Source organism: Falco biarmicus, chromosome 5 (genome assembly GCF_023638135.1).
Source record: "Falco biarmicus isolate bFalBia1 chromosome 5, bFalBia1.pri, whole genome shotgun sequence".
NCBI lineage: Eukaryota > Metazoa > Chordata > Aves > Falconiformes > Falconidae > Falco > Falco biarmicus.
In genome coordinates, this window is record NC_079292.1 from 84,916,829 (window position 1) to 85,061,007 (window position 144,179).

General features: G+C 40.8%; 1 protein-coding gene across 1 annotated transcript; it reads right to left on the reverse strand.

Moving 5' to 3' along the window:
* Positions 1 to 5,126: 5,126 nt before the first annotated feature.
* On the reverse strand, positions 5,127 to 79,381 carry PRMT8 (protein arginine methyltransferase 8). Its single transcript, XM_056341394.1, has 10 exons — positions 78,735 to 79,381; positions 41,108 to 41,293; positions 35,880 to 36,035; positions 28,410 to 28,473; positions 24,883 to 25,025; positions 24,408 to 24,495; positions 20,705 to 20,820; positions 14,094 to 14,244; positions 8,560 to 8,681; positions 5,127 to 6,750 (listed from the first exon to the last, which is right to left on the reverse strand). The coding sequence occupies exons 1-10, from the start codon at positions 78,807 to 78,809 to the stop codon at positions 6,667 to 6,669; spliced, it is 1,185 nt and encodes a 394-aa protein (XP_056197369.1). The 5' UTR covers positions 78,810 to 79,381; the 3' UTR covers positions 5,127 to 6,666.
* Positions 79,382 to 144,179: the final 64,798 nt, after the last annotated feature.

The window sequence follows — 144,179 nt, forward strand, 5'->3', positions numbered from 1 at the left end:
CAGGACTGAGCTGCAGAAGGGGATGTTCTGTTTTCCACATGAGGATTCAGGGGTCAGCTTAGGCTTGGTTCTGCTGACTGCTGTGCTTCTAAAAGACCATGTTTGATGATTCAGAGGAATGGCTTGGATTGTAGCCCATACCTGTGTGTTCTGTGAGTAATGCAGACTGAGTTTTGGTTGTAGTTGTCACCTGAAAGCTAACATGGTAGCTTTCACATCTGTGTTTTCACAATCACAAAATAGTTCTCTCCAAGCTGTCTCAAAAAATGCTGTCTTCGTGTTGTTTGCATCATCACATATCTCCAGTGTTTGTTTCTACTGAAAATCAGAAAAATATGAAACATACTAAGAAAAGGGAAAGGGAAGAAAGTCAGGGAAATTGAGTCAGTACCTGCAGAGACTGGGAAGACAGGTAAAGAGAACAGCAGAGATTGTAACAATTTTGAGATAATAAAAAACCTTTTCCTTTCTCTTCATCTGCACCCTGGAATAATTTTTTGCCTAAGGGACAGGTGCTCTGCTTTAGAAGTCATCTGTGAGCGGTGGTCTGCCCCTTTTTTGATCTCAGCTGTGTACAGCATGTGTCTTTTTAACCCCTTTTGTGTCTATCTCCAGAAGCAGCAGCTGTTTTCAGGGAACAGGACTGTTCCCTGTAGGCATGCTACTGCTCTGGCTCACCTCGGTCTACCTACTGTGCACAAAACCCAGTATCCAGGGGAATCTCTAGCCGATGATTCACACCCTCTTTCCTCTAAAACAATGTGTGACAAATGAGTTTAAAGTAATGTGTTTTCTTTTACAATGAGGCTATTGGAAAACAAACATTGTTACATCTGAAACATCAGGTTTATTTCTATAGTTGCTTTTTAAAAAGAGTTGTAAGTGCTGTGAACTCAGACTCAATTTTTAGGAAGTTTAGATACGGTCTAAAAGATGTATCTTCTTCCCACCTGCTTGTGTGCTTTGGGGATTAATATCTGAGATGATATCTGAGAAACACTGAAAGGAAATGTTTCAAAAAAACCCTAAAACTCTCCCACTTTTCCAGTTGGAACCAGTCTGTGAATGGTTAATGCCTATTGGAAAAAATAAAATCACCTGGCTTTGTTGTATGTTCAAACTAGGCAATCGCACACGCTGGCATGAACTTACACCTCATATGCCAACCTGAAAATTACTCATAAAATGTGTCCTCCATGCCACCAACACAACACAGTAAGAGAACGTGAAGTTCTCCTCAATTAGTGACCCTTGGGGTTACATTCTTTGAAAAACCCTTAGGTACATTTGTTAAGCAGTGTGTAACAGCAGCAGTATATACCTAGCCTCTGTTAGAAGGAGGAAGGGGAGTGGGGGGTGGGGGATTGCAGTGGATGGGTGGCATAATCGATATGAAAGGCTAGGATGTGATCAAGGGTTGTACAGGTGTCCTGGTTTCGGATGGGGTAGAGCTAATTTTCTTTTTAGTAGCTGGTACAGTGCTGTGTTTGGGATTTAGTACGAGAATGATGTTGATAGCACACTGATGTTTTAGTTGTTGCTAAGTAGTGCTCACTCTAAATCAAGGACTTTTCAGTTTCCCGTGCTCTGCCAGTGAGCAGGTGCACAAGAAGCTGGGAGGGAGCAGAGCCAGGACAGCTGACCTGAACGAGCCAAGGAGATATTCCTTACCATGGGACATCCTGCTCAGTATATAAACTGGGGGGAGCTGGCCAGGAGCTGCCGGTCACTGCTCAGGGACTGGCTGGGCATCGATCGGCAGGTGGTGAGCAATGCTATTGTGCATCTTGGGTTCTTTTCCCCTTGGGTTTTATTCCTCTTTCATTTTCTCTCCTTTTCATTACAATTGTTGTTGTTGTTATGATAATAATATTTTATTTCAATTATTAAGTTGTTCTGCTCTCAACCCATGAGTTTTACCTTTTCTCTGATTCTCCTCCCCATCCCAACAGGGGGGGAAGGGAGCGAGCGAGCAGCTGCATGGTACTTTGTTGGTGGCTGGGGTTAAACCACAACAGTAGGGAAGAGAGGAGCTACCTTAAGGGGACCAAGGTGGGAATTAGTTGTATCTTCCAGTATCTAATGGGGAGTTACAGTGAAAAGAGAGCTCAGAGGCAAACAGTAGAAGAACAAAAGCCAACAGTCCCGAGTTACGACAAGATAAATTCCAGCTGAACAAAAAATGCTTCCTGGTGAGATTAGCACAGCCACTGGAACAACTGCCCAGGGAGGCTGAGATGAATCTCTGTTCTCAGAAATGTTCAGTCCTTGTCTGGACAAGGCCCCAGGCAATACGAGTTATCTCTGAAGTTAGCTGGACTCTCATCAGGCAGCTAAAGATTTCCAGAAATTCCATTATTCTAAAATTCTATGAGGTTCTATAGCGAAATAACTCCAGCTGCTCTGTTTTGCTGTCCCCTTTGCATTTTGAACACCTTTTTCTTCCCTCCTCACCCATCTTCTCCATACATAGCAGGAGTCATTGCCTGGAGCTATTCTACTCTTAATCAGCTGAGAAAGGAGTTCTGAGAAAGGAGTTCTGATCCCCTGACTTCACCTGAACAAGGGAACTGACAGTGATAAGAGGTGGGTCCCTCTGGTGCCCTCCTGCCCCACCACCCTGCCCACCCCTCTCTCCTGCTACTCCAGCCTGCAGAAGAAAATCATGCTCACCAGTGAAAGCAGCCCTTTAAAAGCTGATTTCCCATTTATGTGACACTCGTGGGGCTTTGTAACTTGCAAGTACTTACAATGCCATGTTATTTTGTCTATTGTACCAGTGACACTGGGGCATGCTTTTGTTAAGTAAATCTTTCTTTCTTAAATGTTATTTATACTTTTATTAAAACAAATGGCTTGCAGTATGTTCTGATCACAGAGAACATGTTACATCTACCAGTATGCACAGTACTTGACGTTATTGATCATACAGCACAGATTCTCCTCTGTTACATTGAGTTCATATGAGTCAGGCCACTTACAATGTTATTGACAGGATATTGAAATGACAGCACATAGATGTATTTTTAATGTAAGTAGTATGTGTGGGATGTAATTTACAGGTAAAGGAGAGTGACTGTTAGATTATCTTCTTGAAGCAGGGATTTATTCTTCACTATATACGTAGAATACCATATCCTTTATGAAATTACCCTCTAAGTGAAGGAAGTTTCTCTTAATTATTTACAATCAAATCTATATGTGGCAAATTAATTTATGAAGTAATATTAAATTTAAGACAAATCATGTAAGGAATTAGCTTTGAGAATGTTCTTCAAATAGCTCTACAGTTAAAACATGCTGTCTCTGGTAATATTCTTGTCCATGTTCTGGGCTGTTTCAACTTCCATTAAAAGTCTTAAGACATCGTAAAAAGGCTTTAAAACTTTTAACTTTGCACATAGGTGGGTCCCGGGAACAAGCCCTGCAAAAACCAAACCAAACTGAAACCTTAATAACATCTGGCAAGGGCTAGTTGGTGCTGGGAATAAAAAATGCGTGTGAGAATAGAGTCATACTGTACTGTTCTGTAGAGAACCTTGGGAACACGAGTGGCTCTTGTAACTTTAGGAACTACCTCCCTAATCCTACCAGCACTGCAGCTGTGAATTGCACGTTATGCCTTTTAGAGGCATGCCCAGTATCCAGCTTTTTTTTGGATGCTCCTGTGTGCTTCAGGTGACAGGACAATCCCTGAGAAGAATTTTACTGCTTTTGCCTTGAGATTAGAGTCAAAGCAGAAGCAACCTTTCGCTTTTTTCCAGTGTTGTATTTGTTACTCATCAGGGACAGTCTTTTGTGTCAATCCTGTATTTCAGTTTTTCTCATGCTGTCCTCAGCTCATGATCTTCTTTTCCTATCAGTGAGAAGGAAAAGGAAAGCTTTAAACATGTGTCTGTTTCAGACATCAACGGCCATTTTGTCATTAGTATTTCAGTGGCTTGAGTTCAGGCCTGGAGTCTCTTACTCAAGCCTTGAGAAGACTCGGTTCAGACTCCGTGGTAGTTACCCAGACTTGTTGGATTGCTGAGGGAAGCCTGTCAGCCAGGCGCACCTGGCCTGCAAGGGCTTTGCCGACCTGTTTCACTAATGCTGGCCTGACGGATCCCATGTATGCTAAACTCACTGGTGCTTTCGAAACCTTACTGCTAGGTAACGTCTATAATGGCCTTGGAATCCTGCATTTTCTTTTTGATCACTGTGATTTGAAGATACGCAGCACTGCAGTAGGCATTCTCAGTTCTTAATGGGGTGGAGAAATAGGTGATAGGCTTGTCACGTGAAGAATAGCGCAAGCCAGTTTCCCGGGCAGGGCTGAATGTGACTGAAGTCTGGTCATCGCCCCAGGGCTGTGCCACTAACGGTACCAGCAAGGGCGTAATCTTGCAGCGCTGAGGTGAATGGGCACATAGGCAGGAGGCAAGGTGGGCACTGTTGAAGAGAGACCTACATTGCACTGTCATTAGGTGAAAGAGAAGCCAGAAAGAGCAGTACACTGCAGTGCTTAAAACACCTCTCAAACTGCTTAATGAGCTGTTCTAAGTTTTCTTTGCTGCTTCTTGTCCAATGCTTTCTGTCATGCAAAAATGACACGTTCTCAGTAAAGGCAGGCAGACCCTTGTGAATTCTCTTTTGGGTTTTTTGTGATTTGTCTTTTTTTAAACAAGGCGGGCTCCTTTTTCCCTTCTTCATTTTTATTTTAATATTGAAGTTATTAACCATTCATGCAGCGGGCAGAAGTGTAGTGCTGTCAAAGTGTAAGTTAGACGAACAAAGCAAGAGTCTCTCTTTCAGTTATAGGCAGCTCAGTGGTTTGGGGCAAAGGAGAAGGTGAAAACATTGTTTAGCTTTATATAAATGGAGGGGGCTGAGAAAAAAATCTGGTAGAATTCCTTACCTTCAGGTCCTAGAATCACAGAAGTGTTAGGAGAAAGGGATTTCTAGAGTTTTTCTGGTCCAAGCCATTACTGAAAGAATAGCTGTTCTAGCTAGGAACTGATCCCTTGGAAATGACAGCAATATTTGACAGATAAAATCCTAGTCATTTTCTGAGGAAGATTCATCCTTTTTCCAAGAAAATGACGGAAAAAAACAACAGGGATGAACTACACTGCAAACAGTGTCTGTTACTGCTGGCGTACCGTTTAATTTAATTCTGCGCAGGTACCATGTGATACCATCCCTAGGCCGTAGTCTGTAGGCCAGAAGAAAACAGAGGCACTGTACAGTTTTTGTGAATTGAAACCCAATAGAAATAGATTTCTAAAAAGTAAAAGGTTGAGAAATACTGGCAAAATACATCTTCAAGTATGCTTTATTTGCAGGTGATTAAAAAGATTTTTAGGCAAAAAACCTAGTCAATCTCATCCAATACATGATGGAACATGATTTAGTGCCTAATGCCAGGCAGACTGGAAGATGGGGATATAGGACCAATTATGCAGTTTTTGACGAATTACATGTGATTATATGGTCAACATTCATATAGTAAAAAGACTTGATACATACGTATGAAGAATTATAAGCAGTTAATATTTTAACAATAAGCAGGAGATATTGTAAGAAAAAGAAGGGGTGTAAGGGAATGGGGAAGCTACAGACATCTTAGTAATATCAGAAGCCATAGACATTTTTTTAAAGACATTAGCTTGTTCCTGCAAATCACTGCACTCTTGAGAATACTATTTGCAATTTAAAACTTATCTAAAACATCACCAAAAGGAAACACTAATTCCTATTTTTTTTAAAGTATTTTGTATGAAGAATCTTGCAAAGAACTGAAATATGGCATGGCCAAGAAACATGAATTACCCACCATTTCAGAGACTTTGCATTCATCACATTTAAATACTAGGTGTCTGATTTCGGAAGGTCTCATGCAAAATCCAGCTATAAAAACTCACCACAGAATATTTTCAAGGATAAAAAGCTAATGTTTTTTTAAAGCTGTGACAGACATCCAGTTGTGAAAGTGAATTTTAAAACTAACGGTCCACATTTTCCAGAGGACATTCAAAAAGACATTATTGAACTTTCTGTAAATGCCCAGCTCTTGTCTGCACTTTGCATGGAATAGTTACCAAAGCTGTAACTTTGGACAGTTAATGGAATATATCACTGCCTGGAGTATTGCCAGAGGTAACATCATTATCTTTCCATAACTGCATAATGAGAATTAAATAATCACAAACCAAATTCCTATTATGAAATGACTTTTTTTTTTTCTCATGTACAATATATATATTCATTTATATTGAATATAAGTCCGGTAAAACTATCACAGTAATGTGCTGTAGTGGTCTTTCATAGTGAGAATACTGCCCTAATCACCTTTAACATGCAAAGCTTGGAAGAACCAGAAATTCACAGTAAGTAGTACAATTTGTATATGCATTTTCTGCCATCCTAAAGTTAATCAGCACACTCAAGACTGTTGCTTATTTTTCCTATATGTTTGACAAAAGCTACAGTTCTATATACTGTACATTCACAGTGGGATACCAACCCCCTGTACTTTCTGCAAGAAGGATCAGGTTGCCACTCTCCATCAGAGTAAACATTCTAGAATTTAATATAATAAGCTTGTGAACAGTTTGTCCTAGCTCGAAGTTCGGCAGTTCAGGACTTGATAAAATTCTCCTTTTCATCTCTCTGAAAGGTTTCTTGCTAGCGCATTTTGTAGTCATTAGATACTGACATTTCACATAGCTGTCCTTTAAAATCCAAGTCTACTGTGAAATCCAGGTCACGCTGTAAAAAGATTTAAATGTAACATGTAAGTATGACCGTAAGTTCAGTGTATGAATTCAGTTACCAGTGCTTGAGTTGAAAAGACCTGCAGATTAAAGAGATACCTACCATGGTTTCTAACTTATTTGGGGTTTTAATGTTGCTGACACTGGAAATGAAGGCTATAGGGTGTGTAATAGCATTCACCATACTATCTATGTCTAGGTCATATTAGTGTATTATTCGTAAGGCTGATTTACTGTCCTGGTTACAACTAGGAAGCTTCTGAAATGCTCTGCTATCATATCTGTTCTATAGCCATTTTTTAAGGGCATCCCCCTTTGAGTTGCTCTTAATCTAGGGTAACGGGGTTTCACCCTAGCAGTTATTCCAGAGTAGATCTTGGAAGATTCCCACTGTAGAGAAGCCTTCAGTCATTCTTTATCTTACAGTGACATATTTTCTGGAAAGAGGCAGTACATAGCCCCTACAAAATGGAGCTGTCTCTACAAGCTTTTGAAAGACTTCATGTTTCAGAAGAACAAAGTACTAACAAATCCTTTTGAATTGAGGTAGTCTCTCTGTCTTATGATAACTATCAAGAACACATTAATTTTAGCACCTAAATCTGCATTCGGGTACTTATGGTTGTGCAAACAAATTTGAAATATTTTCTTCATTTTTCCCTAAAAGAAAATAGATACATTCGACCCAAACCAAAATGTTCCAGTCCCCGAAGGACAGCATAAAGGTGTGAAACAGACTGTTTTCCTCTACTTTCACAGCAAGCAGTAGCTTCAGGAGTAAATGTGTTTGAATGATAAGTTTATTTTGTGTTTATTTCTTCCCTGTATCAACACTACTATGAAAACCACATCCAATCTGTATTTGGTGCAAAAAAAGGAAAAGTAATGCAAAAAGGGAAGGCAATGAAACTGAGGATTTGCTGCAGTCAACAAATGCAGTATTTCAACAATTACAGCTGCGTGGATTATAACAACATTATTTTAATGGGTGTATGTTGTAGTAGAAAATGAAGAGATTCTGCTCAAGGTATTTGGCAGAAAATGGTGGCACCGTTTCTCCGAGAGGCTGTACTTCTCATGTCTTGTTCTTCTATACAGGCATAGGTTGTTCATTAGACCATATCTCATGGTCTCCTTACAAGTTAAAAGAAGCACTGAATAACGGACATACTTGGTGTATGCCCATAGCAGAGAAATTGAGGAAGTTTTCACCGGTCATGACAGTGTGGTAGCCATCATGCTTTAGCTTTAGACGTCATCTGTATTTTCTGTGGAAAGCCACAATTTTTAAACCACCATATCACTTGATCGGTGACTTCAAGTTCATTTGATCAGTGAATTCATACAGATGTTCAGCTGAAATCTGTTACTTAATTTCCTAATCTTGGGCACTGGGTGGGAAATCTGGCTATACATGTGGAGTGGAAGTACATACTCTTGATAATCCTGTGCTGGCAGAAGGGATCTTACCCCTGATTTCAGTGACAGTATGAAGAGACCCTTGCCTATTTGTGTCATTAAATGTGAGCCCAGATGATTGCAGAGGGCAGCTGACGTGGTGATGTTCTTGAATTACTTCTTCCTTCCCATGCTATCATATTTGCAGGCTGATGTTCTGTAACATTAGCACTGCATTATCATTGCTGTCAGCAGCTTTGGTGAAGCTGTGACTAGAGCTCTTAGGAACAAACATGAATTTAGAGCCTTTAGTGTGTTTGTTGCTTTACTTACATGGATTATATTTACTGTTGATTATAGTTTGTGATCGGTAGAGTTGGAATTAGAATCAGTGATGCTAACTCACCACATTTTTTGCATTTGGTTTCATAGATATAGTCCCATAGATTTCTTCTCCTCGTCTCACAGTTAAATAGTCCTCTAAGTAGAAGACAGTTTGCTTCCAGTGAGTATAGGGAGCATCGGGTGCTAAAAATATATATATATGGGTATTATTTATAGAAATTGCATTTTTGTCTTACAAATCAAATCAAAAGACTTGGGAACAACTAAAAAAAAACCTTTCTTCTCATAGAATGCTTTAACTTATGTACTATATTAGCAAACATGCTTTACAACAACACAATTATGTTGATTGTCAGTTGGTTGTCTTTTGATTTTTACTGGAATATGTCAGCTGTGAGTCACACCCAGCAAGAAGGATTCCACAAAGCAAGTTACTGGCATAATAGGCACTTTTTTGATGCTTGCCTTTCAACCCACACACATTCAAATCAGGGAAGTCTTTACCACTAAGTGCTTTGAAAGTCAGAAGTCTAAATTAGTTCAAAAAAACAATTAATCAAAACCATGAAAGAAAGGCTCATCAAAAACTATTAATCACAATGACACAGATGAAACCTTTGGCTCATGATCCTGGAAGAGCAGATTTTATCGTTTCCAGGAGGAGAGGGCTGGGGAAAGGACACTTGCACTTTAATCTGAGTTTGGACTTTTTAAAGGCGTCTGCTATGGGCAGTTTGCCAGAGGTGGCTACTGGTCCAAATTAATTTCTAGTCTTGCTTAGCACAATCATTTTGACGACCTTCTTCTATTTCAGGTTTTTGTTTTACTTATTTTATTTCTGATTTAAATTAAAATCTTGGAGTAGTGCCTAATGAACTTGCATTGGTTACTTCTTGTTCCCAGCATTCTTGCAATTAACAGCATCTAGGAACATAAGAACAGGTGTACAAGTTCAGAGACTTCCTGACCTGGCAAAAAAGCCTCTGATAAATTTATTTTTCTTCCATTTGTTTCTCCAGTCACTTTTTTGATGCAGACATGGGCCCACTGTATTGAATCATGCTAATAATATCTTAGCACTGTTTAATAAACAACGATCTCATTTCATTTCAACATCAATGTTTCAAAAAAAACCCACAAACTTGGCTTTAGAAATTGTTTGTGACTGGGGAAAGAGTGAAGCTTTTTTAAAAAACTGTTAGGACAGGAATTTTTAACAGTTCTTTTTTTTCCCAGAATTCTAGAATCAGAAGACAGATATAAACAGACTTCTGTCAGAAGCTGTGTTGGCAAACTGGTATCTTCCAAAGGAAAGAATTTTACTGGATAATTTCTGGCTATGCATCTAGGGAGTTTTAATGACTGTTAATCTCAAATGCTAAATGGAGAGATCCTCTTGCAGGAGTTCAGGTCCAGAATCTGTTTTCCATTTGGACATGCCTTTCTAAAATTTCTAATTGAAAACGTGTCAAACCAAAACAAAACTGAACTTCTGTTTTGAAGCATAACTGCTGTCTTGTACACACACATGTACATGTGCCCTTATGCAGAGCTGTCTTGTTTAGAAAAGCTGGCATACCTGGAAACTTGTGTTCCATGAACAGGATAAGTGTGTGGAATGTAGGCACAAGCCTTCAAGTCCACTCCAAATCACAATTATTTTCTTTGTAATTTTTAAAAAAAGTTGTATCAATGAACTGGCACTTTGTCACGTCCTACAAACTTGGATATTTTACTGAATTCATTGAGCTTTGCCAACAGACACTAGATGAGAGTGCAGACCAGTCTTCTAGACGGTGGTGTCTATTCCTTCAGCTACAGAATGGTCTTTTTATGGAGTAACTTGTTCTGTGCATTCCTTATCATGATGTTCTGAATAGAGGCAGAGAACCAGTTCCCTCAGCCTCCTGTCTACACTCATGCTAATACAGGTCAGGAAGATTTGCTGCAAAGACATAGTTCTGACTCAAGTTCAGGTCGTTGCTCACCAGATTCCAAGAGTCTTTTCCAGCTAAGCTGATTTCTATCCAGTTGGCCCAAGCAGTAGCCTGGAGTTGTTTGGTCCCAGATGCAGGACTTTGTATTTGGCATTGCTGAATTTTACAGGGTTCTCATCAGCCCATTTTGAACCTGTGTAGCTCTAAATAGCAGCCCTTTCTCTCCAGCCTGTGCTCCTCCCAGTTTGGGATCATCAACAGATCTGCTGAGAGTGCACTTTATTCCATCATCCAGGTCATTAATAGAGATGTGGAACAATACTGACCTCATTGTTGGTCACCTGTGGGATGCTGCTTATAACTGGCCTCTGGTTTGACTTTGCTGACTGACACATTTTGAGCCAATTTTTCACCCATGTTACTGTTCACTTATCCAGTCCATATCTGACCAATACAGCCATAAGGATGCTGTGCAAGGTTGTATAAAAGCCCTTGCTGAAGTCACAGTATACAACAGCCACTGATCTTCCCTCATCAACACAGCTAGCTGTCTAGAAGGCAATCAGGTTTGTCAGGTATGATTGGATTTGGTAAATCCATGGTAGCTGTTTTCAGTCACCTTCTTGTCCTTCATACAGTTGGAAAAAGCTTCCAGGTGGATTTGTGTCATAGCCTTCCCAGGAACTGAGGTGAGGTTGACTGGCCTGTGGTTCAGTGGATCCCGCTTACTGCACTTCTTGAAGATGGGTGTGATAGCTGCCTTTTTCTACTCATCAAGAACCTTCCTCCATCACCATGACCTTTGAAAGATGTTAGAGGGTAGCCTTACAATGGCATTGAGCAGCAGCCTCAGCATGCTTGGATGCCTCCTGTCTGGTCCTATGGACTTGTTTAAGGTTCTGTAGTCCTGATGGCATGCTTTGAGGCACAGCTCACGTACTATCAGCTTCATGGTATAAAACCTTCTTCTTCAGTGGCTGCAAGGAACCTCTCCCTTTATTTTAGATACTTTGAGTAACAATTAGCCCCTCCACATAAATAGTACTTGTCTTAGTGCAATTAGAGGGGCACCACAGAGGACCCAGAGGAAACCCTGGACCAAGTATGTGGTGTACTTCATCTGTATTCCTTTTGCTTGATCTGCAAAGGAGTCACAACCAGTTGGTTCCCCCAAGAGTGGCCCCTAGATCTGCTGGAACTGGTGATATGGCTGTAGCCTCATTTGCATCAAAGAAGGCCAGAGTGAACTTTGGTTTTAGAAGAAGCCCATGTCAGAAACACACAAACAACTTGAATATGGACTTGAAAATGTTAAGAATTTGGTTTTGCATGGATATCTGACTAGTGGCTCTTCCCCATTTGCATGTAATGACACCCAACCTTTTTTATTTGGTGGGCCATACAGCCTGCTGGAGAAGTTAGTTTCTGAAGTAACTAAGTTTCTGAAGTTTCTGATGTTCAGAGGATTGGCAGTAAAGCAAAGAAAAGCATTCAATAGGAGAAATGTAGCATTTGCCAAGTGACAGGAGACTGAATCTGGAGATATAGGAAGTCTCTCCAAGCAAGCCTCCAAGGAGGCTGAGCCACCAGCAACTAAGAGAACTAGCTGCAAACAGAACAATGAGAAAGGGCAAGTCATTAAAGCTGAAAGGATTCTAGGATGGAAGTGTATGACTAAGCACTTAGAGCCTCTGAACTAGCAGCCTGTGGGAGCTACAGATAATTTAGAGAAGCTAGGTTTTCAGGCACTGCTGATGAACCTCATTCTTGACGGAGGTTCAGAAATATCGGAGATTGTGATTCCGTTCCCCTCTTTCTTATGAGAAGTAGGCACAAAATACCTTGTACATACATTTGCAAGTTGAGGTGGGTCTGCAAAAACCTCTCTGTAAGAAAAACGCGATGGCAAACTTGGTGTCTGCCCGAGGCTTTTGTCCAAATGTAACTTCTCTCCTTCCCCAAGTTCTCACTCCCTGTGTGCTAAGGGAAGCTAAACCCCCACCTGTGGTGGTCTTGCAGAACATTTTCTGCCTAAGTGCCTGAATGAACCCTCTTTATTCCATACACTGAAGAGAGTCAAGAAAGTCCTTATCCCAGTCACCTTTTGCTATACTGGTACTGGAGCAAAGTCTATGTTTACTCTGCAGACAAGCAGCAATAATGTAACAGGTCCTTTTCCTTGCCATGTTTGATGCCTGTTCACTGGGGTGTCTAAGAGTCAAGCAAAGAATGGCTGGGTTTGAGGGCCAGATTTGCTGATGGGACATGTTTGACTGTAAAACATTAATCAAATATCCTAATTTAGTCAACAGATGTTTCTTAAAACGTGTCTGTTCATATGCACACATAAAACAAACACATTCCATGAATCCTTTGCAAATGAAGCCACATTCCCAGTGATATAAAAGATCTTCCGTGTAGTTCTGGCAATATAAGCAGACCTCCTTTACTAGGGTAGGTTTCAGTTAACATCACAATATAGTAACTACACCCTTTGTTCAAAGCTATTTTTTGCAGAAAACAGAAGGCTTGATTATATTACCTTTTATAAAAGATGAATAGGCTGCCTTCTGCTGAAAAAATCAGCCTTCTCTGGTAAGAAAAAATGCCTAAAACCTAAAGGATTTTTCCACCTTAGATAATTTGGTTCAGCACAAACTCAGAAACAGTAGCACTCCAGGATACCACTGTGGTGCCTCACAGGTTGTTCATGTCTCCCGAGCTGCACGTTGTTTCCCAGCACATACCAATGCCTATCATGGTGTGGGAAATACTGTAGTATAGCACATTTATAGAATGACCAGGGAAACAGTTACTGGAAAAACCTAAGAATAGGTACAAAATAATATCATCCATATGGTTATATTTCTAGAATCAAATATACATAGGTATTTTTTAAAATTGCTTTGAATCTCATGTAAAGGCTTGAGAGCTCCTGTGAAGGTAGAAAAAAAAAGAGTTTTCTGATTATATTTAGCTTGCATCTCATTTACACCTGTTTAAGTTGTGTAATGGTGCTAGCTGTAACAAGCACCACCTGTAATTTGTTGTTCTTGTCATTAAAGCAATCATGATTCTTTTACATTTCTTGCCACACTGGCTGGTTTATTCACTCGGGTAAATGATGCCTTACAGGAATGGAGTTACTCCTTTAAATATCTGCTCACCAAGGTAAGTTAGAGTCTCGCATCTGGGTTGTTAGAGCTGATTTACATAAGCAGTATGTGCGTGGTTTTATTCTGGAAAAAAAAATGATGGTTTTGTTCTAGACTGAGTCAAGCAAGAGCTTTTGCTGAGTTTCGGATTTGGGAGAAACTGGGATGCAGAGCTGCTGTCTCTCACTGAGCCGACAATTCCCTGTCTAATCTGAGAAATGTGACACAGGACTTAGATATCACTGGTGAGGGGCATAAACTCCAGTGTCATCATTTCTGCTGAGCTCCAAGCATGGTAGGCATTGTGAAATCCTGCCTCTGGTTTTGCAGAATTCCTACAAGCAATTGTCCTTTCCCCATCCTGCTCACCTCCCCAAAAGTGACAATAATTTTTATCCCTGAAATTAAAACCTGGTGGTACAGTAAACCTCCCCATACCATCTGACCAGTAGCACTGATATACTGATAGCAATAGAAATGAAATTAAAATAAATACAGATTACCTGTAGAAAACCCCATCTTTTTATGGCACTTTGTAAATTCGATATTAAAATAGGTGACCAAGGCATGAATGTAATCATTGCGCTGAATTTGGAGGCAGAATGCAGAAGTAAATGCCAACTCCTCAGTCTTCACTGTATAAATATCTACTTCCTGTTGTGAGGAGAAAGAAAAAGACATTTACATGCAGTTTGTGACTCGAGGGTAAGTGTTCACCGATGTACTTAAGCATTTTATGTAAGGAACAGCAACAAAGACAACTGGCAGCCCTTTAACACTGTAAGAAATCAGTGGTGCATTTGAGTACATCAACTCATCAGCAAATGATCCAGGTATCTGACTAAGCTGATGGAGTGATGAAAGAGGCCACTCGTGGAAGAGTGAGTGTGAGTGGCAGGGAGGGGCTGTGGGAACTGAAGGAAATCAAGGTAAAAACATGCTTTGACAAATACAGGCACAATGGATGTGGAAATGGAGGTACAGGTCCCAGTTCTAAGATAAGTTCGTCATCGGGGACTGTCAGCATGAGGAAAGATGATGGAGTTGGGTTTTTAATAAAAATAAACTTCTGATTTGTTTGAATATCTCTGGAAGGGAATGTGCTTTGGCTGTGCCAAGTGGTGGGAACATCTGAGGCATGACAGGGGCCTGCTTTTTGCTGACAGTGCTTTCCAGTCCCGATCAGGTAACTGATCCCAAATGGTTAAGCACAGGGATCTTATTCTTGACCTAGACAGAAGCAAATCATATAAATTGTGCTGTGGCTTGACTGCAGTGGTTGGGACCAATGATGTAGTCTCCAGGATTGCTTATATCTGTCAATAACTAAAACTCACTGTTCAAGGCTTAAACTGAGTTTTTTAGATGGATCTGATTTTCCCAGCTAGGTATGGCTTTTATCATCTGGACTGTTTCCAAAACTCTTAGTCATGATAAGGAGGATACTAAGTCTGAAAAACCATCAATTGTCATCTAATGCTACGGGATATGTTTCTTATCAGTGCACCTTCTGATATCCTCCTGAGTGTATCTGGCTTCACTGTCCTTATTGTCCTTGTCAGGGCCTATTTGGCAAGAGGCGGATATCCTGAAAATATTTTTCTCTCTACTATTTGCAGTCAGTATGAACAACAAAACTGCTTGTGCATACAGAGAAATAGAAGCTTTGTAGGTAGAAATCCAATTTTCCTCTCTCTACCAACGTAAGCCAGGAATTGTATCACTGACCTCACCAGTGTTACTTCAGACTCACACTGCAAAAATAGAGCAGAGTCCAGAATGTCCTTTAGAGGGCTAAGCAGCATTTTAGGGCACAAAATAGGGGCTCTTTTAGCAATTGCACTCTGTAATCTAAGAAAAATCTGCAAAAATGGACATCAAAAGATGCAGCCATAGAGTTACTGAGGTCTTTGCGTGGACCACATACCATGTGTTTCCGAGAAAACTTACGGTGAGATGATTTAAGCAAGCTATAGTTTTGGCCTGTCTGGTTAGCAATATTGTTCAAGAATAACTTAACCATAATGAACATTATTCTACTACATTGCATTTGCACAAGTGACTAGTGTTTATAAATAACCCACGCTTAGAAGTGGTCATTTCAAGCTGGGATAGCCTTAACATTATTTTTGTTCGGTTGTTCTTCTTGCTTTTTTCTTTTTTCTTCTTTTGAGAAAAAAATAATACTAGGAATAAGAATTTCTGAGATCTCCTTGCAGACTTCCATAGCAGTCTGCAAAACCTACTTTGACAAGCTGGACCGGACTGGTGGGTGATAGCTGCAGATTTCCGTAATTTTTGGTGGCTTTTTACTGGTATTGTGGGGAAATTGTGAATTAAGTCCAATGATGAGACACATAAAAGGGATCTAGCTCCCTCTCTCTGAGCTGTGTTGTCTTTGCAGAGTAAGGTGGAATCAAAAGCAGTGGGGAATATCTTTATTAGAGAAGTTTGTGGAAATGTCTGAGAAATACTGAACAGATGTGCTGGATAAAACGGTGGTCACTTTTGCAGTCACTTCTTTAAGGACAGAAGCGTGCTTTCTTTACTATGTAAGATATGAGGCAAATGTGGGATTTTTTTATTAATTAATGTAGTTTTGAAACTGTCTTGATCCTGTTTTGGTGATATCTTTGAATTGTACTCTGGCTACTATATATTCTTATAGTAAATGTCACTACTCATTCAATGTTAATTGCAGCTAACTAGCACAGGGTATAAATGCTGTCTTTGCAAAAAGTAAGTGGAAAAATCATGATGTAACAGATTTTATTCAGGGTTCAAAAACAACAATAATAAAAATGGGCATAGTTAAGCATGGATCTGATCAAAATCCAGCTTTTACTTACACTAAAAAAATAATATGTTAAGCTGAGCATGTATAAGAGTGTCAGAATTATCAGCTAAATAAGGAGGTCCAGGCTGTGGTTGACACCTCATGAAAGATCATGAGCCATCCCATGCTACGTGTCCCCATTGCAGAGAGACAGGCAGAGCTCCAGTTTTTACATTCACTGCATAAAGAATGGTTCTTGGGCTGTCCTGTGGCACGAATTGCTTTAGGAACGAGCAAATGATGTATAGAAGATCATTTAGGATCACAGGGAGGATAACAGTGAGGTTGAGCTGTGGTGTTGCCAGCTGCTGTGTATTTCTTGTTTGAATGGTATCACCCTAGCTGAGGGCAACCTAACTAATAAGAGAAACAGCCCTGAGTCAGGTTTGCTGATGAGAAAAATGCTGACTTGCTGCCTGACCGGTGTCCTTGTGTGAATTTTAATTAAAGTTACTTCCAGAGTGCCATTGCACCTCTTTCCTGATCCCCTTCTGAGCCAGTCAGCTTACTCAACTAGGATTGTATGAGCATGAAGATTCAAATATCTGGATGTCTGGTTTTGGCAGGGTTTTTTGTTGGTTTTTTTTGTTTGTCTTGGGATTTGGGGTTGACACCCCCCCCCCCTTGCACTAGATGTCTTGGTTTGGACAAAGAGGGAAATGATGACCCCATCATAGGGTGTGATGGTGAGGCAGTGCTAACCACAGCAGGTAAAGGTGCTGAACTGAAGCAGAAGCTGGAGGACAGGTGGCATTGGTACAAGCGGTATAGACAGGTTCAGGAAGAGGGTTGATCTGAAGGCTGAGAAGTAAAATTAATTGTTAGGGAAACAGGAAAGGGACAAATCCTCTTTTCTGGCAAGCATTGAGAAAATGACCTGCACTGTCAGTTGCATTCATGTGTATAGATGTGAGGGGAGCATGGAATGCAACCATCAGCCCCCAAAACATTCACTTTTCTAAAATATTTTTTTTCTTTTTCTTTTTTCTCTTTTCTCCTTTCTTTTAGTGCAGAGAGCTAATAGTATTAATGTGGAGAGAGAAGAAAGAACATGAAATTTGGGGTGTTTGGGGGGAGCAGTGAAAGGAAGAATGAAGTATCTGAGATTCTTTTGACTAGGTGTTGCAGCATATGTTGGTTTTCTATTAGATGACATAACAGGGAAGCAAGGGTAGCTGTGACTTCTAGGTAACAGAGACCTCAGCCTCCTGCCTGGGCCCCTCTTCTGCCACCTTCTCCTGTTTGCACAGAAGGAAATGCATGAAAATTACTAGGGTGTTGTTTGGTTTGGGGTTTGTTTTGGCGTTTTGTTTTGGGGGTGGGGATAAACCTGAGCATGCTGAAAGGAAAGACTGTGGGGAGAACTGTTAGAAAGGAAAGAGTGGCAGGGAAAGTCACTTTGGAAAGGGAAGGGAGATCTTCATGTGAACAGAAGAGTAGAGAGGAAAAATCAGGAAAAAAGAGCAGTGTTTGAAGATGGAAAATGAGTGGCATAAGTGCTTCTTGCTTTGCTTTAGAAACTGGGAGAAAGGAATGTGATTAGGGAGTTCACTGAAGTCGCAGTGGAGCAAGAGAAAAGTCTCATGAGGGATGCCTTGTCCCAGCCCTCATGGGTCAAGATTGCTATGGGAGAAGAACGTGGGACTCACCAGAGCTCAGACACGTGCCTCACCTGCGTGGCTGGATCTCTCTGAGTAACAGTACATTTTTTGCAGAAAATACTGCAGATCCTTTGAAATAAGGCTTCATACAGGTTGTTTCCAAACAACAGAAATGTCTCAAAGAATGGATATTTGACCATATAGGTCAATGGTGTTTTTTTTCAATTATGCTGTGTTCTCTGATAAACAAGAATGGTGCATAATTTTTTTTCATGCAGGGATTGCAGTTTGTGCTTTAAGTAACATTAAACTGTGTAATCTTGAAAGTGCGGGAGCTTTAAACTGTTCCTGGAAAGTGTGGGACAAATGGGAGCATACAAGTATATTTATTTCTTTGTTGTTGGTCATTCTGCGTGGCTAGATAGGGGAGGTTATGCAGGAAAGTCCAACAGGAAAATTCCTATGCCCCTGGGATATATTTAAGAGATCATTCACAGGAGCATCACTTCCACAACAGAGCAGATGCTGTATTCCCTGCCTGCACCACTCCCAGTGCGCCTGTGCCTTAGTGGCTGGAGTTCCTGGAAGGGTTCAAGACTTGGGTTACATCCAATGCCTGAGGAGTACAAAAGAGGAAATTTTACTCAAGCCTCCAACATTCTAGATAAGTGCTATGGTCACATAGCATGTAGGGGTTGATGTCTTCTTTTGCTGATTTTGTAGAACAATTCAGAGCATCTAAATTGTGAATTGAAATAAGTGCAGGAGCCCAGGGCCCTGACTGGTCTGTTAGGAATGCATCTAGTGGCTAGTTCATCTACTAACACACAGGGAGCCAAGACTCATCTGGTAGGCACCCTAAATTAGGTGGCTTTGGGTTGAATACACCCCTAAAAAATCCCCTTGTCAATCTAATATGAATAAGCTGTGCCATCTTGATATGCTATAATAAAACATTTGCACAATTAAACATTATCATTTTGTTTATTCTCAGATGTTTTCTTAGGCTAATATTCTCTGCATTCACAAATATTTTCAGGATCAAAGAAATGCACTTTATATAAATAAACCATGTGCAAAATTAATTTAATTTTTTTTAAAAAAAACCCCAAACATCAGTTTTTCCTGCTTCCATATTTCTAGCTTGAACAAAAGCCTCCCTTCTTCCTGCCTTTCATTGACAATTTTCTGATTTTTTTAGTGATCAGTTTTTGAGGTTAGGGACAGATTCTGGAACGAAGGTTGGGTTTTGCCTGTGTAGTTATTACCCACTTTGCTCCCATGGTGCCATTACATGGTAAAGCACTATTCAGTGTATGGACAAAAGCTTCAGGCCATGTAGAATTCAATACAAAACCTGAATAGAAACAGTATGAAAAATTTTGTCTGTCTTCTTAAACTCAATTACTTTCAAAGGTCTAAAGAAAGCCTTAGATTTGAACCTCATTTAAGGGCACGCAGCTTTTATAACTTTTTATTGCAGAGAAGGCAACCCATTCCGCCACCTGAGCTCTCACTCTCCAGACATATTTTATGCAGTCTAAATAGCTGTTTATTTTGTGTGTATTGCAATTTTAAATTGCTCTGGCTCAAGTTCTTTTCAGACACGACCATGCTGCGTTCCCCTCAGTGCAGGTGGACTGTGCACGCATACGTACTCACACAGAGTTTCTACTTCTGTTCCTTTTTGCTGCTTTCAGTAAAGGTTTGGCAGACTAAAGGTATGTCTTTCATTTTTGAATTTGGGAATACTTAATGCTGTGTTTTTGTGTTTTGCCTTAATGTTACTGGCAAAAAGCAAAAGGGAAAAATTAGAGCTGAGTCTTTGGGATAAATGAGCACACTCTTGGATTCATGGACCTGATTCTACCACTGCTAATGATACAGACAGCCTTATTCATGAAAGCAGTCCCACATGAGGAGGATTCCTTCACGTGGAAGGAATTGTAGAGCTTTCATGTGTTCCTGCAGGCTGTGGATTCTTCACCTGGTCTTGTGAATGGGGAGTAGTGACCATTCTGTCCTATAGGTAGAACAGGCTACAAACTAACCTCTGGCTGCAGGGAGAGCACATTAATATTCTGGATAAGGCAAAGAATTAGGAACTTACACAAATCAGGTTCCAATTCTGATCTCATGCTCTGGAGTGAATTACAGTTATTTCATCAGAGCTGACCAATGCAGAAACTGATGCATCAGTCTTTTTTACTGCAAATAGAATTAATTTACTCCTTCTCCTCAGCAGCATTCCATCAGTAATTTCCAACTTCTATTCAAAAGAAGGTAGGGCAATTAAAATTTATATCTAAATACACCATGTCTCTATTTATCCAGTATTTTCACTTGTATAATTTGCAAGAGTCTGAAGTTATAGTTAGCAGTAGCCAGATGAGTACAAAGTCACAAGAAACATCTTGCTTTGGGTATTCCATTAAGTGATCAAGGTATCAATGTTCATGCTTAGTTCAGGTGACAGTATTGGGCATGTGCAACATACTAGTACTGACTAATTTAAAACTACATTTTTCTTCTTAGTGTGGTAGCATTCTATGATGATGGCTTCTGCAGCTAGTTAGAAGCATACAAAGATAGTAGTAAAACATAAGCACCAGGTCTCCAAAGAATCCTACAGTTAGGCGTAAACATTCATAATTAGGTATATTTGGAATTACCAAACCTTTATTAAACAGGCATTGGTCACCACTTGCTTTGGATCTACTATGTCCACCAAAGGCTCCTTCATGGCAACATCCCTAATACAGGTCATGTCAAAGCCGTACACATTCTCCCACCCTGTCAATGCAAATGGATGTGTCAAAGATTAGCAGTAATAATAAAAATATTTTTTGTTTCTCAAAGCATCTTCCATTTGAAAGAATTTCTGCCATCCCTTAACTTTCAGCTCTCCTCTTTAATTCTTTGCTCCCTGCCCCGGTTGTCTATGTCATTGCTATTTTACAGATAATGCAGTTGTGGCAAAATAACCTCTCAATGTACATCTTCGAACAAGTGGCCTTTGTTTTTTGGTATCCCCAAAACTGTGTTATATGAGATTTTTCGATTTTCATGACTTTAAACATTTGAGAGTGTTGCCCAAAGTCATATAATATATCAGATTGAGACTTGGGAATAGCTGTTTAAGGCTATTCTATCCTTTCTTATCCATTCTCGTTAATATTTCCTTTTTTATATATAGATTGCTATTGAATCAGCAATCTGCATGCTTTTTTAATTATTTAAGTAGTCTTAGTTTCAGCAAGTGAATTACTGTGAGGAGTAGAATTACAGGTGTGTTTCAATATTTGGGGGATCCAAATATTAATCTGCATGTACATCATGACAAAAAAGCAAAATGTCTACCTTCTAAAAGATTTAAAAGCCATGCTGATCTTCTAGATTTGAACTGTTCTTCTGATTGCTTCTTATCTAGATGAGGGATTTTTTTCTTTTTTTTTCTTGAACAAAATGGAAACATCAAAACATTGAAAAGTACACTGGCTTTGCTTTTAATATTGCTTAACAAAATGAAAACAAAAACCTCTGAAAAAGTGAAATCTTAGTCTTGTGAATCATATGAGTCAAGGTACATTCAGTGCTCCATCTGAAAGTCTGAACTGAACACAGTGAACTTTTAAAAAAATAGTTTCAATACAAGCAGGGAGAACTGATAAACAGCAGTAGTGAGCATAATAGAAATGTCTTGTTTTTTCAGAGCATTTGTGCTACTAGCGTTCCCAGGGGACTATGACTGAAAATATAATATAAGCAAAAAATCTGCATATTTCTAAATTGGAACAAATCTGGACATGAACAGTTCTTTGATATGTTATCTCTTTATTGGGCTGTGAGTTTCTCAATATTTCAGGGGAGCTGGTGGTTCAAAACTTTGGTTTCAGGCATCACAAGCATGTAGGAACTATTATATTTATAGAAGCTCTATGTTTTTATGTGGTTACTCAGAAAAGATTAGCTAGGAAACCCTGCAGGACCAATTTATTAACAGAGGTTTTGGGGCTTCCATTGCTTGATGTATTTCATCCTACATGGGATGCCTTTGAAATTTATGCCACAGTCTGTGTTAGACAGAGACCTATCACAGGAGTTAAAAGATAAAATTATATGTTTTGCATTTTGTAGGAAATCAGAGTAATTGACTGCAGTAGTATTGTGGCATTAATGAGAAATCAGAAGTCAGATTTTTTTTAGAAACCTCGTATTGCATTATTTCTTATTCAATATGATGGTTCTGGAGTGCCCTTTGAAATGCTCAGCCCTGCATCTCATATGAAGGCAAGACTTTATCCACCTTAAGAAAGAAAAAAAAAAAAAGATGAAAAATTGATGTGTAAGGAGACACCATCAAGAATTTCTAAACTGAAAAGGGAGACGAGATGGTGGTGCAGGTAGGTAGTGAGATGGAAATACCTGAAGAAGACACAGAAGTGTAAAAAGTGAGGGGAGGAAGGAAATCAGAGTTGAAATCAGAAAATAAAGTTTCTTAAAAGAAAACAACATTTTAGAGGAGAAAATGAACCCAAGACATTTTTTAAAAATTATAAAATACACAAATTAAAAACAGATGGGTTAGCTGTGAGAAAAGAAAAAAGTTCAAGGCCTAGAAAGGAAGGGGTTCAAAAGCAAGGTGAAAGATGGCACTAGGGATTTTTTTTAGGCCAGAATGGCTTTGATTCCTTTACAGAATGGATGCCTCATACATCCTTTTGAACCTGTAAATTTTGTAAGGTGTTTAGCTGTCAAGGTCACCATACAACTCAGGAGAAAACCCTAGGCTGTGCTTGAGGAGTGGGTATTATTCTCCCTGGCACCTACACAGGCTTCTTGTCACTGCCCCACTGCACTGGCCTTGCTTTTGACCCAAAACAGCCATTTTGACCCATTGGCAGTTCTGCGTCTTGGCGCTGAATTTGATTACAGAAACACCAAATTTATTTTCTGAGAGGAGCTGAGAGTCAAGGAATGAGGAGTCAGGCATTTTCATTTAAAGGTTGACTGAACACACTAATTTTACCCAAGCTTTTTTGCATGTGTCTTTAAATAATAAAACTGCTTAGGAATTTTGTGATCATTTTTTTCCCCCTAATGGAAAATGCCTTTAAGTGAAATTGACCAGCTCTAAAAAATAAGTAAAAGCCAAAAAAAGGAGAGAAATAAAAATAGAAAAGGAGAGTGAAATAATGTAGAACTTACTCATTTCATCAAAACTATTACGACCAAATAAATCCAAACTTGGGTGACCTGGGGGACAACAAGTTGAACATGAACCGGGAGTATGACCTTGTGGTGATGAAAGTGAACCACATGCCGAGATGTGAGGAGTGTCCAAGAAAACTGGGTTTGCTTAGCCTGGGGCAGCAAAGGCTAATGGTGGGACCTAATTGCTGTCTGCTGCTACGGAAATATAGAAAAAGTCCGATTCCCTTCGGGTGACAAGGGACAATGAGGGCATGTTTCAGCATGGAAAATTCTGACTGGATATTCAGAAACACATTTGCTCCTGAGGGTGCCTCAACATTTGAAGAGGTGCCCAGAGAAGCTGTGGAATCCCGATCATCTGGCTGCAGGGCAGGGCCCTGAGTGACCTGCTTTAATTGTGCAATCTGGCCAGCTTTGAGCGGGAGGCTGGGCTAGGTGACGTGCAGAGGTCACTAACAGCACAAGTTAGTCAATGAAACTTTCAAGGAAAAACCCCAACATTTTCAATGTAAAGGAAAAGTCAATTTTCTGCATTTACAAAGTAAACCAAAAACAGTTTAGAACTCTTTATTCACATCAAAATAAACCAGAAATTTCTGATCCTTATTTTTCCTTTAAAAATTCTAACATGAAGTGTTTCAAGATGTTAAAAAAGCATTACATGTTCTTTTTCTTCTTGGCATGCTTTTTAGTGAGATAGCATTTCTTCTAGTCTTCTTAACATTTACAACTAATTTGCATCTTATTAATTTTTCCAATCTTGTTATTTTAAAAACAAAACCCCAGCACCTGGATGGCAAAAGAGTATTACCAGTTTTAATGGCAGTTATGTGGGATGATGTATTTATCAAAACCAAAACTAGATCTCCTAAAATCCACATATTAAAATAGAGGTAGCAGTATCAATATAACTCTAAGAAAGGTCTACATTAATTTATTCATACATCTTTCCTTCGTGCACTTGAAATTACTGCAAGTTTCCTGAATTTATCACCAGACTAGAGTTTTCTCAGTGTTCATATTTATACTGGAATTCTGGCCTGGTCACCGTGATTTCTTGGCTTTTGCAAAACTTTTGCCAGCAAAGAGATTACAGTAGGCCACTACAAATCAAATATTTTAAGGAAATCACCATAGAAAAGTATTACTGTCAGGCATTTACTCACAGTGAATTTTGAAGTCCTTGTACTGTCTGTCTTCAATTGCTACCACGTACAAAGCAGCTCGGTCTGGAAACATTAGCCCTCCAGGTTTCTGTTGATGAATTGTGGGGAAATGGATCTCGTAATCTATTCACCTGACAAAGACATCACATTTTGAACTGCACATACAAAAACCAGACAAGCACCCCTTGCATGCCTTTATTGTTTCCCTTCAGATTGTCACATCAGCTTTAATCTCAGCAACTCTTGCAGCCTGTAGCAATGCCATTAGGTAGCATCTATACGAATTTCGCCAGCAGTTAATCAAAAGCAAAGCTCTTTCACCAAGATTCCCTTTGTTAATCTTTTTGTTTAAGCCCAAGAAGTGGCACTTGGAGATGTAACCGTGTCTTGTTACGGTGACAGTAGGAGAGGGAAGGCTTGTAGTCAGAAAATAAATGATTGCTCCAGCAAGGAGTATGACATGCAGAGCACCTACCAGCCACTTGTCTCGTGCGAAGATGACTGTGTTTAACATTGACTCATAGAACAGACAGTAACCCATCCACTCGCTGATGATGATGTCTACTTTATCCACAGGTAATTCAACTTCTTCCACTTTACCTTTAAATATTGTGATTACTGAAAAAAGAATCCAAAGAAATATGTTTCACATAATAAAACACCTGACTAACTCCCTTACTGGTGAGTAGCAGGCTGCCCTTTGCAATATGATTCTCTTCTTGAATGCCTGTAGATAAGGGGTGACTCCATGGATTTTACACTATTTTAAAACTACTTGTGGTAAGTATAATAAACACAAATTTTGTATCAGTATAAAGGGGAAAAAAAAACCCAACCAACCCAAACCCCAAACCAAGTAAAACACATATATAAAAAACAACAGAAAAACAGCCTTACCTGGTTACCTGCATGATCTCATTTTACACACCCTTTGGAATTTGGAGGATTTCTAGAACATTGACCAAGTAAGGCAAAGAACCCACTAGAATCCTTTAAAAATCCCTGTAGGTTTGCACATACATGATCTCATCACTGAGATATTAGAGATTTATGGAACTAGGATCTAATTCTTGTCTGATTTTCAAAGATACTATGCTGGCTTCACAATGAGGAAACTACAGCTTATTTCTTCTGTGAATTCTGGGGCGCTGACTCAACTGAGAAAGTCAGATCTAGCCTGACAGTACACAAACAACCAAGTTTGTACAAACACAGTTACCTCATGAAAAACATTTCTCATTCCTTTCTGCTTCGTGATGGAATCTTTTATAGCATACTGGCATTTTCACTCTGAATCTTCTTTCTGATTTAGACTTGCATAACCTTCCATGGTTATCTAAAGTGACTGCTGGAAAACATTGCTGGCAGGTATTTTGTCACCAAATTAGTTTCAAGGAAATTAAAAATGTTGCTGGAAGTTTGATGTAATAGAATACCAGAACCTCAGAGACACTAATACAAAACAGAGCATTAAATTACTGGCAGTACTGTATACTACTTACAGGAGACTGGGCATGCACTGCAAGAGCAAATCAAGAAGCAATTATAGAACTGGTTAATACTAGAACAGATGTTTTGCTTAAAGGAAAGTTAAATGCTGGTTCATATTTAGTTTAGTTGTAACAAATAATTTTGTTTTAGGGTCATTACACAATTCACCAATCCTTCTTGCATTTTTTTTATATATGTCCTATTTACAAATGTATTCCAAATTCTTTAGACAAATAATTTGAAACTTGTGTTTGTCTGCTATTTACGTGTTTGTTACAGTGGGTAAAGTCTCATGGTTCTGGATTCTTCCTTACCAAGGTAACTCGATGAACTTGAAATTCAGGAATAAAGTAAGGACAGAAGAAATATTTTTCTTTCCATTACTAATTTATAAGATTGCTGTATTACTCTCAATAAACGACAGTTTTTAGTGATGGCATTTTCTATTGATGAACATGTTCAACATTCAGTTTGAGGAAGATGAACACACTTTCATTTAGCTAGAACTTGGTTAGCTGTTTAAGGGTGGAAGTGTGAGCAGAGTGATTTTGAGAACTCAGTCCAGGGAAGATGTGGTTTCATCTTTTCAAAACACATGCAGTACTAGTACTCCTCTAACCAGATGCCACCACTTTATTTGCATAGCAAACTTCTAATCCAGACTGTCCCCCTAAGAAATTGAGAACTCTGATTCAGACTGGGAACACAAAATATCAGCTGGTAAGAGCAACCTGACTGGAAAAGAGCAGAGTTCCCTTTTCCTTCCCCTTCTTTAAACTCCTTAGTAGCTCAATAGTTCATCTGTTGTTATACTGAAGACTCTTCATGTCTACAAGCTCCAGCCACGAGTTCTCTTTAGTTCTCTTTTCTCCCGAGAACTTTCACTGCCACAATTATTTTGGAGTGAATTTTAGCACTGTTGACAGCTGCCAGTGACACACCTGCAGACTTTGGAGCCCTCTGTTTACACCCAGAACAGTCACAGTGCAAGCAGCATCAGCACAAGTTCCTCCCACCTCCCTTCAATTTGATGAAACATCTTCATAAGGCATCATGTGGGAACAGATTGTATCTGTTCTGGAAACAGTGGGTTTTCTCTTGGTTACCCCCTTTTGCTGACTCTGCATTTCTCTAAACAATTAGGGGGGGGAGAAAGAAAAAATTTCCATGAGCAACAAGATCCTTTGGCTCAGTACGTGGCTGCATTAAAATGAAAGTGAATGTGGGTCAGTGTAAAGTGTGTAAATGGTAGTTCGGTTGTACAATTTGTCTATATTGGAGAGCAAACTGCAGTCCAGCCAGACTGCTGAGCCTGCCCAGGCGAGTCTCCTGCCAAAGGGGAGGGGTCTCTGCTTCTTCATCCACAGTTTTTCCAAGGGCTCGCTCCTTGGAGAAACAGGAGGAAGAAGCAGTGATAAATACCTTCTGCAGCCTCTGGAGCACACTGGATCCTTCTTATTTATTCTGACAATGAACCCTTCACACACAATTCCTGTTGCTGGAAATCCAAACATGAATTTATTTGCGGTATGCTGTTTGTGTAGCTATTTGATGAAAGACCATTCTGGGAATATACGGGCTCTGCACCAAAGGTGCAGGATAACCAAGCTCAGGGCACCACCTCCTCGTTTTAGTGCCTTACCCCTACTGTGGAGGAGAGTATTTTCTGGTCCTTTGCTTCCTTCTTTTTCTTAGCCAAAAGTTGCACACATTTGCTGACCTCTTATATACCACATCACTGCTGTCTCTTTCACACCACACCACTTGAACACTCATGCTGTACAATAAATTCTCCTCCCAAACAGCTCTGTGTTAGTCAGAAGCTGCCAGTGACAGCAATAAAAATCAGAACAGATCCAAACCAGAACAGAAATCTATTTTTGCGCATGTGCTAGCAGAGCATCAGCACAGATGCAGCTAAAAGCGGGGGCAAACGATATGGTCTAGCTAGCTATGACCTGCATTGCTCTGCAGCAAAGGCAAGCTCTTCACAAAAAGCACTTTTAAATAAGATCTGCCTCATAGCCTCAGTTAAAAAAAGCCTGGTTTTTTAGGTTGTTAGTAGTTTTTTTTAGAAGTTGGAAGTCAGAAGAAACCCTTAGTGAAAAATCTGTATCGATAAGGAATACTTTTTGTTTTGAACCTTATTTCGATTTGAATGTAAGTGTGTGTCAATCCCACTTAAGAGATAATGTGGAATTCAAATGGCAGAATTAATTTGAAAAGTTCAGTTCTAATGTGGGGCCTTCTGTCTGCTTTGCTAAATCAAACTGCCCACAGATTAGTCCTATTTGCTTCTGTCGTCTGTGAGCCTAGAAGTAAATGCAGAAGTAACTTTTCCCATGAGGAATTGCTGTAGTGCCTAGAATGAGGTGTTTAGTTTTGTATTTACATGAGTAAATTATGCAAAACTACCATTTATATATAAACCACACAACACAAATAAATCAGAAAAAGTGAAACAGTTATCCCCTCTTTCTCCTGAAGAAAATATTTTTATATATGCCTTACTGTTGTCCAAGTGGTTAGCCTTGATAATTTTTTCTGAGTAGTCAGATATACTTGAGCATTCAATCTAGGAAAAAAAAGAAAAAAAAAGAAAGCAAGAGGAAGAGTAATTCTGTATTAGAGATCTCAGCTAAAAACCAAACCAAACCAAAACCTCAAAATCTACTGAAGGCAGCAAAGACCCTGCAGAGCATGTAATTATTGATAAAGAGTAAATCAAACCTGTGTGGGCAGGATCATGATCAATGATATCTTAACATTTAAACTGCAGTCTGTGTTTGAGTTAAACAGGCTATATAGAAAAGATTGTTTCTAAAACTGTTGAAATGTGTAAAAAAGAGGCCCTAACCAGAAAATTACATAATTTATTAATGATGTTATTTAATTTATTCCTGCTACTTCAGAATATTGCCTCATTCCCCCCGAAAAGTCTGCTGAAGGGAATGAATTAGCATGGTGCTACATTTCTTCACGTATTTTAAAACAAAATACATTCAAACTTCGTGAATAATGTTAAAATTCAAACTATGCCAATATTGGTCTATGTCAAGAAGCAATTGCCTTTCTCTGTGAAAAATCTATCATCTTTTTCAATGCATAAAAAAAAAATACAGACATTTTATACATAAGAAATTACTGAAATTTCTGTATTTACAAAGACGTCCAGATCTGCATGTCTTTTCCTGTACCCAGTTCTGTGCTTGCATTAGACAAGAAATTACAAACTACCTCCTAGTTTTAGATTTGCCTATTTGCACTCACAGATAGCAGAACAGTGGATGGAAGGACACACAAATCCCTTGTTCTTTTTATATAGGCCCATGAAACAGCTAAACATAATAGCAGGCATAATATCAATCCCTGTCCCCACGGGAACACGAGCATTAATTCTGCTCGGCTTGCCTGTGGCGTTAAACTGCACCTTAAGATGTCTGACTTACCGGCCTGAACATAAACCAAAACTGGCATGTAGAAAGGACCACCAGAGTGCCAGCCCAGAGAGTCCAAGGAAGAAATCCCTTGGGGAGAACTCTGTCCTTTTTTTCCACCCAGCTCCTTCTTCCCTTACTGTAAACAGTATAGACTCTATGTCTTGCCTATACTTACAGCTGTTACCACATACTCAGTTTTCCTGTCTGTATTCACATCTGTCTGGCATTTTCAATTCCATTGCCTATTCTTTCTGCTTGTTTAGGATGATTTTTAAATAAAGCATGGGTATGTAGGTGTTTGAAGGTGGCTTTCCAACCTTTCCAAAGAAAAAGATGCAAAGACATAGTAAGTTTTATTTCATGAATGACTACACGTTTCCAAAAATAAGCTTCATTCTCAAAGAAACAAAATAACAAAACCCCCAAACTCAAATATTCCAGAAAGGAATATATATTTTGGAAAATAAACTTGCTTTAGGGTGGCTAGAACTGTTTGCCTCTATTTTGACTTGGATTATATATTGTGGTACCTTTTTATTTTAAAAAGCAACTCATTTCAGAAAAAGAAAATACTGAATTCTGTAGGTTAAGAATCAGGAAGAAACATCAGTGTTGTCAGGTTTTTCCCCAATTCTCTTTCAAGTCAGTGATCTTCTCAATTCTGTCCTGTTTTACAAAGCCCTTGGATTTCATGAGAGCTGTGTGTTCCAGTAAAAAAATGTCCATACCTCCATTTACAATCATAGAATGGTTTGGGTTGGAAAAGACCTTCAAATATTATGTAGTCCAACCTCCCTGCCATAGGCAGGAACATCTTCCACTAGATCAGGTTGTTCAAAACGCCATCTGACCACACCTTGAACACTTCCAGGGATGGGGCATCCACAACTTCTCTGGGCAACCTGTTCCAGTGCCTCATCACCCTCATCATAAAAAAATTCTTCCTTATATCCAGTCTAAATCTACCCACTTTCAGTTTAAAACCATTACCCCTTGTACTATCGCTACAGGCCCTGGTAAAAAGTTTTTCTTCACTTTTCTAATAAGACCCTTTTGTATATTGAAAGGCTGCAATAAGATCTCCCTTCTCTTCTCCAGGCTGAACAATCCCAACTCTCTCAGCCTGTCTTTATAGGAGACGTGCTCCAGCCCCTTGATCATTTTTGTGGCCTCCTCTGGACCCACTGTAACACGTTCATGTCTTTCTTGTACCAGGGTCCCCAGAGCTGGATGCAGTACTCCAGGTGGGGTCTCACCAGAGTAGAGTAGAGGGGGAGGATAACTTCCCTTGACCTGCTGGCCACAGTTCTTTTTACACAGCTTGGGATACAATTGGCTTTCTAACCTGTAAGCACACACTGCTGGCTCGTACCCAATCTCCCATCCACCAGTGTTCCTAAAGAGCTTTTCTGCAGAGCTGCTCCCAATCAATTCATCACCACCCAGTCTTTACTGACATTGGGGATTGCCTTGTTGCAAGGGAAGGACCTTGCACTTGGCCTTGTTGAACTTCATGAGGTTCACACTGGTCCACTTCTCAAGCTTGTCAAGGTCCCTCTGGACAGCATCCCTTTCCCTCAAGTATATCAGCTGCCCCCCTCAGCTTTGTGTCACTGCAGGCCTCTGAGGGTGAAGATGCTAAATAGCAGTGGTCCCAGTATGGGCCCTTGAGTTTCTTCAGCTATATCTAGTTCTGTATGTGTGTATGCATCTCATTTTACTTCTCAGTCTTCAGTAACGCTGCAAATGTCTCCTCTTTTACTGAGGTCTTTGGGTCTTCTTCTGAAACTGCTGCCACATTCCCAGATTTTTCTCCTGGGCTGTGTCCTTGTCATCATCTTTTTATTCAAATCAGTTAAAATGAAGGCACATGTCAGATGTTATGTGTCTAACTTCTTCACACCTACACTGTTTTGTTTGTCTGAAAATACCATTCTGCTGCAGTGATTGTCCTGAATTTTGTGTGACTGAGTGCAGCAGATGAACCAAGGTTTCAAGGTACGATTGAATGTATTTTTCTGTCCCTCACTCACCCCTCCCAAGCACCAAAGCCACATGCCAGTCCTATCTCTGCATGTCTTATAACAGCTCCACAGTTAGGTGAACACCATCGCACAATCTACTGCTATCCTCCCACAGTGGTTAGGGGTCAGAGCACGTGAAGGAAGAAGAAAAACTGAGGAGGCTGGTTTTGTTCAGCATGCAGAAAAGATCCCCCCAGTCCAAGAGCTTTCTTCAACTATCTACAAAGGCCTTGCAGAGAAAAAGTCAAACTCTTCTCTGAAGAGCATGGTGACAGCACAAAAGTCAGTAATCGTGAGCTGTGGCAAGGGAAATTCCTGCTGATTGTAGCACTAGGATAGGTCCTGAGAGAGGATTTAGGGTCTCCATTCTTGGAGATTTTCCAAAATTGGACTGGATAATGTCTTGAGCAGCCTGATACAGCTTTAAACTTAAGTCTGCTTTGAGAAGGAGGTTGAGTTAGATGCTTCCAGAGGTCTTCTAAAAGAAATTTTTCTATGAGTCAGTGATTCCATGATTTACACCTCTTGAAGATCCAGAGACAATTCTAGCAGTTGGCTGAGGTAGTGGCAAGGAATAATTCCAACAGAGAATAAGAGGGGATAAGAAGAACCAGACAAGGTAGTGGGTGAATTTGAACCTGAAAAAGGGAAAGACTGAGAAAGAGGAGAGTGATTTCAGTGGCACTGTACTCAGCAAACCAACACGCTGCATTTGTCAACAGCTCCCACATCATGCTATTTGAAAAATCACATCTAACTGTGGAGAAGAAACTTGAACATCTCAGCTCTATGTAATAAGTCATGGCAAATGTTTGCTTTTTAAAAGGAACACTTGCAGTTTCCGTTGGCACTCTTTGCCAATAGGACCATAAAGACTGGATTTGACTGTAAGGCTGCCACTGCCAGATCTCTGAAATATCTTCTTTTCCAATACGAATACAACTCCGTAGCTTGCTGTATGATCGGGTTCATGGTGAGGTAGCTCATGTGGCGAGGAAGTTGAAACTCAGGCTGTAGCAGAAGAGTTTTGCACCTAACTGAGTTCCTTTGGGAGTTGTTTCCCGGAGAGCATGCCCCCCAGCTTCAGTGCTGACCAGTCTGGGTGGGCTGACACGGGTGTGCCACTGAGCGTTATAAATGCCTGAGGTACCACATGAACTGTAAAAGAGGTCCAAAGCAAAAAAAACCAAAACAAAAACCCACAACAACAACAAACCTGTGGAATTTTCTGCCAGAGAATCAGATAAGCACCAGTGCCAGCACAGGGGAGGGAGGAAGACCATATGGTCAGGGATCTGGGAGATAGGAAGGTGGGAGCACAGCATCATCGTTTTGTATATGCACTTTCAAAGCACCGCGACATCCTTGTGAGACCTGCATTTCTGCATCACGGAAGCCTCACTCCCCAAGGCTTTGAGATAATAAATTGTGTACTTGGTTTACAACAAATATATGCCAGCTGCCAATTCCATATAAGTCTCATGCTTAAACTCCAAACCTTTTGCCAGCACCTCCTGATTTCAGCTATCTATACTTCTATGCTCTAGTGTGATACTCATGAATATGTGCCACTCAGAATTACATTGGATTTTGTAAATATAAGCCTGAGAATTGAAGAGGAGTCCTGGTGTTTCATGTATCGTTACCATTAATAAAGACACACAGATTAGATCCTCAGTGACATCAATGTCTTCAAATGCAGAGATGTAGTCAACTTAATTTTATTTTTTAAATTGTTGAAGAATTACACAGAGAAATAAAATCTACTTATTCTTTTCTGTGTTGTGCCTGCAGGGCAAACAGTAGTACAAAGCAAAAAGAAGCTGTATTTGTCATTTTAAAGTCAGTGCAAATAACTGAGTATAATTAGGAAGCAAATTATGCTCTCTCTAATGACTTCTCTGCAGAGAAATGCACATTCATACTCAGGAGAGCTAACTGGCCTCTTCAAGGACCTATGTGGAGGGACCCCATGGGTTAGGGCTCTAGAAGGTACAAGGGTCCAAGAGAGCTGGCTAATATTCAAGCATCACTTCCTCAAGCTCAAGGTAGGTGCATCCCTATGAGTAACAAATCAAGCAAAAGGGGCAGGAGACCTGCACGGGTGAGCAAGGAGCATCTGGCAAACCTCAAACAGAAGAAGGAAGTTCACAGGATGTGGAAAAAGGGACAGGCCACTTGGGGGGAATATAGCAACGTTGCCAGAACATGCAGGGATGCAACAAAGGCAGCTAAGGTCTGTTTGGAATTAAATCTGTTGAGGGTTGTCACAGGCAATGAGAAGAGCTGCTTCAAGTACATCAGTAGGAAGAGGGTGACTGGGGAAAATGTGGGCCCTCCGCCGAATGGGGTGGGTGCCCTGGTGATGAAGGATACAAAGGAGGCAGAGTTACTGAATGCCGCCCTTGCTTCAGTCTTTAACTGCCAAGGCCAGCCCTCAGGATCCTGTAGGCAAGAGAGAAGGTCTGGAGAAAGGAAGACTTTCCCTTGGTCAAGGAGCATCATGTTAGAGATCATTTAAGGAAACCTGATGCCCAGAAATCAGTGGGCCCTGATGGGTTACTGAGGAAGCTGGCAGATGTTACTGGAAAACCACTCTCCATCATCTTTGAAAGGTCATGGAGAACAGGAGAGGTGCCTGAGGACTGCAAAAGGCAGCATCCCTCCAGTCTTCAAAAATGGCTAGAAGTAGGACCCAGGCCAGTCAGCCTCACTTCCATCCCTGGAAAGGTGATGAAACAGCTCATCCTGGAGGTCTTCTTTACTCCTGATAACCTTCTTTTCCTCATGTTTAGTCAACATGGAATCAGCGATGGGAAATCACAGCTGACTAACTCAATAGCCTTCTATGATGGAGTGACTGGCTGGGTAGATGAGGAGAGAGCAGTGGATGTTGTATACCATGACCTCAGCGAGGCTTCTGACACTGTCTCCCGTAACACCCCCACAGGTAAGCGCAGGCAGCGTGGGGTAGATGGGCAGACAGTGAGGTGGGCTGAGAACTGGCTGAATGGCAGAGCTCAGAGGGTTGTGATCAACAGTGCAGTCTGGCTGGGGGCCGGCAGCTACTGGTGTTCCCCAGGGGTCAGTACTGGGTCCAGTCCTGTTCAACTTCTTCATCAGTGTCCTGGATGAAGGGACTGGGCGCACCCTCAGCAAGTTTGCAGATGATGCCAAGCTGGGAGGAGTGGCTGACACACCAGGAGGCTGCGCTGCCTTCAGTGAGACCTGGGCAGGCTGGAGGGCTGGGCACAGAGGAACCTGATGAAGCTCAACAGAGGTCCTGCCCCTGGGGGGGGAACAACCCCACACACCAGGACAGGCTGGGGCTGGCCTGCTGGGGGGCGGCTCTGCAGAGAAGGACCTGGGAGTCCTGGTGGGCAGCAAGTTGCCCATGGCCCAGCAGTGTGTGCTGGTGGCCAGGGAGGGCAATGGGATCCCAGGGTGCGTTAGGAGGAACGTGGCCAGCAGGTCAGGGCAGGTGATCCTGCCCCTCTGCTCTGCCCTGGTGAGGCTGCATCTGGAGTGCTGTGTCCAGCGCTGGGCTCCCCAGTTCGAGAGAGACAGGGAACTACTGGAGAGGGTCCAGCGGAGGGCTACAAAGCTGACTTAGGGGACTGGAACATCTCCCTTGGGAGGAAAGGCTGAGAGAGCTGGGCCTGTTCAGCCTGGCAAAGAGATGACAGAGGGGATCTTCCCAATGTCTACAAATGCCTCAAATGCAAGTATCGAGAGGATGGGACCAGCCTCCTTTCAGTGGCGCCCAGTGACAGAACAAGGGGCAACAGGCACAAACTGTAACACAAGAAGTTCCACCTGAATATGAGGAAGAACTTCTTTACCTTGAGGGTGACAGAGCACAGAACAGGCTGCCCAGAGAGGCTGTGGAGTCTCCTTCTCAAACATTCAAAACCCACCTGGATGTGACCCTGTGCAACCTACTGTAGGCAAACCTGCACTATCAGGAGGATGCACTAGATGATCTCCAGAGGTCCTTTCCAACCCCAACCATTCTGTGATTGTGTAAAGTTCAATGTATTTAAGGCAATCATTCCCATCTGCCTCTGAGAAGTGTTATCGTTGGCACAGAAAACATGCTTTCTTCCATGATTTGCTGAGTTGTAACGTACAGGGAAAAACGTATTAAAGAAATTTGTTTCCAAGACTACAAAGTTGCAGAACTTAAGAATTTTAAAAAGCAAGATAATTCCTTTGACCCCCTTGAGTAGGAGTGAGTCCCTTGAAAATTTTTTTGCAGCTGACAAAAAGCGTGGCTATGTACCAGATCACCAAAAATTCCACACAAGAAAAAACATCATGTCTCTCTTTGGAAAAGGCACACTACTGCAAGTCACAGAAAGCAACAGAACTCCACTAAAGTCACTGTAAATCAAGCCACACAGGAGCTTGGAGAGAAGTATTTCAAGCCATGACAAGTAAGAAAATGTAAATCACCAAGCTAAATTCTAAGGCAAAAATGCACAAACAAGTCAAAATATGAGAGAAATTGTTCTTACCCCATATACCTTCTTGGCTCCTGCCTTTGCCGCAAACATGGAGAGGATTCCCGTGCCACTTCCAACATCAAGGACAATCTTATCCTTAAAAACATGCTTATTGTGATACATTGAGTTTCTATAGGTTAATGTGCGCACTTCGTCCTTTAACATTTCCTGTTATGAAAAAAAGACACCATTGTGTTATTTGAAGTGCTTATATGCATTCATTGCTGCTGAATGTATTCCTTGATTATAATTTAAGCATTATTAATACGCAATCTAAAGAGTTTTTCATGTAGTTTGGGGTGCACACATCAAAGCAACTGCAAAATGCTAGCTACTTAGAATTGAATTATTAAGAAGCAGCATGATGCCCTTTGTACTATTTTATTTCTTCAAATATTACTTCACTGTTACAATTGACAACCAGAATGTAATCTAACTACAGCACTGCTTTGGGCATAAACAGAAGCCATACAGAAATCCCAGCTTTCCTTTTCTCTGAAATCATGCACAGCCTAGAGCCTCAGCAGAGGGACTTTCTGAGGTTCCTCTTTGAACGCAAAAGAAATCGTTCTATAAACTGTTATAAGGCAGCCATCTTGATAGCCTTGCCTAAAATGATGCAGGATGTCCACAGCAGAGCTTAGAGATGCTGTGCCATATGGTACTCGCTTATTGCTCTTCTGTTCACTCATTTATATGACCAATTTCCAGAAGATATTAGTGTATAACCTAGACCACTATCTTGTTGCAGCACTATCAAAACTAGCCGGCTGCAACAAGGCTTTTACCATCCCATCCCAGGTTAACTTCAATAAGTAGTTCCCACACCTTGCCCCAGCACAGCCACCAATCCCCCAGAAGATTTCAAAAGTTCTTCTACTGTCCGTGCTGTTCCTTCATCCTCTTCAGGCCAGTCCACCCTGTGGACTGCATGAACTGTAGAAAAGGTCCAAAGCCAAAAAACCACCTGGATGCCTACATCCAGGGCATGTACGCACGTACGCGCTCTCTCTCTCTTCTCCCTCTGCTTCTTCCAGGTCTGTCTTCACCCAGTGCTCCTCTTCCTCACCCCTCAGAGCTAATTAACTACTTAGCAGGAACCAGCCACAGCTGCACACTACCCACGTCAGCCAACCCACCGCCCCTGAAGCCAGCCCACAGCTGTATGTTATCAATGTTATTTAACCTGCCTTCGTTCCTCTATAATTCCTCTACATACTACTACCATCTTGTCATAGTTTAAGCAAGTAAACAAATGGGGTTTTGAATTTCAGGTTAAGAAGGATCAGTTCACTGCCCAGCAGCCTTGAAGCACTAGTGCACTGAACTGTTGCATACATCATTTGCTCACTTAACTGTCTTGGCAGGATACTGTATGTACTGTAGATGACTAAAAGGCTGTTTTTATCATCATAAAGCATGGTTTGGTCAGGCAAAGAAAAAGGCAGAGGAACAATCCAAAAACACTGGAAAAGTGATGGGAGCACATTCTCATGGAAACTCTTTGCAAACATATTGAGGACAATAAGGTGATTGGGAGTGTTCAGCAGGATTTGGAGATGATGGACCACCTGACAGCTTTCTGTGGTGAAATAATGGGCTCTGTGGATGAGGGGACTGCATGCTTGTTTATCTTGATTTTAACAAGACTTTCAACACCATCTTCCATAACATACTCATTGAAAAATTGATGAAATATGGACTACGTAAATAGTCAGTGAATTGGACTGAAAACTAACTGAACTGCTGCTCTCAAAATGATGTGATCCGCAGCACAAAGTCCATCTGGAGGCCAGTCACTAGTGGTGTCCCCCCAGGAGTCAAAACTGGCACCAATACTGTTGGATACCTTCAATAACAACATGGATGATGGGACAGAGTGCAGTCTCAGCAAGTTTGCTGTTAATTGAAAACTGGGAGGAGTGGTTAATTCACCAGATGGTTGTGCTGCAAATCAGAGGGATTTCAACAAGCTGAGGAAAGAACTGACAGGAATCTGAAGAAAGTCAACAAAGGGAAACACAAAGTCCAGCACATGGGGAGGAATAACCTCACGCACTAGAACAGGCTGAGGACAGGCTGTCAGGAAAGCAGTGTTTTCTGAAAATTACCTGGGGAACCTGGTGGACAGCAGTTTCAACATAAGCCAGAAAGGTGCCCTTGCCACATTTTGGGCTGCACTGAAACAAGTGTCACCAGCAGATCAAGGGAGATGGTTCAGCACTGGTGAGACCACATCTGGGGTCCTGTGTCCAGCTCTGGGTTCCCCAGGACAAGAGATGTTGGAGCAGATCCAGTGAAGGCCCATGATGATGATTAAGGGATTGGAGCATCTGACATGTGAGAAGAGACTGAGAGAGCTAGAACTGTTCAGCCTTGACAAGAGAAGGCTTGAGGGATCCTATCAATGTGTATAAATACGTGTTCAGTTGGGGAGGAAAGGCGGCGGTTACCACTCTTCTCAGTGGTAACCAATTAAAGGACAAGAGGCACAAACGGCATGCACAGGTTTATCAGAGCCTTGTCCATCAGGTTTTAAATATGTCCATGGTTGGAGCCTCCATAGCCAGCATTTTACTGACTTCCCAGTAAAGAACATTGTTTTCCAATTAAGTTTGTGCCCGTGATATCAACCAGCTCCTTCAGCCCTGGCGGACACAGCCCATCAAGTCCCATAGACTGACGTATGTCTGATTTAAGTGATCCTTTGCTGTTGAGGGTACGTCTTCCTCACTCTGGTCTTTGCCACTCATCTTAGAGACTCAGGAATCCTGAAGGCAAGTCTTGCCAGTAAAAGCAGAACTGAAGAGGTAATTTTCCATGTCCTTTGTCACCAGATACCCTGCCTCATTCAGCAACAGTCCCACCTTTTCCCCAGTTTTCATTTTGCTGTTAATACACCCAGAGAAGCCCTGCTTTGTTACCCTTCTCATCCCTTGCCAGATTCATGTCCAGACATAACTGAGCTTTTCTAACCCTGGCCCTGAAATTACTCCTGGGTCATTTGACCCTTCTTGTACCTCTTGTGTGCTTCTTTTTTGGTTTGAAATTTGTCAGAAGCTTCTTGTTCATTGATGCAGGTCTTCTGCCACCACTGCTTGACTTTATGCATGTCAGGATGGACCATTCTTGGAGGATGCAAGCCTTGAAAATCATCCACTTCTCATGGACACCTCCTATCTGCAGGACCATCTCTTAATGAGATTTTTCCAAGCAGATCCCTGAAAAGGATGAAAAGGATCCATGCTCTCAGGATCCTGAACTTTATCATCTCATGGTCACTGCATCCAAGCCTGTCCTAACCACCACAACCCCAGCTGGTTCATTCCTTTTAGTAAGTATCAGGACCAGCAGAGCACCACACACCACCAACACCTCTGCCATCTCTCAGGCTTCACATGTACTTACACTTGGGGTGGGCCCCCTTCTGCTGTGTTTTATGGACTGTGAGGTCTTGTCCACACCACCCTGCATCTTTTGCTTACCAACTTGGTCTACCACTTCCCCGTGTGACTGTGGGTCATCATGTCTTTCCTCTATCATTCTTAGCTTAAAGGTCTCCTCACCAGGTTGGCCAGCCTGTTGGCAAAGACGCTTTTGGCCTGGTTTGTCAGGTGGATTCCATGTCTTCCTAGCAGACCTCAATCCTCAGAGAGGGTCCCGTAGACATAAAAGCTGAAAACACGTCATTAACATCAGCTGCACAACCAGTTGTGGACTTGCAGGAGCACTTCTCCTCAAGTCCTTCTCTGCATTGTTAGAACTAAGGCAAAAAACCACCTGGCACACCTTGCTTGTCATCCCAAGAGCTGTGTGGTCACACTTGATATGCTCCAGGTCTCATTAGTGCTCATGTGGAAGAGCAGCAGTAGTAATCCAAGGCTGGTCTAAGGGCTGGATGAATGTCAGCAGCCTCTCCACGATGTCACAGATTCAAAAGCTTAGACAGCAGGTCAGGTCAGCATATGGGGGCCTCTGTCCCCTGCAGGAGAGAGCCTTCCACTCTTACCACTTGCGGCTTCCTCCCAGTGCTTCTGTGTGGCTCAGGGCCAACTGGTTCTGATGCCTCATTGCACAGAACTTCCTGCCCCTCACCTACGGTGAAGGCACTGAACCTATTCTGCAGCTAGAGATCTGCGGGTGGATCAGGAGCTCTCCTCTGCTTGCCAGAAGTCACATGTTTCCAACCTTTACCAGCAAAGGAGTCTCCACTTCCAAACCTGGTAAGTAGAGACTCTGACTGCCCCTCCTTTCAGTACAGCTGGAGATTTAGGCTCTAGTATCTTCAGGATCTTGGAGAAGATCCAGTTAGTCTCTTCCTCATCTCCATGGTGCTGTAAAGTCTGCCAGTGTCCTCTAGCAGCTCCTTTACTTGTTGACACAGATCCTGTGACCAGTGCACACCTCCTGCAGGCAAGGAGGCAACCTCCCACTTCCCAGCATCAGCAAGAGGCCCCAGGTGCTCCCTGCACTCCCTGAGACCTGCAAAGCTGCATCCTTCTACCAGGAACTTGACATGATTTGAGGTCTCTGATGTGTCTTCAATATTTCTCTTAGGTCTCCTTCCCACTCAATTGTTCCTCTATCTTCTTGCCTTCTTGGATTGAATTTCTGAATGCTACACTGGTAAGATGTATTCTGTTTATGTATACACCCCATAAACAATCACTAGAATAATGGAAATAGATACTGTTTATTATGTGGTTTGTGAGAAGTGCAGCTGATTTCACAGTGGCCTTTTTACATCCTAGTCTTTAAGATTCCATCCTCTTGGGTCACGTAAATATATTAGTGTCCTCTTTAGAATTGGTCTATAGTCAGTTTTTGGATGGTAAATACGGATCACTGTGTATTTTGAATTCTTTCCGGGAGTGTATTTACTGGGGGCTGTTGGGCTATATGTTCCCATTAATGCAGCCCGTGCATTCAAACACATGCCAGGAGTCAAGAAATTACTTGGCTTCTCATGTCAGTTGAGTAGCTGTTCTGCTGGCATCGGTACTCAAACATGCAAGCGAACTAAAGACCTAACAACAGTAAGGTAGTTTCCATGTGCGGTTAGGATAGTTTGTGACCTTCATAAATGCATTAAATCGATGCACTCATGAAGATCACCACTGTACAGATAGCTAATATAAGCTCGGTGGATCATACATGAGGGATAAATAGCTAATAAATCAAAGAAAACATTTTAATTGTTATTATTATGTAATAATTGCTGAAACAAAAATAAATATTACCTCATGAATTCCAAAGTGAGCATAGGAATCAAAGTAATAATCCCTGGATGTCATCTCTTCTGGATTGATAAGCTTTGCCATCTTGCCTCGGCCAGGGCAGCTTGGTTGCAATGGAACATGTATGACAGATTGAACTGGCTTTGGAACGACGGTAGGCTGAGGAGGCTGGGATGGGATGGGGCAAACCTAGGAAAAGATGGAATATTGTTAAAAGACATAATTAAAAGAAAATGTTTCTCTCTACATAGCATAGTGATATTGTTGTAACGAGCTAGGAGATAGTAAGACCAAAGACATTTGGGGTATCATAAGTGAAATTTAGGCTGCCTTCCGTTCCTGGCTGTATAAATTATCTTTTCCATCTTGGAAAATTTCCTTAATGTCTTTTTCCTTGATGTTCCAGATACCTACACCAGGGCAGAGTAGTGGCACATTATTGGTGTTGGCTGAAGTGGGTGACTTCAAATATTGACACAAGGCAGTTAAGAGTTAGGTTTTCTCCTTTAAGTGTCTTTTTTCTGTCAAACTACCACAGCTTTGTGAGAGATAACTTGTGATAAACAAATAGTTCCCCTGCAAAGAAGAGCTCATAATCAAAGCATTTTGAACAGAGTGTTGCCAACAAAAAGGACAGGATTCACAACTGATTCATAATTGTCGGGTAATGTATCTGGCTGTATTGATGTGGTAGATCTGAGAATGCTCACAGCATCTGAAAGTCCCTGACACTATCTGAAAGTCTCTCAGCATGTCCAGAGAGCATCATAGGGAGCTGTGTGGGATATGTGATCCCTAATTTAGTTTCCTGTTGCTGGGAGATGCAGGAGTTATTTATTACCAAGACCTGGCTTACTGCATTTTTCCTTGCATATTGCATCTCCATCGCCAATATTTCAACAGACCCAGAATGCTTACACCTCTTGCACCCAGATTTGACACTTGTAGCACCCGAGACAGAAGGTCGAATGCTTCAGTTATGGTCTGGCCCATGAGCACATCTACATGCTTAATGTGAGCAAAATGCTAAAAACTGAGAAAGATTGAGCAAGATGCTACAGCTTAAACATGTGCACTAAGTCACCTGCAAATTATGGGTCAACAAATTCACATATTGAGAAGGTCAGTCCTGCTTAAAATATGTCACCTCCTTTTATACTTTTTTTTTTAATATAAATTATTTTAAGATTTAGTAGTTTCCCAGTGGGGACCAGATTTGCCCGAGCTTCTCCTAAATACTTTCATAAAGTTCACTTTGTGTTCTATAGCTTGATACTGCAAGACATCAATTCCTTGTACTCTCTCTGAATAGCATCAATTAGCCTAGTTTAGTTTACTTCAATATATAAAAAAACCCCACACATTTTTCCCTTGTTCATTTGAAGATTTAAACATGTCACCTTTTCATGTTTTCTTTGGTCCATCTGTGAAAAGTGAATACTAGTAGTTGACGTCCCTGTAACACCTTTCATCCCCAAAGATCCAGAAGTGCTTTATTTATACATCTTTTCCATTTCTGATGTTTTTGACTTGATCACCTCACCCAGTCCACCTCCCATGCAGAATACAATTGTTTCCAATTGGTATTTGTATTTCTGTCCTGTCTTGTTTCAAAATGTCCACCAGCAGTCATTTCCCTTCAGAAACTGTTTCATTGCCTGTTTGTTGCAAGCAACACCTTGATAGCTCATTCTGTCAAACTGTTGCTTGTAATATTCAAACCTGCCAAATCTAACCCTGGTACTTTTAATTACATACTTGGGGTTATATCCTAACGTCTTTCTCTGTTGGTGTACACGTGTAGGTGTACTATACATTTCTGCAGTTACCCTGCCCTGCAGTCCTTTCTGTATTTGTCTGCTGTCTACAGACTTGAACTGTAGATGTTAGGAATTTTGTTTTAATTTAATACGAACTCTGTAAGGTCTTACACTTTTCTCCTGAATCTTGTCCTCCACTTCATTTTACAAGCAAAATACGTAAATATAACAGTCACTGAACTCTTCATTCTGTTCCTGTCTTAGGTAAGAATGTCTCCAGAAACAAGACAGTACATCACAGGCAGTCGCTACCTACTGCAGAGAAGATCTGTCAGTTTTTGTAAATGAAACCAAAGAAGTATTAGCATTTCTATTGCTGTCTAAAGATACAGAATGAACCTAAATTCAGCAGCTCAGGCTAGGAAAGTTGTCTGAATTGTGTTGTTTGCTGTAAAGGAATTAACATTGTTATGTCACAGTCTGCAAGACAGCTGAATTCTGCTGCAGCCCAGGAGTGGCAGGGTAATGTCTATTAAGCTACTGAGCCAGCATTAGACTCACAGTACTTTTCAGGTTTATCTAAAGTACCTGAAGACTTACTGCTCTCAACTGTCCATCTACACCTCTGCCAAAGAGTACATGGCCCATGTAGCAGAAGAAATAGAAACCTGTTAGGTCTGCTCCTCAGCTGTCTTGGTTTTTAGCCAAGCAGCCCGTGGTGAAATGTGTTGATGGTGGTTGTGAGACAATGTTAGGCTGCTAACACCATCAGGTCATGCCCTGTTCATCCTGTGCTATAGGTATCCCAGCCTCATGCAGAAGGGGTAACAGAAAACCATACAGAGGTGGTGATCTTCTCAGCCAGCAGCACTCTGTCACAGGGACCCTAAGCCAGCTGCTTCCTTTCTTTTTTAGGCATATTAACACAACACAGACCTTTCAAATTAAAAAATGTTAATTTTTGCAACATCTGTAATACCCACTGCTATAATTTCTGTGTGTAGCACTGTAATTCTGAAACGCCAAGGCAAGGTCACAATTACAAGAGTGATTTTGACACTGGGGCTCAGGAAATCCCTCTGTCATCGATTTGCTATAGACACTGTGAACAATTTCAGTCAAGAATAACTGATGTCCTATGGAAAAAAAAGAACAAACTAGGGAAAACATAGAAATACAGTGGAAAATTAATAATAAAAATAAAGAAATGTAATGAAAGCTATTATTTGTATCGGAAACAATTAAGTCTTCAGGTGTACAGCTCTGTGCTTGCTAAACTAGAAACAGCTAAGCTTTTAGTGATATGGTATAACTGCTTCAGAAGAAAACATGCCTTCAAGAGAAAAGCTATCAAGGAAAGACAGCTTCCTGTATACTTTCCAGAACGAAAAGAATCCTTAAGATGATTTACAAGCTTAGCACACATATACCCTATCTGTCAGATACAACTCATCTTTTTAATGACTCCTGAAAAGGGAAAGCATCTGGGCTGGGGGTAAACCTTACATCAATGAAAAAAAAATCTAACAAATTCTGTCTGAATAAACCATATTCATTACAAAAACAGATTCCAGCCAGCTGCACACAGTTCCAGAACACTGGCGGCTGTTAATGCAGACGAAGTTTGCAGGAATGCAAGCAGCTGCCTCAGAGTCTATTAATCACTGTGTTAAACCTGCAGCCCTCTATCTTTTCATCTCCCATTTGCTCCTGAAGATCGAGTTGGAGGGTCTCGAGAATCTGAGAAACAATCTTTTTCTACCATTTTTATGGGACTTAGGTCCTGCTGCTCTGTGCCATTTCAACACTTAAGTCAAAGGAAATTAGGGAAATATTTTCCTATTTTTAAAAATCAAACAAATTTTCTTTCCTCCATCTTTGTGGACAAGGTTGGTAGATTACAGATGCATCAAAGGTATTAGCACGAAGGACTGCTTTTTTAAAAGCTTTGAACTCTTACAAAAGGCAAGGTTCATAACCCTCGTTCATTTCTCAAAATCTCACATCTGAACACACCAATAGGCACTTCATTAACAGATGTGACTTTCAGATATGTGGAGTTGCCCATGTGCATCAATAGAAACTGTTGAAATTCTTCTTTCTTGAAAACATAAGTCAATGGACTTATAAGGCTATTTGGGTGTACAATTTCCATAATACAAAAGAGAACTAGGTCTTCAAAAATCATAGGCTATTTTGAAAATTTGAGCCTTTGAGATATATCCATCTGCCTAGAGAGAGGCAGGATGGCGAAATATGCCCAACTAATTTTTTAGGAGGTTTGTGACAAAAGCAGAAGTATGTAGAGTGAAAATAAACTTGAATGTCAATGTTCATTTCTTGATAAGGTACATATTTTCAGGAAGTAGGGCCTTCAAAGATCAGTAAAGAATGTTTGCCTTTCATTGTGGATGTGTTTTTTCTTCGTGGAGAGTTTATGTTGTGATATTTCTCATAATCAGGATGAAATAGCCAGTTCCTCAGGAGCTATAAATCCACTTTCCAATTGACAAAAATTAAGCTCAGTTTATTTTAAATTACAGATAACTATGAGTTCAATGCAACTGCAAATCTTTCTAAACTCTGAAACTGCAAATCTAGCCAGACATACTCTGTAAGAAAATTGGGAAAGAGAAATGGTTCTAAAAACTGCTTGCTCTGAAGCTACTCTTTTTTTCAGACACTTCAAAACTAAGCACTGCTTGGAACTTTCTGCATTGAGTGTCTGAAGTGCCAGACCAATCTGTCATAGACAAACTTGTCTGTTTATTAACAGCAGGAAACCCATTGTCCTTTAGAGACCAGTATAGCTTAGAGTACATTACAGTTGCTATGTGCTATCCCTAAGGAGATGATGATAGTAAAAATGTTGGAAAACACTGAGGCATGTTTTGAGACTCTATTGTTTGCTTTAGAATAAAGCCTCTGTCCAGAACAACTGAGACTGAACTGTTATACAAGGAACTTGATTATACACCGAGTGTCCAAATCCTCAAAAAGTCAAAGATGCAAGTAGGTCTTCAGTATGATAAAGTCACGGTTGGCATATTAGGCTGCATAAAAAATAACACTGAGTAGCAAGAAGGAATGCAGAGATCACAAAGGTTTGCAAATCTGTTACTTTTTGTTTGAAAGTTAGAAAGGAATTAGGTATCTAAAGTACAAGATAGGAACTGTGATACATTTGTGGATCTGACCCAGAGTGCTATATACTGTCAAGAATCTTAATGGGGATTATCTACTGGGGAAGAGCCAGAATCTTCTTAGTGACAATTCACAAATTAAGCAATTAAATTTCCAGTTGGGTACAATTCTTCCCCCTAATAGAGGTTAAGCACTGAAACAAATGCTTAGAGGGTTTGTGGGGTCTTCAACCTTGTAGACTGCAAAACTCAGCTGGAGAAGGTCCTTAGCAGCCTGATCTAGCTTTAAAGTTATCTTTTATTTGAGCAGGATGCTGGACTAGGTGACCTCCAGAGGTCCTTTCCACCCTTATTATTCTATGATAGTAAGACATGGGACAGATATTTGTACTGCGAAGGAGATACAGGTGGCAATATCAGAATAGACTTGTAAACCTGAGCCTAGTATGGATTATGAGGTAGGTTATAAATTCAGGTTTATAGATTTGCACACACAATAGGAACAGAACCTGTTTTCATGGGGTTAAACTGCACACTATGAGAAGAATAAAGGACATGACATCCGGAAATGAAAAGCTGTTGAAACTACCTGTAGCTGTATTGGACTGAAATGATAAGAAATGAGTTGACAGAATGCAAGGATGGGCATGAGCTAAGTATCTGTAGCATTTATAAAAGTCTGAGCAGTTCTAGACCATTCTGTGTGCCAGTGCAGGTAATAAAAAGGTTCTTCATCCAACCTGCCCTCTTGACGACTTCCTGCACGTTACAGTGCACCTTGGGTACAACAGAACAAAACAAGGGATAAACTGTAGTTATGGACATTGATGTTTAATTGAAGTTGTGTTTCTTTTTTATAAAGATGGAGATTTTTGCAACGTGTGTAGAAGTAGTCCAGTGCAGGGCATGAACAGTCCTAGTTCAGCATAGAACAGAAGGAAATATGAGATGAATGTATTACTATTCACTGAAATGTACTCTTTGCAAAGTACCTCATGAAAGGACAGCAAAGCATTATTTGAAAAGTGCCGAGAGGTATGTTTCCTTAGGACAAAGTTGCATTTTGATCAACTTTGGCATATGGTAGATCTAATGTCCATCTAGTGTCACAGATTTAAATGCAACACCTGGGTTTACAAGGTCCCTGTTACAGGGAACAGCTGGAGAAATGCCTGGTGCTTTCACATTTACTCTGTTGTTTAGAACAGATGGTCTATCATTAGACTCTGTTCCCCATCTGTTTGAAGCCCCTTAAGCCTCATGTGGACTGAGTGAAAGCTGCACAATTAGGAGTTTCTCAAATGCTGGTTAAACTCTCAAACATGATTCTATTGAAGTCAGAGACTTCCAAAGGTTCAGCTCAGTGGGGACTCACATTTTACAGAATCACAGAATGGTCAGGGTTGGAAGGAACCTCCAGAGATCATTTAGTCCAACCCCTCGATAAAGCCCACAACCTCTCTTGGCTGCCTGTTCCAGTGCTCTGCCGCCCTCAAGGTAAAGAAGCCTCGGGGTCCTGACGTATTCCTGAGGGCTGGCCTTGGCAGTTAAAGACTGAAGCAAGGGTGGCATTCAGTAACTCTGCCTCCTTTGTATCCTTCATCACCAGGGCACCCACCTCATTCGGCGGAGGGCCCACATTTTCCCCAGTCACCCTCTTCCTACTGATGTACTTGAAGCAGCTCTTCTCATTGCCCGTGACAACCCTCAACAGATTTAATTCCAAACAGACCTTAGCCGCCTTTGTTGCATCCCTGCATGTTCTGACAACGTTGCTATATTCCCCCCAAGTGGCCTGTCCCTTTTTCCACATCCTGTGAACTTCCTTCTTCTGTTTGAGGTTTGCCAGATGCTCCTTGCTCACCCGTGCAGGTCTCCTGCCCCTTTTGCTTGATTTGTTACTCATAGGGATGCACCTACCTTGAGCTTGAGGAAGTGATGCTTGAATATTAGCCAGCTCTCTTGGACCCTTGTACCTTCTAGAGCCCTAACCCATGGGGTCCCTCCACATAGGTCCTTGAAGAAGCCAAAGTTGGCTCTCCAGGTCTACAGTCCTGCTTCCTCCATGCAGGATCCTGAACTCCACCGTCTCATGGTCACTGTAGCAACGTTGCCCCCAACCTTCACATCCCAATCCAGTCCTTCTTTGTTTGCTGGTACAAGGTTCAGCACCTCATCTCTTCAGGCCCTCCATCATCTGTGTCAAAGTTATCATCGGTGCTCTCCAGGAACCTCCTGGACTGCTTGTGCATAGCTGTATTATCTTTTGAGCAGATACAAGGGTGGTTGAAGTCCCCCGTGAGAACCAGGGCTGTATCGTGAGGCTACATCCAGTTGTCTGTAAAAGGGCTCATAGACTTTCTCTTCCTGAGCCGATGGCCTGTAGCTAACACCCACAACAGTGTCACCCACGTTATCCTGCCCTTTAATCCTTACCCACAGGCTCTTGACTCATTCTGCATCCACCCCTAGGCAGATCTTGATACATTCCACTTGCCCTCTCACATAAACAGCAACTCTACCACCCTGTCTTGCTGGCTTGTCTTTCCTAGGAAGTACAGAGCCATCCCTGACAGCATTCCAGTCATGCGAACTATCCCACCATGCTTCTGTAATCGCAGTGACATCATGGCCCTGTGAACACACGCAGATCTTTTAATTTCTCCTGTTTATTCCCCACACTGTGTGCGTTGGTGTACAGGCATTTCAGAGAGGCAATGAAACGTGCAGGTTTCCCAGGAGGCGTGCAAGAGGATCCACCACAGCCATGCACACCTTTGAGGTGTTTGGCCTTCTGGTACTCCTCTTGGGAGGCAGCTAAGGAATAGATATCTCTTCTCTGGTTGGCCTGCCTTATTCCCCAGTTGGATGTGATGGTGTGAGTATTGCCACTTTGGACCACAGCCCTTGAGTCCTTCGGCTTAAGGAGTGCCTTACCAAGCTGACCAGCCTGCTGCTGAAGCTTCACTCGTATCTTTTAGACTGGTGGACCCCATCCATCCCTAACAGATTATAGTCAAAGAACATTTTAGAACCATTGTCCTCTGGTGGATAATATTAAAAGCAAAGTACAGATGGCTAAGTTAGTTCTTCATTTCATGTGGTAGAGACTAAGTTACTGCAGTCAATATGGAAATTAATCTTCACATATAACCATGCTGTTCCCTCCCAATATAAGCATACAGACTTGTTACACTGCAATGGTCTCTGTCACGTGAGTCAAGAATCTGAAAGGTAGAGAATTAAACAGAGGAGAATTATAGCACTCACGAAAGGGGCAAGCTGTGATGTTCTGCAGCTAGATGTTCTAGGATTTTTTTTCCATTTTTCAGTGTAATCAGGAATGGAAGAGGTGGATATACTCAAGCACACGTTATTTTCATGCAAGATTGACACATATAAGAAATCTGACAGGCCGAGGAATAAAGGCTAGACCAGACATCAGGGCTACACTGTTTCTGAGAGACATTCCAGTCTTCTCAGCCTTTTCCTGGCCCAGTACCATGTAACAGGACAGTTAGGAACAGCTTTCTAATGGAGGTCTTCTGAATTTGGTTCCTTGCTAAAAAGTATGGGCTTTTTGGTTGCTGTATGTTACAGCAGCCTTTCTCCCATTCCAGAATCCAGTCTGAAAAGTTGACTGGTGTGTAGATCGCAGACCAGTGCAGCCAGCAGCTCTCACAGGTTGCAGCTTCTGGTCTCGTGAAGATTTACAGCTACATCTGACATGATAACACTGCAAGTTCCTGCTTTCCACTGGGACATCCCATCCCTTTCAAGGATTCATGTAAGGCAAATAAAACCAAATGATGAAAAAACACCCCCTTCCTACCTTTCTGTTCTTTTAAGCTTCTCATTTTCTGACTAAAGAAGGTGAGAATTCCATTTAATTTCATCATTCTTCGTTTGTTTGGTAGAAGCTGAGACACTGCAGTAGTGAAAAACAGGAAGATGCCTTAGCAAGTGGTCCTCAACCTATCAATGTTGACTGGGTGGAATTCTGTTATCATCATGGGAATTTAAAATTAAAAACTGAGGTCAACTATGAGAGCTAAGAACGTTATTGCCAGCCATTTGTTACATAATTGGCGTTACTTCTATCAACATTTGAAGTGCACCTAACCCTAAAATAGCCGTTAAAGGTCAGGGAGTGCTTAAATCAACTGATCCCCTTGGAATGCTTTCCCTGCTCTTCCATTTAATTATCCAGGCGAAAAAAAACCAAAACAAAACCCACCACAGTAGGTATAAAGTATGTTGTGTGTTTTTCTGCAACAGACATTTCCTTCTGAGATTTCTGGGGTTTAGAAGTTTTGACAGATCTCTTTGCAGCACTACATCCAAAAGTCTCTAGAACAAAAGCAATCAAGATGCACAGACAGAACAACAGGCTGTTTCCCCTTGTTATGACAGGGCTATTAGAGGCTTAGCTTTTGTCTGGTTCAGAGAGAAGGTATGAGGTGTGTCTATTGCCTGTCTACAGTTGAAAGAGGAAAAGCTGATGGAATTTTCCATTTGAACTAGGCTATAGCCTCTGGGAAATAAAGAGCTTTTCCAAGTTTAGTGTCATTTTAGTTCTGATTTGCCTTTCAGGGAGCTGCACAAGGGGAAGAAATATCTCTGCATTAATAAAATGCATCAGGTCTTCCAGCTGATTTTAAAGTATTGGTCAAAAACTCAAGGAATCTAAAAATAAATTGTTCCAGTTTCATTCCTGGGTACTCATTGCAGAGTCACCTCTATATTTGATAGTGGCAGTTGTTAACATTAAATACTTACTGCTTGCACTGATACTAATCTTTTAATGTCCCATCTTGCCCGATCAGGGAGGCACTTCTATACCAACAAGTAACACTCAGATACAACGTGCTGTTCAGGCCCCAAACTCACACTGCCACTTTCAACTCCCATTCAGGTTTGGCACAGCAGAGTGAGAAGGTTGTGAAGGTGTCATATGGCTGGAACAGCACTGGCTTAAACTGCAGTTGTTAGTCTTCCTCTTCCCCTTCCCCTTGTATTCTGCAGTACAAGTAGCCATGGGATGGAAACCCTCAGATTTACGTGTGGCTGTCTGAGTAAAGTCTTCAAATCCTGTCCATCCAGCACTAGTTCTAGGGCACCTGGGCACTGTGAGGCAATAGCTGGAACAAGGGTAAAGGTTATTCCTGTGTGCACATGAACACTGGTAGTTCAAGGTTCCTGGTGAGTAATGTTCTCTGCTGCTTGGGTAGATTTGGCATTTTGCAATCAAATAGGATGATGAAATTGTTCCGTGCTACATTTCCCTAGGAGTAGTTCAAAGCCTATATCGTTATTTAGCAAGTCACAATTCAGTTCCTTTTCCTCCTGTAATGTGGGCCTTAGTAAAGAACGAGGCAGTTTTCTAGGACTGCCTTTGTGCAAACTTGTTGGACTAGCTGGGAGGGGGATTTAGATTTCTCACTGTTCTGTCCTTGCTGGCCCCTTCCCTCCTATGTGCATCAAAGGGGACTCACCAGTGTCACCTTAACATTTCTTTTCTATGGTATAGCTCACAGTGTAGACAGACTGCACTGGAGAATAAAGACTGCCCTTCCCCTCCTCTGCAGAGTCCAATATTCAGTGTGCAAGGCCCTATAAAAGAAGTCTCCAAAATGTGTGGTGGGTCACCCAGGTAAGCTGATGTAACTCCACATAAATTCAAATTACAGACTATCATCATGGCTATGAAGCCATGAATGGTGCATAGGGATCTATAGTTAGAGCATTAGGTGCCTGTTAACAAATGATATTTAGTTGTGTTTTAAGGATGACTAGGCAATTCTTCTCTTTCTTTGGGGGAAAGAAAAAAATTAAGGTCAAGGTCATTTTCTGAGGCATGAAACCCTAGCTTTGTTAGCTATTTTTACTTTGTGATCAACTACAAGCTAGGGAAGACATGCTACTGTTACCTGGAAGCAGCCAGCAGAAATGTAAACGTGACTGATTGCTTTTATTCATCTCCAAGTGAAGAGAGATATTCATGTGCCAAATTACTTTAAAACGCCTCACATCACAAGGCACAGCTTGTTGTAGAAATAGCAACAGAAGTTATAGGAGTCTGTACCGAAAATATCAAAGTTGAACGCAGTGAAGAGGAAGAGTGTGTTGCAGATCATTGCTTAAGGAGTTATGAAGCTGCAAAGCTAGAGAAGTGTGAACTTTCCATTGTGGTTTTCTTATTGGTTGCTCTTATCATTGCTGCTGCATAAGTGCCTGCCTTAGTGAATAGTCAGGGTTCTAATGATGTACAAATAATGCACAAGTGATATAGCCCCTTATGAGAAACTCCTCGATGTGGACATAAAATAGAAAGAAAACAAAAATAGCTTGCTACTTTAAAGCTGTTTTACATCACCCTGACAAGCGCATTAAAGTCTATCGAGAAAAGCAGGGGGAGGAGGCTACAGCCCCCATTATCAATGCTCATGATGTGTTTCTTGTGGGGGAAGTAGCTGTACCACTGGTCAGCCTCTTCCCCACCCCATCATCATCTTGACTGACTCTCTAGTGACAGGGAACAGGAACCAGAAAGTGCTAATCAACTATAAACCCAGTTATTTTTAGGCCCTTTCTCAGTATCAGGCAGTACACTGAAATTCACATAAAAAGTAGAGCTCTGCTATATTTAGAGGCTAATTATTAACAAAAATAACCAGAGTATTCTATCTGCACAAATTATTTTCTTAAATTAGCAGAAAATTTAATGGAAGCCCTCCTCTGCTTAGCAAATTTCTAACACGTTGATCCCTGAAAGTCACTTTGAATCTCGTACCCCAGTCATTCTCTTCCCCTCTCACTGAGCTTCAGGTGTTTCACAACAGTTCTAGGAAGACATTATATTCTGGAAGCTTTGCTGAGCTTTAAGATGGAGGAGGGGAAGAACTTCCAGTTGATCACCTACTCCATGTCCTAGCCAAGCTTTTGATTTACTCTTCAGTGTAGTTTCAGGTGTAGTTCAGCTCTAGAGGAGGTCTTTGCCTAAGAAGTACCCAGGTTTATCTATTATTACTTTCTAAACTCTGCAGTATAAATGAGGACAGAAAGGAGCACAAGATGGAGAAATGGCAGTTCCTGAGCTGAAGTGCCAGAGAAAATCAGCACACTGATTTACACAGTTCAGTGCTGCTTCAAAACCACCAGCAAACAGGCACCACCACTGAAGAGAAGTCCCATATTTGGCACTTTCATTTGTCAATTAGCAAAAAATCTGTTTCCCAGCACAGAGCAAAGATACCCTGCCAGTCCTTTAGAGCTGTAGCTCACTGGGTCTTAATATGTTACAGCACAGATTTTCTCTTGATCACCTGTCATAACAAGGCTGGCAGGTTTTTTTGTCCTCTGTTGATTTTAAATTAATTTCACTGTGTGACTTTGAAGGTGTCAGCCATCATTTAGTGTGGATTATCAGAGTATTGCATCCCCTGGTGACTGATTAAACCCCTAGAGGTAGAATGTGACTCTCTGAATCAACTCCTAAAATGCAAGAAGTCTCACTGGAGATTGGCAAGGGCAACGTGTCCATGGAACTCAGGGAATAACACAGGATGTGACTGACCACAGCTGTGTCAAGATAAACGTAACTTCTTTGCAACAAAGGGGACTAGATGGTGGCCGTTGTTACAGATAAGCAACTATCAACAGTGGAGTGGTTGCCAAATTTGCTTGCTGACAGATAAAACTTTAAAGAAGCCTGAAGACAACATCCTGGGCATAGTATTGAATGAAACAATTCCTTTGGTTTAGGAATCTTAGAAACAGTAGAGCAAAGAATGTTTCTCCTATTGAAACTGAGTTGAAACCAGAGGTGAAACCATTCTGGATTTGAAAGATGCTTTCTTCTGCATACCTGTGGCTGAGCAGAGTCAAACCCTCTTTCCCCTTGAATGGGAGAACCCAACCACTGGAAGAAAAATGCGGTTATGCTGGCTGTGCTCCCACAAGGTTTCAAGAACAGCTCCACTCTGTTTGGTAATGTACAGGCAAAGGAACTGGAGGCATGCAATGCAGATACCCCAATATTACTTTGCTTCAATATGAAATAAAATGAAAATTGATGGAAGCTCCGATTTTAGGCTTTGGCTCTATGTACATGAAGGACAGGACAGCAGGTGGCATTGGGAGCATTAACTCAGCTGCTTGGTGATTGGAAGTGGCCAGTTGCTTACTTTTCTAAAAAATTAGATCAATCTACAATTAGTAAAGTCTGGCCTACTTGCCTTTGAGCTGTAGCTGCCACAGCATTGCTAATTGAAAAGTAATTAAGAAAATGCCAACCAAAAACTGTCCTAGTGCCCCATGCAGTAACAGCAGTTCTAGAACAGAAAGGACATCACTGGGTCTCTCCTAGTTGACTAGTAAGATACCAAGCAGTACTGCTGGAACAAGATGATACAAGTCTTGAAATAGTAACCTCCCCGAGTCCTGCCCCGCTATTGCCCCTGACAGAACAAGAATCTTATCTTGGGAAATAGGCAGACAGACACAGTGGCAAGAAGGGTGGCAATAAAAGGGTCAATACTATGAGCACCAATACCTGAAAGAAAGAAAATGGGTTTGGAGTTATCAAAATATACAGAAAAGGAAGTCAAATTGGCTGAAATACTAAAGTGTTGCAAAAATCCTGATAGTGGGCGATACCTGATCATCAAATATTAATATCTACAAGAATGATGGAAAAAAAAAAAAAGTCATGCAGAAGATGCATAATGAAACCCATTGGGGAACAGAAGCCTTAGTAGATAGTACCAAAAGATATGCAGTAGGACCAAAAATGCAGTCCCTTGTTGCCACAGAACAAACAAACTGGCAAGTTGCAATAAGGCTTTACTGTGGGTCAGATTCTACTGTCCATGCTGTTTCTTCATCCTCCTCAGGCCAGACCACACTGCTCCTTGTCTCTGCTACATCCCCATTCTTCCTTCTCTGAGCTCCTCCTCCATCCAACAGCTCTCTCTTCTACCATCCTCAGGGCTATTTAACCACCTAGCAGGAACAAGCTACAGCTGCACATCATCCATGTCAATCAACCCACTGCCGCTGAGGCAAGGCCACAGCTGCATGTTATCGGTGCTAATCAGCCCACTGCCTGCATTCCTCTACACCTTGTGGACATGAAGAAGTGCCAGGTGTGCTGTATGAATAATCCTAAAATCCAAAAGAAACCACCAGCATGACATGTGAAGAGAGGAATTGCTCCTGGGGAACAAACAGATTTTTCTAAGTTACCGAGGTGCAGTCAGCGTAAGCATTTGCCTGTTTTAGTAGATACCTTTTCAGGATGCCCAGAAGCTTTCCTTTGCACTACCAATTGGGTGAGAAAGGTTGCTAAGGTAATATTAAAAGAAATAATTCCTAGATTCGGGATTCCAGAAGGGTTGTCCTCTGATAAGGGACCCCAATTGGTCACAAAGATAGTTCAAGGAGTGCCCACATTCCTCTAGTTTAAGTTAGATTTGCACACCCCTTGGAGACCACAGCCTAGCGGGAAAATAGAAAGGCTGTATCAAACAATTAAGAGACAAATAACAAAACTGTACCAGGAAACCCCTACGGAATGGATTGAGGTTTTACGTTGGCCCTACTGAGAATTAGGATTGCCCCTAGAACAAAGGAAGGGGTAAGCCCATTTGAAAGCTTATATGGGGAATCATACCCAGCTAGCGGCCTGACCACAAAAGAGAACCAAATACACATTAAAGGTGAACAAGTGCTAAGGAGATATTTAAACTCTCTCTCATGAACCTTATCCTCCTTACATAGATACATAAATCAAAGAGCTCCTTTGCCTTTGGATTTGCCAGTACATCAGTTTCAACCAGGAGATTTGGTTTATCCCAAAAGCTGGAAAGATGAACCATTAAAAGAAAAGTGGAAGGGACCATATACTGTTTTTTTTTATTGACTGCCTATGCAGCAGTGAAATTAGGAGTCGACTACTGAACATGTTATACCCAGGTGAAGAAAAGCACCTACAACTAAACAATGGGCGACTGAACAATCGGTAGACTGTGAATTAAAATTTTCTGAAGTTTAATGCACTGTACAAGGGATTTTGAAAAATCATATCTTGACTTAGATTATACTTAAGGATTAATTTTCTGTTGTTTGCATGCTAGTGATAGGAACTGTAGTAGTAATAGAGTGCCTTCAGAAAAATATTAACATCCTTGTAAAGAGAAATAGTATTATAAATTGCTATTCTTTACTTAGTTATAGTGATAGGACAATGCAGGAGCCCTGAGAGGCAGACATTAAATGACCCTTGGGAGGAACATATGTATTTTTAAACTGATACAGAAAAAAATACAAATAATACACAGAACCAGTTGCTGAGTCTGTATACACTTCCCAGAAAGCTTGGCAAGAGGAATGCCTTTCTAATGTATCTTGGGGAGAGTTATGAACAAATACATCCTTTAATATGAGCCGAGGAATAAAAGAACAGGAATGTGAAGTAACTATCCCTGATCTCCCAGAAAAAATTATTCCACTTTTTTCCAAAGATGCACTTCCCAAAAGGAACAGGTAAATTAGATTGACATGCTGTTAGCGTCTAAGGTGTGTGTGTGTACTCAAGTGATAGAATATCTAAGATGAGACACAAAAAGATGGCACTTCTATTGGCATTGCTGAAACGTGGAAACGGCTGACCTCTTAGGGATCAGATTTGAGTTCATGGGTAAAGAAAGTGATACACATTGTGATTGGAAGAGTTCTAATATTTGTAATATTAGGTATTATATGAATTATATGTGTATATGTATTAATCCAGTGTACATGGAGATGTTGTTTGATCTTGGGTGGACTGCTTAATAAAAAGATGATACTAATAGAAGGGAAAAATACACATTCTTCCCTTATACAGTCTCAAAGGGGGGATTTGATACAAGAATTATTTACTTTAAAAAAGAAAGAGAGAGAAAAAGAAGAAATACGTAAATACCTATAGTGAAAAACAAGAAAGATTTTGAAAAACAGGGGATGTTAATTAATCCTTACAAACAGTTAACAAAACATGCCCTTGGGAGAGGAATAGATGCCACAAATATATCAAGCTGGGGCACAACAAGATAAGCTCAAGGAGAACCAAATGGTTAATGAGACTAAACAGCAAATTGTTTAAACTATGTGTGGACTACCCTAATTAGCATACCAAAAGATCCACCCTAGAGCAAAGCAAGCCCCCTACTAAAAAAGCCCCCTCGCCACAGAACATGCCCAGTGAAAAAACGGAGACAAGACTTCTAAGAACAAATGAGAACTAAGTGTGACTGGATGTAATTGTAAACAATTGTTCAAAGTGTATAAAATGTTTTACCATGTGTTAAGAGGGGTGCCAGCTTGGCAGATTTATCATCTAGCACCCATCAATGTGCAGACATGCAATAAACAAATATCTTGACTCTGTGTATGGATTGGCATTCAGCACACCGGGTGAAGAACCCAGATTTGGGAGGACAACTCTACTAAATCAGAAATCCTATGTAACCCAACTGTCTTCAAATAAGACATTAATAAGATGTTCAATATTTAATGTTACACCCTCTGTGCATGGAATATCTAAAAGAAACTGGTCAAGAGAGTATTGGACTCTTAACACCTATCTGCTACTAGTATTTTCATTTGTAATCATTAGAATAAAACTCTTGTGAGGACATTCAAAGTTTTATTTTTATCAGATGTAAAGGGCCCAGCTGTAAATAACTGGAGAGAAAACTGGAAGAAAGCCTTTAACTTGTGCTCAGGAGCTCCAGCTGCTGAAATAAAAATAGCTTTCCTGCTTTACAACCATGGTGGGACAAAAGGTCTGACTGTTCTCTCTTGGCGACCTCAAAGTTCAGGAAGGCACTTCCCCTCCAAATTTACAATGAAGAGTGCATTTTCTCTCACTTCAGGCTTACCTTGGAGTGAGAATGCATGAATTTTACACTGAATAGCTTCAGGTTAGTTAAATCACAAAGAGCCTGCCTTGAACCACCTCTTTGCTCTTCATTAAGTGCCTGTCTCCATCCTGGCTTTTACCATTTGCATTCCCTTTCTTGCTGTTTCCATTTTCATAAGGGGTTGGGTGGTTTGCTCAGCGCTTCCATTGATGCTGATTCATCAGGCACAGTGTGTTATTCTGAGCTGAGAGTGGGCACACGCTTGGCTAAGACCGAATGGAAATCTTTGCCTGATGTATGGACAAAATGTAGAATGCTTTGTCCACAAAACATCAAACCTGTGACTGTTCTGACAGCTGTCAGCACCTCTTTGCAACAAGCAACTGCTGCTTGCACCACACAGCGCCAACCGAAGCCGATCCTTCCTGCAGGACTCAGGCATGCAAGGGCAGCCTGCATTTTGCCACCCCGTTTCTGTGGCTCCCACAGACCATTCCATGCTTTTCTATCAACATCTTATGTGGGTCCTGATTCATCCTTCTTGTGAAAAGCTTTGGCTCTGCCTAGGGCATTCACCAGAGCACATGGGCAGCAAGACCTACATGTATGTGCATGAGTGGTGCATCTTTTCCTTTACTTAGGCAGTCATAGAGAAGCAATTCGAATGCTTGCTGCAGAATCACTACAGACTGCAAAAGTGTCTTCACTCAGAAGAACTGTAGAGCAAAATGGAAATTACTAGAGATAACACGAGCAGAAACGTAACTGGCAGTGGAAAGATCTGTATAACTGGGCTTCTGTTCAAATTAGTCTTGCATTGATGCTGTGTAAATAGGTTGATTAGCATGAAGACTGATGTTCTCAGATGAAAATGCCTCTGACTTGTGATTTTCACTGATTCATGTGACTTTTCTTAACCTGAAAAGCTTAGAGAATGAAGCTCAGCTTTAGAAGGATTTTACTATTCACAATTGTGAAGAATCCTTGAAAACACTGAGTAAAAGTTCCCAGGTACAGAAAGACCTATAAAAGGAATGCATTGACGCAAATTCAGTGTCTTTTTTTAGCCAGTCTCATCACCTTTCCACATACAAGGTTGGCATTATTGTTCTTTAGCCAGAGTATGGGCACAGCATGATGTACAGCAATGCAAAAGTCTTTAATGCACCAACCCCGTCCGTGTTCCAATGGTGGAACAGGCCTTCAGCTTCTCTAGCTTTTTGACCACCAGTGGATGGGGGAAAAGCGAAAAAAAAAAAAAAAAAAGAATAAAACTTAAACTTCATCAAATTCTGTTAGTTGTCTAAGAAAACTGTGAGTCGAAGGACAGGACTGAAAGTTTCACTTGCTAGTTTTCTGGACATTAACATGATCTAAGAAACGGGGCGGGGGCGGGGGGGGGAACAGAAGAGAGAAAAATAATAGAAGCAAAAATAGTGTTTCCCTATAGCCTGCTGCGGGCCATGTCACTGAAGTCAAGATATGCCAAAGCTGATTTGTGTTCTTCATGAATCTCAGGGCCACAAGAACAGCGTTTGGCTCACTCCAGTACTACTCATACCTCATTTGGAAGAAAGAAGCCTTTTTCCCAGTTTGTTTAGTGGTGATTGTTGGAAGATATAATAAATTAACGCAGAGAGTGGGGGGAGATTCAAGGTGATTCAAAGTCTTGTTGACATGGAAAAGTACCATTTTTTTTCCTTTTTGGAACATATCAAGCTTCTTGGGATCCTGTTTCTTTAAAAAACTCTCCTGTTCATGGAATGATTGGCAGCTGAGTGGGATGGAGGAGAAGCATCAGCTCTCATTTCTGAACTGGCTGCACATTCAGAGTTAACGGGGAAGGAGAGCTTTCTGATGGGAAGAAGATTCTAAACATGTGAAAACCAGAATAAAAAAAAAATGGGATTTTCCATAGGACTATGAATCAGGGCACTATCTTTCCAGGACAGTCTGTCCTGGTTTCAACCGGGATAGAATTAATTTTCTTCTTAGTAGCTGGGGCAGTGCTGTGATTTGGATCTGGAGTGAGAACAATGTTGATAGCACCCTGATGTCTTTAGCTGTTGCTAGGGAATGTTTATACTCAGTCAAGGACTTTTCGGTTTCTCAGGCCCTGCCAGCGAGAGGGCTGGAGGGAGCACAAGAAATTGGGAGGGGACCCAGCCAGGACAGCTGACCCAAACTGGCCAAAGGGATATTCCACAGCATAGAGCATCACACTCAGTATATAAACTGGGGCGAGTTGGCTGGGGGCTGCCGATTGCTGCTCATGGATTGGCTGGGCATCACTCAGCGGGTGGTGAGCAAGTATATTTGTTGTGCATCACTTGTTCCCTTTTCTCCCTTCCCTTTGGATTTTATTCCTTTCCCCTTCTCCCTCCTTTCCATTATAATTGTTATTATGGTTACTACCATTATAGGTGTTTTTCCCCTATTTTATTTTATTTTAATTATTAGATTGTTCTTATCACAACCCTGGGGTTTTACATTCCTTCCTGATTCTCCTCTACATCCCTTGGTGAGGGGGGGGACGAGGACAGGGGATGGAGAGGGGAGTGAGCGAGCGGCTGTGCAGTACTTAGTTACTGGCTGGGGTTAAAGCATGACACTGTCATACAAAGGAAAAAACACTGTGTTTGGTCTGTGAGTGTTACTGAAGGTTGGCAGACCAGCCACCTTAGGCTCTACCTAGGATCAAAAGAATGAAAGAGGATTCTTCAAAGTGTGATTCGGGTTTGAGACGGGCAGAGTTGCCGTTCCGAGGTGTTTGCCTCTATTGATTAGACGAGGCAAGCAGGCCACCAACTCAGACACCTTGCTAAAGCATTGGAATTCATGTGATCAGAATCCAGATTCTAGTTCATCCATTAAAACTAAAATAATTACAATAGCAAGTAATAAGGATTTGTTGAACATCGGGAGCCTAACCTAATGAGCTGTGCATATTTGTCAAAACAGCATGGAAAAAATTACTGTTTTCAAGAAGATCCCAGGAGAGTGACCTGAATAACTCTTGAACCTTTTCAGGAACGTAAGCACTGCAAAAGGCTTGTAAAAATGGGTTTTCTTGAGACACTGAATCATTGGAGGTAAAACCATTCAGCACCAAATAAAAACCAGTGCTTATTTTTCTTCTCTTACTGACAACACAGTAATTTGCAGCAGAATTCTGAAGCATGATGTGAGTCAGAGGAATGCACTGTTTTGCCACCAGCAGCACAACTGACACAAATTGTATATCACAGGCAACAAGATTTCTTTTGAAGACCATACCATGAGGAAATTTCTAAATGATTAAAAGATGAAGGAAGAACAAAGGCAACTGATGACAGCCTCTCCTCTACCTCCTTAAAAAGGACCATCTTCATTCAGCCTAGGATTTCTCACCAAAACCAGACGATTAAGAAGGATTTTGATCTTTAATTGGTGTCAGGGATAGTGAAGTCATATCCAGCAGTTAAAAGTTTTAAACTAATGCAAAGTCATAAAAGCTAAATATAGAATTGCTGGCAAGTACTTTAAGTAATTAATTGTCTTGATTTCCTTTGTTCTGGATTGTGCAGACTGTACAATCCAGTGACTGTAATAAATCATTGGTCTTTTTCATTTCATTGAGACCTCAGTTCTTCAGATGTAAAAGAAAACATAGTCAACAGAGATGTGAACATACCCAGCATTTCATAGGGCTGAATGTTTGAGGCAACCCAGGGACTGTGTGCCTTTGTTACAGGTTCCTAAATTTATTGGATTATTCAAATATCAACCAAGGAAAGAAGAAGAATGTAATGCATAAAATACAAAGCTCTTAGATTTCCAATTTTATCGATGTGTTTGATTTTACAGAATCACAGAACAGTTGAGGTTGGAAGTGACCTCTAGAGATCATCTGGTCCAACCCCCCTGCTCAAGCAGGCCACTTCAAGCCAGTTGCCCAGGGCTACAAGGAGGGAGATTCCACAACCTCCCTGGGAAACCAGTGCCAGTGCTCAGTCATCCTCACAGTAAAAAATTATTTCCTGATGTTCAGGTGGAACCTCCTGTGTTGCAGTTTGTGCCCCTTGCCTCTGGTCCTGTCACCGGGCACAACAGGAAAGAGCCTGGCTCCATCCTTTTTGCAACCCCCCTTCAGGTATGTATATACATTAACAAAATAAGATCCTCCTGACCTTTCACTTCTCTAGGCTAAGCAGTCCCAGCCCTCTCAGCCTTTCATCATAGAAGAGATGCTGCAGTCTCTTCTTTATCCTCACGGCCCTTTGTTGGACTCGCCAGTGTGTCCATGTCTCTGTTGTGCTGAGGAACCCACAATTGGACACAGAACCCCAGGTGTGGCCTCCCCAGTGTTGAATACAGCAGAAGGATCACTTTCCTCAACCTGCTGCCAATACTCTGTCTAATGTGGCCAAGGACACCATGAACCTTCTTTGCAGCAAGGGCACACTGCTGGGTCCTGTTCAGCCTGGTGTCCACCAGGATTCCCAAGTCCTTTTCTTCCAAGCTGCTTTCCAGTTGGATTGCCCTCAGCACATATTGGTGCGTGGGGTTGTTCCTCCTCAGGTGCAGGACTTGGCACTGCTCCTTCTCAAACTTCATGAGGTTCCTCTCAGCCCATTTCTCCAGCATTGATTTGCTTATTCCAATATATTTGAATGTAAAATCAGTGTTTGAACTGTTTTCTGGTTTTATTTTCCCTCATGATTTGATGGGTAGAAATGGGTAGAAACAGGCATCACATACCAGATTTCCTCCTTCTGACAAAAATACTAATTCTCTGTTCTTATTTCACTCTTCCTATATACTTCTATAACTCACAGTCCCCTTAATGAAGCTGTAAGTGGTAGTGGCTTTTAAGAGAAACTTTGACCCTCAGTGACCTCTGTGTTTTTAATAGAGATTACACTTGCACACCTCCAAAAAGACTGCAAGTAATAAAAAATGTCAGATGCAGTCAAGAGGCCCTAAATATAACATATGGCATGGGAAATATAAATGGTGCTTTATAGACTATAATTAAAATTGATGTTCATTATCATGACATCTTACAGGAAAATGTATTGCTGTCGACTTAGGAGAAACGAGCTGCTAGAGAATTGTTCTTTTTCTTTATACAAAAGGTATTCTACGCACTCAGCACAATTCAGAATTGCTAATACCTGTTGAAAATTCTCACCTGTAGCTAGGTACCTGTAGCATTTATTTCTGTCCTTGTAAGATTGTACTGGTCATGGATTTATGTAGGGATGTAGCTTTGGCTTCCAAGAAAGATGGATCTCAGTGACACATAATCAAGAGCATAACAGTGATTTTGTGATTACTGTTAACACTGAGATTCTAAATGGAGCAAAACAGATCACATTTTCTAAGACTTAATCTACAAGGTACAACTGATTTTTCCACTCATTCTCTTAGTGGATCTATAGCTACCTGAATTACTTCAGTATCATTTAAAGTCTTAAGCCACTTAACACGGAGTTATCATATTTGTCTATAATAGGGTAGAAATAGTTTATGTTTCAGGAAATGTCAGACCTGCTCACAGGCAGTTGTGGTTTGTGTGTGCTAAATCCAGGGCATTTGTGAGTCATCAAACTTACTGTACAATATGCACAGTAAGTCCCAGGCTTGGTTGAAATAAACTACAGACTTGGCTTAAATTATACGACAAGTCTCAGACTTGTTTTAAATTATACAAATGTGCGTGGTGTGCAGAAAAATCATCATTCAAAAATACAGGATTCACCTGGCCATGCAATTGTAGTATAATCCCAGGTAAGCCTGTCAGAATTCCCTAATTTTAACCCATACAAATTATCTATGCAGAACTAAAATAAATTTCTAAGCAAGTACAGGCATATATATATGTATGTATGCATGTATGTATGTAAGTATACACACAGTATAGCTAAGGGACAGAATTTCAAAGGTGTGTGGAAAGATACGTGGGATGAGCGTCACTCCTTTGAGGGTACCTGGTCACGGACCCTTTCCAGTGCAACAGGGACAGGAAAAGGAGGAAGCCGTGAACAAGACCACGCAGGGACACAACCTGCCTGGCACGGTGAGGGAGGCAGTGACGAGAACGAAACCTGGTCAGTCACATCAGTTGATAAGAGCACGAGAAAGTTTACTCCAGGGAGGTTATCTGACTGGGGACCTGTCAGTTGGGAAACGAGGGGGAAAAAGGGGAAACCAGAAATAAAATACACCGAGACGCAGACCTGACAAAACAAACACGGAGGCAATGGCACAAAACAAACCTCGCCACCCCCACGGACTGATGGGCTGTCAGGAAACCCCAGGTGCCGCTTCCAGGAAGATCAGCCTGGACTTTGCAAGGGACAATCCTGCACGCTGGAGGGCTCCGGGCTGCCGGGGGGGCAGGAGCCGGCAGAGCTGTACAGACCCCTGGGGTGGGGGATGCGCAGGGGGGAACAAAGGGGGCAGACAGAAAGGGGTGTAAGCGGGTCCAGTCAGCTGTAAAGCGGGGCTGAGCCCTGTGCCTGCTCACTGCAGGTGTCACCGCAGCTTCTTCTGCCTCCTCACAAACCTTTCCCTAAGCACCTCTGCGTACGCTCGCTCCGTCCCCTGGCACGGGGGCTCGGTGCCAGCGACCGGCGAGACCCGCGTGTGTGTGTGAGGGGAACCTGGTGCAGCTCCTGGGGTCACACTGGGGGGTGGGAGCCCCTGGCCTGTCACACCAGCGACTGGAGCCAGTGGGGGTCTCAAACCCCCCGCCACTGGGGCGGGACCAGCGTCTGTTCCCAAAACCAGCTGTCAGGGGGCCGCGTGCGCCAGGTGGGCACGGAGCTCAGCGCCACTGGAGCGGGACCCCGGGTCACGGCCCGGGTGCCTGGTGCCGGCTGCGGGGGCAGTTTGCATCTTCCCCAGCTCTGGTGAGCCTGAGCTGTGTGTGCGCCTCCACCAGTGAACTCTAAGCTGGACTAGCCGGTGGCTGGGGGGGCCAGGGCCTGGGCCAGGGTCCGCCGGGGGGACTTGTGGATGTGGAGTGCATGAGGGATGAGTGTGTGAGCGCTGCGTGTCTGCAGCGAGCACCGAACTGGAGCAGCCAACAAGTCAGGGACCCTGTGGGGCAGGCAAGGGGCCCCAGGATCCAGGCAGGGGTGCTGGGTGGGCAGAGGGGGCACACTGGTGACCAAGAAATCCACAAACAGGTCTGTGCTTGTGAACCTGGGGTGGGGGTGGGTGCCTGTACCAGTGACCTTCTGGCTCTGCCCACTGAAGGAGACAAGGGGCTTGGCTGTCTGGGTTGTCTTGTATGTGAGCCCTGTGTGCTAGAGCTGCTGGAGGCCGCGCCTGTCTGTGGCAGCCTGTGTGACTAGCCATGTCGGTGTCGCGGGGGTGTGTGTGTCTGGGATGTGTGTGCAGCCTTGGCACTGGTTGAACCTGCAAGCAGGAAAGCATCAGCCATGTCCCTCTGTCTGAGCTGAGGCTCTGGGTCCCTGGTGGGGCACCAGGCTGGGCTCCAAGGGGCCCAGGCAGGAGAGGTGCTGGCCCAGAGTGGCTGGAGGAGGTGGCCGAGCTTCCTCCATCATTTAACAGTATGCAGGCAGAGAAGTATTCAAAAATTTATGCGTATAGTTTTCAGAAGCACCTGTTCAACTCAGTGGCTTCCTAGCTGCTGCATCCCACTTTCTGTAGCCTCCAAGGCTTCATCCTAGGGGTTCAGCAGCGTGACTCAATGCCTAGCAATGACCAACTGTGCAGATGCATAACCCTGGCTCAGACTTCTGAAAAAAATCCTAAATTATGAGAGCTTTTACAAAGCCTGTAGCATGGAGCCATGAAAGACAAAATAAGGTGAAATACAAATTTAAAGTTCAAGGATTCAGGAGGAAAAACAATGACGTGAAGAGATAGAACATTCTGACAGAGTCTGAAGATGGCAACAGCAAAATGAAGCATGAACGTGAAGCAACATGACACTACATGAACATTCCCAGCAGCAGCAGAATCTGACCCTTCACCACATGAACACCTGGCCAGCAAAGACTCTGTCTTACGTTGGGAATGATAAGCGTATAGTGGTTTGTCTAGTAACTTGTTAATCCTAACTGCCTTTGATATGTCAGACAATAAATAATTGCTTTGCACTTTTGAGCTGAATATATTCTGCCTACAAGATACTCTCTGGGCATGGTGAAAGGTGCTTGAACAGAGGGAAAGACAGTAACAGTGCCTAAATTTGTGAAGTGGTTTTGAAGAAAAAGTGTTTTCGGGAACCAGACTTCTACGTATTTCTCAATGTACTCTCACTGGCAAAAATGTTCAAATCAATGACCTTTGTGAGAGTGACATTTCATGCATTTTAATTAGGTTGGTCTGACTTGCAAGTGCGCTGGCTTATTCTCTGACCTCTGAGATGTGTAGGTGTTACAGAATTTAAGAAAACATGACCAGTTGTATTTAGTTGCTGAATCAAAGCTGTGAATGCTTGGAAGGGATCTAAACTGAAACAGACAAATCTTTTTCAGTGCTCCCTTTCTGAATTGGGAGTTTGTATTCCTAACAGCTCACCAAGTTAGTTGAATTTAAACTGACTTTAGAGCTTTGTTAGCCCTATATCTGAAATGTGAGCTTATTTCAACTTGAAATGGAAGGCTGTATCTTCCTGTAATTCTCCGCAACTAAACTGAATTTTGTCAGGACACCCATACTGAGGAAGACAGGGAATACAAAAGATGCTACTGAATGAAGATTTTGGACTTTTCTGTGAAACTGTTTTTTTAAACATAGAGTTTCTCTGACAAAATATATATATGTATGTATATAAACATTTAATGTGGTATAAAAGTTTAATCAAGATATTATGATTTTACAGTATATGAGCCCACACTGGCACAGCAGTGTCTTCTCTGATGTAGTTTTAATAACACTGACAATCTGAGTGCACAAAGAAATGAAAGTCACAGCATAATACGCAGTCTGAATTTATGTAAACAAAAAAACTGTGTATATGTATAAAGACATACACATGATAAGTAATTTTGTAAGTAAACCTATTAATGTGCGTTTAAGGAACATCGTATTTTTCTGTGTGGCTGAAATGACAAGTGATCACAGTGTTAAGGCTGTTACTGTATTAATAAATAGCATAGTCTTGCTCAGTCAGAACTGGTGCTGTGTATTGGACTTGCATTTTAGTTCTAAGATGGGGAGTAAAGTAACTTTCTTGGTTTGAAACAGTGTTAGAGTACAAACTGTTGTGTCAATGTGACTGGATATCTTGTCAGTAATTCATTAATTTTCAGACTCTGGGACTACACTGAATATGAATGTGTTTTTTTTAAAAGTGATGGTATTTTGTAACCACATTGAAGGAGCTAATTAAACTTAAATCTCAAGTTTAAAAACCCTGATAAAGGAAAGCTACTCATAAGTCTCCTTAGTAATGGACCAAGAAATATTAATCTTTCTTCGGACTATAAAGGCAATTGTGTGTACTTCTGATACTGACTATCCTCATTTATAACAAGGATGACATATATGTCCTTAAACACTCTCTAAATTTAGCCTAATGAAGTAGACTTGCTCGTATTTGGCCACTAAATATTACTTGGTTTTGGTACACCTAGTCTAAGAAATTTCATTGGAAGAGACTGAGGTTAAACACCCATGAGCTCCAGGTTTGGGTAACGTATTTGTTCTCAAGAAAGCTGCAAATCCCACAATTGACTTCAGTGTGTTTTCAGCATTGTTAAGAAACTTGGATATGTATCTAACATTCAGAACACAGGTAATCCCACTTGTTCAGTGGAATTCCTTTTGCTCCATATTATACAAGGTGGATGAGGAATGTTTTTAACTACCCTACTGGTATGGAACTTGATTCTACAATAAACAATCACGCTGAGTGCTACTGACACACATGAGCAAACTAGTGTGTTCAGCATTTCTTGCATTATTAATAGAACATTTACTGAAGCATTCAAAGATCTTCAGCAATTTGTTAACTCCAACAGGTTCTGAACTACACCTGTTAAAAGATATCTATGTAGTATATTTCAAAAGCAGTCATTGGTAGTCATGTTGATATAAAGCAGGCTTCTATAGCTCTGTGTTAGCAAGAGAATAATAAGCTTTTACTATTTCTTTTAAACAGTTAAGAAAATGATACCAGAAAGTATACTCCTAACATTTTTACACAGTCATGAAACAAAATGATGAAAACTATTCTTGAACAAACCCACTAGTGATTAATCCTTTTTAATACAATTTTATATATAGACGTGAGCTGGCTTTGAATCTTTATAAATCACAAATAATTCTGCTGAAACTGGTGCATTTACATGAGAGTAACCTGTCTTGAGAACAGAATGCCTTTGTTTCCAGTAGGCATGGTTAGAATACTCAGTTTTACCTGGTGGAAACAGATCTTGCAAGCATAAATGCTTTTGCCTTCTACTTTATAAAGTGACAAAGATATTTCATAAGCACTAAGGAGCATTTTTGGTTTTCTGTTGAGAAAGGAACAGACCTATCAGACATAGAGATGGCACAGAGACTCTTTTCTTCAATAAAATAGTTGTATTGAGGTTACAAGAAATCATGTCTTCTATTACAAAGAAATACTAGAATAATTTTGCATTTTCATTAAAATCTCACAGTAATAAGTGAAAGCACCTTCATTGCTTGAAATACTTGTCTGTCTTTGTCTCCCATTAAGTTTATCTGCTTAAACAAAAATTCTCTTAGAAAAGCAGGACTGAAATTGAATGTCAACTACAAAGAAAACAGAAACATAAACTTAGTTTTGAATTGGCCTAGCTTTGCAAGTTCTAGGTTAGCCTTCATTAATTGTATATGCACTGTTGCAGTACTAGGACTGTAATTCATTAAAGTATGTCTGAAAATTCTAAAAAGTGTGAAATCGAGTTTGGCACTGGAGACTTGAATTAACCTCTTGGTACTGAATGAGAAATTATAGGACACATGCTTCGAACAGCCTTGAAAATGGCAATCAGCTTTTTGATTTAATAGACTATAAAAATTCAGCAGATTAGATATTAATAGAAGGGTAATGCAGTTAAAACAGCAAGCTAGGAAAATTATCTTCTCTGTAACATGTCAAGTTCAGCAATAATAACGTGACTGTGATCAAAAATGAGGTGAAGTAAGAGCCACGGTGGGTGCCCAAGGTGGAGCTGTGGTGAGTCGGAGCTGAGCTGCTGCTCAAGATCCTGACATGGACACTAGTGAAGACTGTCGCATTTTCTCCTGGTTCTACTCATTGGAGTGGTGATGGGAGTGGGTTTCAGAAAACAGTATGTGTGCGTGCAAGGCTGTGAGAGTGGGTGAAAAGGTTTCACTGGCAGCATCTCTCTCACAGTACGGTAAGTCACTTATTTGTGAGATTAACCATTTATTAACAATTTGTGAGACAATTACGGTAGAAGCCAATTTCAATGGAGAATTTCAAGGCAGCTTTAGTACACACACCTTGATAAGTAGTTAAAACCAGTCTTGTGATTTTCTGTGTTATGTTCTTTCCTCATTCATGGTTGGTTTGGGTGAATCACAGGGCTAGAACTACATACTATCTCTTCTTATTCCATGACTGACTAATGTAGTCAAAAAACAGTCACCACTGTTTGTATTCTCTCTGACAAAGAAATTGAGGTTTGCCTTAGACCTTAGCAGCTGTTGCAAAACCCCCCGTTATTTCCTTATTTGCAAACTGTAAAAAGGTGAATTGATTCCCTCTCCTGCTGGCCTCCTGCTACCTCTGCCTATAGCTGCTTGATTCCTGACATTTCTTGGATCTGACAAGGGGACAATGAAGTGCAACAAGAAAATATTCTGCAAGTATACAGGCACCAAAAGGGAGGCTAGGGAAAATGCGGGCCCATCGCTACATGGGGCAGGAGCCCTGGTGACAAAGGATGTGGAATGTGGAAAAGGCCAAGGTACTCAATGTGTTCTTCACCTTGTCTTTACTGGTAGACCAGCCTTCAAGAATCACAGTGTTATTCTGTGACTTTTTGACAGTAAATTTAAGTACATATTTCTACTGTTCATGCTTTTATGGAAATGAGCAGCTTCTCTGGATATTGACTGTATTTCCCTATCTTTCTCCCTCCTCTTTCTTCCTTCCTTCCATCCCTTTTCACCCTCCCTCCCTCCCTTCTTCCCTCCCTGCCCACCCACTTTCCTGCCAGCCTTTTGTCCCTCCCTCCTTTTCTTTTCCACTTTCACAAAATAATTTCATTATGCCCTTTGACCTCCAGTAAATTCACAAAGCACATTCTGTTTCATGACTGAATATAGTATTTTCCACAACAGGACTTTTAATGAGGGCAACTTCAAGTTTGCTACTTCTAATCCCAGAAATCTAAGAGATCATGAAATTTGAAATTTTAGTCTGCAATATACTTTCTTGCACAATAAAATATGTTTCCTATTTTGCCTTCTCTACCCAATAACTGTTCTTGTACCTCGGTCTTCTGATTTCACACCCTTGGTCTGCTTCAGCTTTGCAGTGGGTTATATTAAAGCCAAGGGAACTGAAAGGGTAACGATGGCCCTTTACCTTTTTTAAGGCTCAACAATACAACAGGCAGAGCATCCCTAAGAATTGTTGAACACCCCCTGCTGCTTGTAAATTCAGCTACTGCTAAGTTTAAAACACCATTGACTCCTAAGGAGGCAACTGTATTATGATGTGGCTAACACTATCTCATTTGATTTCCTTCTGAAACAGCTGTTCCAGCTGTACACAAGATGCAAACCATGGGTAAGAAACAGTGCTGCTTTTCAGATTTGATCTCTCTCTTTCTAGAAGAAATAAACCAGAAATAACTAACCCAAAATACCAAAGTAAAATGTGCCAGATACACAGCTGGGCTCAGCCACTAGAGATTTCTGCAGAATACACTTTATTGACACTACCTGGCCATGTGCTTGTAATCAGTTAGTCTTCTGCTATATCCTTCAACTAAGAAAATATTCTTCCTTTCCATTCTCATAACATTTCTGCAGAGCTTTTAGTTAAAAGGAGGTAAGCAACATGCTATATAATACAATGGTCATGGGCCTGAGAAGATGACCTGTAAGAAGAGATTACTGTACAAGGATGCAACTAGAAACTGAAACAGATGGCAGGGTCCCCTCTGATTTCTAAGTGAGAAATTAAGGTCCACAGCTGAAATAATTTTGGACTGGTAGGTTGCTGTTGGAAGGCCCTGGCTTGGTCACGCATTATTATGGGCTCTGAGACTGGGTTTGAGCTTTCTGGTGATATTAGAAACAATGAAACATAGTCTGTATGGCCAGAAAAAGACAAGAACTGCTAGGCCCTGTGTGATCCCAAGTGTGCATTGTGGGCACTAAAGGAACACTTCAGCACTAATTCTTGGAGACCACTTTCATCATACTATTACAAGAGAGGGAAATGCTATATTTTCTTTTAAAAAGAGGAGGGGGAACTGTAATGGAATGGCTCATATATACTTGGATTCTTGGACAGGACAAGAAGAACACGAGGGACTTAAGTGTAGGGTCCAGACCAAACAGTGTCTTCAAAAATATACACCTCCATGGCCCCTCTTTCAAAGCTGATTTTTTTCCCCCCATACTTTCTCAGAAAAGCTTAAGGAACTCCTTTTCTGTGCACAACGGCTAGGAAAGGTGGTAATGCTGCTTTTTAAACAATAATTCACTCTGGGAAGAAAAGATCCAGGTACAACGCAGTCCTCAATACATGCAAACTTCCAAAAGCATGTCTTGACTTCAAAACAGGATATTTTAAGTGAGGGAGAATAGTATTCTTACCTTGTCTATTGTGTCTCTGTCTAAAATTTTAGCTAAACATTTTATTCCCACCTTAATTTCCTTGCATATGTTTTGTTACTGAAATATTCTCTTCATTTTGGAAAGCAAAGACATTGAGATTTTATTTATGGTCACCTAACATTTCACACTCAAAATACAAAGCAAAATTATCTTTAGTTTCTTCACCTAACAGAGTTTTCAGAAAAGAAAACTTGGCAGTGAGTGCTTCTTCAACTAAGTCTGTCTTATTTCCAATTCTGTTTTCTAAATCTCAAAATTGTTGATGAACTAAAATGAAGATAAAGATTTTCTACTCTGGATTTTCAAATTTAGTTTCTATTTTTAGAAATATACAGATTGAAAAAGACAAAATATTAGATACCTTTTAAAATTTGGATTTTTTTGAGATAGGTTTTTCACAACTGGGACCTGAAAAACCTGTCTTATAAGAAATTAATAAAGCCATCATCCTTCATCTTTCTACAGCTCTTAAATGTCAGTTTAAAACTGAAATACTAAGAATGAGATAGTGCCCATCCTCTCACAGTCACTGTGAAGGGAGAAAGTTGTCTCAGCTCCCATGCAACAGCTTTGAAAGCATTAGTATGCCAAGAGACTCCATGGAGCCAGTCAGTACTTGTTCGGGAACACAGGAGTGAGCCAGGTAGGCTGTGACTAGTCAGCAATTGCTCCAAGCTGGCATGGTGAAGACACCTTTATGGCCATTAACTCATCCACTTAGCGGGCAATCTCCTCTTTCCTTCCTTGAGATGAGTGCTTCTTGTTTCTGTTGTTTAGAGGTTATTCCCAAAGAAGAAAGAAAATTATGGAAAGGACAATCCCATTTTATCCTAAACTCTAGATCAAAATAGAGCTGGCATTAAAGCTAGCGAGCAAGACAGCAGGGCAGCAGGATTCTCTGTGGAATTAGAGACAGGAGCAACCAGTTTCATCATTCACCCCCTTTAGCTGTTCATCACTTCATCTGTCAATGGACTGAATTTTGTTGCAGTCAGAAAGGTTGAGGCAAAATTATTTTGAAAGATTAGGTTCAATACTTTTTTAACTTCAAGTATTTCTCTGCTCTGCCTGTACCAGTAAGGGCACAAGCCTTCATCTTTTGGAATCAGGCTGAGGGTGAAGCTCTGGAAGGCATGTGAGTCAGTCCTTCCAAGCTCATGTTTGGCGTGGAAGTAGAACAATTACAAAGGTGCTCATCTACACAATTTCTTGCACTCCCCTCTGAGGACTTCACTGCTTTTCACAGACTGTGGCTGGAAAAAAGTCACTACAGCAACTTCTATGTGAAGTGCTCACTAGTAAGGAACCTTTCTTTTAGCATTGCCACGATGACACAATATGATCTGGCCCATGATGTCAGCAGGAAGAAACATACCCTTTCAGAAAAATACCAGTTTTCTTGACACTAAAATGTTGTTCATTAGAACAACCCTACACTGCCAGAGGATAATGTTAAGGTATCATTATCTTAAGACTCTGCTTTGAGATATTGCTGTTATTCTTTATCTAAGCATAAATGGGGTTTGATCCTATTTATATTATTAATGCCAACCAAAAGTTATTTCTTCAATGGGGCCAAAATATTATGGTCAATGTCTTGAATTTTTAGTATTAAATTTAAAAAAGGAATTGAATGCATTTAACTACACCGAGATCTTCAGCTGAGATAAATTAATGTTCTGCACAGTTGAAATTGGTAGGAGAAGATGGCTCAGAGCCATATTTCTGCTCTCCCACTCCTAAATTGGCTAGAAACCAAAAAAGCCCCCATGACTATATTAGAACTGCCTTGTTACTAGCCTAAGTATTTAGTCCGAACGGGAGCACTGTGCAGGATCAAAATGTGGTGAAGGGGAATACTCCCTGCTTTAACTGAGAGGTGCCTTTATAGCCCTTGGGGGTCTGATACACCCACAATGAAAGATTTTTCAGTGAGATGACGGGACAGCTTTCTGACTGCCTTGTCAGCAGTGCCAAGCACCTAGAGCATGGGCCACTGCTCTGATCTCTATAGCTCACCTGTACTACTTGCACACACCAGCTATCACAATTTTTCCTGTTCAAAGTTATGTGACATGGGCATGTGACACATCAATCAGTAAGGCTGAAAGGTATGTCATAAGCTGCTTCTTCAGCTAGCTATCTGACACCAGGCCAGACCTCCTGTGATTTCAGTTAAGCCTAAGAAGCACATCACATAGCAGCGCTATTTGTCTCTTGGGTAAACATCACCCACCCATTAATTCATAAATAGTGTTCTGAGGTTCTGAGCAATTTAGCACCACCAAATAATAATCTTCTACCGCACCTTTCACCAATACATCACAGAATTCAACAGTATGAATGGGAAAGCTCAGAGGGATTAAATTATATCTCCAAGAAGATCCAGTGTAATAGCCAGGAACAAAACTTATGTTTACTGAATAAATCCAGTCCACCGTTCTGTGTTACGCACACTCTTGCTCTGCTTCTGTTCATTTGTACTTTGATAACTTATTAAAGAGAAACATCTCTTCCTACTCATGAATCACAAACAGGAGCTCATGATTTCAATAGAATTTATAATCTCTTCTCCCTTAAGTAGTGGTATGGCTGGATTTCATGCAGATAGGACATGGCAATCTCCCCACTTCTGATAACAGACCTGTTACTTTCACAGACCTGGATCTCATGATACTGTGCCAATTATATTCATCTGTATGAGGAAGCATGCCTATTATGCCTGTTACCCGAAATCATCAAAAGAATTTTTTTTCTAATCAAAATCCAAGCTTTGTGTAATAGGACATTCAGTGAGGATTCGATTTTGCTACAATTAATAAATTACTGATCTCTCTATTCTTAGCCATGAAACAAACATCTTTTCTTTCTACAGACGCTGCACAGTCTTGAGTATAAGGATTGCCTTTTATGAACATTGTATGCATTGTACAAAACCAGCCAGTTTTAGGTTCTAGAATTGTTTCAGTCAGTGAGAAATCTGTTAGGTGTAGATGTATGTCTCTGTTGGGTATGCACATAAACCCTGGCACTTTGTGCTATTGCAGCACTTTGTGCTTATTGTAGCTTTTCAGTACTTAAGGGGGTCTTAGGAGAAAGATGGGGACAAACTTTCTAGGCAGGCTTGTTGTGATAGGACAAGGAGTAATGGTTTTAAGCTAAAAGAGGGTAGATTTAGACTAGATATAAGGAAGAATTTTTTTTACAATGAGGGCAGTGAAACACTGGAACATGTTGCCCAAAGAGGTGATAACAGATGCCTCATCCCTGGAAACATTCAAGGTCAGGTTGGACGGGGCTCTGAGCAACCTGATCTAGTTGAAGATGTCTCTGCTCATTGCAGGGGGGGTGGACTAAATGGCTTTTAAAGGTTCCTTCCAACCCAAACTAAGCTATGATTCTGTGATTCTGTTTTCTTCACCTGGCATAGGTTCATGAGCTATATTCAGGCACACTTCTGAAATCTCACTTCTTTCAATTTCCTTCCCATCTCTGATATCAGTCCTACTATTAATATGGCTTCCACTTAATATATTTAAAATAAAAAGACACAGAAACCAAAATTTACAGCAGGTCAGCACTATTAATTTTACAGAATCTTCATGCATATGTTCTACAAAGAACACTTTAACTTAATTTTCTGTCTGAGTGTCTTTAATTATGTGCAGAGAACTCACTTCCAGATCTGTTATCTATGCAGACAGTCCTGTTTTATTTAGGCAAGTCTTCTTTCATGACTAAAGATACAGAGGTTCATTTTTATATCTCGAGGAGAGATTCCACAGCTTTTGTTCCCATGGAACTTCTTTTAAAGTTCATGGGATGGCCAAGGGGAATAAAGATTTTCTGAATCTTTTTTATTTGTTTTCCCCTGTGCACTCCAAACAAGGGTCTGAAACCATTCTAGCAATCTTCCTGTTTGTGGGAACCCTATGGCCTCCAGTGAGGCTCTAAATAGAAAAGACTTACTGTTTTATTTCCCTTGACTTTTATTTTTATACAAAGCACTGTATACCCTCAGACTGCTATGAACACATACAAAAAACCCACTGGTTCCACTTAAACTCTGGCAGACAGACTGGTATCAGGCTGTTATCAGTACAATAAAATTACAGAACTATTCTGACCCTGATCCAAGATCCAACAACATCTGTGTCAACGCTTCTACTCACTTAATTATATTTTGTCTCAAGATATAAGGCTATGGGGATACTGGCAATATAAATATCTGTACAATCTGGTACCATGCGAGCACACTTCTGTAAGTTTCCTGGTAAAACAAGGTGTCTTCCTTGACTGGAAAGTAATTACTAGTAAGCTATTGCTTTTCTACTGTCTTGTATTCTTGTTTGAAGTAACAGTGAGTATTGTCTCATTGTAGATTTGGTTTTCTCTTGTTTGTATTTGTTGTCATTATTTCTTTAAACTCTTCAGACTAATGAGCTAGCGCTATGGTCATCAGAGGGAATAAAAAGTTTTTCATACAGTGCCCATGTTCTTTGTCTTAAAGTATTTTTTTAACACCCTACTACTGTTCTATAAAACAGTGTACTTGCCATATTTGACCGAAAGTTTAATTAATGCTCTTAGCTGTGGCAGATTAAAAAAAAAAAATACTATGAAACTGTAATATAAGTAACTGGCTCAAATAAATCTGTGTAAGAACCAGGTTTCTGGAACGCTTTGAAAATGGGGCATTTTGACCATTTGTTAAATGGTTAAATGGTTAAATTTAACTCTTCGTCTCTCATTATAGCTGAAATATTTCACATCATGCCTATCATCATGGCATCAAAGTACTTCAGAAATTTAGTATCAAATCATGTGTGTTACTGGTACCCCATTCGTTTCAAATGAAGCAAATTTATACCAATTCCTGATTTTCTCTGACACTGTGATAAGTCCAAAAGTGTGACACTTTGTGCTGTATTCCTTTTGTCACAGAACATTTCCAAACTTCAGGAGAAAGTTAGAGAAATACAGGTTTGAAGGTCAAACTGGTATCCTATGACTTTGCCAAATATAGATGCTTGACGAGTAGAAGGGCTTCAAAGGTCTTGGCATATTTTGCTTGGTGCACTTGTAAGTCTGCATGTATGCAGACTACTTCTCTCAGTACAGAACAGATCTTAACATCACAAATATGAAAATTAATAAAATAGAAAATATCTTGGCAGGTGTTATGAATGTGTCTGTTCCAATTTTCTTGAGGTAAAAGCACAGCAGGATATGCCTAATCTGCAATATTTTCACTCTCATTTCACAAATCTGTCACTGATGGATACTCTGAGGAGAGGAAGCATAGCATTTCAACACTCTGCTAGCCTGTATGCAGCACTGGAATGAAACTGTCGTTGTTAAGAAAGCCTTCTCCATAAAATGACATTGCAGTTGTGTGCAGCACTGCACAAGCAGAAAGGCAAAGGTGGTTAAACAACAAAAATGTACTAATAGTGAATTGAAATAGAAAAGGAATATTTTAAGAGCTCCTCTCATCTATTTTCCCTGTCTAAATTCCAGTTGAAAAACTGGTTTGAAATGAACTGGCTGTGCTTTTACATTTCTCCTTGCAATACTGCCCAGGATCCTGGGACTTTTAATGCAATATGTGCTGTCAGTACTATGACAGTTTACAGATGTGCAGCCAGACTTCTTGCTATTTATAGATGCCTCTTCTATAAACAGCACTTTATGGGGTTGTAATGCAGTAGCAGGGATGTTCCTTACAAGACATTCATTTAAGAAAATTCTGCTCTTCACCTCGCATGGCAAAGCAGATACATTTATGAAGGTCAAGCAGAGAGAGCACTATTAGGAAGAGAAATAAGGAAGTCATGAGGGAGCAGGACACCTGCTGGGAGGACTATTTGAAAGGAGGAGACGTTTGGCAGAGACATTGAAAGAATAAAGAGGGGAACAATCATGTGCTCACTCACACTGAAGCAGTGCTTTTTTTCTTTATTACCTCCACAGGGCAACTGGGCAGGAGGGTCGGTGCCGCCCGTGAACGTAAGGGCAAAGCTGTTGAAGTTGGTCGAGGTGCTTTGCCCTTGGGGTCTGTACATGGCTGTGCTGCATGTCGCTTAACCATGTGCTAAGCGTTCAGCCAGAGCGCTAGGCACAGGGTATTAATAGAAACGGGGAGTTTGGCGCACACTCACACTTTTTGCCTGTCTCCTTCTCACATGCTGCCAGAGAAGCTGGGACTGCATCCTGCATCGTTTTGCTTTCCCAGATCTGAGACTTCGCACACTGCTGTATCCCTTGAGAAGTGTCAGTGAGGTCAAGACAGCCCTATTCAAGTAAACAAGGGCTGCTCAACCCCAGTGTTGAGGAAACCGAAGGTAACGGGGAGGGGGGTGCGGGGTGGGTTTTCTTGCAGAAAGCGTGAGAGCTCGCAGGGTACCCGTTCGGCCCGCAGGCAATGCAAAGCTATTCTCGGCTCGGCTCAGGCCAGCCGGGCACAGGGCGGGATGCTCCTCCTGCCCTCCGCCCCCTCCTCGGGCAGGTTTACACCGGAGAGACACGGAGACCCCGGCGTCCCCCGACCGCCGGCCCCGGCCCCGCGGCTGGGCCCGGCGCGACGCCCGGAGCTGGCCAAGGTGCTGCCGGCCAGGGACCCCCGGTGCCCGCCGCCTCCGCCCGCCGCCCGCCGCGCCCGGCCCCTTCCCGGCCGCCGCCCGCCCCCTCCTCCTGCGGCCCCCGGCCCCGCGCCCCGGCCCCCGCACGGAGCCTCGCCCCGGCCCAGCCCGCTCCGCTGCTCGGGCAGCCGGCGGAAAGCGGCGGCTTCCGGGAAACAGCCGGGGCGCCGGGAGGGTTCGGTGGGGCGCGAAGTTCTCCGCCCGGGGGGCGGCGGGCGGGGGGGCGCATGCAGGAAACCCCGGCGGCAGCGGCGGCAGGGGCCGGCCGGGGGTCCGGGGAAGTTTTCCTGGCACTTCCTGCTGCTTCTGCTGGGGGCTCGGGGCCGGGGGCTGGGGGAGCGCGGCCACCGGGCTCTGCCTCGCATCCTTACCTCGGTGCTGTCGGCAGCGTTCTCCGCCATTTTCCTCCTCAGGAGCAGGCAGCGGGAGGAGTGTTTCATTCCCATAAGAGCTAGCCAAGGGGTTGGGGCTTGGGGGTTGGTGGTTTGTTTTGTGTTTTCAAAGATCACCAAACACTGGCGTACGCCAAAGGATAAAGAGGAAAAAGAAGGGGGGCGGGGGGGGGAATTGGGGAAAGCAGCAAGAAATCAGTCAGCTTTGTCCTTTCTGCGTCGTCCACGGGAATGTTTGTCTCCTCTTAGCATCGGAGCTCCTCGGGCACTTTCAAGTCCTCTTTCTCCCCTCTCCTCCACCTCCAGCGAGCTCTTGGGATGGGCAGAGAGAGGCGGCACACACTCTTCACGTTAAACTAGAAGGCTGTCGGGCTGTGAGTCCTCCCCTTCAGAGAAAGCAGTCAGGCTAAACAGGAGAGAAGCACCGGCTAAACTGAACTTGGGCGTGCAGTGACCAGCTGGGCATCTTTGTGTCCTGTGGCTACTCTTCCAGAGGCAGAGGGAGCCAGAGACAAAGCAACAGGACAAGGAAATCATAGCCCTTTATTTTCCTTCTTTGGGCTTCTTGCTTTCTCTCTAGGTCCCAGGAAACTTCCTTTAAAGACGATCACACAATTTGCCACCCTTTTTCTATGAATGTCTTCTGAAACAGCAATCCCTCCTTCTCCTCCTCCTCCTCCTCCTTCCTCCCTCCCCCTTCCCTTCCCTTTCCCCTTCCCTTCCCTCTCCTTTCCTTTCCCCTTTCCCCTCCCCTCCCCTCTCCTCTCCTCTCCCTACCCCTTCTGCTCTTAGGCAGAGCTTGGTGCCCTTCTCTGGGAACTGCATTCGCATGTCTTTCACAGAAAAAAACACTATATCTAGCTCCCCCCACCCTTCGCCTACACCCTCTCACACACAAGCATGCATTCACACGTACACACACACAAGTTGTCTCCCTCTCACACAGACATGCACAATTTTTTTTTCTTCCCCATCCCTCCTCTTCTTTTGAATCAGCAACACTTGTCTTTGCAAGGACTCTCGACAAGGCTCTTAGAGAGCAACTGAAGAAGTCTGCTCCAGCTTCTTTCCTCCGAGTTAAGTAGCAAACCTGCTTTCTTAAGGTATCTTCACGTGTGTGTGCTCCCAGCTTCTGTTTCGCTTGAAGATTTTCAGCAGGATCCACACTTCGTCAGAGAGCCGTGAACTGTAGCAATACGGTCCCAATGCTGATGCAAGTCCTGATGAAAAAGGGGGTGAGGGGTGGGGGGGGAAGGTCAGAGGGAGAGGTCTGGCTGGGGAGGGAAGGAGCTAAAGGTGTTTTGAACTTCTTTTTAGCCTTTTCTTAGTGATATCTTCCTCTGTGGGAGAGCATTGCCACCTTCCCCACACATTTATCTTGCTTTCACTCCTCCGGGCATTTTCTAGCTCTGAGTTGTCAGCTGGGAGGATTAGGTTTACCTCACTCGTGTTGCTGTGGGTAAGGGCAGGAGAGGGGGCGTATTACATAATTAATCCTTCCAACTTCACTTTCCGCAGCTCCATTTCCAGCCCACTGTTCTCACGTTTCTGTTTTGTTTTTATATGGAGGAGGTGAGAAAATAATGCTGGGGTGTGTGGGTGTGTTGCTCGAAGGATTTCAAGGACCAGAACAGGATTGTTGCTCTCTGAAGAGTTTGAAATAATTTCCTCTGGGGGTGCCAATGGAGACCTGAAGAAGAGGTTTGAAAGATTACTTTCGATGCATATTTTAAGCACATAGCCAGCTCAGATGAGACATCAGTAACAGATTATGATATATCTGGGGGTTTGAATTTTTGTCCCCTGCAGCCTATTTTAATGCCTTTTAATTAGAGTTTATCCTCAGCTGACCTCTGGAATACTGACATACCATGAACTACTGCCCAAACAACAGGAGGTGCCTGGGCACATGGGAGCCTGAATTATCCCTGAGGTTGATGGAATGGAGATACAGAATGTGAATTAAAGAGCAGAGAGCAAAATTATTCTACCCCACAGGGATGAGGAGGTGGGACCAAGAACATTAAATAAGCAAATTTATTCTTTTTACTTGAATGACTCTCACAAATTTGTGTTCAGATACAGACAGGTATGCAATACATTTCAGGGGTCTGCAATCAATCACATAGAAGTAAGCAACCCAGGGAATCAGAAGGTGTGTGGTGTGCCGAAATGTGAGAGTATGCCATGTGTGCCATGATGGTACCCTGTGGAAACGTTTCAGAATGTGAGAGTATGTTACGGACACACATGCCATATAGCTCGAGACTGGACCTCCGTGAGATACTTTGCAGAGCCATTTGATCATTCAGTTTTTCACAAGCCTCTGATTTCCTGCTACTCCTTTCAGCTCACATTTATTCTAACACCTCAAGTTCTTTCATTGGCTCCACACCACTGCTAATTTTTTCAAAAATCATCCACACCTCCTTTGTTTATAAAGTAAAGTTTTATTTCACACCTTCTAGGAATGAGGCTCAGATAACGACAGAAGCGGGAGCAGGGCATTCCCTTTTTTCTTTGGGACATTCACAGAGCTCTTGAAGGTCTTAAAACCCTTCAAACATGAAAAACCCTATAGCCATTGCTGATAGAAGCTATTTTAGAGTATTCCAAAGATAACCTCACAGTCTTGGGCTGTGGAACTCTTTCTCATTAAGTACTTCGATTTCTAGGTGGAGGGATAAGGAAAAAAATCTGCAAATAAGAACGTAATGTCTCTGCAATCTTTGTCACGATGTTTTTCTCTGCTATGTCACGAATATCGGGTGGTTAGTGAGTGCATGAAGTTTTAGTCAGCATGCATTTGGGCTAACCCACATAGTTTTAGTGTGTCTTCTCTATTTTCAGGTAATACACACAGCTAAACTTAGACTAATTAAATATTTTAAACTTAACCAGTGTTCTATATGGAGAAAAAAGAATTAGATTTTTCAAAACTACTCCAGGACATATTTTCCAGTTTTCTCTGACAGCTGGGTCTGTATTTCTGGTGCAGCTCAATCACTCTTTAGTCAGCTAAATGAGGCATTGGATTTTCAAAAGCACTCAGCAACTGGCAAAACTGGCAGGCAGAGATTTAATATAGCCTTCCTTCTCCTGCTTCAGATACTGCATGACTTGTCCTGGCACCTATTCTTGTCCTCCTCCACCTCTTTATCAACATAGATGATACCTGACTGCTCATCCTTGAACACAGTGCTGATGCTTTACAGATACCAGGAAAACCTTTTAGTCTCATGGTTTTCTAGCATAAGGATGAATGTTTTGGACCTAAACTTCTTTGGAAATCTGCCAGCTGGATGGTGTCCTCACACTTTTATGTTCTATATGTGGTTGAGGAAACTGCTTTGAAAATACACACCGTTTGCTCTAATCTGTTTTATTCCAAATGGAAAAGTATTTGTCCTTCAGGTCTTTTTTTAACCAGTCATGAGCAGAAGTTATCTCTTACAAGAATTAATTAGCAATATCAGTTAAGAGGCTGAAAGCAGCATGTTTACACACACAGTTACCTGTGTGCACACACGGACACGTGTCCGGTCCATCAGCTTGAATATGGGCCTCAGTGCAAGTTGCTGTTGATACTGAAATTCACAGGTACACTAAACTTTCAGAATATGAGCTTTGAGAGGGGACAAACTTTGCCTTCAGGTCTGTGAATACAAATCCTGCTGACATCTATGGTTATCTAAGAGTGACAGTTGGCCATTGGAACTGAGTGCGAGAACGTATTTCTGAGCCCCTGTTTTGTTAGACCTCAACAAAAAAAAAAAAGTACTGTTATGAAGAAAATGTCATGATAGTAAAAGTGCATTTGTAACAAAGCCAGGAGATGTCAAAAGCATCTTCTGGATTTAAAGATAGCATGTGTAAGTAAATGTGAAGGTCACAAAGTATTAGAAATTGAGTGGGGTGGTGCTGTGGAGAAAATGGAAAGGGAAGCATTTGTGACTTCAGGTTTCCAATAATAGCAGCTGTGGTCGAGGCTGCTTTGCTCCTTGCTGAGTGTGGCAATAATACTGTGCTGGACCTCAGAAGATTCAGACTTATTGCCAGCTTTGTCATTAGCTTGGATGAAATCCAAATGTCTGCATTTGAGGTGAGATAATCCTGTGCATCGATACAGACTGAGAAACTGTGTAGCAGCCCCGATGGAAAGCGTCTGGGGTTACAAGGTGGGGGTGGAGCTAGGTTGAATATGACTCATCATGCTTTCTCACTGCATAAAAGGCAAACTGTATAATTATCTACATTAAATGGAAAGTGGCCAGTAGAGCGAGGGAAGTGTGATTCTCTTTCTACTTGGCACTGGTGAGACTGCATCTCTGATTCTGTGTCCAGTGCTAGATCCCCTGTTTCAAGAGGGAGCTGGGTACGTTGGAGATGGTTCAGTGAAAGACTACTACGGTGGTCTCTTAGGGCACTAACCTCTGGGGAGAGTTGGGCTTGTTGCATTTAGTGAAGGAGAGGTCAGCATGCATCCAGTAGTGGCTTATGACTAGCTTTAAGGATTGTAACTAAGATGAACCAAACTCCTCTTGATACAGTCAGATGATATGAAAAAGGCCAACAGCTGCAAGTTGTGGCTTGGGAAGTTCAGATTCAACATTAGCAAAAAAAGTGCCCCTCCACATAAAAAAGCCTAACCTTTCTTTGTGCTTTATACATCAAGGAAAGGCTTTTTTTGTTGTGGGGTTTTTTTTGTTTGTTTGTTTGTTTGTTTGTTTTTTCCCTCCAATTGCACCTCTATGCCTGAGGATAACATCAGTGAAATATGGGATCTGCTAAAAATAAAGCTAAGGACATCCATGCACTGGAGAACATCTTTTTCTTCTGATAAAAACTTTCTCCGAAAAATAATTTTTTGGAGAAGAAGATGTAATGAAGTTGCTCTTGTGATGCTTCCAATTGAAGTAGGTAAGAATTACTTCAAACACTGACAATTTGGCATCTTTTCAAGCAGGAGGCAATAGCAGTGCTCCAGTCAAACAATGGACAGGAAATGTAAGGATGAATAAGGACAGTAAGAGAAAACTTAAATAAGAAGGGAGGTCAGGTGTAGGACTGGCAGAGAATGTGGCGAAAATGTGTAGCAAAGTTCTACATAGGGGAACACAGGGAAGCCACAGCAGGCAAAGAAAAGCAGTGATGAAACGCTGAAGACAGGAGAAGGTAAAGTAGAACAGCACTTTGTGTCACAGATAAGATTCATATGGCCTGGATCAATGTTAAACTGTTGCTTATATTACACTGGAATGTTCTGTCATATAAAAGAGTCCTTCCATTGGGTGTTCCAAACCCTTCTGCTACCATCATTTCTGCAGCTTTGGCCATCTCTTCCCCCATCACTTATTCACAGATCATAAGGACAATTAGACCAGGAGATTTCACTTTCCTTAATACCTTGCATCTTGATGAAAGGAAGCAGATAGGGTGTAATCAGCCTGGAAAAGACTTCTCCCCTTCTGTTTGACCTCAGATTTCAGCAGACAGATCGGGTGTCAGGTGCCTTTCTTCCTTGTTTGCTTAGAAAAGTGGGGAAGGGCTTTAAACAGAGACTGGGAGCAACCACTGGGCTATAAATCCACTTCCTAGTTGGATGAGAAAATACTGCAGCAAAAATCTATTCCTGCTCCAAAATCTCCACCAAATTTTGGGTTTTATCTGATCAAAGGGAGACAAGGGGCAGGATCCTTTTGTAGTATCACATTGCATCATTTTTTCAAGTTAATAGCACTATATGAATCGATAGCAGCTGCAACTTTTGCCCTTTAAGTGAAAAACTGTCATAACTGATGTGCCAAGGCTAACTAGTTCTCATCGTTTTTCTTTTCTTGTGCAATGTTGAGAAATTTACTGGGTCTGAGTGGTTAGTTCTTTACCTGTTGTTGAAGGTAATATTGGTCAGAAAGTCACAGTGATTTCCTTTGCCTCAAAACATATGTTATATTTGGCAATCTCTCCAATCTCTTCATGCGTTTTCTATCCCCATTATATCTCTCACAAATGCCAGTAGTTCAAATATTTATCTTATTTCATCCAATTCACCCATGTTAATTCTGAAGATTATGAAGTGAGTTCTAATGATACTGTGGATTTAAATAACTTACCTATGCTGTTCCTTCCTGGTCTTTCAGCTTTCCTCATTAACTTTTTTTCCCCCATGTATCATCTTCTTCTTATCCTTCTTCATGAACACTAACACATTACAACCTTCTCCTGGGAATCACTGCAGTTTTCACCCATTGATGCTAAGTTTGAGTGAGAAAGGGTCTATCAGAAGCTAAACTGATCTGAGATACCCATGGCCACAAGCCAAGAATATATGTCCAAAGCTCAGATAATTCAGTGTTAAAATATAGAAACCTCGTCATGAACTGAACTCTTAGCTGTGTTTACAGATTATGAAACACCAGAGAACTGTCTTGCCCCTTGCAGATTCATCATGAGAGTTTTTATATTTTTCTAAGGTTGTAGACTTCTTGTATTTAAGAACAGAAACTTTATTTTGCAGTCAAAAATGCAAACATTTTAACCAAAATGTTCCTTCAGTTTTTTTTCATTGTGAGTGCTAAACTTTTTAAAAGTTGTAACTGGGTCAACTGTCAAAAAGTCCAATTCTGACAACTTCTATAAAGGCCACCAAAGTGGGTCTGCAATCCTCTGTGGATTAGAGGAGCTAAGCAGGCTATTGAGAATTGAGATTACATCAGTGGCAGAGATAAATGGGCATAATATCATGGTATATTAGGCACTGACCTGCATAAGTGATAATACAACATTGCTCAGTTCCCGCCTACCTTTTTGAACCATTACAAATCACATACACTCAGAACAGACAACAAAATACTGGTGAAGTTTGATAGCAAAGTCATCTTGAAGTTATGAGGAACCCAAGAAATATTATGCAAAATATATTCCCATATAATGTAAGAAAAATGTGGATATACTGGAGTGAGTCTACTGAAGGGCCACAAAAATTAATTAATTGGAGAGCTCTGTCATGTGAAGACAGTTTGAGAGTGCTTGATGGAGGCGGGGTAAAGAAGATGGAGCCAGACTCTTCTCGGTAGTATCCAGCAAAAGCACAAGAGGAAATAGGCACAAATTGAAATACAGGACATAGAAACATAAGAAAAAAAAAATCTTTGTTTACTGCGAGGGTGCCCAAAGTAGTTTCATAGTCTTCCTCCTTAGACATATCCAAAACCTGAGTATGAATGGGACCCAACAACTTGCTCTAGCTGGCAGTCCTTTGAGTGGGGGGTTGGACCAGATATGTCCAGAAGTCTTTTCCAACTTCAATGATTCTGTGATTCTGTGTGGTTCTGGAAGATCTATGAAAATCACTTAGACAGCTCTGTCAGGTCTGGAAAATAGCCCTCTGCCTTCTTGATTTCTGTTCCATATTACTCATGAAGCCTTGAAAAGAGATGATTATATATGTATACTCTAGTACCATATATATGTACATATATATATATATGTATATGTATACTCTCAGCTTATGCCAAGAGAAGTGGAAGACTGTTGCTTACATTCTGTTCTTGAGTGCTCAGAGGAGAGAAGGCATGTAATTTTATTTGAGGAGCTAAACGTCATTATAATGCCATCCCCCATAAGCTATCAATGGTTAGAGAATATTACATCTGGGCACACAGCTTATCAGAAAGTAAGCGAAGTAATACTCTCAGAATCATGAACCCATTTTTACTGAAATTAAATGCAAATTGCCAGCTTCCATCTTATCTTGTCACTTTCAGCTCTTTTATGATAGCTTTTAAGAAACTTTCCTTTCTCAGAAAAACTCTACCTTCTGCCTTATATTGCTTGCTGGAATCTGAGATGGAATTTCTATATTTAATTAAAAGAGAAATTTCTGTTTCACCTGCTCTACTTTTCTCTCCTGCTGGATTATAGCATGCTTAACAAGTCAGAGGGGAAGACCAGATAAGTAAAAATACACCCATTTATTCAAAGAAGATAATTTGCTTTGTGTCAAATCTTAGTTGTTTCTTTTCTTCTTAGGCTACAGTCTGCGCTTAAACTTTTAAATTGCTGTTTCACATAGGGTTGAAGGAATTCAACTACACCACAGATGAAGTTGTAACAATTGCGATTACTCCTCTCTTTTCTTTCTTTGCCCAATGGCAGGCACTCTGTCATCTTGGTTTCTGTGACTTTTTCACCTTTATCAAGGGATAGACTATTGATTTCATGCTAGATTGGAAAATGCTAGAGGTATTTATTTGCCTTCTTCAGCATAAGGCTTTGGGAGCACTCTTATAAATCATTTTAACTGGAAGATCTATGAAAATCACTTAGATGGCTCTGTGGTCTGGCAAATAGCCATCTGTCTTCTTGCTTTCTTTTCCATAACTGGCTTATACAGTAAGTCATGCTGCAATGTGTCTCACTTTTTTCTGTTGTGAACAATTTTCTTTAAACACATGTACGTGTGCTTGGCTGTCACTGCCGACAAGAAACCTACTGTAACTATGATAGTGGGTAGGCATTTTTTTTCTTCACAGTTTGGTATTTTCCTTCCTCTTCCATTAAGGAAAATAGCCACAATGCTGCTGCCTCCCACTAAAACAGGAAAAATAAGAAAGTCTGATCAGTGCTGCATGTATTTCATGAACTGAGAGCAACGTAGCTTATTTTCCAGCCTAGAACTTAGCAAAAGTAAGGTCATAATTCTTTACAATGCTGCCTGATGATGCTCCCTAATAAATTAAATACAACCAGGCTTATAGTGTAGAGTCAGCACTCTGAGATGCCTAAGATGATGATATTTCTGGCTGCAAGCAGAGCTTGTCCTCCTGGGTTATTGATCTGGTTGTGGACTTTGGCAGTTGATGTGCTTGTGAACTTTGGCAGAATTGTAGAGATTCTGCTAGTTCATCTGTGGTCCCTGCCAGACAGAAGATCAAATTATTTATACTAAACTCTGCATAACACAGGTAAAATTGTGTGATGTGACCTAGGCGTTAATGGTGCCCACCTGCTTTCTTTCTTCAAACTAAATAAAACAGAAGATGGTAGAAGCAAAACAGCCAAAATTGAGAAGTACAAGAACTTTGTATGTGATAACCTCGTATTTTCTTTCAGGGAAAAAATATTTCATGAGCAGTGCATGATGGCTTGCTTTGTAGTGTTCAGAAACCTGCTTGATATGATAAAAGGCCTCTGGAAATACAGATGTATCAAATACCATTTGTTGAAGTTAGAGAAGTCAGTACAGCAGAGTTGTTCACAGTTTGGATGACGGTGAAAGCTTGCTTCTGAGAAGGGAAAGGGAAGGGGAGCAAGAACATAGCTAGTACTACTAAAGGCAAGGCAAAGCTTCCTTAAGGAAAGAGCTCCTGATAATAGCTATTTTTGTTAAAAATGTGGCCTAGAGGAGCCCATCAAGCTCAGAACCCTGTTCTATGTATTGGTGTTCAAATCCTGCCTTATTAGCTTGTCACTAAGTAGATGAGAGAAAAGCATTATTTCCCTGATTCTTGCTTTACACTTGTGCCACAGAGCTCAAGTGAATTACATGCAACATACTACAAATTCCAGGAGGGTTGGGCCAGAGCCAGCTTTCACATCTATTTCAGTAACTGACAGCATCTTCCTGTCCATAAACCTAAAAACTGGCATGCTGAAAAAAAACTTGAAACAAAATTCAGGCTGCTAGATCAAAACAGTACATAATTAAACATGGAGGATTTAGGAAAAAAGTGATGCAGAATTAGAACTCTTCTTGCGACTAAACTAATTTGTGTGATCCATTCCTCTTCATTAGGAACACTACCTACTACAATGTGGAAACAACAAGAGTAGAAAGGATGCATTTAACAAGAAGGATAAACCATGGCACTCAAAATTAAAATGTTCTTATCCTTAGTGCAGTCTTGCAAAAAGAGATTTGATAAAATATGTAATCTCTTAATGACAAAAAAATTTAAGAAAGTGGCACATTCTCTCCCTTGTACTTACTATGTTCTGGAAATGCATAAAAATGATGATTTATAAGTAGTAAATCCATGTGTGTGCCAGCTTCCAAGGAACGACCAGCTTGGTGAGGAGGAGAAAGGAAACCTACAGCAGTTTAAAACAGTGGATTCATGTTACAAGTAGATCTAAGGCACATTTTTTTAAATGGCATATGAAAGGTCATGTTCGTTCTGTAAGAGTATGAGCTCAGGAGGAATTTGAGACATACTAGTCTCAAAAAAAATATGCTATTCTGTGTCTTTTGCTGTCAGGATAAATAAAAACCCCACAACAACCTTAAGCCACAATGAATCCTACAATGGTCCCTGCAAATTATGGAAACAAAAGTATAAACCTTGAAGAACAATTTTAATGGGAAAGCTTATTGAAGTTTCTAACACCTATGGGTGAAATACACACACGGTTAGAAGCATCAGATTTTCATCTTGTCTCTGCCTCAGTTTATCTATCTTTGAGTTCTGCAATCTATAGTATTAATATTTAAGTTTATATTAATCTATAATATTACCCTGCATTTTGGAGTGTGGAGAATTAGTTGATCACTGTACATGCTTTGTGTCATACATGTTTAAAGACAATACAAAAGTCTCCCTAAATGCAAAGTATTATTTAAAGTAGTTCTTATATGTGACACAAGGATGGGAGAGACCACCTGGATTATCATTTCAGGTACTGTAATGGGACATCATCGGGTATTACAACGATATTTGTAATAACATTGTAAACGAAGATACACTGCAAGCTTAAACTACACTAACCATCCCATACACTGCAAACCAAACATGCTTTGTTGTCCAGTACAATCTTACAATTTGCAGTACCAAAAAGCATAAAGTCCTCAAACTGAGAATTGTAAAAGGAAAAGAGCAGAAGAGGTTGAGGGCATGGTCAAGTAGAGTATTGTCAGCTAGAGTAGCCTAATCTTGGTTACTCCCTAGGGCTGAATGTGATTTATATATTTTTAGATTAGATTTTTTAGATTATTTTGCCTCTCTGAGTGACACTCTGCCATATCTAAAAGCTGTTTATTGTCATCACAACTCTAGTTGTTAGTGAAAGACACAAAAATTCTCACATCTGAAAACCCTAGAAAGAAAGCAATCATGAATGGCCCACGTGGCAAGTTTTATGGAATTTTAAGCTTTAATTGTGGTGTAAGATTGAAATTCAAGCTTGTCCTATAGTTTGTGACCATTGCAGAATCCTGTGAAAACTATAAAATATAAACGTACTAAGCAGGATATCTGAACATGGCTTTTCACTGTGCTCTCAATCCTGGTGATCCTGACCATCGGTTCCATCTATACTCACAGCTAATATAAAATATGGTTGTTAAAGACTAACAGTTCTGCATATATAGTGGCAATTAGTGTAGTGTAAGTACTAACTGTTACCAAGAAGTGTGCTGCTGCTGAATGACTTTAGAAAAAAAAAAAGTTTTACAGTTTACAACTGGACTGGTATCTTAGTTTTCTAGGAACTGCCATTCCAGCAATAATTCCCCAAGTGATACATAATACACAGATATTATATCATATATAATGTACATGATATTATATTATGATATGCAGATATATCATGCCAGGTCTGACAACATGAAAAAGCTGAGGTGGCTGAAGTTCCATGCCTTCAAGTCCAACCAGTAGCAAGGCTGAAAGTGTATCGCCAGTAGGTAGAAGCATACGGAGCACACATATACCACACGTGTATACACATCTAGATGGTCAGCCACACAGATCACAGACACATGGAGCACTCACATGAACAGACCACACCAACATATGAGCCCCGAGGCTGCAGCCTCACTCCACCTGCTGGTACAGACCACATCACACACACACATACACACACACGCTTAAACACCCAGAGCTGGCTGGGACTCCCCTGGTACCAACAGCCAAGTGCCTTGTAGCTCCCAGACCACTTCACCTACATGCCAACTAGTCCAGTTTGGTCTTCACTAGTGCTTACACACTTGCTCACGCACTCGCATTCACTCTGGTTGCTGTTGCTACAGACACATGGACTGCTGTGACCCACGATCCCACTGCAGTCACTGGCACTTAGGTCCACTCACTCCACTCTCTCCAGTTGCTGGTACCACAGACAAATAGGCCCCTCCAACCTGTGATCTGACTCCATTTGCTGCTCTCAGACCCATGTAACCCCACCCCCACCCTGAAACAGAGTGTCTTACCCAGGAAAAGAGTTAGAAAGGAATTGAATAAGAAGGCAGGAGTGACTGCACTGACCAGGCACAGGGCATGGCAAGACAAATGTACCAAACAGCAAACTGTACACAACTAGCCCTTTCTATCCCCCTACCCATCTATTTTCACACACTTGTTCCTCTGCAAATCACCTAAATTAACCCCATTCCTCACCCTTGGTTCCTCTTTTAAACATCCCATAATATGTTTTGTGCAATTCCAAGTTCTCTTCCCTTGCATCCCCTATCATAGACCACACCCTCAGGCAATAAACTTACCCTCAGTTTGAAAAGATGACCGGAGATTTGCTCCTGATGACACATCTTGATGGGTTTCACACCCAACAGTGGGGCTAATGGCCCTCTTGGGGCTGCCACAGGACAGGGTGTCCATTTTGCAGGAGTCACTGTTCTTCTCAGGGCTTGCAGTGATGGGCCTTTGATGGGTTGCTGGCTCTCCCTGCCGGAGTCCAGACACTGTAGTGAACACCACTATACTTGACTAAGACTTTGGTGGTCCTACCTCTAATGTCACTGCTACTCCACACTTACTGTCACAACCAATACTTGTTGGACTTATCACTCTTGTATTACTAATTGTAGTAATCACTTTCTGAATCTACAATTTGCGGTATCTTGAAAGGATCATCAAAGCATCAAATGTAGTGATCCCAGCTGAAAGGGCACTGAACTTCAGACCTGGGTCATGGAGGCAGGACAGCCTCATGGGGAGTGGGACATGATGGCCTGCCAGGCCTAGGAGCTGTGGGGGTCTGGCAAACCACACCAGCTTGCTGGGCTCTGGAGGTGGGATGGTCTCAAGTGAAGCCAGGCACCACACTGGGCTCAAGAGTCAGGGTGGTTTCAAGGTGTGTGGAGCACCACACCAGGATCTGAAAACAAGGCGGTCTTCAAAGGAAACTGGCCCACCTGTCAGGCCAAGGAGACTGGGCAGCTTCAAGGGGCACAGGCCTCCCTGTTGGGCCCCAGAGATGGGCTGGGCTTCAGAGGAGCAGAGCACCACACCAGGCCCCTCAAGGGAAGTGGGGTGTTCCCCTGAGCCAAGTTGACCAGGCAGCCTCGAGGAACAAACCTTCATGTTGGGCCCCAGAAGCAGAGCACTCCTGAGGGAAGCAGGCCTCCTTGCTAGACCCTGGGGCTAGGGCAGCCTGGAGTGCTCTAGAGGACAGCAGGTCTCTCTGATGGACCTCAAGGCCATCTGATCAACCTCAATGGCAGTGGGACACCACTCCAGCCTACCAGACCCTAAAGCCAGGTCAGCTAAGAGAGAAGTGGGCCCCTTACCAGGCTGGGTACAGCAGGTGACCTTGAGGGAGGCACCCTCTTCACTGAGCCCTGAATCTGATGATTGGGCAGAGCAACCTCAAGGGAAACAGGGCACCATACTGTCCCACTGTGCCCCAAGATGGGGCAACCTTGAGGGGAGTGGGACACAGCACCATGCCTTGGAGATGCCCCTGCCAGGTCAAGGACACTGGATGGCCTCAGAGAGCCAGGTCCCAGAAACAGGAAAGCATTGAGGGGAGTGGGCCTAGTCCAGGAGCTGGGGTGCCTTGACACAAGTGTCATCTCCATCAGATCACAAGGTGGGGCAACCTCTGTGGGAGTGGGGCACCACACGAATCTGTCTGCAAGGCCCCAGAGGCAGGGTGTATGAGCGTGGAGCTGGCATCCACACCAGGGCACAGAGGCAAGGTTACTTTGAGAGGACTGAGGAACTATGCCAGCCTGCTGTGGTCCAGAGGTAGGGCAGCCTCAAGGCTGGGAAGCAGGGTGCCCAAGAAAGGAGCAAGGCTCTATGCCAGCCTGCCAGGCTGCTGAGGTGGGATGGCCTTGAGAAGAGCAGGGTCCTCATCCTGGAGGTGGGGCAGCCTCAAGGGGACCAGGTCTCCTTACCAGACCACAGAAGCAGGGCAGCCTAGAGGGAAGCAGGGCACAACGCTGAGCCCTGGAGGCGGGCTAGCCTGAGGGAACTAAGCCTCTCTGCCAGGCACAGGATGCAGGGTGACCTCGAGGGGAGCAGGGCACATGCTGGCTCGCTAATGTCCAAGAGGTACAGCTGTTGTCTAAGAAGCGGAGTCTTTACCTGCTATGCAAGGCAATACACACAGGGTTGAGGTATTTCTTTTATAGCAAGTTTGCACAAAGTTGGAAGTAGGTGGCATTCCACAAAGGTACCTCAAAACTCAAAAGAACATGAATAATATTTATACAGTCTAGATATACATGTGTATTTCCTAAAATCTACCTAAAAGATACTATTGGTAATTAGTTATACATGATATTTTTTTATTGGTCTATATATCTCTCACTTTGATTTAAAGTTACAGTGTATTTTTAATTTACTATGTATGTCCAAGGGAAGTTAGGGGATGAGTCTTTTAGTCCTGAATTGAGTTGGTGGTCACAATCTCCCCCTGCTCCCTTTACCAGTTACCATGCATTCTGTTGCCTTTAAGCCATGTGGCAACCTTCTAGTTGGAAGGAACATCTTTGTAGCAAGATGTTTCCTTTATCAGCCCTTGAAGTCTGCTGCTTTAGCTCCTCCTTTATGCATGTCCCTATTGCAAACAATATGCCTATATTTGTGACTTACCAATTTCCCCCTTTAAAACTTACCTATGTCTTTTCTGTGGGTAAGTTTAACTTTTATCATTAGGAATCAATACTGCATATTGTCCTGTGACTCTTTTCACTGCCGTGTTCTTAATACATCCAAATAAATTACAAATAACCATGACCATTGCAACAATTACTTTCAAACTTTGTAGCAAGCTTTGCAACTATCCAGTTAGGGAGAATCCTAACCCTTACAGTATTTTGTTTAACCATCACATTTCCATCATGGCTTTAAGATCACAACTTGACTTTGCTACTTGTTTGTTGTTTGTTTTTTTTTTTTTTATCAAGTTGATCATCTGAACGTTCAGCAATGTTTGGAATATGAACACATCCATTTTTACTATTTAAATTTAAATATCCACATACTCTGTGTTCATGCTGTAATAGTAGATCCAAGGTTAATCTTTTCTGCAGGGCCATCTTAGAAGTAGCTTGTAGCTGGATATTCAAATCTTGCAACAAAATCCATGGGCCATTTGCCTAATCTGGCTACACACACTTCCTGTTTCGTTTATTAGTTTAAGACTTGAGAGCCCAGTTCCATTGTTTAGCATAGCCACAAAAGTTTGGTTTAGATCTAAAGTTAAGATGCCTCATTCCAAGGGACTAGCTGCTGATTTTGGTAATGGAAGACAAGCAGTTACACTGCTTGTGTTATGGCTTCTCCCAAAGGATTGAATGAGTTGCAGAAGTAGGTTTCTTGTACATTTAGAAATACAAAAACTTACTAGTAATTGCCTTGAAATTTTCATCTTAGTAACGTTAAATTGATAGCACTTTTGTTAGGAAGTCTATTATTGGATTTTGAGAACAATAATCTACTTTTATAAATTAACAAAAATATAATTAGCAGTAAAATTAGTAGTCTTAATAAGATAAACAGTCCTTGAGGACAGTTTAATTCTCCATAGGCGTATTCTGAGTCTCAGGTACAGTTTATGGACTAAACTCACAGGAGACCTGAAATTAAAATCCTTTTGAAAATTTCAATTCCAAATCCCCTGCAGGCCTAACAGTCCACTGTTTTTCTGGAGAAGCTTTCCTTACTCTAGTGTAATGTATCCAAGAGTTAATTCTGTTGACCTTTATCGCTGTATAGGCAGTCAAAATTACAAGGTATGGTCCCTTCCAAGTTTCTTTTAATGGTTCATTTTTCCAAGTTTGAATGTCAACGGAATCTCCAGATTGGAATTCATGTGTGGCAGAATCTAGAGGTAACGGTGCTTATTTATTTAGATACCCATTCAGGGATGTCAGTACCTTAGAAAGAGATAAAAAAGAAGCTTGTATAACTCATTTCCCATTACATGCATCTGGTCACCTTTCCCCAAATCAGAATTAACTGGGTATGTTTTCCTGTAAAGGATCTCCAAAGGGCTTACACTAGACATAAAGAATTTCTAGGATTGATTCTGATTCTCATTAATGCTATTGGTAATACCTTTACCCACTTCAAGTAGGTCTTTTGGCACAACTTAGCAGTTTGTCATTTGAAAGTTTCATTCATTCTTTCTACTTTTCCATTTGACTGAGGTCTCCAGGGTGCATGCAGGTCCCATTTAATCTGAGAGAACGTGGATATTTCTTGCACTATGTCCACAATAAAATAAGGTCCATTATCTGATGATACCTTCTGGTATTCCAAATTGGGGAATTATTTCTTTTAACAATACCTTAACTACCTCCCTTGCCTGATTGGTGCAACACGGGAAAGCTTCTGGCCAGACTGAAAGGGTGTCAACCAGAACAAGAAGGTATTTATATCTGTCACGATTAAGCAATTCAGAAAAGTCTACTTGTCAGTGTTCTCCAGGAGTGATTGCCCTTTCTAGGTTGCCAGGTGGTGGCTTTTGCTGAATTTTTGGATTAGTTTTAGAAAAAAGGAGACATTTTTTTAGTAGTTATGTCTGCCAGTGTCTGCATTTTTGGTCCTATAGGATATCATTTAACATTGTTGACCATTGCCTCTGTTCCCATATGAGTTTATGCATCTTAGTAAGAGCAGAGTTCATTAATTGGGGAGTGACTAGGACTTGGTGGGTGAGAATCACCCACTACCCTTCTTTGTTTTTACTACAATGAAATATTTCAGCCAATTTATTGTCTTTTTCTGAATACTGGGGCAGTTCTAATTCCAAATGCCTCGCAGGTACTAATGCTTCTTGGATCTCTTCCTGTAAGGCTGCCTTTTTCACTGCTGAATCTGCCTGGTGGTTGCCTTGAATCATATTCCCCTGACCCTTCTGGTGGGCTTTACAATGAAGTATAGGCACTTCTTTCAGTTCCAATACTGCTTGCAAGAGATAGAAAATCTCATGTCCATACTTAATGAGCATTCCTTGGGAGCTCAGCAGCCCTCTCTCCTTCCAGATGGCTCCATGAGCGTGTACCACTCCAAAGGCATATTTGGAGCCTGTATATATATTGATTCTCTAGTTGCATCCAATTCTTAGAGCTCAGGTGAGAGCTATCAGCTTTGCCTTTGGGGCTGAAGTATTTCAGGGCAGAGGCTGTATTTCAATTTCTTCATTGGTAATCACTACAGCATACCCAGCCTTTCTCACTCCTTCATGCACAAAAATGCTGGCATCAGTATATAATTCCAGTTCTGCATCCTCCAAGGGTTGATCCTTCAGGTCTGGACTACTAGCATAGACTCCAATCGTAGCCATGCAGTCAAGGTGTAAAGGTTCAGCTATTGGTAATAAGGTAGCAGGATTTAAGGGTGACATTGTCTTCAGAGTTGTGTCATCCTGCTCTGACAGTAAGACTTAGCATTTAGCTAACTGGCTGGGAGAAATCCAGTGATGTCCCTTATGCTCCAATATTGCTGTCACTGTATGTGGGACTAATGCTGTGATGGGTTGACCCAAAGTGATTTTGCAAGCTTCTTCGATTAGCATAGCTGTAGCTGTTACTGCTCACACATACGCTGGCCAGACTTTGTTTACCTCATCAACTGTTTTGAAAACCAGGCCACTGGCCTTTCCCAAATACTAGTTTTTCTACTATGTGTGCCTTTTTCTTGGGCACCTGTTATCCAGCTAGACAAAAAAAGTTCAGAAGATTAATAGTCGCTTTCAGACAGTCATCGTTCCAGCCCCCCCCAATTAAAGTATCATCTACATATTGTAACAACATAGTGTTCTGATAGATATCTTGCCATTGTTCCAGTTCTTTTCCTGGTACATTACCAAACAGTGTAGGACTGTTGTTGAGTCCTTGTGGTAGCACAGTCCAGCATAACTGTGATTTTTCTCACCGTCATTGGGTTCTTCCATACAAAGGCAAACAGCATCTGACTCTGCTTATTGGAATGCTTCCAATTTACCAGATGTGAAGTAATAAATGAAACGTGTACAAATAACAGTTGTCCCTCCACTCCCGTTGCCTGTCTCAAGGGAGCTTGTGTGATGGGACTCTGTCCACTTATCCTCTCAGAGACTGGACTAAAGTTTTCTTCACTATCATTATCACCACTACTGCCACTATCATCCTGCAACTTCCCTTTTTCAACCCTGTCCTCCACATTCACCAGGTTGCCACTCAGGACCATCATCTGCATATCGTCAGCTTCTCCGCTGTCTTTAATGCATTTTTTTCAAGTTTTTTTGTATCCACTCTTCTTCTTTCCTTTCCCATTAACACTTTCTGCTAATACATACATCCCATTAGCGTCTTCCATAAACAATCTACATTTTTTCATGAATCAACATGAATCATGAACCAAATCAACACACACAAACTCATCCCAGTTCCCTTCCTGCTTCCAAAATACCATTAAGTGTAATATGGTGTTATACTTTGAAGACCGCCACCCCCTCAGGCTGTTTCCCCCATCATCCAAAAAATATTATGGCCACCACTGATTGCAATATTTTTTTCTTTTCTCTTTAGTTGAATGTTGTCCCCCAGTTTTCTCCAGTTTTTCAAAATACACCCTGGGGAAGTACAAGGAGCTGTTACAGTAGAGGATGCCACACCCATTTCCCCATTTTCATGTTCACCAAGTTATATTATCCAATTACCATACCCCATCGGTCCAGACCTTTAATAACCTGCCACTGCACACTGCTCTGACCCCATAGGTCACATAAGGCCCCCTGCTGAGCGTTATTGTGTGACTTACATGGAGATTAATTCCTCCAATTAATAATATTTATACAGTCTAGTTATACATATATATTTTCCAAACTCTACCTAAAAGTTACTATTGGTAATTAGTTATACATGCTATTTTTCTATTGGTCTATATATCTCTCACTTTGATTTAAAGTTACAGTGTATCTTTAATTTTCTATGTACGTCCAAAGAAAGGGGTGATGGTGAATATTTTGGTCCATAATTGAGTTGGTGGTCATGGTGTCCCCCTGGCACCTTAACCTTTGTCCTAGTTACTGTGAATTCTGCTGACTTTACATGGTGTGGCAAACTTCCAGCTGGGCCAGGGAGATGGGGCAGCTTTGAGGGGGAGCAGGGCACTATGTAAGCCCACGAGACCCTTGATGCAGGGTATCTTCAAGGGGATAGGTCTCCCCATTGAGTCCTGAAGGAAGGGTGGCCATGAGGGGAGAATGCCTCCCAGCCAGGCCCTGGAAGCAGGGTGACCATGAGGGGAGTGTTCTCCCTACCAGGTTAAGGAGATAATGTGGCCTTGAAGTGAGCAAGGCTCTACTTAGCCCACCAGCCAAAGACCAAGCAGGCTCAAGGTGACTTGGCCTGTTCTTCCGTCCCTACCCACTAAATGCTGGTGAGGATACGCTTGGAATGCTGTATCCAGTTTTTCTCCTCTCTCTCCAGTCCAAAAAAAGATGTGGAGAAGCTGGATTGGTCTTGTGGAGGACTAACACAATGGCTAGGGGTGTTAGAGCCATTCTTATAGTTGGAGTTGAGTTTGTTTACAATTCCATGAAGGGTAATTTAGAAGGATGACAGAGTAAAGCTCTTCTCAGTTAGGGCAGATGATACAATATGGAGCAAGGGACTGAAAATTGCGTGGGAATTGGAAAATGCTGCTTTGATCTCAGAGGAAACAAAAACATTCATTGAGTAGGACAGCACTGGAAGATGTCACCCAGAGAGGCTGGATAATCTCCACCCCAACCATTTTCAAGATTTAGGTATGCAAACACCTGATACAGCATTGGCAACAGTCCCACTCCAATAATGAAATTGGGATGGAGATGTCCAAGGTTCATTCCATTCATTGCTTCTGGGGTTCTGTGATTCTTGCACCATTAGCTGCTAAGTGCTTCTTTATTTCACTGAATCTTCTTGTTATATAACAAATATTATTAGTGGCTTCCAACTTAAAATTTTCTTACTTGCATCACAAATTCACGACAGATGGGCACTAGTCCACTGAGCTTAGCGCGGCATGAAAAGTCATATTTGGTAGACAGTAGCATAGACAAATAGTGTTTATGAAACAGAAAAAGAAATGGAAATAGTTCATTTTTAAGTGCATCTGTGAATGGATTTCTAAATACATTTGAGTATTAGGAATATCTGGGAGCCAAAAACCCCATTAAGTTCACACTTTAACATCAGGCTTTGGTTCCATTTAATTTATGTGTTTAAGTATTCTTCCTGGCCAGTTCTTCTCAACTGACGCTTAAAAAATCAGTTTAAAGATATGAGCTTTTTCTTCTCCTAACCTATCATCATGTAAGAAAGACATAACAGGTTTGTCAGTGAGACACTAGTGAGCCTCATATCCACTGACCACAAGGGTAATTAAGTAAATCACCTTTGTCTTATCGTCCTCATCCAGTGAATTGCAAAATATAAGTAAAAAGATACATATGGACAGTGGAATGAAATATATGTTTCAAACTGTTCTGATCATCTAACAAATTGCTATAGAATAGAGAGAGACTCCATCATGACTCAACTATATTTCATCTTCCTTGGTTTCTTGACACAAAATATTTTAAAATTTGGCTTTTTGTTGTGGATTGATTTCAGTTTCAAAGGTTTCCAAGTGAAAAGAGTAATTGGTTCCTATGACAGAATAAAAAACCTGCCAATCTCACTAACTTAGATTTAGGAGTTTTCTTTGCCAGGTTGCAGTTGATATTCCATATTGATGTCTTAAAACTCAGGATTTACATTTTCACAAGTAGGCACACTCTGTTGCCAGTGTATGTTAAGTAATGACACTGTATATTTACCCCAGCGAATAAGACCAGACCACTACAGATGAATTCAATCAAAGAAGTGATGACAAGTCAGTTTGCACCTTAACAAGAGAACACCACATTCCCAAAAGCAATAAAAAATTAACCTGCTCACCATGCCACGTACACCGCAAGGTAGAGTTGTAGCATGCTAAATTGTATTATTTGTGTTAATTGTATTATTATGATCTTTTTCTTGCTTAAATATAAGCCAGTAGGATGTGGGTTTAATTGCTAAATATTGATGCAGCTCAATTTTCACTCTCTTCAGCTCTGCCCTTTCTCTTTTAAGGCCTCCTAAAAGTATTTTCTGCTTCGCATTGGTATCTGCTCCCCTCCTTTCTCCAAGCTCCCCTTGTTCCATGCAAAACCTCTATCATCTGCTACAATTTCTCGTCCAAAGGTAGATGAGTGTGGGTCGGCTGACCTTGAACAGAAATTACAGATGAACTGCTTCAATCAAAAATAAGTGTTGATTTGAACAGTCAATTGTAAATAAAAAAAAAGGACAAATGCAGCAATCCTAATGAAACACAAAGGGCCAGATTATCAGATCCCTTGAACTAAATGTACAAAGCACAGGCCAGACAGCACAAGAACATTTCATGTACACCACTCCTGAGGTATCATTATTGTTGGAGCTAATAAGAGGTAGGGCTACAAAAGCCTTCCACTAGGGGATGGTGAGAATGCTTACTCCATTTCAGGGTTACATACATTAATGCAGTCTTTTAGGCAATTAATATTAGTTACATAAGGACTCTTGCTTCATAGGGAAGCTGAAGGAACCTCTAGCTAGCTTAAAATGATAAATGACACTTTCTTTTGTATCTTGACTTTTTCTCTTTTTGACCTATACAACTTAGAAATCACAAGAAATCTGTCTGATCTGTTTATAAAATGTCATATTAAAATCTGTGCTAGAGAATGCAGACTGATTGATGTTGCCATTAGAGATGGTAGATCTCTGTGTTTGCTGATATGAAAGAGTCTGGTTCTGGGTGGTTTTTTTTTCTAGGGAATTTCAATGGGAATATGTGCTTGAGTTAAAAACACTAATAATAAATTTAAGACTTGTTCACTTCAAAAAACCTGTAGATTCTTCTGTCTCACCTCCCTTTTAATGGTTCCTTAGCCAAGCAAGGCATATTTATAGCTTTCTCCATGTATTCTTTCCCCATAAATTAATCCCTCCAAACAGACCCATCAGAATTTTTTTATTTCCCTTCATTTACGGGAATATCTGTCTTTAAGGACAAACCTAGAACTGCCCACAGGACAGTTCTATCAGCTCCAGGGAGAGACTACTTCTGTGTGTTACCAAATTTCAATACCACAGGCCTTTTTTGCTGGCTTATTCCTTTAAAAAATTGTCTGATTTTTAATTCTTTACTTTCATATTCCTGAATTTAATACTGTTGAACTTGTTTCTGAATATTTCCTATCAATCACAAATCTGCCTCTAAAGTTAAATTTTCTGAAATCTATTCCCTAACATACTTCTAACAGCTTTAACTCCCTTTAATATCTGCTGGTTTTACCAATATTTTGCAAAACCTCATAAAATAGACTGACTTTTGAATTTGTCCAAATCCATTAACACCTTTCATACAAACATAGTCAAGGATAATGAAAAATATAACCACGGTAATGAAAACTAAGCAGCTCTGAAACTCCTTAATAATCCTTGACTTTATCACATTTCATTTCAGAGCCTCTTGCTTCCTTCCCACACCGTTATAGTATTTCCTTTCTATATCTTAACCTCCATTTGAATGGAGGCTTGCTTCTTAAATAAGAACAGTGCAGAAAAATCTGCCCCAAAAGGAAAATACAGACATGGCAGGGAAGAATTCTAGACTCTCAGGGTTCTACACTCTACTGTTAATGATAAAGTTTTGACAACCAATGCTAGTGCAATGAGCTGGAAAGCTATAAATGGAATTTCTTGCAATGTCTATGCTTTCATGGGAGTGAGCTGCAATATCAGTGGTTGCTCTGTTCAGGTCTTTGAACCTTGTAGCTCTGACAATTTCAACAGAGGAAGTTTAGCCAATACTATCACTCTCAGTTAAGTGCTAAGGAGAGGTTTTTCTTTCCACCGTTTGCATACCTGCTTTGCAGTGCACTTAGAAGGGTCTCACTGTTGTCTCATTTTAAGCACACACAGAATGCTCTAGGTTGGAAGAAAACCCACTTCTTTTCCTTTTTTTTTTTTTATGGAAAAAAGAAAATGAAAGTATTTTACTTCACTATCAGAAATCATCACTCACTGCAGGTGAGTGAGCAAACAGAAATTTTAAAGAAGAAATGAATATGCAGTTTTGCGCTAGAAATGGCTATCTGGAAATGGCTCTTATGCAGCATATTCTTCTTGAGGATGTTGCAGGAAAGAATGGAACTCTCATACATAAGAGACAGATACAAAATAGAAAGCACACAGGAGACTATCAGATTCTCTAACACCTTGGTCTATTCTAAACCAAACCAAACCCCAGTATAACTTCAGCTTTATTGCATATTTGCATCTTTGACTTCAAGGTGAAATTTAAATTCTTGATTCTGAAAGAAAAACAGGCCAACAAACCAAAACTCACTTATTTCTTATTCTAAGAAAATATGCTAAAGAATATCTAAGACAAAGCATTTTTTTTCTGGAGAGAATCATACCTTTGGAGTCTCTGTGAGGACTGTGAATACAAACATGGTTTGTGCCTCATTATCAATGGGATGACTTCTACTGCCAGTGATTGACGACAACCTTGCTTTTGCAGATGCAGCTTATTATGGTCTTGTTCAAGAGGATGAGTTTTCATCAGACTACTCCATAAGAGAAAGTACATGACTCCAAAGGAACAGCAATTTATTTACACAGCAAATGAGCTAATCAAATCAGACACACCCTACTTTGTCACACATAAGTCGATCTCACAAAAATGTCAAAGCACTCTGCTTTTTCCTACTCCAAGTTTCTTTGCTTTCAAAACCACTGATCACAGCTTTATTTGTCTGAGTTCTCTTTAAAGAATGGAAGTGCAGTCTACAGTATTAAACACCCAGAAAATTATAAAATTACATACATGCCATAAAAGTCATCAGCTAAGGGAAAGGAGAAGCTAGAACAAACCATAACAGATGACTTTTTCATGTTACTGCAGAAGCTCACAGAGACATCCAGTGCCAGCTTAGTTAAGAACCTGGGTCTTCACAAGCAAGCTCTGGTGCTTCCTTTCTAAAGGAATATGTAGCATTACCCAGCTGCCTTCTGTCCTTGCTACCAGAAAATTTCTGTTCAACCACTGAATAAAAAGAAGATAACAGGTGTCCAGTTCACAGCATGTTTTAGACCAAACCACTGTTCTTGGCAGAGTATGCTAAGCTACAAGGTTTTCCAATGAAATGATTAATATGAAGGCTTATGTTCCCTTTCATCACCCTTACTCTCATGACAGATGCTAGCTAGTACGGTAGTGGCCAAGGAGAGTTACAGACTGGAATCTCTTGAACTGACAAAGCAATAGTCAGCAGACTCTTCTGTCAGAGACCTCAGACTCCACAAAAAACTAATTTCCAGAGTATTTCATCTCATATAATGCCAAGTTCAGTACATTTTCAAAAAGGGTAACCTTTTCATATGCATGTACTCCTTTACTTTAAAAAGTCTCATCCCAGGCTATACTGTCAGTCATAAATCCAAGCACTTTGATACCTGTTGTTATAACTGTGACTCCAAATCTGCAGGCAATAACTAATATGAATCAGAGAACCCTTTTTATTTTGAGAAAACAAAGTCATTGATTGAAAATTGCTTTCCTTGGGAAAATACGCTGGGATGAGCTCTCTTTTTGACAAAAGGAACTTTTGCTATTGACTATGTGTGCGTCTCTGAAAATGTAACTCTCTTCATTCTAAAAACCTAAACTGTAAGAGCTGTAAGTTAAATGTTAGGATTCTGTCAGGAAAAAAATAGCCTGAGATTATATAATCCAAATAATGTTTGCCTTTCAATGCCATTAGGGAACTTATTTTCTCTTCAGGTGTAACTAGGCAAATTACTCTTTGATCATATTTTTTCCAGATTTACTCTGAGAATTTGCCCCTAAAAATAAACTGAAATTTAATCATTCTTCACAAATGTTATGTTCTGCTTATGAATGTTTGAAAATGACATACAGCTTCTCACAACCTCAAAAAAACCATCAAAGCTAATGATGATCAGATGCTGTGTAGAATACATTAACTGACAATGCACTATTCATGTGTCTCACTGTCTTCTGTACAGGTTTCTCCTGTTCCCATCAACCCATCAGTTGCCTTTGGCAACTAGTTCTGTATCCTCTAGGCACACGAAGAACAGTCATTTCATTTGAATTGGTTCATCTAGGGCTGCTTAATGTTTGATTTATTTAAACTGTAAAAACTGACAGATGTTGTTAAAAAAAAAAGAAAAAAAAAAAAAGAAAAAACAAACCCACAACAAAACAACCCCAAAACAAACCTAGTTTTTCTTTTCTGTTAGATTAGGCAAGGTGATCCAAATCAACGTATTTCTGTTCTGGAACTTTAGATAATGGTTATCTTTCTTACTAAGGGATTCCTTTTCAGTGCAGGTTATCTGATAAACTTTTATTCTTATATAGCCAACATCTTTATAGCAGCTTCGCCTAAGCATAAAATCAATTAAAAACCTTTCTTTGAACTTTGAGTTGAATTCCATCTCTTTTTAAAATTGCTGTTTAACTGATACGATTAATAAGAAAGTTTTTCACCTACCAAATAGGAAACTCACCATTTCTAAAGACAGTAAAAATGACAAAAGAATTTGATCTGAGTGCTTGAACAATCATGTTTTAATGCATGACTGCTTTAGCAAATTTACAGAGATAATGTGTCTTCTTGGCTAATGGAAGAAAGGACTGTAGTACACAATCCTATGAAGAAACCATATTTATAAAAGAAAGTAGCTAAACAGAACAAAATGAACAATAAGATCACGTGAATCAAGGTTTCCTTCTTCCAGTTATTTTAGAAACACTTAAAATGGGTTGATTTATTTATCTTGATTAAATTTATTCTATTCTGCAAAATGAGATGAAACAGTCCTGTCTTACAGATCTCACTAAGGTATTTCCAAAGGCGATTTTTGTAAGCCTATTTATGCTGATGTTGTAATTCTTACATGAAGTAGATTTGACCATTTGTAGCTGTGGATCAGCAGCAATGCTTGATAGAAAACCCATGCTACTATTAAATCTGTTTAAGAATTACTTTAAGCTTTGTCATGGTTTAACCCTGGCTGGCAACCAAGCACCATGCAGCCACTTGCCCACACCCCCCACAGTGGGACAAGGGTGAGGATTGCATGAGTAAAAGTTGGAAAAATTGTGGGTTAAGATAAATACAGTTTAATACACAAAGCAAAAGCCAACAGGCAGTGTTCAGCCATCTCCAGGAAATCAGGGCTCTACCATGCATAACTGTTACTTGGGAAGACAAACGCCATACCGCCCAGTGTCCCCCCCTTCCTTCTTCTTCCCCCAGTTTATATACTCAGCATGACACTCTATGGTATGGAACATCCCTTTTGCTACTTTGGGTCAACCGTCCTGGCTGTGTCTCCTCCTAATTTCTTGTGCCCTTCCAGCCGTCTTGCTGGCAGAGCCTGAGAAACTCAGAAGTCCTTGACTTAGTATAAACATTACTTAGCAAAAGCCAAAATCATCAGTGTGCCATCAACATTGTTCTCACACCAAATACAGAACACAGCATTGCACCAGCTACTAATAAGAAAATTAACTCTATCCTAGCTGAAACCAGGACAAGCTTTCTTTGGGAAGCTGGAATAAGGCCAATAAACTTCCATATGCAGGCCCCTGATGAACCTGTGGCGACACAAATTCTGAGCTGGAATCCAGGGTTTGCACAGGAGCACAGACTAAATTTAAATTTAAGGCAAGATTCTTACCTAAGTTTCAAACAGTAATCAATCACAGGGTGAAAGCAGATAAAAATCTATTTGCTTCTTTTCAGAAATTGCATATTGCTTTATTTACAAGAACATAATTTGATATCTCAATGGCAAACTTAGCACTCCCTGCTTAAGTCATGCGCTTAAGTGCAGCGTGACTCTGTGTGATGGCAGGACTAAACCTTGAGTAGTCATCAGAAATGCCTTGAATAGAACAGGCTCAGAGAGTAAATAGAAGTATCTTGAAAATTCTGACAGAATAGAAACAAGATACTTTTGCAGAAGAGAGGTAGGAAAGTCTGCACATCTGCTTCCTTCTTTACTATTGAATGATTTCGGCCTCCAGAGCTGTCAGGCCAGTACATGATGCAAATCCTAAAATCCACTTAGAACAGCCAGCTGATTTTGATATAAGCATGCTTTTGCTTGATTTGCAAAGAGTTCTCAGGGAGTCTCATGATTAAGAGGCACAATTAATTTGATATACAAAGCCTCCTATGCTTTTTTGATTACTGCTTTGTAAAGTGCCTGTCACTAGGGAAAATCTATTAGAAGCATTTTGTTCATTATGACTTTCATTGTAACAGTTACTCCATATTGCCTTGCAATATGCTGATTATTTTTTTTTCTTCATGAAGCACATAGCCTTCTTTTCAACTCCTCTCCATTCTCTGCACTTACAATAAACGTGTTGGAATAATAATTGCCTTTGTAAGGCAGTCCTTTTTGTACACTGTATTATACATAGTAGCTATACATTTTATCTTGGCATTCAGCATTCCTACAAAGTTTGTTCATCAGTTCTTTTTCTTTTGTAATTCATCAAGTGTTAGGGTTGCTGTCATATGCATGTTTGAATATGAAGCTAAGGACCCCAGTTTTGTTAGGAATGTGGAAGTATCATCAAGAAGTGAGCAACTGTTTAACTGAAGGATGCTCTTTACTGTGCAAATCCTCTGATGTTTTATCTTCGTTAGTTGAGTCTCTTCCCCATATTTGGGGGGTTTCAGTTTTGTTTATTTTTTCTTTTTACAGATTAAATTTTGGTGCATTTAGGAATTCTGAAGCCATTATCTTTTAAAATTTCTTTCTGAGATGCAGCAAAATTTCTACCCCAGGGGATTAAGAGTCAAGAGTCTCTGCTTTAAGAACAATCTTCAGTATTTAGGAACAAGGAGTGCTAGAAAGATGTGTAGATATTGATATCCAGAAGTAAAACCATCTAATCAAACTGCTGTGCCAATGATTCCAGTTAGAAAATAGACTAAGTCTTTCATTAAGCACTTCTATTTGGAAATTCAGCAACTTCTTTTTTTTCCTTCAAGTTTTGATTCAGATATTGAGATGGTTATTTGCATCTGACTTGCTATAAATCATGCTTCTGGTAAACAAAGAATAATGTCAAACCAGTATAATTTCTATGATTTTATATTACTTGATGGTTTTTTGTTTTTAATAGGAATCACAATTTACTTATTGAAAGTATAAAAGCAAGACTAATTAAAGGAAGTTACATTCACAATTTTTGTGACACTGGATTCTGTCTTTTCAGAGTACCTCGAGCTGAATTAGTAGTCTGGGATCTAGCCAACAGGAACTGATGAGGGCTCTGTTTTTCCTCAAATAAAATCACAGGATTGGCAGTAATTGATTTCAAAGATTTTTACTAAAGGTTTGAAGGTGAAAATCTCTTGCTATTGACAGAATTTAGACAGGATCAACTTAGGCTGAAGTCAGGTTTCACAAAGAGAGCAGTATGATGAAGTACAATAGGAAAGTACTTTCTGTGCTTACCGTTTCACTCTAGCTCTTGAGAGACAGAACACATATTTATGTGGTAAGATTCCAAATAAATAGCATACAAAAGAGCTATGAAATATTTCTACAGTGTCTAACTAGCAATTGTATTTAATATGTCTTAACCGTTATGATTCACTCTCCAAAGCTTTTTAGAAACAACTAAAATTAGACTGCTGATGTTATTTGTTGTGGACCACACTGGCAGACAATCCAGTGAGAAAGTGATCTCGCAAAGACAAAGTTAATGAATGTTCAGAGGGTCTTCAAAATTCTAAGAACATAATTCTGCAGGATATTTCTGCAAATCCCAGCTTCTCTCAGGAGGCATAACTGATTGAGGGCACTTCCAGTCACCCTGTATATTTCACATGGGGTTTTTTGTGCTTATAAAAATATCTGAAACATGCTACATGAAAATAAATGTTGGTCACTACCCTTCACTATTGACACAAAAGACATAACAAAACAGAGGCCCAAGAGGAAAAGGAGACAGTGTCATCAGGAGATGCTGAAAATTTTCAAAAAAAGCTGTTGGCATCTTTTGAAAACCTTTAAAGTTCATGATGTTCAGGAACGGTTCTTTTTTTATAATATATGATTAGCAAGGCAGAGGTTCCGCACCTGTGGAGCCGTGAAGTGAGTTCTTTCTGGATCTCAGTAATAAAGGCCCAACAGCAAATGGCTTACTAAAATGGCTGTTTTCATAAGACAGAATATAAAGAGGAATATAGATAGCAAGTGTATCCTGCACCGCTTCAGATGTTGGGCATCCTGCATTCATACATCATCAGACAAACCCTGGATGGATTTCTTCCCCACAACACACTATGGATTCCATCTGTCGAGAGTGATTCCTCCTTTTTGGCCTTTCAAGCTATTACATATTTTCTTATAAGAAAACAACTATCTTCCTTGAAGGAGGTTCACATGAGACCTTCTTGCTGTACATTTAGATAAAAGCAGGGCCATAGAGGTGATGTAGTAGCCAGTACCAAGTGGAAGCTGCCTGGAGGCTCTTCTGTTACAATGAGCAGTCAGAGTTTATACTGCATGCAAGGAATTTGTGCAGTACAACACAATCCTGGAAGTCACACCGTATGTGCAGCACAGCTCAAAACTGGGCCTATTCAGATAACTTATGTGGATCACTAATTCCTAAATGCATAGCACTCTCTTGGTTAGGATCATCACAGCAGGCAAATACATTTTTTTCTGAAACATTAATAAAAATAACATCAGATAAACATATGTCTAACCAGCTATCTGTTACATAAATTCATGTCTCTGCAATTACAAATACATTTTAGATAGCCAAAATGAACATAATCACATTTTACTTGCAGAGGCTGTGTCCTCTCCCAGCTTCTTGTGCACCCCCAGCCTGCTTGCTGGCGGGGCCACATGAGAAACAGAAAAGGCACTGATGCTGTGTAAGCACTGCTGAGCAATAACAAAACCTTTGGTGTATTACCAACACTGCGTTTGGTCACAAACCCAAGGCATGGCACCATATGAGCTACTGTGAAGAAAATTGACTCTGACTCAGCCAAACCCAGCATTGTGTATCAAGAGGCATTCGCATTTACTTTCCATAGTCCAGTTAGTGAATTGAACTTTGTAGATAGAGGCCAACTTGTTTTCTATGGGTTCCAAGTTGCACACCCAAGCATAAACACACTTAATATAGTGTATGACACTAGTGGGCCAAAGTAGACAAAACTCTGTCTGTCTGGTAAAAATCTGTTTGATCAGAATGAATGAAGCAATGACCAAGCCAATGAGAACCTGCAGGGAGCATGATGCTTGTGTGCATGCATCTGCTGGTCAGATACAAGACAAAGAGCAGGGAAATCAGCTATAGTTAGCAGATGATGTTCCACTCAGTGTATCAAGAGGAAGGAGACTTCCTGAGAAATTGTACCTAAAGAAAGGTGGCGGATCTCATAATACTCTTTTAATACTTGTATAACAATGTCTGACACAACTTCTGTCCTTACAAATTGTCTAGTAGCATCATCAGTTCAAAGAACTAGACAAACTTCACTGCAGATGAAAACTGGGTTTAGGTTAGCTTCAACTTTAATTATGGAGAAACTGGAATTTCCCCACAAAATGGCCAAAGGTAGTCAAAAATAGCATTACTACTGAAAGATGTGCTCAAATTCCTTATCTCTTTGTAATGCTTAAAATAAAGTAGTTTAAGTCCAGTGTGTAATCTTATAGCTAAATCTGAGAATTTCTGTGATAAATGGTACATGTTGTTGTCATTGAACTATCAGGTAATATCATGCTGTCTCCAGTTCCTTATTTTTATTAACTGCGTCTAAGTTTTTTTTCTATGATTTTTTCCTGTCAAAAGAACAAATTATATATCACAGCAAAAAGCATTAAATAAAAAAAGACACCAGATTCTACCCATGTATATTCAGGATGATCCTAATATTTTAATGGACAATTTAAGATTTATTCTAGCCTTGGGAAATCAAAATCTGGATTTTCATTGTTTTCTCGTTATACTTGTAGTAGCAGCAAAGATGTTACACATCAGAAAAAGGAGAGGAAATGTAAGTGGTCAAAGTTTGAGAAAAGCTGTGTCAACTAGATAATCTCTCTTTTACAGATTAATAGAGAAAATATGAATCAGCTTTAAAAAAAAAGAGTAAAGAGCAAGGGCAGATGATAGCAACGGTGTTTCTCAATGTCTTAAGAATAAAAACACGTTTTCATAATGCTGAGAAAGATACTTGTCAGAGAACTTCCACATAATCTGTTTTCTTCTCTGGTGTTACCCACATACATGCATGATCAAATGGTACTTATTGAGGGATAGATTGCAGTATTATTGCCAGTTATTCTTACTGCATGAAGTACTGTTAAAAATCAGCAGAAGCATACTAAGCATTTCAGTGAGAATCTGAGCAGTAAGTTTAACAGAGCTCAAACTACTACTAGTTGAACTAATAGTACTACACTAGTTGTTTTTGCAATGTTATCTTTCAAGAAGCAGCAATAGCCACATGAGCCATACTTGATAGTGCATATTAGAACAAAGAAGCAGTCATCATAGTAGTAAAATACTGTTCAAAGTAGGCTGTGAACTTACAGTGAAACAGAAATTACTTACAATGACTGGAGTTCCAAAAAGGAGACCTGACAGAATACAAAACATCTAACAGAACAGAAACTCCCCACAAGCGCTTAAATTACCTTTCCAAACTGTGTGCGCTAACAAATACCTGGACAACTGTGCGCATGACATGTAGAGTATATGAGCATGGTTTTGAGCTTTGCCTATAAAATTACCTGTTAGCATATGAAAGATCAAATACCATTCTAGAAGGACTGAGTTGCAGGTGCTAAATTTGCAGAATGTTCTCCATATAATCCCTATCAGTTTCTGAAATCAGAAATACTACACAGAATAAATAAAACTAAATAAGAAAAAAGTAATTATATTTACAATTTTTATTTTTGTGTATTTCACAGTGACTCTACTACTCTTTGCCTACACACAGCAACTTTAAAATATATGAATTATTTAAATTTTCCCTCCACAGAAATGTAGGTTCCTTTAAGTAGTGGATTTACCAGTTACAGTAATAGTATTTCTATCTTGTCTATTCACACAGATAGATCCTCACATGCATTTCTTAGTTTATACAAATTTTGAGCTTATTTTGAAAGGAGATTATACTTGGGAAACTGGTTGAAAACAATCAGACTTAAAGAATCAGTGATCTATTGTCAATCTAAAGGTATACTTCATCGGTCTGTGTTGGGTCCAGGTTTATTTAACATTTCATTTTGAAATACAAAATGCACAAGCAGAGTTTGCCTCTTAGGAAGCGGTTATACATGTTTTAGAGAACAGACTTTGAATTCAAAATGATCTTGAAAACTGTACTCTGGTATCAAGAAAATGCAATTCCACAGAAGGACAAGTTATTTACAGCTCAGAAGAAGAAACTAATGTAAAAATGTAAAAACTAAGTGGGAAATGGCCAGTTACAGTGCAATGGTGTACAAGCTAGCCTTGAGTCATTAATATGACTCTTGCCAAAAAGGCAATTCTATGTGTATTATAAGTAAAACATGGGAATTAATTTTTCATCTCATGGTGCTACTGAGATTGTAGCCCTGGCATGACAATTTTTGGTCATCAGACTTCAAAAAATGGTAAATCAACTGTAGGAAATTCAAAGATAAGCTATAAAAGTGACAAAGAGGTTGAGAAAACCTGCACTAAAATGGAAGACTGAAGGAATTTGGATTGTTTCATTTGGTAAATACAACACCAACAAGGGATATTATATGTCTTAAATTAATTTTTTTAAAAAATCATTGAAGATAGTGTTTAGTTGACATCACATCTACTGGACAAGGAGAATTGTTTGGAAAAGTTATTTGGAATTACTTCTGGAGGTCTCTAGCCCAGCAATCCCACTTGAAGCAGGGCTATCATTAACACCATATCAGGCTAACTGTGCCCTTTCAACACTTGGCTATTCACTACTGACACTTGAAACCCCCAATGGAAGGAAATGTCATCATTTTTCTGTGTCACCTGTTCCAGTCCTGTACACTAACCTCTGGTGAAAGTATTCTTCCTAATGTTTGATCTCAGTTTCCTTAGCCACAGATTTTTGGCCCTTGCCTCTTGTTGTCTGGACCTATCGAGAAAAGTAATCTGGTGTCATCATATTTGTTAAATCCATCCTGGTTCTTATGGGTTGCTACATATTGGATCTTTTGTCTTCTCTGCTGGAGTAAACATCACCTCCTTCAACTCCCTTTTGTAGGTCATGTGCTCCAGGCCCTACACCCAGCCCCTCTGCTGGACGCCTTTCAAGTTTCTCCATTTCCTTCTTTTATTATGAATTCTTCAGCTCATGGCCAACTGAAGTTTCCTAAATTTATTTCCCTAATCACATATGCTTTAAGTTCCTATGAAAGATAAGCAAGGTCTTCGGGACCCAGCCTCCCAAGAGATGGAACTGGGTGCTGTACTTCATCCAAAGTCAAATGAGCTCATATACAGCTACAACAGGAGGGTTCCACCTCATAGCACAAGACTGCATTTCCATAGGCTGAGAACAGCAAAAAGATGCAAAGTGGTGCCTTGCAGGGATGCTGGAATTTACTCTAGACAGATCTTCATGTTTTATTACAGAAGAGGCTTCACTTTCAAGCTGGTTTACAAGAACCAGCATATGCTCCAGCAATTCAAAGACTCTGTGGCTGTGAAATAGATATTTTTTTTTGTTAAACGATGGAATTCTCATTGGATTTTCTTGCCTTTGTAGCTTAATCAACTGTCAAAATACCAGGTTTTGCAAAGAAAAACTTGAAAAGCAACATCTACAGCAAACACGAACACCAATATTATCTCCTGAATTTTTGATCCTGCTGCATTTTGCAATCAAGCAGGATTGCTCCCCAGGTTTTACTGTTCCTGTTAAGTGAAAAGACTTTGATCTACAAACCTCAGTTACAAGATCAGTGCATTGAAATCATCTATGCTGCAAAAGCACTCCACTTTGATCTGACACAAAATAGTTTATTACAGCCACAGAGTTAGCATTTAATTAAGCAAACAGGTGCCTGTAAAATAATGGTGATTGATATATGATCTTGTGTTCAGAGCAACGATGACATTGCCATAGATTGACAGAATGTGACACACTATGTGCTCTACAAAACAGGAAAATGAGCTGGAGGTGTGGACCTTGTATGTGGATTCTACATATGCCTTTGTGTTCACATGTTAAAGACTTTTTCTGTTCCCTAGTCTGGTTTATCTATTTTGACTGTAAATTCTTCAGAGCATGGGCTTTCTCTTCTCTGGGAACAATGTGCACTAATCTCATCTGATCTTCCCAAATAATAATTTAGAACAAATAATAAGCATAAACAGGTACACTGATGTAAAGCATAGCTTGCTCAGGTACTAGAAAAGTGAGTGTTTTATAAAGCATATGCTGCTCCCTCACTCATTATTTTAAACAGGTGCATAACAGACTGGAAGAGAGTCCAAAGGCACAATTGGTGGCAGAGGAAAAAGAGTTCTTTTTATACTGAGCAGGGAGAGGGAGAACCTAGGAAGTTACTGCAGTGCCTATGGTCTTTCCAGTCCAGACCGAAGAGTGTTACAGGGAATCATCTGCAATGGAGTAGCTCAAGTTTGATGCCAAGCTGTTTTCTTTATTACACTTACTACTCATTTGCAAAAGGGAAGTTAAATTTTTCAAATAAAAAAATCCCCTAGGGCATGGCTTGCAAACCAAACAACAGGACTTCACAGGTTAAAGAAAAGGGTATTACAATAAAAGAAGAAAAAAAACCCCAAACCCAGGAAGAGGGAAAACTGGGGAACACAACTCAGTGTGGAGATATCTAGCTAATTTTAACAGCTTGAATTTTAATTGGGGTATGATTTATTGCATTCTATGTTCTTCAATTTTCAGAGCAGGGCTGGGGCATTTATAGCATTATACCTTACAAATACTTTGTGGACAAATAGAACAGGAAAACAATAATGTCAATTGATAACTAAAAGATTTTGTGGACAGCAAATTGTATATATGCTTGAAATACAATATAAAAGGGAGGAGATTAAATAATGTGCTTTTGAACAGCATTTTCCAAAGCATTATTTCTTACACAATTAAGGGCTATTATTCTGCAATGTTCTTGAACATATGCTGAACTTCAAGGCCCAGTGTAGCTTTGACTAAAGTGGCATGTTTAGATTTAACTGCAGGAATAGGTGTTTAATTTGATCAAGAACTAAGGAATCTCAAGTCATTGAAACTAAATCACACTAAATAAATAAGCAAAATAAATGTTTCATAGTAAGAGTGAGAACCCAGGCCACTACATACTAGACACTTCATAATTAAGTTGGCTTGATCCTCTTATATTCTTTTTTTTTTTGTGAAATACAGAAAGAGAAAAATAAAGCTAGAATCAATATTGACATTGCACATGGTACTGAGCATACCCATCCTAAAACTGTAGCTGTCTCACCCCAATTTCTGTTTCAAAGGAAAAATAAACCAAACCTAAACAAAAAAACCAATATAGATTAAACCAAAAAACCAAAAATCTCGGACATATTGATACCAGCTTTGAAAACATAAATGTCACATTAACCTGAGATTCTGGGATTCATTCTGCAGTTCTAATATCTCATAAAGAGAGAAATAAATGACTCAGCATCATCTTGCTAATATTTCTTATAGCAATCGGACTCATGACGTTGCTTGGAAGCAACAATGAGAGATTTGACAATGGCTAGAAGGCAGGACATTGAAAAGATGCAAATTATCTGCCATAAAGCATTAAATTTGGTTATCATCTTTTGGAAACCTTTGCATCAGTCAAGAAAAATGCAGAAAACATGACTTTTTCATTCTGTAAAAAGCTAACAGTCTGGTGTTCTGTTTTTAATTAAAGCATTAGGCTGGACAGATATCCCCTGCTCATACGTCAGTATGTAAACAGGTTATACAGCAAGATTTCATTTTGGCAGCTGGTTATTGTTTGTACTGAACCATGATCGTTAAACAGCTCTTGCACTTTACTGTAGGAAAATAGGGGTAGTCATACATGAGTGTAAGGATTTTTCCAGTCACAGTAAATGTATACCACAGCACTGCTCAGTGAGAGGAAATTCCATAGGACATAGTGGCAAATTTGCATTTTAATGAATGCCTTTTATTTCTGCATTCTAAATAATATGAACCATCTGCAGCTAGACAATGTACCTAAGGGTAGCACGATCCAGAGGGCTCCGAGGTACAATATAGTAGTTTCCTCCAATATCAGCAAGCAGTAGAATAGGTTTGTTCAGCAGTTAAGTGTTTTATTCTTCTAGAAATATAAAATCTGATCATCTGAGTCTCCTTTCTGCATAGGAGCAGAATTGCAGTCTTGAGAAACCGCCAGAAAAAAGTGTCCATTATTTTTATGAACATTTATTATTTTCAGATGTTCCATGAACAACTAATAGGACTAAAAGAATTACAAGTACTTACTGTACTGGTTTTGGTCGAGACAGAGTCCATTTTCTTGACAGGAGCTCATATGGTGCCATGCCTTGGATTTGTGACCAAACAGTGTTGATAACACACCAAAGTTTTTGTTATTGCTCAACAGTGCTTACACAGCATCAGTGCCTATGACATATGAAGGCACAGACCCCAAGCGAGATCCTTATGGCATACATAGGTGCTGGTTATATACAATTACTTACCCACCCAAGTTCTGCCCTGGAATATGCCTACATGCAGCAAAGCACCTTTGCAGCTAGTTCACATTCTGCCAAGCTGTTTGCTCCCTCCATGCTCATCTGAGGAAACTGCTTCTTCCCAGATCAGGATTTAAGATGTGGGAGGCTTTGGGCACACCCCTCATTGCAGACAGGTGTGCATAGAATTGATTTGCAGGTGAGCTCAGAGTGCCAGATTTAGTGCTAGTTGCTTCCTCACTATATTCTAAGGCATAACCACTTTGCAGCCTGGCACCCAGACAAGGAGCAAAGCCTTTTCTCAGAAAGGGCCCTTACAAATGCCTTTTCTCTTTCTCACGTGGCCCTGCCAGCCAGCAGGCTGGGGGTGCACAAGAAGCTGGGAGAGGACACAGCCAGGTTAGCTGACCTCAACTGACCAAAGGAACGTTCCATGCCATATGATGTTGTGCTCAGCAATAAAAGCTGTGGGAAAGAGAGAGGAAGGGAGGAGGCTCCTAGTTCTGACATTTGTCTTCCCACATAGCTGTTACACATGATGGAGCCATGCTTTCCTGGAAATAGCAAAACATCTGCCTGTTGATGGGAAGTAATGAATTAAATCCTTATTTTCACTTTGCTTGTGCGTGCAGCTTTTGCTTTACCTATTAACCTGTCTTTTTCTCAATCCATGAGTTTTTGCACTTTTACCCCATCTCACTGCAGGAGAAGGAGTGAGTGGCTGTGTGGTGCTTAGCTGCCTACGAGGGTTAAACCACAACGGTACATTTTTAGTTATTTCCTCCCCCTCAACACCAATATTTCTTTCATAACTGTTCCTGCATTATGTTCTTGTACCAAATATTCTTGGTATACCACATATGCTTAGATAAGGAGACTCACAAATACTAGTTAATTAAATCAGTTAGCTGTGCTACTGATTTTATCATGAAAACAAGAATCCTCCCAAATCTTCCTTCCATGCTTATTGTATTAAATACTGTAGCTTTTAAAACTCCTTCTGTGACTCCCTCTTCTAAGCCAAGTGGGTCTAGCAGGTTAACTGCTTCTCACATAGAAATATTCAGCCTATGCTTCTCAACTTCCCATCATTTTTACTGCATGCTTCTAGAAATGTCCCATATGTATGCCATTTTAGAGTGACTAGAGCTTTCCTGAGAAATGCGCACCACCATAATATAAAGAAAACATCCTCCTGACTATAAGGTGATCTTACAGATTCTCCCTGATTTTATGCCTCTTTGAGAGGACAAAAGTAGAAATTCAATGTGAAACATAGAGTGATCCTATGTCTCCCATCCTAGCAATCCCAAACCACTTTAAGGATAAGCTTTCACCATTATCCTTACATCTCCAGATCAGAAATCCAATCCCATGTTCTTGTCACTGCCACTCATCTCACCCAAAACAGGAATTAACCTTATTCACCCCTACCTTGCACTGCTATGTTTCCTCAGTTCTTTACCCTACACCTCCCTGCTTCCATGCCTACAATATCCCACTTTGTCCTCATCTGGATGTTTCCCACCACCTGAGTTCCTGCAGAAGCTTTAAAGCATCTAGAGATGTCAACTCATATTGGGAAACATTACTAACAAGCAGAGATGCCTTATCTCTGAGAAAGGCAACTCCTACACTTCAACAGCTGATATAAGACAAGGTGGTGGTGGGTGTGTGTGGGGTTTTTTGGGTTGTTTTTTTTCAGGAAAACTATACTAAAAACAAAATAGCATTTGCTGTACAATAATCCACTATGTGTTGATTGCAATATTCTTGTCGTTTTCGCTTCCTTTCCCCTGGCACTGTTATCCTGCACATGAGAGACACTGGTTAAAAACAAATTAACTGTATCTCTGAAATTTCACATCAAAACCCAAACAAAAATCAAACCAATCTTTTGGGAGAATTTTCTGGAAAACAAATGCTGGGAAAATTTTAACATTTTTGCTAATTCTAAACCACTGACTAGTTTTTTTGAGATTTTTAAAAAAATCTTTATATGATATGTGGTACAAGAAAGATTTGGGCTGCTTATAGTGAAGGTAGGAGGTGTTAATACTGGTTTCTGTGATGCAACTCACCGACTACAGTACAAAGGATCTTTCAGTTCCTTCTAAGAGTCACACTTCCATCCAACTTTACAGAAAATTCACTCAGGTATCACTGCCTGTATTGGCAAATTTAGGAGTAAGGAAATAAGTAATAAATTCGCTTGTGGTGTATGTAAGAGCCTGAAAGCAGGCTAGAAGCTGCAGACAGGTGTTTTATGTTGAATTTTATGAGGGGCAAGCTGTAATCCATTAACAGTTTGTGGAAGTTAGACCATGTAAAATCAGTTAATTTTGTAGTTAATAGAAAACAGGTGAAGTCAGCCAAGTATAGAGAAATGAGTCAGATTCAAAAGTGGAATATAGTATTTTATTGAAAGCTGTATACTTGAACAAAATAAATGCCCAAAGGTAAATATAAACAGCTGCTACCTGTCAAATGTACTGAGAAAGAAGAATCTGCGTGTAGCAGTACTCCAAATTTTAAGTTGTGATCTAAGGCACGCAAAGAGTAGTGAGGGCAAGTGCAGAGAGTACCTTAAGAGCACAATGTGCTCAATCTCAATGGCAGTTTGTTCTTCTGCATAACATGAGTTACATGTTGTTTCAAATACCACATGCGTTTCCAGTGGGCAAACAAAAAACAGACAGCAAGCCAAATAAAGCGATAAACAAAGAAGAAAGATATACATGATACATTAGAATCAGAAGATATATAATCTTGAGAAATGCCTAAGAGATGACAGCACTGAAGCAGTGAAACCTTCAAAAGGTGAAAATAAAGTTTAAACTGCTGTTGTGAGAACAAGGAGAGACCAGGAGAGCACTCAAGTTTAAAGTGAAAGGTCAAATGGGAAGAGTGAATGTATTATTTTACAGAAAAGATTTTAAATGGGCATCTCAGAAAGGTACTTAAAGTCAAATTTTACTCACTTAACTAAAAACTGGGTAACTGTATGGAATTTTGGAAGTTCTATCCCAAAAGTGATTACATAAAAATTGCACCTTCCTACTCAACAGATTTGATTGCTGTGTTTATTCAGAGTCAGATCTACTTACCTCGAAGACAAAAATATGTCTTTACAACTTTTTATTCCTGTCCTGTCTCCTTGCAGAGCCCACACAATTCAGCTGGGGGTCTAGAATGACTACAACAGCTGAATGACTTTGCAAGTTTCAACTAACTATACCTGTAAAAGCAGCCAGAACACAGGTTCAGTGCAAATATTAAGGAATTATATTTTGCAGTCTGCATTGTGGAGTAGGCCAGAATGATCTTTTTGGCTCCTCCTGGTCTTAAAATCTGTATGTAAAATACTGACTTCCCTAAAAGTCATGGGGTTTTACCACTGACTTCAGTCAAACCTAAACACATGCAGATATAAACTAATTCTCAGTCTCTTTCTGTCATTTATTGACTTGAATGCAAGATCTTTAGCAAACAGATTTCTTTGGTTGGCAGTGTGGCTGTTAAAGAGACCCTCTCCAGATTCTCAAACATCCTTCACTATTTGTAATATTATGCAAAGGTATATATTTACAGAAAATATCTAGAATGGACATCTCAGCAAGGTACTTAAATTCAGATAGTACTCCCATATTTAACTAAGAATGAGATAAGATATAAGTACTCCAATTACCTATGCAATGTGAACTACAGAGATTCAGCCCTTGATTCTCTTCATTATTTTCAGTTCAGTCTTTTAGACTTCCCAAACTGACATGTGAAGTTTTTCAATTCAATGTGAATGTATTAAATTTTGGAAAAAGTGGTTAGGGATTGATTAGCCTGATTAAAATTCTCTATGGTCACCTCAAGCTGCTCCTCCTGATAAAGTGCACAGAAAGTTCCACTCCAAATCTGCCCCATCACAAAGAAGTAAAAAATGGACAATATAATTTCTGATTTAATTGATTATTTCTCAGCTCAAGGTAAAGACAACATGAGCAAAGTGCTTCCACCTTCCAACTGAAGAGTCTCATGAAATGAAAACTTGTTCAAAAAACTGCATAATCCTAAAGGAAGCATGTGTACCACTTAACCTCAAATATACATCTGGCACAATGTATGAGTCTGAGTCAAATTTCACTCCACAGTCAGGAACACACAACCACTGGCCCTGGGGTTGTTACCAGCAGCCAGGCCCCAAACACTCAGGGTATGGAGGGCCCCGGTGGCTGAGGCCTTGTGTGGGCCACGTAACTGCACGTGGTGTTTGGGCCCGTTCTGCAGTGCTGGCCTCCCACCTACGTTCCTGCTCTCCGCACCCAAGGAGACTGCGCAGGTTGCCGCACCATGCAAACACACCTCCTGACTGCAACGTAGATGGGGTAGAACAGGATCTAGGCATGAACACAAAAAGCATGAACAATGTTTTGAAGAAGGGGAAGTGGGCAGAATGGGAAGGCTGGGAGAGACGCAATCAAAACAGTTACACTGTCCAAAGCAGCAGTGTTAGCAAGGGAGAAAATGAACAGCAGAAAGAAAAAGGCCAAGGAAACTGTGACATAGAAGAAGGTTTTCTAAGAAATGTAGAAATTCATTCTGTGGAGATGCTATGGAGGGAAATGTGACAGAAAGCAGCTACAACTAGATGAGAGCAGTATCTGAAAGGCATACAAGCTAAGTTAAAAGTCAAAATGTGTAGACCAAGAGTGGAAATGATCCATACAGCAAGAGGAAAATAACCAATTTGCACAAAGTTTTGGTAGCAGGACGTAGGCTCACATTAAAGGTGAACAAATTTTGGATCTTTCAGTCAAACATCTGTGTAAGAAGTCAGAACTGAGGTCAAATGGAGCAAATAAAGATTATCTGAAAATACTGCTTCTTAGAGCTAAAAAAAAAAATATGCAGATTTTCTGTTCCGAGTGATGGGTTGGAGGCAAAATGACAGAGAGCTGGAAATATGAATACCATTGACATCATGAACTCTGAGTACTTGGCTAAGTGGCACTTGAGACATAAACCTTAAACATTAATAAAGGTAATTTCCTAACTGCTGCAAACACACAGAGCATGGACCAAACCTCTGTTGTTATACAGGAAAAACTAGAGAGAAACCTCATAAACTGTTTTTGCTTAAATAATGCTGATGGGAGAGAGAATTAAACAGGAAAAATCTGAAGTTTATGAAATTGGCAACCACGTCTTTGATTTAAATCTGAAATGTGAAGGATTTTTTTTTTTCATTGTTCAAAATCAGCAAATATAATCAAGTTGTTCCTGTACATTTTAAACTCGGGAATTATTTTAAATCTAGAAAACAAACAACCCACTCTCTCCTAACACTGCAGTACAGCTACCTGTTTCAAAGTAAGCTATAGCCAAAACTATCATAATTTAAACAGTAAAGAAAATTTCAGTGAGGTTGACAGAAATAGTCATCTTTAAGGCAAATGCAACATTTACCTCAAAAACATTACAGCTATTTGGGAACCTCTACTGAGCTGAACCTTTAAGTAGAGGGGAAAATATTTTGCTTGCCCTGTTGAGGAAGCCTTGCATCCAGCTCTGGATCTTCCCACCTTTGTACTGAAATAATGAGGAACACACAGATGCTCTAACTATGCTAGCCGTACAGCAAGGATGGTAAGGGATTTTAAGGGATGCTAACACAATTATTTCTGCAATAGTTATTTGATTCTGACATGAGATGGATCATCTTATTATTTTAAAGACCCTACTAGAAAAGCAGTTTAATACTAAATGGTTCCTCTTTGTTTCAGAGGATATTCAGCATGCAATATCAAAAATGTTCAGTTATTGCAGTCAGCTTGTCAGGTCAACACTAAAATGTTTTGCTTTAGAGGGCAAGTCTTGCCTCTAATTATGGGCCTAATTTTCTTCTCACTGACATCAAGATTAAATTCATTATGGTCAAAAGAGTTTCACTGCAGTATTGGCATGAGGGGAATTATAACGTGGAAATCTGCTGTAGCCAAATCTAGAAAACAACAACTAAAAGCCTCCTGTCCCTTGCTTAGTAATTCCAGTCAGCTGCATATGGTAAAAAATGTGTTTTACATGACATTTTTAAAGCTCCAACAAATCACGTAGGAAGGTCCTAAAAATTACCTGTTATCACCTCCCTACTTATTATTGTGGGTTACAAAACCTTTATTAAGGCATTAACGTCACCTTTTTCTGTCATGGGTGCTTTGTTTGCTGAGCTGTCAATCCTAAGGGAGCTAGTGTCATGGAATACAGACTTAACCAAATATAGATACAGATTACTGACTGTACTGAACTCAGAATGCTAGGCTTCTGAATTTGGTATTTTTAGAATATTGTTGTTAATATTTTCAATTTTTATGCAATTCTAGATTTATCAACATATACTACTAGCAAGCCTTTCTCAACTCCTTGGCTACCTCCAAAACTGCTCTGTGCAAGCAATTGAGAGTATACATTTCAAACAAGAACAAATAAATGAAAACAGAGACAATAAAAAGAAAGTTAGCCTGCTTATTGGTAGACTTCTAAATGAAAATTATTTCAAGGATAAGTGATAAAAGAAGAATTGAGTCTAAAATTACAATATGTCTTTCTCCCCTGCTATGAGAAATAAAATAAATGTATAGAAATGCATGTTAAGCAATGATGTATCTATCCTGAAGTGTGAAACCAACAGATCCATCCAGTAATTCTCAAAAAGAATGCTTGACATTTGGATATAGTCCATAAGGAAATTAAATTATATGGATCAAGGTGGGTAAAGGTGGACCACCCATATTAAAAAGCTCTCACATAAAATGTATCTGAATTGAGGTGTTGCAGTAACTAAAGGGAAGAAATACGAAGATGCCATTTCATGTTCACATTTATCATAATAGACTGGCTACCTGAAAGACTCTTCAACAGCACAACATAATGAGGCCAGTTGGAGGTAGTAACAGGCAACAATAGACCAGCCAAATCTATCACAACATTTTCAGCAGAAAAATTACACTACCTAAGAGAATGTCCATATTGCTTACAAATATAATATACAACCTTTAAAAATTTTAGTATTTTGAAGATTCAAATTTTTTTCGACCAGGTTTTCTTTTACTTTCAAGATGAAAAGTTTACAAGGTAAAATTGCAAAATGCCTGTGTGTCCGCTGAGAGTTGACTGTTCCAATTCAATTGACACCCAAGACTGATTCACTTTTACTGGGTGTTCCAAGATATCACTACTCTCTATTTTCTAGTTACTACAGGTTGCCAGAGATTTTCATGTCCATTGTAGAGTAACCAGAACAGATACAGGCCTCGGATACTCATGTTCGTGGTCTGGTATTGTAACATAACCCCATTTTAAGCTGTTTTAAGACACCACAGTAGACCACAAGACAAAGTGACTAAATATTATGCTTGTCCACTTCTGCAGACTCCTTTAGGGGATGTTAAACTCAGTCAGAGGAGCACCATGTGGTCAGTGTAACAACTTACATGTCACAGCTTGTTCGTAAGAATTAGAAAAGTATGGTTTAGTCTTTTTTATCTTGGCAAGATAGTAATTTTAGTTAGATCACACCTGATGGCTGAAGCCAAAGTAGTGATAATTAGCCAGAAAATGACTTCTGGAACGAAGTCATTAAAAAATGATTAATGATGTCTGGACTTTTAGACACTATGTGTAATGGAAACTGGGTGTAGATTAAATGTTTCATAGGTTACTAAATAAGGAACCTGGAAGTTACACTGGCAATTGATGAACATCCATAAAGCCAACTATACTTTGAAACTTGTTTAAGCAAAATCCTTACAAAGTCAATTTCATTTTCATCACCAATATATCTTCTAGCTACCTCTATATGCAGCGATTATGATTTTGTATGAACAATCTCTTATTACTCTTAAATTTCAAGGAAACATAAAAAATTCTTTCCCAATACTTTGAAAAAAAGTTTTTAAAAACTTGCATACTGGTATTGCAAATTCTTGTTGGATCTTTCAGGTTAAGGCACCTACCTCTCTATACCAGTCAGGCAGAGTGTTTTTCTCTCTAGCACTAGTCACTGAAATTTGTCTCTTCTAAGCAGACACCTTGCATTACCAGCTCCTCAAGTGGTGTATGAAGACCACCTTGCCACTGTCTTGATACTCTGGAGTGCTGGACATTGCAAAAGTGGTCCAGGGTCACAATGTATCATAAATGGGAAAGGCAGTCCCTTATTCACCATTGATTTCACAATCACCCTTAGCACAAACACTTTAAATAATGAACCTATTTAGAATAAATTTAAATATAAGCAACATGATTGCAAAGCTTTCATGTTCCTGGATTACTGACGGCCCTCCATCTCTTTAAAAATAGGACTGTCTCTCAGGGAAGCCAGATGCAGTCACATTCCCCTCTGAATTCAGTGCTTGATTAAATCATAAGCAAATCATCAGACTATGATGAGCAAACCACCCTCTATACGGAATGATGTTAAAATCATCAAAGCAATGTCAAAAATTAATCTCAAAGCAAAGCCTGACTGAGCCTGGTATTTTCTAAACATGCATGCATTGTTGTTTAATATATCTTATAGAACCCTAAAAAAATAGACCAAAGCATATGACTCATTAAAGTCTGCTGGCTGAAACTGCTGATTTATTACATTCGTATTCTGGGGATCATGAACAGATTTATGGTAGCTGTCTCTAACTCAGTTTTTGAGGGATAATATTAAAATTTAATTGGGTCAAGTAATGAATACTCAATAGACAGGAATACCAAAACACAGGCACTGGCATCAAAGTGTATCAACAAGTCAAAATCGACAGAGATACATAAAAAGTATGTTGTTTTAACCAGCTGAAGTACCGAAACACAGCATAAAAAGCTAGCCAGTCCCTGGTAGGAAATACCCCTGTGCAGGTTACAAGGAGTTATGTATATAGCTTTATGACAGCTGCCTTTCAGTCAACAGACCTTCAAGAAGTTACATTAGAATACTATATATTCAAATCTATATTCTGTATATTTTCAATTTTCTGCAAAACTCGAATTTCACTATAATCAAAATATAACCTCCAAAAGGAAACAATCCGATAAAGATTTACCATGTCTCTAGCTATTAGAAATCATACATATAAAGATCTCTGGAAAAGGAAAGAATAAAACTAAAATTTGGCAGAACTTATGATGCAAGTAGACTGCTGGCTTATTTGTCAGGCTAGTCAGGTTTGGTACAACGTTAAGTAGTAAAAGGACACCACAATCTACACAAAATATTTCATATGCAAATTTATGAGATCTGAAAATAACCCCAGCAGATCAATAGAGTTCTAGCCTACTCAAGGAATATTAGCATTGTTTTACAGAGAGACAAACTGAGGAATCATGCAGTTCTGTGACTGCTGCAGATCAAACAAGCGAGTGCCAAAAGCAGAAATGTAATGCAAGATTTCCTGCACTCCATTCATTAAAAGGCTAAATTCCAAACTACTTGATCGTTCTTTCTCTCTCTTCTCAGTGAAAACTCTTATTTTCAGTCTTTCATTCCATACTGATAATCATTCTCATGTAGCAAAGATATATTACTCTATCTCAACATTCCACACAGCTGCATTTTTTGGTCGTGCACTGCATTGAAGCAGTGGTTGAATGAAAAGCTTTTTTCATCCAAGGCTGTGTTCTGATTGGTTGGGATACTTTAGGGATGCTGCTGCTAAGGAACAATCACTAGAACCTCACCACAAAAATAATAAATACATTATATTAAGTGCTGTATATGTTTATTATTTATATTAGAGACATCTAACTTCAGGTCAATAGCTGCATATTATTATTAAGGCATTATAATAACTCCTGATTTTTTTCACCCCATTTTCTGTATTTTTCTTTTTTTCACTAAACAACCTACACATTTGTTCAATCAAAAAATCAAACCACATGCCTTTATTCAAGAGCAGCATTTCACTATGTGCTTCAACTATGATAGATCCATTAATGCATTCACCCATCTGCTTCCTACTTAGCTGCTTCCATTTTGCTGTTTCTAATCTTATCCCTTTGCTTTTATATTTAACATATTACACAATATTTCTCTGTTTTTTTAATATGTATAAAAATTCTATTAAGAAATATTTGCTTAAATTACTCAGGCATTTAATTTTCTTCAATAATCTGAGCCTTTGTACCTAATGGTCTGGTTTCAGCTCAGATAGAGTTAATTTTCATCTCAGTAGCTGGTGCAGTGCTGTGGTTTTGGTTTCATATGAGAATAATGTTGGTAACACACTGATGTCTTTAGCTGTTGCTAGGGAATGTTTACACTCAGTCAAGGACTTTTCAGTTTCTCAGGCCCTGCCAGCGAGAAGGCTGGAGGGGCACGGGGAATTGGGAGGGGACCCAGCCAGGACAGCTGACCCAAACTGGCCAAAGGGATATTCTGTACCACATGACATCACACTCAGTATATAAACCAGGGAGAATTGGCTGGGGGCTGCTGATCGCTGCTCAGGGACTGGCTGGGCATCAGTCAGTGCATGGTGAGCAATGCTATTGTGCATCACTTACTGGTTTGGTTTCTTTCTTTTTTAATTTTATTCCTCTCTCCCTCTCTCTCCTTTTCATTCCAATTGTTGTTACTATTATTTTTATAATATTTCATTTTATTTCAGTTATTAAATTGTTCTTATCTCAACTCATGAGTTTTACATTTCTTCCCAATTCCCCTCCACATCCCATCAAGGGAGGGAGGGGAGAGAGTGAGCAGCTGCATGGTTCTTAATTGCTGCCTGGGGTTAAACCATGACAGTTCTTTTTGGCACCCAACATGGGGCACAAAGGGTTGACATAACAGATCCGACTAGAGTGTGTTAAAATAAAACTAACTATTATATTGGTTTAATAATAGCTGGCCACAGTGCTGGTTTCTTTGCTCTCAGAGTCGCTGCCCATGATCTCAGGGTTGCATTATGTACTTTACTTGCAGTATGTGTTCCCTGTTGTGCTGTTTATTGCCCGTGGAGCCTGGGCTAAAGTTATCATTGTGTTTTACTATGCAGCACAGGCTTCCGACATGATAGACTTGCTTGTCATGAAATTAATCCAGTCTGTGTGCTCAGCGTTGCAGTCACCTCTGTACTTCAGGAGTCATCTAATTGGAACTATTAATAATTAGACCTTTTGCCTTTTCTTCTCAGAGAGCCTATCTATGGAGGAAACATCTTTCCACATCTTGCCCTTCCCTGCCAGGTTAATTACAGTGGTGTTTCAGAGCTCTGAAAATTTCTAATATCCTTGGTATGTTGAAACCAGTATGATCGTATTGCTAGAAATGCTGAAGTCTTTAAGGTTAAACAACTATTTAAGAATACCACCCAGAGATCTGCCCCAAATTTGGATAGCTATGAGTAGTAGAGTGCATGGGATAGTGTGGGAAAGTACCTAGGACAATGGGCATCTTCAGTGTTTCACCCCTGAAGAAGTGCAGAATCAAGAAGAACTAGTAAAATATTTGGAAAAAGCATGCTGTCAGCCTGGGAATTCCAAAGAGGCACAATTTACTACAATGTGCTGGGCCCTAGCCCATGTCTAGTGAGCCCTGTTCAACATTTTTCAGTACCCTGAAGGGGAAGAGGTCTCTGGATCTGATGGCAAAGTGATAGGCATTGTGGCTACTCCAACCCCTGCTACAGGCACTGCAGCTGAACCAGAGGACCAACCCATGTCAGTATCAGTCATCCCTAGACATAAAAAGAAATGGACATCAAAGACAGTTCGTTTAGTAAAGGTGGACAAAGCAGGGCCACCACAGGAACAGGAGGAAGAGTCAGAACAAGAGGTAATCGCTCAACCCCTATCCCTGAATGAGCAGTGGGATATACCAAAAAAACATTCTAGCCATCATCCCAGTGACCACGTTATCACCTGGCTGCTTCAATGCTGGGATAATGCAGCTAATAGCTTGGAATTAAAGGGTAGGGAAGCCAAGCAGCTGGGATCGCTTTCTAGAGGAGGGGGCACTGACAAGGCAATTGGAAGAGGGACACATCCTCAGCCTCTGGAGGCCACTCCTGTCAAGCATGAAGGAAGGCCATCCCTTCAAGGAGGATATTACATGTCACCCAGGCAAGTGGACTGCAATACAGAGAGGTATCCAGGGAATTAGCTCTGAAAGAGATGACTTATTATGGCCTGAATAGCATGCAGTTACCCACAGACCCCAACAAAGTCCCATGCACGTGACCCACGTGGCAGGAATTTGTATGGAGTGCACCATCATCATATGCCAACTCATTGGCAGAAATGAGCTGGGGAGACAAAGCACCACCAATATTGTACAGAGGAGCCTGCTAACTCTGGGAATATGAATATAACATCTCTGCCTCCTTGTCTCAACTGTCCAGGAGATGGTCCAGCACGTCAAAGAGGGTAGATCCTATTCCCCACCTTTACAGACTCAAATCTTGCTATTAACAGTAAATGCCCTTCTGCTCAAGAGGAAGAATATAGGAGGTACACACCAGCAGGACCAAAGAGTGGACATGAGGAAGTGGGATGGAAAACCCATCTCAACCCTGGAGACACAGGTACATGAACTGCAAGAAAAAACAATCACAAATAGGAGTTCTTCCAGGAAGGCTGCTGCTCCCATCTCCAGCAGGCAGTTTCCCAGACAGAGTGGAAAGGCTGATCTTACTCTTGATCCTAGGAAAGGGAATTCTAATTTGCTTTAACAAGAAGTGGAGAATCCTACAACCAGGACTAGAGGGGCCCTGCCTCCAGCCACATGGAGGAGAGGGACAGCTGGGTTTAGTGGACTGTGTGGATCGGATGGCCTGGCACATCAGGCACACATAAAGCCCTAGCAGATACCAGTGCACAGTGTACCCTAATGCATCAAGCTATACAGGAGCAGAACCCACTTGTGTTTCTGGAGTGAAGGGGGATCCCAACAGCTAACTGAATTGGAGGTTGAAATAAGCCTGACTGGGAATGAGTGGCAAAGGCATCCCACTGTGACTGGCCCAGAGGTTCTGTGCAACCTCAGCATAGACTATCTCAGGGGAGGGTATTTCAAGGACCCAAAAGGTCTTTCAGTGAGCTTTCAGTACAGCTGCCTTGGAGATGGAGGAAATTAAGCAGCTGTTTATCTTGCTTGGTCTTTCAGAGGACCCTTCTGGTTTTGCATTGCTGAAGGTTGAAGAACAGACACCACAACACCTAGGAAGAAAGGAACCCTGAATTGATTCATGCTTTTAGCTGCTTTCACAATAATAAAATTAATTAAGGTTAATAATACTGGTGCTTGAAGCAAACAGGACGTGGTAATAAAGGGCAGCTAGAAATGCAAGCTGGCAATACCTTAATAAGCAAACATACCATTTTTTCCTGTTAGGCTGTGTTAAGCAGTGACTGTCAAGATAAATGGGTGAGCAGAGAAGCAGGCAGAAGAATGTCTTTCTCTGGTTTGTTTCTTTGTACCTTTTTTTATTTAAACAGAAACCACGCAATTCTGGCCCCACTATAGTCAAGTGGGCAATTTACAATTCACTGGTCTTAAGACTGGAAGCACAAAGGGATTCTGCACTAGCTGGTGGACTCTACATCTCTTTTGAGGCACTGACTTGGAAAAATAATGGTTATGCCAAGTACAGGAACAAAAAGAAGTTTTAAAATGTGTGTCTAACACTCAGTGACTTTGAAGGCCAGGTCTGGATTGTCAGCATCACCTGGGACACATATGATCAGCCAACACTCTGTGACAAGGTCAGGATGGGTTTGGTAAGACTGAGTAAGAGCAAATCATCGCAAATATTATTTTCTTTTTGTGCAGGTTCATTCCAGCGCATTGCAGAGCAGAAATCTTGTGGCATACAAGCAAAGGCAACAAAAGGCAGGTTGAAATGCCACTGTTCTTGCATCTGTTCCCTTTTACCCTCTCATTCTTCCTTCTCTTTCTAAACATGACCTTTTCTATCCAAAATTTCAGCTTCCTACATGAGGAAGCACTATAAAGCAGGCCAGCTGGTCTTCAGTGTTCCTCAGCATCAGGGAAGCCAGGACTGAAAAGCATCAAGTTTGGAAGAAGTGAGGAAGTTTACTGCATTACACAAAAAAATATTCTAGCAGGTGTGAGTTCAAACCAGGACTACAAAATGCTATCTCTCCAAGGTGCTGCAGCACCATGGGAATCCACAGCTGGACTTCCTTGCTTGGCATCATGGGGAGGCAAATTATCAATTATCTAAATTCCAGTCAAGTCAGGTGTCTTGACTGAAAAAAAGCAAATTAAGAAACAACAGAAATTTGGAAGGAAAGGAGCTGGATATATACTTAAGAGACTGTTTTAAGAAGTCTACTGCCTTTTCATCTGACTATATTCCAAGAGTCTAACTGACCTTTCTGATTAGGGTAGAGTAAAAACAAACTACTGGAATAAAAGGGAAGTGTCAAAAAGGTTCACATGCAAATTACACACATTTAAATTACTCCAATTCCACTGCTGTTATGTACTAAGTCTCATACTACATGAAACCAAAAATAACTATGGCTAGCTTCAGTTGGCTCAGTGTGAACAGTTCAATCAAATTAGTTAGAATGCCTGTAACATGTTCTTGAAAGACCAAAATACATATTTTTTCCCCTTAGACCCATTTTGCCTCAAAGGATGAAAAGCAACAATTTAGGGCAAAGATAAATAAAGAAAAGTGTGCACAGTTGAACTGTGCTGATCTGTTCTGCAGCATCATTCATCTTAACAGAAGTGCAAATGGCAGCTTTCTAGGTACCTTCACAGCAAGCACAGAGCAAAGACTACATGAGAAAGTACCCAGAGAATGCAACATCACTTTGCTCAGATGGCACACCACCAACTCCAAAAAACCTACTTAAATTTCTACTTAACTTTATAGCAAATAGTTACATATGAGCATTTTTTTGCAGCGCTTATATGGTCCCATTAACACAACAGGGAATTTTACTCTTATGGAACAAACTGCATGTGAGTGCAGCAGATTAAAAATGTGACATGTAGATACCATTTGCTACATAAAGTTAGGAATTTACTCTCCATCACTCTAAGGTACTTCTAAGATTAATAACAAGCAAACAACTGTTTATTTGATACTACGAAGTATAACCTCCTCAAAGTCTTACAGCCCACACAGGTACATATCCAAACAGATACTCCCTTGCTATTTATTCATAGATGGGAACAGGCTTTGGAAAACATAACCTTAAAATAGGAAGACTATGAATGACAATAAAAAACAACAAAAAGATCTTTGAATAAAATTGTATCATACTGCATTCCTGACTTTATGCCTAAATTAGCTAAGTTGCTCTGCAAAAGATGCATATGCATTTAATATCACCATGTAGAAAAAAAGAGAAAAACCTCCCCAAAGCTTAAAATATAAGATTAATCTCTTCCATTGCCAAGGGATGGCCAAAGCCAGTGGAATGAGTTGTCAAAATATTTCCAAATGAGCAAAAGCCTTATTACTACATTTACCCTGTGAGATGAAGAGTGGCTGAGAAGCAACCAATACACTTCCTGTCTACATGGCTGAGTGTAGCTCACATCCAAGCAATCCGTTCTTTTCTTAATTAGAAACAAGCTTAGATCCGTTATACCTCACATATGCAGGCCATGACTGACAACAGGATCCCAAGTACGCTCAGACCCACTCCCCCTCCAAACGCTTACAGAACTGGGTGTAAACCTCAAGCGTGTTCGTGTCCAATATCTATGTTAGACAAATCTGGATTTGAAAATGAGTTTAAATCCATGCTGGACTTAGAAATGTAAGTAAGAAGACTGTTCATATGCTTACAGTTAGATGCAATGAGCTTCACCAAATCACAGTATGGTCAGGCAGGGCTGGAAGGAACCTAGTCCAACCCCCTGCTAAAGCAGGGTCACCTACAGCAGGTTGCACAGAATCATGTTCAGGCAGGTTTTTAATGTCTTCAGAGAAAGACTCAACAACCTCTCTGGGCCCCCTGTAATCCATGTTGACTACTCCTGACAATCTTCTTTTCCTCAACATGCTTAGAGATAACCTCCAGGATGAACTGTAGCTTTTTCTGCTTTAGGGGAGACTTCACCTTAAGACCAGTGTAGAAGCAGTCAGTTATTGTGTTCAGCCAGTGTTTTACAGTTTGACAAGTCACTAATTATTCTGCTGACAGACCAGGCACAGAGCTCTAATTTTAATACTCACAGCCTCAAAAACAGCATTAAAAATAAATTTACTGCCCTTAATAAAACAAGCTTTGCTTCAAATGAGTCATGTAGTCTACAGTCTTTTACACTCATTTATTTTACCTTTAATCACCCTAACTTGATTGAGAATGAGCCACAGAAGGAACCATAAAAGAAAGCAGGAGTTGATCAGAAGTAGGCAAGGCCTGCAGGCCGCAGCAGATTCCCAGCAATGCTAGACATTCCCACACTGTAACATTCCTGTATCCTTTGGGTATTCATGCTGTCCCCCCTTGTCCCTTGCTTTTGGTTCTTTCTTTAACCCACTGCTGTAAACTGAAGATTCTTAAGAAAAGCCCAGTGAATTTATCAATGCCAGTAAGGACAGAGCAAGAACCACCTCCTTTGGACTCAAACAAGGAGTTACCATCACTGTATCCAGGTGCATAGGTTGGACAGAAACATGGGGGACCTGACACTATGACAAATCCATCAGAGATTCTGGAGCTATGTACTGGAGAATTCTTCTGTTCAGAGGGCCGTCAACACACTTAATTTGGAGAAAAGCCAGATAGGGGTGTGGCAAGAGAAGACATCAAGCTCAGGTATATATTTTCTTCAGAGGGGAACCATTAACCTGAAAATCAAATTGGCAATGTATTTCAGCTCTTAGCAAAATCCAAAATGTTTTTAACTCAAAGAAAAAGTCACCTTTTAAAAATACTATTTCTCATCAGTTCCTACTGAGCACTTGACAGGCCTATATACTGGTATCATTACCTTGCCTTCTACGTCACTAGGCTTTTGCTCCAATTCTGAAAACCATAGAATCATAGAATTGTTTGGATGGAAGGGATCTTTAAAGGTCATTTAGTCCACCCCCAATGCCATGGGTAGGGACACCAAGGAAGGGACACCTTCCACTAGACCAGGTTGCTCAAAGCCACATCCAACCTGACCTCAAACACTTCCAGGGGATGGGGCATTCACAGCTTCTCTGGGCAACTTGTTCTGGTGTCTTGCCACCATCACAGTAAAGAATTTCTTCCTAATATCTAATCTTAAATCCGTCCTCTTTCAGCTTAAAGCTGACTTGCCCTGTCGCTACATGCCCTTGTAAATAGCCCCTCTCCAGCTTTCTTGTGGACCCCCGTTAGGTACTGGCAGGCTGCTATAAGGTCTCCCCAGAGCCTTCTTTGCTGCAGGCTGAACCACCTCAACTCAGCCTGTCTTCATAGGAGAGGTGCTCCAGCCCTCTCATTTTTGTGGCCTCCTCTGGACCTGTGATGTCATTCTCTTGCTTGTTCCGTGCCCTTGCAGGGTCTGAACTAATCACACACTTCCTTGCATGGCAGCAGCCTGTGTTACTTGTGCCTCTGCTGAAAAACACCCTTACGAACATCAGTAAGGAAATGGTTTGATGTGATGTTTCTTTCTTTTCAAAATTTGCAAAAAATTACTTAAATGGTGAGAAAAATATTACTAGAAAGATATTTCTTAAATTAGCCTATTTATAAATGACAAAATAATACCAAGAGGATCATTTTCCACCTCTGAAGTTAACAGAAATAGCTGTGCTTGTCTCTGAAGACTGCAGTATCTCATCTTTCACACACAGGGACTATGCCATGCTTTCTAAGACCATAAGCCTGGTCCTGAGGCTGGTACAAATCAAGCATAACTCCCTGTTTATTCACAGAGAAATGCAAGGGCAAGTAATATAAAATTTATTGTTTATTTTGACTTGCAGGAATTTGAGCTTGACAAACCCTTCCTGACAAACCTGACCCTTATGCATAGCCTTCAACTTCTAACAGGGCCAAAGTATTAATGATAAAGGCAATAAATGTCCAAGGCAGTATTGATGCAGTTTTGAAACTGTCTTTTTACCAAATGTTGCTGAAGTACTGCCAACACGCTGGCATTTTGGGGAGCATGGGGGCTTACAGTCATTCTTCGCCATTGACAAGAGGATGCTTGCAGTTACAGTGCATACAGTAGGGCCAAAACCAAGGGGGATACATATATATATGCACACACAGGGAAGTGGGGAAGCAACACTGAAAAGGCAGACTACAAGGGAAAGAAAGCATCCAGTGGCTACCTATCCTTTTGAAGACCACTTCTGAGGAATTGGACTATTAAAAGAATGAATGCTTCTGAGGGCAGGTGTGGGAATTGACTGGCTAGGGAGAAGTTGTGAGGGCAAGAGACAGGGCAGGCCAAGGAGCTACTGAGCAGATGGGAAAATGCTCCTCACTGCAGAAGGGAGGGGGGCTGAGGGGCACAGGACATCATTGGGGATACTGCCAGGAGAGGAGGGCAGCACCACCTGGGGCACAAAAGCAAACAGAAAGGCCAGGTCATCTCATGAAACAGAGAGCACTCACTCAGTGCCCTAGAGTTTATGGGGAACCCCTGCTAGTGCTCCTAAGGAAAAGCTGACCCCAAATGCATCCCCATCGGGAGAACAAGGAAGGAGAGTAATGACATGGTGTTCTGGTTTCAGCTGGGATGGAGTTAATTATCTTAGGAGCTAGTACGGTGCTGTGTTTTTGCTTTGATGTGAGACTCTTCAGTTCCCCAGGCTTTATTGGTGAAAAAGCTGGAAGGGCACAAGGAATTGTGAGAGGATGCAGCCAGGCCAGCTGACCCAAACTAGCCAGAGAGGTATTCCATACCATGGGATGCCATGCCTGGTACAGATATCTGAGGGACTGGATGAGCATCGAACAGCAGGTGGTGAGCAGTTGTATTGTGCACCACATGTTTCTTTCTCCCTTTCCCTCTGGATTTTATTCTTTCCCTCCCCCTTTTCTTTGTAATTGTTACAGTTATTGTTATTATTGTTCTTTCATTTTTATTTTATTTCAATTATTACATTGTTCTCACCTCAACCCTTGAGTTTTACATTCCTTTCCAACTCTCCTTCCCATCCTTCTGGGTGGGGGGGGGGGGGGGGGAAAAAGCTGTGTGGTATCTAATTACCATCTGGGGTTAAACCACAACACAAGGGCTCTGGGCAGACCTTTTTTGCTGCCTGGACATATCAGCCTCTTCACTCTCCTTTCCTCCCCTTGCAGCACTCGTCTTCTACCACTTCCCTGCCTCCCACCCACTCTGCTTCTACTCCAAGTCATTGTATTTTGTAAAAATACATTTATATTTGTAAAAAAATTAAAAAAACAAATCAGGTTTTGTATATCCAAATGACCACAGCAGCTTCCTTTCTGCTACTGCCATCGCTGGGGCAGTCATGCTGTCCATTTCAGCCTGTTGAGGTTCCTTATCCACCTCCACACAAAAACCTGTAACTCCCAACCACTACCCAGTTGCAATTTGAGTTAAGATAGACAACAAATATTGCAATATACCCATATCAATTGGTTGTCAACAGCTCACCTCTCACAGTGTCTGTTATGGGTTGCAGGTTCTCCTGCTTGTCTCAGCTACATTGGGCACCAAAAGTTGCAGTCAGAGTCCAGCTCAGTTGGCTTCACACAGGGCACCAGTTGTTGCAGAACAAACAAACTAGCTGGCTACAACAAGGCTTTACCATTAGTCAGATTCTACTGTCCATACTGTTTCTCCTTCCTCTAGAGGTCAGACCACACTCCTCCTCCTCCATCCAACCACTTATCCTACCATCCTCAGGGCTATTTAACCACCTAGCAGGAACAAGCTACAGCTGCACATCGTCCATGTCAATCAACCCACTGCCGCTGGGGCAAGGCCACAGCTGCATGTTATCGGTGCTAATCAGCCCACTGCCTGCATTCCTCTACACTACTCCAGCTGATACAGGACCTTGCAGGCCACAGGGCACCATTGCTACTGCAGCTCTGGGATCCATGCACAGAACTCAACTTTTAGTGCAAAAAGTGCTGCAGCCATTTTTGTGGATCCTGGGCTGGAACTTTTTCAAGACATATAGCAGCTTAGAACTGGAATACTTTTCCAGCTTAGAGCTTCCATGATTTTCATGTATAAGAATTAAAAAAAAAAAAAAAAAAAAAAAGCAAATAACTGAGGAAATTACACAGTAATGGGGTTTGCTTTTCTATCACCTCATACCCAGCTCCAGTGTTTACATTAAAATACTACTTCTTTGATCCCACCTGTTTGCACCTCACTCTGCCCTGACTAAGAACTGGCCAAGTGTGTAAAGTAATAGTCAGCCCTAGGTCTTGGAAGTAAGGGGTGGTTTCTGGTCTCTGCTGAACTACATAGAGCCATGAAATAACAAAAAGGAGGAACAAAAAATTAAGCTTGGGATCTTCTCAGACTTTTTTTGAAGGAGCTTGTGGCAAACGTGTTTTTGCTTGCTGCACCCCGCTCATGCTGTCAAGGCTGGAACACTACCAAACAGGAAGAAAGGAAAGCATGGGGATACAGACTCTCCTTACAGTAACATTCTTTCCTGGTACTTCTGAATTATAGAACAAGGAGAGTGTGGAAATCAGCCACATCGCCCTTTCAGTCTAGTTTATACACTGCAGGGTTTAGGAGGAGTAAATAGCTATTCTCAGATTCTCATTTTTAAACATACCGTCCTGAATGAAGGAAGCAGCAGCATGGGATAGGATAAAAAGCTACATCAATACACAAGGGGAAACATACTTTGCCAAAGATAAGGAAGCAGGGTCTCCTCAATGCACAACCCTGCATAAAAACTCTGACAGTTATCTTAGCTTCAGAAACTAGCCAACTATGGGAGCTACCAGGAGAATATTTCATTAGTCATGTGCTGAAAATGGGTTTTAGTGAGGTCTCTCTGTTTCACTTGGGAAGAAACCCTAAGGCACAAAATGATCCTCCTGTTTTTGGTGAATGCACTTAATCCTATATGGCTGGACAATTGCAAACTGCCACAGCTAGAGAGCATGTGGTTCTGGAGATCATAAAATATTCTGAGCACTGACATCTAGAGCTTTGAAGGGGATCAAAGAATAGGTGTTTTCTAAACATCCCCTGAATTAATGAATCTGAAGTGTAACATCATGTTTTTCATCTTCCTTCACTGGAAACTGAACAGGGCATATCCAGATAAATATGGCAGGAATAAATGCACTTTTGCCAAAAAATGTTCTTGGCTTTTATTTGTCTTTAACTCAGAGTTTGAGAGCTAAAGTGTCAGTAAAGACAGTTTATTTCTGCTGTAATTGGGAAGACATAGGAATAAAATGCATGTTTCTTCCCCGTCTTTCCAAACATACAGCCAAGCAGACACTGAGTTTATCACATGCTAAAGATAACACAGAAGTAGTAGACCAGCCTTAAGGGTACTACCAGATGCTTCAAAGCGAGATGCAAGAAGCCTCAGATTAAAGAGCTAAAGAATTACTTCCTTGAAGAGGAGTTGCTACATATCTCTCATCCTTTCTGTCTCTCATCCTGGATGAAAGATTACTTTCATCCAGAAGCACATGGGCTTTATCTCTTTTAAGTCTTTCTTAGTCCTGTTTCTTAAACCTTTCAGGTGTGTCTGTGAAGGTGAACTTTCTTTTTCTCCCTAAGCCACTGTTAATCAAAGAAGCAACTTAGAAATCCAGTAGCTCTTTATGTTTTGGGTTGGTTTTTTTTTTAAATTATTCTTCATCGTTAAAGTCTATTGCTGCTGGTCACTGGAGGCTGCAAATCTTGTGCCTTGCCAGTGCAACTTTTTGTTCCCTGAGACACCATGCCTCCTGCAGATCCCTAGAACTGCAGCTATACGCTGTTATACACCTGTGACCAGGTATGTAAAAAGTACATTGGCTCTGAAGACGACGTTATCTTTTCACAAATATGAATACTGCCTCAGTAATCTTTTCATGCTTTAAAAAGAGTGAAATATGGGAAGAAGTTGTGCAAAATTCTGCACTGGCATTGACACCAGCTTGACTCAACTGCCTACCTGAACTAAGAACAATATATTCAGCCAGGGTAAGAGACCCAAGAATGCTATCTGCCTGACTGCCAGATCCTCCTGCCAGAGCCATCTGCTTGAGAGACATCACAAGTTGTTCCATTACTTCTAGTTTTCCAAATTAAAGTGAGAATTCTTTTTTTATTTTATTTTATTGGTGTGCAGTTTGCAAAAAAGAGCTTCCCATAATGGGAGAAATCTATTAAGGCTTCTCCTTTCAGACCTGAAAAAAGATACCAGCTATTCAGTGCATCCCTGAGCTCTGAAGAACTGAGCAAACACCCACTGGGCTTTGATTTTTGCTATTATGTGGTCCAAGTCAGCTTCTTTTCCATGTCCAAGTAGCCCAGGAGAAGGCAAATTCTCCTCTTGCAGTTGACATCAATGATATGGCTCCTAAGTAACACCAATGACAGGGTAAATGTAAATCTTATTCAATATTGACTTCAGTAAGACCAACAGGATCCAAGATCTTTAGCCCTTTAGCCCTCTTTTAGTCATCTTCCCATCAGACAATTCAGAAGATACACAAAGCACATGTGTGACGTGACTGTAAGATTTAATGGCTTCAGCATGCTAACTGAGCAAAAGTCAAAGCACAGATTTTATTGGTCTCTTCAACTCATTCTCCTCGGCCTGGTTTGCAGCAAAAGTTTGCAATGGCTTAGGAGCATAATTCAGTACAGTTGAACAAGTCTCAGGTTTCTGTGAATTCTCTAAATAAGTCGATATTGTTTAAAATCTCAATAAGTCATTGAGTTGGGAAGTGGAAGGTCAGAGACCTTGTTCTAAGAAATTGAGAGGAATGAACTGCAGTAAAAAACTAGCAGAAAGCTGTGAGAAAAGAGAGGGGAAAACTGATCTTAAAGAGTATTTGTAAATATTCAGTAGGGGCATTTAAAGACATGGCATAGCATAAACTGGCCATTGAGGAAAAAGTAACACGTAGTAGCTACAGTAAAGGACTCTGTGTCTGCTTGGCCAATTTCAGTCCTCAGTTTTACAAATTTAAAGCCCATGATATGAATGTGTAATATTGCAAGATGTTCTAACATTTCTAACAAAATGTGTTTTCCCTGTGACTACTACAACAAGCTATGGACCTAAGTGGTATCTTTCACCAAAAAATCCTTGGCACACTTTGCCGTGCAGCTCCATTTTACTGGGAGAAATGAAAACATAGTTATGCAAAATAAGTTGCTCTAAAATAAAAATTTTGAGCAAGACAACCTTTTCTTGATCAGATGGTTGAGAGTTAGGTCCTCTCTTGCCATGAACTGCCTCTGGATCAGAAGGATTTTTCAGTCTTGAGATTAAGAGCTGCTCTGGTCAGGCTCAGTCCTATGTCAATATGTATAAATGGCTTTGGGAACAGATCTTCTTTCATGTCCTGCCAACAGTATGGACAGACCAAGAAAATAGTTGACCCCACACACACATCTAGCTATGCAGGAAGCCCTTGCGAATTTCTGTCCCACTAAAACACCATCCTACTCAGAGAGCATTCAGAATTAATCAGAACTATGATTCAAATTTTCTTTTGTTTACAGATACAAAAAAAAAATAAATCTATTTTAGCATCCAGGGAAGTGGAAATTAGTAAGGAAACAGAATGTCAAGTGAACACTCCAAAGACACATCCAAAATATTACCACGTTCATTGACAACTGCAATAAAACATCATAACTCTGCCCTTCAGCATACCCTGAAGCTGCAGGATGCTGCACAATGAAATATTTAATAAATGTAACAGTTTTTGAAAGACTAGAAGAGCAGCAAGTGAAAGTCAAAATAGTGAGAACAGCCCAAATAGGAAGGAAGAACTCTGAAATCACAGGATATGATTCAGAGAGTACTTATATTCCAAAGGCATTAGGGTATTGCTCAATGTGCTTGAAGTATCACCTTCCTGCTTCTGACTGCAATCGAATTCCCCTGTACCTCAAATAACAAAAGTTCTGCCTAACGCATCAGGTTATAGTAACTTACAAAGACAATTATAAAGCCCTGAAATCGATACAGAGCTGTACAGAATTGTGTTGTACAGTAGGAATGGTATTTTCAAGTCCCATGAGCACCAGGTCTTAAAACAGCGCTAGAGAGAGGCAGGTATAGCAAGTCACCTTGAGCTCGATTCCGCTGTTAGCTGTGGCCTGCTTTTGCGGAATTGCAAATGAAAGCTTTGTCCATTTCACAAACTGCTTGTGTCAAAGTGTAAGAGTCGGTCTAAAGAGAACAATATTGTCTCAACATTGCTAACAGAGACCTGGAGATGGAATGTGGTCCTCACGGACACCGAGACCCAGTGACCCTGAAGGAGAACTGCATGGTACGAGGAGTACTATGCTGTTCCCTGATACCCAGCACTGGAAGGAACAACTACGATAAGGTCACATAACAGCTGTCCAGAAGATGAATCACAACTGTTGTCGTAACAATGAACCAGAACATATGTGATAACCTTGCTCGCGAAGGCGGAGACTGACAACATTCCATGGGCCAGAGGAGGAGCAACGTGTGCTGCTCAGCATAAAAGATGACTCCTGAGCAACCAAATCTGGGAGATCTTCCCCACCAAGGATCACGATGATCGGAAGGACAAGCAGGATGCTGCTTGGACCTGGGACCATAGGGACGTCTTGGACCCATGGTGGTAGCTATAATCCTCTTTCCTTTTCTTTTTACTTTATCTTTTTTTCACTTTCTGTCTTTCTACCTATCGCATGCCACTTTATGGGCAAACAATAAAATTATGCTGCTTGATTGAAGCATAACTTCCTGGTGTGGTCGCCTTGATTTTTTGCACTTCGAGATCATAGTAAACGAACCATCACGAGTCCACTGAGTGGACCATGACACAAAGCATACAGTTTTTTCATATCTTTTTATCTGACTTTCATGAATGTTACTTACAACTTGCCTACATAGAATATAGCTTAGCTCTAAATAGGATCAGTTCCTTGCAACTATCTTAGTTGCTGGAGTTGGTACCACTTTGATACCTTAAAACTACTCCTATCCAGAAGACTGAATTGCACTGTAGTAAAACAGGTCTTACATAAGAAAACTCTTGTCCTTTGAAGGACAGGGGGAAATTTCATAACCTGGGTCAATCTTTTGTCCAGTGAAATTGATAACAGTACCACCAGTCTTACGGGACCTTAGGACTGTGCATCAACCAGACTTTGTGACTGGAATACTCTCCTTACGTGTGGTGTAGATCATCAGAAGCATCCCAAAGGGGAAGGATTTAGCTTTCACTAAGTTCAGTTGATGCTGAGGTGTTTTAGTCCCTTAATAGATTAGGTCTTATGAATAACTCTCTCTGTGCTCCTGTTGACCATGGCCATGGAGCTTGAACTAATCTCATAAACAGACTTTGAGGCCTGGAATTGTGTGGGTTAGGATAAATATTATTTGAATATGATTGTGTAAAACATTTGATCTGTGACACAGCTGTTGAAGCCATTATCAGTATCTTTGCAGTTTTTAGCAATTATATCGTCATAAAGCTGCCAACTGTGCAGTGCTTGCTGGTAGCATTCCAGATTCTGGAAGCCCATGCCAAATACTAATCTCCGGTGAATGTTTTGCTCACTTTGCCTCTACAACTAAAAGTGCTTTATGCTGAGAGACTGTTTTCATGCCATACAACAACACTTGTGCTCTAACAACACTTGCGCTCTGCTCATCTGCAGAGAGTGTCCTGCAGAACAGGTTATTTGCTTTTGGTAGAGCAGATTCCCCACTGCTTGGACTGCAGCCCCTGGACTGATTAACACATTTTAAAATTTACTTCCCATTCTAAGAGAGAGAAATCAGTGAAATAAATGAAAGTCATTCCACCTGAGGGAAATCTGCAGGGAGACAGATATTATGTACTGTGAGGAGAGGAGGGTTATGGCTGGAGTCAGGCAGGGTTAAGGAGTGAGCAGGGGATGTAGAAATTGTTTATATTAATGTCTTCACATGGATGAGAGCAGCTGCATCAACTACAAAAGTCATACTGAAAGTTTTTTCTAAATCATGCCAGAATAGCTTGCTCATTCGTCTGTCATCCACCTGGCCTCTTCTTCAAGGCACACATACAATTTGGAAATTAAGCAGTAGTTAAAAAATGAACTGCCAATCAAAGAGATTTTTTTAAGAGAGTAAAAAAAAAAAAGGAGGATAGCAAGGTTCAAAATGGTTGAGGTAGGATTTTCATATCTATTCCCATAGAACCTTCCATTCAAACTCATCCTGGTTTCCTCCATACTGCCTTCAGGAACTAGTGAGATGAATTCTTCCCAGCTTTGTCTCTGTAGGAATATATTTTCAACCGTTTTTCTTTTCCTCACACATTTTGACAAGATTAAAGAGCCAAAAAATACAGAAGAGAAACAGAAGAGTGAAGGAAGAGTGAGCTGCTTAGTGAATTAACAGTGGCTCACAGGATCTTTCGTCTTCCTGCTTAGAATTAATTTAGCTTTGGTCGTTGTGAACAGGGATTTGTATGATAGACTGTGTCTTTTAAGGCAATTAACTTACACAAGCTTAGAAATCTCAGAAGGAACCATTACAGCCTTAGTTGTCCCATCTGCTTACCTTCTTCAAGAGAACACAAAAAGGAAATCAGCACTGTGATTTGGGAGCGGACCTATCACTTGAGGTAGCCTGGACTGGGATAAGTATGGGTGCAAAAATTTGAGGATAGCTTGCACTCCTGCAGCTTCAAGCATAAATGAGGATTTTACTTTGGTGCTCTATGACACTCTTTATATGACTAATGGAGACAGAAAAGACAGTCTTACTGTTAAAATTAATTTTTCCAAAAGTAAGTTGTTGTCCATAATTTGTTTCCCCATTGACTTTAAGGTCTGTAAATGGAATATATATGTTCCTGATAGTTTCAGTAGGTAATATAGATATTCTTACGAGACTAGGAGTAGGATTTGCTTCTTCCAACTCATTAAGAGTGCTAAGTGAGCAGGACCTTGATCATAAACCTATTCAGGTTAAGGGAACAATTTCTATCGCATTTATCTTGCTTCAGTGTGTTGCAGACAATGTAACAGTTATGTCCAAAAAGAAAAATTGAAATGTAGTAAAGATAAAAAGACAGAGTCAACTTACTGGATACAGAAAAATATATCTGCTGCTTTTCTGGGTGTGTGAGAGCCAAATTAGGAATTTGCATTTATTTATGTGAACATGTCAGAAATTAAAAGAATATTCAAGGCTCCTTGGCTTTAAGATTCCACTTAGGGCATCACACAGAATAGCTTGAGATTGGAAGGAAGCTCTGGAGACTGTCTGGACAACCCCCTGCTCTTGAATCATTGTCAGCTAGAGCAGCTTGCTCAGTGTTCTCCAAAATTGCTGAGGGTGCACTCTGTCCCATTGTCCAAGTCATTATTGTAGATTTTAAACTGTATTGACCCCTGAGGTACAGCTTTAGAGACTGTCCTCCAGCTGGACTTTATGCTGCTCATCAGAACTCTTTGAGACCAGCAATTTTGCCATTTTTCAGTCCCTACACCCACACCTCCTTGAAGCAGATATGATGAAGTATATGCCTGCAGTGTGACAAAACAAGAAGGCAACAGTAGTGGGACGAGGGATGGGACAAAGTGAACAGTATTCTTGGATGTAGCAAACCAAGAGGGAAAAAGCCCAGGTTAGACAGCTGAAAATAATTCCCATTAGTATTAGTGGCTAAATGCCAGATGAAACATGCAGAGACATTACTGAAATTGTGGGACTTAAGAGATTTGCAAATTCATGAAACAAGGCATTAGAGAAAGACAGAATGAGAAGACTTTCAAAGTACAAAGATTCAGACTTGCATGATGAAGCAAACATTTACATTTCTTTTGGACTCTGCTCTCTGTGTTTATTTCATTACAAGGATCAGCTATTCTTAGTATCACTTGCTATTAAGATCAATGAAAAAGGCTGTGTTAAGGAGACAGAGACTAGGAAAACGGGCAAAAAATAGGAAGTGCAGCAAGGTAAGGAAAAGTCTGTAAGGAAAAACAGGCTTAAAGCAAGTGATAGTGATAGTGAACTGCAAAGGCCAGCTGGAGAAGGTACTGATTGACAGAGCTACTGAAAGAGGAGAGGGAGAATGAAAAACCTGCTCTTCACAGGCTTAACTTACTCCCTCCCCAAGGCAGGGGACAAGATAACTACAAATCTTTTTTTGGTCTGTTTAGTTGCCTAAAGATAGGTGTCTAGTGCTACTTGAGACATTCAGGATGTCTGCACAGGGCTGGCAAGCACAACACAGAAATGAT

Coding starts and splice junctions, on each gene's coding strand:
- PRMT8 (XM_056341394.1), bottom strand. CDS start 78,809: ATGGGAATGAAACACTCCTCCCGCTGCCTGCTCCTGAGGAGGAAAATG. Junction 24,496..24,882: donor TCGCACGAGACAAGTGGCTG/GTAGGTGCTCTG, acceptor ATTCATCAACAG/AAACCTGGAGGGCTAATGTT. Junction 6,751..8,559: donor AACCAAATGCAAAAAATGTG/GTGAGTTAGCAT, acceptor ATCTTTTTACAG/CGTGACCTGGATTTCACAGT.